This window comes from Camelus ferus, chromosome 1, assembly GCF_009834535.1.
Source record: "Camelus ferus isolate YT-003-E chromosome 1, BCGSAC_Cfer_1.0, whole genome shotgun sequence".
Taxonomy (NCBI): Eukaryota; Metazoa; Chordata; class Mammalia; order Artiodactyla; family Camelidae; genus Camelus; species Camelus ferus.
The window spans coordinates 5688611-5832789 of NC_045696.1; the positions used below are offsets into that span (position 1 = coordinate 5688611).

The 144179-nt window shown below is 37.4% G+C and overlaps 2 protein-coding genes, 1 long non-coding RNA gene and 1 other non-coding gene across 4 annotated transcripts; 3 read left to right on the forward strand and 1 right to left on the reverse strand.

The window, feature by feature from the left end:
• Positions 1 to 8541: 8541 nt before the first annotated feature.
• Positions 8542 to 8648, forward strand: LOC116666799. Its single transcript, XR_004323672.1, has one exon. It is a non-coding gene; the product is annotated as a U6 spliceosomal RNA (small nuclear RNA).
• Positions 8649 to 24089: 15441 nt separating this feature from the next.
• BRWD1 (bromodomain and WD repeat domain containing 1) lies at positions 24090 to 121454 on the forward strand. Its single transcript, XM_032463949.1, is given in 42 exon segments — positions 24090 to 24292; positions 24391 to 24449; positions 24589 to 24618; positions 24788 to 24847; positions 40381 to 40531; positions 42603 to 42701; positions 43057 to 43217; positions 44290 to 44511; positions 53084 to 53184; positions 54463 to 54533; positions 56093 to 56193; positions 56994 to 57034; positions 58212 to 58310; positions 60681 to 60831; positions 61063 to 61197; positions 64254 to 64382; positions 64561 to 64786; positions 69365 to 69550; positions 71092 to 71275; positions 74933 to 75026; positions 75640 to 75771; positions 81740 to 81837; positions 84078 to 84267; positions 85142 to 85267; positions 85360 to 85467; positions 88406 to 88530; positions 89203 to 89285; positions 91363 to 91474; positions 92077 to 92138; positions 94522 to 94677; positions 94884 to 95004; positions 95906 to 96031; positions 97487 to 97559; positions 98492 to 98533; positions 100198 to 100344; positions 100923 to 101075; positions 106688 to 106854; positions 112551 to 112713; positions 112715 to 112781; positions 113957 to 114124; positions 115940 to 116836; positions 117709 to 121454. Coding segments are annotated over 42 exon segments (6828 nt in total). The 5' UTR covers positions 24090 to 24243; the 3' UTR covers positions 118872 to 121454.
• On the reverse strand, positions 96921 to 101284 carry LOC116658708. The gene is made up of 3 exons (XR_004313997.1): positions 101274 to 101284; positions 100900 to 100902; positions 96921 to 96995 (listed from the first exon to the last, which is right to left on the reverse strand). It is a non-coding gene; the product is annotated as an uncharacterized LOC116658708 (long non-coding RNA).
• An 11083-nt stretch (positions 121455 to 132537) lies between the features above and the next one.
• On the forward strand, positions 132538 to 143859 carry PSMG1 (proteasome assembly chaperone 1). Its single transcript, XM_032464038.1, has 7 exons — positions 132538 to 132720; positions 133880 to 133986; positions 134952 to 135103; positions 136851 to 136913; positions 138919 to 139117; positions 140168 to 140304; positions 143649 to 143859. Exons 1-7 carry the CDS (start codon positions 132590 to 132592, stop codon positions 143721 to 143723), a joined length of 864 nt encoding a protein of 287 aa, XP_032319929.1. The 5' UTR covers positions 132538 to 132589; the 3' UTR covers positions 143724 to 143859.
• The last annotated feature ends 320 nt before the right edge of the window (positions 143860 to 144179 follow it).

The window sequence follows — 144179 nt, forward strand, 5'->3', positions numbered from 1 at the left end:
TTCTCAGCTGTCAGAAAACAATTACTTCTTTTAAAAAGTCAACGATGTTGAGGCATCTTTTCTGGGATCAGTACTTAGAAAAAGTTAATCTTCTGCCTTTTCAACAACTAGTTCTGAACAATGAGAGCTGTGTTAGAAACGGTCAAGTAGGTACCAGACATCCTGGAGGGACAAGGAACATAACTGTTTAGTAATGATGCTAACAAATCAGACAATCTCATTAGTTAACTAGAAAAACCAGTTAGCAAGAACCCTGCATTCTCTCGGCTTGTCAGAGGTTGAATTTGACCTTTTAATTGCGGATTAATCACAAGACGTAAGGCACAGAACCTGGTACCTGATTCAGAGATACCTGATGATCGTGGAACCCCAGAGAAGAGAAGAGATTGTTGTAGGAGTGTAGGGGAAGTGTGTAGAAGTGTGGGGACGCGGACAGGAATTCGGGGCATTAGGCAAGTGCAGGGAGGAGAAATTGTGTGTGTAATATTAGTACAGGAGCCATTCATACTGGGGGATTAACTCGAACACAAAAAAGCTAAAAACATCCAAAATTATAATTCACTCACTAGACTACTAATTAAGATGCTTTTTTCTCAGATTCTTTTCTATGCTTGTATGAATTTATGAAATTGGTGTCATATATTTTATTTTGTAATCTTTCTCAACTGTGAACTTTCCCCTAGGTCAATGAGTATACTTCCATTTGTAAGCACTGCACAGTATTTTATTTCAAGAACATAATTTGTCAGATGTTTAGACATTTTTTCCCATTATAACAAGCACTGTGAAACTAAAATATGGGATATTTCTATTAATTCTTATGGACACATTCCATATATTATCTGCCTATGACAATCCACAGTTGTTCCATGAGTGTGCAGTAAAAATACTTAATTGCAAGACAGTTCAGAATTTCAAAACATTAAGCTTAAGTAGGTGATGAAAAAAATATATATACGGAAAAAATTAAAAAATAAAAACATATAAAGTGGTTGATGAAGAGTCTTAAAGATAATGGGTTGCAGCTCGGTAACAAATTGGTTTTCAGATCATGAATGTTTAGGTTTATGTTTTTTAAAAACCTGAAAAATAAATGTAAAGTGAAATCATTTAATCCCAGGAGCTAAAATTAATAATTTTAAACATGTTCATTTTTTTCATACACATTTGCAGTTTTCTTTATTTGTAAAATATTTTAATGTTTGCTTAATAGTTTATTGTGTGACTATGCCATGATTTGGCAGTTTGGGTTTTTTCCCTCTGAGTTAGGGGTAATTTTACCCACATTCAGAAGCAGTACAGTATACTAAACCCCCATGTTCCAGTCAACCAGTCCCCAGAGCCATCAAACCATTGCCAATCTAGCCCATCCTTATCATTTTGAAGCAAATGAAAATGCATATTTTAAAAATAATACCTGTAAATAGGAAATTAAAACTGAACAGAATCACAGGAAACGAATGTCTACTTTGGTAAAAAAATTGTTAATTTATCTTTGAAGTTGTACATGTTTTGTCAGGGTTAGATTTAGATTCAATTTAACAAGAAGCTGCTATTTTTCCCAAAAAATCCAATGTGGTCAGTTCCACTTTTAGAATCAGTGTGTTACCTTCCAGATGCTGATTCCACATCCATTTAAAGAAAGTAAACGAGTATTTTGAAATTTTCAAGGGCATGGAAATGTACCATGTCATTAGAAAGTTATTGGGGAGAAGGAACCCCAGCTCAAGGATGCTAGGGACAGTCTCCACGTGGGGCACATGCAGATCTGATCAAGGATGGTTACCGCGGCTCCACTGCCATCTTGCTTGTAGATGACATGACCCCGCAATGGAAGGGGCACAAGACTGGTAACAGGGCTTAACTGAGGGGTAATCATGCCTTTCTCAGGGGTGCAAGGAGCTAAAGCAGTCCCTGCACACAGCGCCCAGTAAGGTGTCTGATACTATTCCTCCGTGATTTTCAGAGCGTGCGGTAACTAGATTCCTGGTGGGCCTGTCCCCTTTTACAACGATATATGTTGTTGAGAAAAGCCTTAGAAAATACATTTGATTTAACCGGCGTCAAGTTGAGCATGATAAACGAGAAAGCTTGCTCATAAGATCTGGCTGCAGTATCTTACTAGAATACAGCATTTGTTAAGTCTTTCAGCGTTTCCTTACATCCTTATTACTGTTGCGTTTTAGGTTTAATTCATAACTGCAAATTATGTTAATATTACATTTTATCTCTGAAAGCACTTTAGAAAATTCAAGTTGAAAAATGTATGAAAACTAATGATATATTCAAGTTATGTATGAAAATTTCTGAGCTAATCTGTTACGCATGATTCATAGAGAAGAAAAGCTGAAAACCTTGCATGCTTCGATGTGTCTGTCTAAGGAAGTGGCTGCATATTAAAATGTGCAAGATTATAATTTCCACCAGTGCTGATTGGGTTTTTCCCAAGAAATGTATTTAAAGGCAGTCTTAACTACTGCAGCATGTCTTCTCGCTTTCTGCTTCACTTCTTATTTCATTTATCTTTGAAGTCAAAGTGAACTAAATATTAAATACAACTATTTAACTGAACTAATATGAATGAAGTGATTTTTTAGATATCAGGATACACAGAGCCTGGATACTTAGCAAGGGAGCACACCGCTTTTCTGAACTTCTGGACTCAGAATGGGTCTTGGTCAGCATCAAAAATGAGCATTTTTCTCTACAAAGACTTGACCGGAGGACATAAGAGATCTGAATAAATGAGGAACATGATGTTCCTAAGAAGAGTCCATTTTTTTTGGAGAGGGCAGGTAGTTAGGATTTTGTTTTTTAATGGAGGTACTGGGAATGGAACCCAGGATCTCATGCATGCTAAGCACACACTCTACCACTGAGCTGTCCCCCTGCCCCACCTATGCTGTCTCTTCTTTGACTGAAGATAGGGTTATGTCACGATAAACCCATTGTAAGTTGAAAATATCAAAAAATCTCCAGCTACTCGATGTTGGGGAGGTATTTTTGAATGGGGGTTCTTTTTTATTTAATTCGTGACTGCTTTGGGGGCTATTTGCCAATTTATCCCCAGCTCTGCCAGGAAGACCTGGAAATAAAATAATGAGTGACCCTATGTCTTTCCTCAAATGGCATGAAAAGTGATTTATCAGTGGGGGGTTCCCTGGTAAAACTGGTGCAGGATGGGGGAGGCAGTCTGTGCACTCATGCAACATGGAGCTGTGAGGGTGACCCCCTGTGCCCGCCAAGGCTGTGAGATTCTTCAGTGAGCAGGCAAGCTCCCAGTCCTCTTCAGCTTACACCTGACTGAGAAGACCAGCAGGAGACAAATTAAAACTATGTACATGAGATAATTTCAGGAAGCCATGTTATGAAGACAACAAAAAGAGGGTAAGAAACTAGAAAATGGAGTGATGTTATTTAGCATAGTGTGTTTAGGGAAAATTGCTCGGGGACGATGTCATCTCTGAAGAGATACAAATAGAGGAAAGGATCCCCCCATGTGAAGGTCTGCAGGTTGAGCATTCTGATCAGAAGAAACAGCAAGAATAGCAAATGCAAAGGCCCTGAGGTAGACATGAGCTGGGTTTAATGAAGGAAGTAAAGGCAGGCTGAAGCAGGGTTAGGAAGAGCAGGAGGGGCTGGGAAAAATAGGTACGTAGGAGACAGATCACAAAAGACGATTTGGGTTTTATTGTGGGTACAGTGGGAAAGCGTTGTGAACAAGGAATCAACCAGTGTGCTCTGGCTGACAGTTCTGAAAGCTACCTCTGGCTACTGGAACCTGGTGCCTTAAAACAACACAAGTTTATCATCTTACAGTTCTGGAGGACAGAAGTCTGAGCCGTGTCTCACGGGGCTAAAACCAAGGTGTCAGCAGGACTACGTTCCTTCTGGAGACTCTAGGGGAGGCTCTGTTTCCTCGACTTTTCCAGCTTCTGGGGGTCGCCTGCCTTCCTCGGCTTGTGTACCACCCCCTCCAACAAGTGCATCACCTTGTGCACTGTTTCTGTTGTCACATCGCTTTCTCCACCTCTGACCCTCCTGCCTCCTGAATTTCCCCGTCTCAAGTCCTTAATCCCACCTGCAAATCCATTTTGTCGTGTAAGGATAACAAAGTCACAGATTCCAGGGATCTGGATGTGGACTCCTTCGTGGGCCGTCATCTGCCAATGACACAGAACAAAAGCGGAAGCGAGGCCATGCAGGAGGCCGAGAGGGGTGATGGTTTGCACCTTGGAGAGCGCAGTGAAGGCGGGCGGCGGGAGGCTCAGATTCGGGTGCTTTGATGGGTCTCCCTCTCAGGGCACCTTTCCTCTGGCATTTCTTTAGTCTACATGTTTAGCAGGGGGTAGGCCTGGAGTTTTAGCCCCAGTAGACAAAGGGCTCTGGTTGACAGCTTCAGTTCTTGCCAGGTCCAGTTAACCAATGCATCTTCTAGCAGAAAAGGTAAAGAGGATGAAACTTTGTTTCAAGAAAGTTATAAGGCGGTAGACAGTAACAGTCTACTCTCAAACAACAGAACTGAAAATTGTCTTCACTGCAGTATTTAAAGACCCTGCCCCTAAAAGGATTCAAGGGGGACAGGGTAAATTGTGCAACAAGTCTTCCTTTATCTGGAGATTCACATATGCAGATATACTTCTATAATTTTTTTTTTTTGGCAGGGGGTGTGATTAGGTTTATTTATTTATTTTTAATAGAGGTACTGGGGATTGAACCCAGGACCTCGTGCATGCCAAGCACACACTCTACCTCTGAGCTATACCCTCCCCTGACATATGCAGATATTTTAATATTATTTTGAAGGAAACAAAATACAGAGTCTTCTCTCCTCACCAGGTTTGCCCTGGTGACCTCATTCTTGTTTCTAGGTCTTTCCTCAGGCTTTTTCTCCCACCAGGAAAGCACTTGATTTGCTCGGTCTGAATTCTACTCTTCGTGTAAAATCACCCCCACCCCAGGAAGCCTCCTTAGATTTTTGCGGTCCACATCAAGGGCTATCTTCTTTGAACTCTTACGTTTAGTCACCAATGACAGTATAAAGGCTCCCATTCGTTGTTCACCTGCCGTGTCTTTAATATACTCTAAGTGTACTGCCTGATGTGGTTCTCACAAAACCCTGCAAAAGAAGAACCATGTCTGCATAGCAGCTGAGAAAACCGTAGCCGGTACAGATTAAACTCGGTAGGGAGCTGGATGGCTAGGATTTCTTTTTCTGATTTTTTATTCTATTCTTTTATTTATTTTATTCTATTAATTAATCAATTAATTTTAAAATTGAAGTATAGTTGATTTCCAATATTGTGTTAGCCTCTAATGTACAGCACAGGGATTCTGTTACACCTATACATACACGTTCTTTTTCAGATTCTTTTCCATTATAGGTTATTACAAGCTACTGAATATAGGTCCCTGTGCTGTACAGTAGGACCTTGTTGTTTATCTATTTTGTATATAGTAGTGTGTATCTGCTAAACCCAACTTCCTGATTTATCCCTCCCCCACCCCTCTCCCCTTTGATAACCATAAATTTGTTTTCTATGTCTGTGAATCTGTTTCTGTTTTGTAAATAAGATCATTTGTGTCCTTTCTTTAGATTCCACTGCATGGCTAGAATTTGAACTCAGTTTCATCTGGCTAAATGTTAACCTTACAATAAAAGTTCAGTTACATTTCCCCAATGTGTGGTACAATTTTTGTCACAACATGTTATTATGAAATTTTCAGATATACAGAAAAGTTGACAATCTTATAGAGAACGTCCATGTACCCACCACCTAGATTCCCCAATTTATATTTTCACTATCCTTGTTTTATTCCATATCTTTATGTCCATCTACCCGTCCCTCCCTCCACACAACAATTCATCTTATTTTTTTCATTTATCTCAGGGTAAGTTGCAGACATCAGTACACTTCCCCCTAATATTTCAGCATGTACATTATTAAATGAGAGTTCAAGATTTGTTTACAGTTCTATTTTTTTCTTTTGAGGTTAAATTTGCATCTGATGAAATGTACAAATCACAGGTGTACTGCTGAGACACAGCTGTGTAACCCAAATTCTTATCAAGAAAAAGAAAATCACCGTCACCCCTGAGGTCCCCTCATGGCCTCCCCTCGTCCACAACAGATCAGCTGTGCCTCTTTCAGAACTTCACATAAATGGAACCATGTGATGTGCACTCTTGTAACAGGCTTCCTTCACTCAGAGGACTGTTGTTGAGAGGCATCCATGTTATTGCATGCCCCAGCTGTTCATTACTTTTTACTATTGAGCAGAAATCCAATATATGAGAAGACCACAATTTGTTTATCCATTTTCCTATTGATGGACAGCTGGGCTGTTTCTATTCGCTGGCTCTTATGAGTAAAGCTGCAGTGACCCGTTTGGTACAAAGGGTTTTTTTTGTGGGCACGTTTTAATTTCTCTCAGATAAACATGATACAATTTTGAGTTCCTGAGTTTCTGTCATTATGGACTAAGTTGGAGACAGTGGTGTATTTTTAGAAAGGTAAAAATGTGGCTCTTATTAGTAGGGAAACTATTTGTTTCAACCAGTAAACCAGGAAGGGCTATTGTGTTCAAAGTGAGGACAGCAAGAGCGTGTGTTGAATTCCTGTGACGGATGAGGCACTGTTCAGAGCACCTGAGTTCACGACAGTGAGAATACACACTCCTTACTACCAGGTGGGAACCTGTCTGCTTTCCACACCTCTTCATCCTCCGAGCTTAGAACCACACATTATAGACACGCAACAACTTATTGAGTGAAACAAATGGGAGATTAGTGTTACTCAAACAGGCTTGGCAGAGACATGTCCTAAATTACGTGTATTTAAAACACCTGTCCAAACATGCTATGCTTTTAGATCTTTGAGACTCTGGGAAATGACTTTGATTATATTTATCTCCATTCTAGAAGTTTTAAGAATTGACTGAGGAATTCAGCAGTACTTTTTTCCCTCTCTTAATGGAGGTACTGGGGATTGAACCTGGGACCTTGCGCATGCTAAGCACATGCTTTACCACTGAGCTATACCCCCACCCTCCTCTTTTCTCTTTTGTTTTTTTTTAAACAATTTTTCTTGTTTTTTGTTTGTTTTTTCTTCATTTTTTGTTTTTCTATTTTGGGGGGTTGTTTATTTTTGTTCATTTTTATTTTTGTTTTTTTTTAATTAAAAAATTTTTTTCAGCAGTACTCTGTAAGTTGAAATGTATTATTTCTCATGTGCCTGTAATGCCATTTTTTAGTACCTACCCTAAATAAACACAAGAGAACACAAGGATGGAAGACAAAGGTTATTAATGGCAGAAATGTTTGCGGGATTTTTTTATGTAGAAATTGACAGGTTGCTTCTAAAAATTGTATATAAAAGCAAAGGAAGTAAAATAATGAAAACCACTTGGGAAATAAAAAAACAAAGTTGGAGGGTTTACATTACCTGACTTCAAGACTTCCTATAGTAAATTGTCATAATTGAGACAGTGTGGTATTTGTGAAAGGACAGACACCGAGATCAATGGAACAGAGTAGAGAAGCCAGGAAGAGACTCATACAGATATGGCCAATTGATCTGCAATGAAGGTGCAAAGGAAATTTATGCAGAAAAATAGTCTTCAAAACTGGTGCTACAATTGGATATCCATACACTAAAACACCTCACATTGTATGTAAAAAATAGCCCAAAATGGAAAATAAATTTAAATGTAAAACCTAAAACTATAGAAGGTCTAGGAGAAATGTTTATATTATATTCTTAAGTTAGGTGGATTTTATAGATATCAAAAAATGTTAAATAGCATTGTTCATAATATACAAATTGGCAATTTTCAACAATTGGAGAGATTTGAATATATGCTGCCAAGAAGATAACCTTGAAAAATTATTGCATTTTCTTGGGGGTCATCATGGTACTGTGATTATGTACGACTGTGTCCTTATTCTTAGTAGGGGCATATTAAATTACCTGAGGTGAAAAGTCATAATGTGTACAACTTGATTTCAAATGTGTCAGATAAACAAATGAATCAAAGCAAATGTGGCACAATTGGTGAACTCCATGAAGGACATTTAAGATTTCTTTGTACCAGTCTTTCAACTTTTCTATAGGCCTGAGAATGTCAAGATAAAAATTTGAAGTGGAAAAGTGCAAAACAACAGTCAAAGAAGAGCATCACTTGGTTAATAAAAGACTGTTGTGCTTGTGCTTTGACGTTGTTAAACTCGGTGTGGCATTTATTTGGAATCTTGAAATAAATATTTTTTTTAAGTGTGGATACTTTTGCTGAAGCATCTAAATTTAGATCACAGGGTAGCCATGGAGAAATATTTGCCCTTTGAATCAGACGTTGAGAAGGTAGAGTTGATTTTGGCAGGGTATGTTTGCCTACTGGCTAGAAGAACATGTTCTCCCCATGCTAATCATGTTTGAATTTTACAGTACAACTATTCAGAAGATCTATCTACTGTTTACCTAATAATTTGGAGTTAGGACAGAAACTGTCACTCTTCTGCAAGCAAGAGGAATCTAATAGATGGTGCTCGCTTCGGCAGCACATACACTAACACTGGAACAATGCAGAGGAGGTTAGCTTGGCCCCTGCATAAGGATGACATGCAATTTCATGAAGCATTCCATATTTATAAAAATAATGAAAAGATGGAGTAACGATAGAAAACTGAATAGAGAGGGTGAGATGTGTGCCTAGTCTTGGGAACACAGAAAGGATCTAAGTATCTCTGCATATGAGGAGGAGCAGAAGGCAGACTAGAGAATGTGTGAATGGAGTCAAAAGAAAGGGGCTTATGAAAAAAAGACAAAGGGTTTTATGGGGGAGGGGAGGTTGTTTCAAACAACGTGTAAATTTATTGTAGATGGTTTTGAAGACATAGGAAAGCACAAAGAAGAAAACAAAACCACCAACATCCTACACGGAGGTTAGGACTTGATTGCTTGCGGGCTGTTTTTCTCCACATTAATAGGGATTATGATGATGGCGAGCAAAGGCTTATCGTGGGATCTAAAGAAACAAAACAAACACACATAACACAACAGAAACAGATCACAGATACAGAGGACAAACAGGTGGTTGCTGGAGAGGAGGGCTGGGGGGATGAGTGAAATAGGTGAGGGAGATTAAGAGGTACAAACTTCCAGTTACAAAAGAGATGAAATAGTCAATAATGTAATAACTTTGCATGGTGACAGATGATTACCAGACTCATCATGTAATGTACAAACATCAAATCACTATGTCATAACCTGAAACAAATAAAACATTGTAAGGCAATTATACTTCAGTTTTAAAAAGTAAAAAAAAAAAAACAAGATCAAATAATGTTTTCACATCATATTGCCTTTGACTTCATAAAAATAAACAGCCTTGGCGGGGGCATGGGTATAGCTCAGTGGTAGAGCACATGTTTAGCGCGCATGAGGTCCTGGGTTCAATCCCCAGTACCTCCTTTAAAAAAAAATCATTATTACTCAGAGGGAAAAAAACGAGTTTATTGTTCACTTGCTATGTGCCAAGTACTATTTTAAGCAGGTACCTGTATTTTCTAAGTGCGTATGACAGCTCTGCGAGGCGTCACTCCCTCACTGACAGCATAGGCACCACGTTCACCCAACATGACTCGTACGAGCCCAGAGTCATTTGGCCCATGTAATGGGCCAACTCGTCTGACCACAAAGCCACTTTTATGGCACCAGGCTTTTTGTCCTACAGAAATGCATACGAGATTTTTGATGTTATCACTACCTTAAATCTGCATGTAATAATCCTCTTTTACTATTTCAACAAAGCTAATTATCCTTATGAGTGACACATTTGGACCAAAAGCACATTCTTTGAGCATTTAAGTTAGTAATAGGATCAATGGGCTAACTCAACAAAATTTTGAGTGTCTTATAGTCTAGGCATATTATTTCTTTTAATTCTTATGAAAATCCATGTGAAAGTATTATACTTTCCATTTTTCAGATGAAGTGAAGGAATTTTCCCTAAGGGATGCCAGTTTATAAAGGGGCAGCGATGTGGTGGCTTTGTAATGGGCTAACTCGAGCTGAAGTGCATTTCCCAGAATTCCCCCTCAGTTAGGCTGGGCTATGAGAGACATTTTGCATCAGATTGGGAAGGCAGGAGTGGAGTCAGGGCCCAGTGGTGGTTTACACTCAGCAGGCCTGTGCGGGGCATGCAGGGGCTGCCGGAGTTCACATGCACTGCCTACCTCTGGCCCAGCCTCTCCGGAGCTCCTCTTTTCTCTCTGGCTTCTCCAGGTGTGACTTAGCTCTTTGACAGAGGTTGCAGACGCCACATCCTCAAAGTTGGAGGCTGGCGGTGAGTCACTGACATGGGCTCCCCTCTGTCTCTGTGGGTTCTTCTGTCCTTGTTCGACCCTCCTATGTCTACCTTCTCTTCCCAACTGCCCGCCCTGTGGACTTCAGACTCCAGCGTCAGAAGGGAAGACAACAGCTTTACAGAGACTGTTTGACCAGCTTCCTCAATGGCAAAAGGTCATGTCCTTGTCTATACCGAGTGGTTTGCTTCCTCTGGTCGAACCCCAATAATTGATAGAAGCCCAAACTTAAAGAAGCAAAATCTAAGTGGCCAGATGGAAATAACTTTGATCATTTACATTTAAATAGCTTGGAGTCACATCTGAACCTACTTTTGAGAATTCTCTAATTAAGCTAAGAGGGAAGAAAGAGGTATCTTTTCCAGAGTCTGGAGTTTTTGAATGATGAACTAAATGGTTTCATGTAACTTGGCAAATTATTAATTATATTACTGGAGTTGATTATTCGGATCTTAAAAGTTGCTTCTGGCACCTATTGCTGCTGTAACAAATGACCACAAACTTAGGAGCTTAATACAAATTTATTATTTTACAACGTGGAGGTCAGAAGTCGAAAATGAGTTTCACATGTACACCCCAATGTTCACAGCAGCACTATTCACAATAGCCAAGATATAGTAAATGTCTATCAACAGATGATTGGATAAAGAAGATGTGGGAGATATATATATAATGGAATATTACCCAGCCACAAAAATAATGAAATAATGTCATTTGCAGCAACACAGACAGACCTAGAGATTACCATATTAAGTGAAGTAAGTCAGACAAAGACTAATATCATATGGTATGACTTATATGTGGAATCTTAAAAAAAAAAAAGATACAAACTAGAAATAGATTCACAGATGTAGAAAACAAACTAAGTGGGGGGGGGCTATAGCTCTGTGGTAGAGTGTGTGTTTAGCATGCACAAGGTCCTGGATTCAATCCTTAGTAGCTCCACTGGAAAAAAAAGAAAGAAAAAAGAAAAACTGGTTGGGAGAAGGGTATAGCTCAGAGGCAGAGCGCATGCTTAGCATGCATGAGGTCCTGGGTTCAATCTCCAGTACCTCCACTAAAATAAATAAATAAACCTAATTCTTCCCCCTCAAAACAAACTAACAAAAGCTAAAAAATTAAATAAAATAAATGATAAACACAGTCTGAAAAAAATCCTCTAAATAAACAAAATAAAATTCTTAAAAAAAAAAAAAAGGTCAGAACAAAACAAAACAAACTGTGGTTACCAAAGGGGAGAGAGGTGGGCAGAGAGATAAATGGGGAGTTTGGGATTAGCAGGTACAAACTACTATCTACAGAATAAATAAACAACAAGGACCTACTGTATAGCACAGGGAACTACAGTCAGCATCTTATAATATCCTATAATGGAAAAGAATCTGAAAAAGAATATATATATGTATAACTGAATCACTTTGCTGTACACATGAAACTAACACAACATTGTAAATCAATTATATTTCAATTTTTTTTAAAAAAGAGAAATCCTGACGAAGGAAAAAAAAAAGAATTTCAATGGGTCGAACCAAAGGTGTTGGGAGTCGCTGTGCTCCCTCTGGAGGCTCTGAGGGAGTCTGTGAAAACCCTGCCCTTTCCAGCTTCTACAGACCGCCCACATTCCTTGGCCTTTGGCTCCTGCTTCCAACTTCAAAGCACATCTCCAAGCTCTGCTTCCTTCTTCCTGGATTCTGACTCTTACTTTCTTTTTTATACCTTCGTGATTGCATTGGCCCACCTGGATAATCCAGGGTAGGCTCCCCATCTCGAGAACCTTAACTAAATCACATCTGCAGAGTCTCTTTTGCCATGTAATATAATATATTCACAAAATCTGGGGAGTAGGATGTGGACGTTTTGGGGGAGTCATTATTCTGACAACCATGGGCACCATAAGACGTTTTCTTTGTCTCTCTCCCCTTTTTTAAAAATATGTTTGGGAGCCAAGATTTTTTTCGCTGTTGTTCGTGGAGGTATTGGGGATTGAACCCAGGACCTTCTTCATGCTAAGCATGCTCTCTACCACTGAGCTACACCCACCCTGCCTTGTCTCCTTTCTTTTAATGGAAACTTTTTTTTAATCAAAGTGTAACATGTATTTAGAAAAGTATATGTAAGTCACAAGCATATGGCTGAAGGAATTTTTCACCAAGTGAGTAACACATCCCAGATTAAGAAACAGAGCATTCTCAGAAATCCTTAAGTGTCGCTCCCGTCACAATCCCCACCCCAAAGGTAACCCCACTATCCTAACTTCCAGTGCCACAGTTTCGCCTGGCTCTGAACTGCACATTGATGCAATGATGTAGTATGTACTTCCGTAATAGAAAAGAACAAATCTGATTCCATATGAGATCTGTTCCTTTGACTTTAACCCTGTGCTCTGTTTTCTAGGCTCAGTCCTGCTGGTTCTGCACCTTCTGTAAAAGAATGTTGCCTAGAGCCTGAAATAGACAGGAGAACCCATTCTCTGAGAGCTCTGACCTCTGATAGTAACACTTCTCCATTCATATAGAGATAACAAACTGCAGAATAGAAAATATTGTTTTGTGGGAGGTTTACAGGGACACCATGACCTGACCCACATGAACAGCTGCTAGAACAATGGATTCCAAAAATAAAGAGTTCCTACACTAAGAAGTTTGCAACAACCAAGCATACACCTTCCCCTTTTTAGTATAAGAAGAGCCTGAATCCTGACCTGGGGAAGATGGTTCTCTAGGACATTAGTCTGCCATCTTCTCGGTTTGCCAGCTTTCTGAATAAAGTTGTCATTCCTTGCCCCAGCGCCTCGTCTCCCAATTTATTAGCCTGTCGTGCAGCGAGCAGAACGAGTTTGGGCTCCATAACACTTTTTGCCATCCGACTTCTTTTGCTCAGCTCTTATGTTTATGAGTCATGTATGCTGAACATTCATTTTCATTTCTGTGTAGTTTATCAGTATTATGAATAAATGTCAGTTTATTTATCCATTCTACAGTTGATGGGTATTTGGATTATTTCTGGTTTGGGCCTATTCTAAATAGTTCTGCCCTGAACATATGCGCACATGCCTTCTGAGGAATACAAACATGCATCTCTGCTGTGTGTAATCAGAGGGATGGGGCTGCTGGGTCACAGGGCGTGCGTACGCTCAGCTTTCCCAGTACCGCAGAAACCACGGTCCTGCCTGCTCCATCCACATCCCTCCCGTTCCTGAGCCTGCCCCTTATCCCTGTCCCTGACCTCCTTGTTATTCTGCAACCTCCCATTCCCCCCACCCCCACCCAACACCCTATGCCCCAGGAACCAGCGATGGGGTAAAGTTCATCACTGGAATGAAGCTGAGGGGTCAGATGAGTGCATCTACTTCATGCATGCCTTGGTTGATTTTTAAAATGATGCAATTGTAGCAGTTGATTTATTTTAGGCTGTGACATAACATCCCCTAGTCAAAATAGTGTGTTAAGGTGCACACTCATGGTGTGTTAAAATGCACAGAATGCATTCAGAAAAATGCTGAGGTGTTTTGTACTTGGTGGCAGGACATTAAAGCCTAGAGAGGTGTCAGGTGTGAAAGACGGTTAGGAAGCTAAAAAAAGAACAACCAGGAGAATGGCCAAAAAAAAAAAAAAAAGTTCTCCCACCTGATGGAAACTTTGCTCGCTGGGGGTTCTTGCGGGGAATGTAGGAGGCTCTGGGAAGATATGCTTGGCTGGGAAAAAGCAGGCAGGTTGTGTGTCTCCTGCTTTATGTAACTGTCAAAAGTTTAGATCTGTGTTCTTTGCTACTGAGGAGACTTTATACCTGCAGCTCAGTCCAACCGCATCTTAATGAGACAACCACGCAGTTAGAATCCTTGAAAAGTTCTAAGACTGTAGAGAATTAAAGATAGTGGGCTGGTCATTACTCTCTTCTATAAAGAAAAAAAGGAAGCTGAAGAACTTAGATGATAGCAATTCTAAAGCTACTATTCAGGAAGCATGAGCCACATGGGACCAAGATCTGGTTCAAGGTAAGTGTGTATCTTACAGTGGATCTTGTCATCGTGAGTTTTTGAATTATTTACTGCAAAGAGTAAGATGTTCTCCTGTCATACTCTGCACTCTGCTAAGGCTTTATAATTAAATTTTGTGGCACGTGTAACCTTTGCGAGGTTAGATTTTGGCAAAGCTTGTCTTACAGGTTTGTTGCAGGAAATTGTATGTATGTATGTATGTATGTAGTTATGTGTGTATTTTTGATGGAGGAGGTAATTAAGTTTATTCATTTAATTAGTTTTTTAATGGAGGTACTGGGACTTGAACCCAGGACCTTATGCATGTTAAGCATACACTCCACCACTTGAGCTATGCCCTCCCCTAGGAAACTGTATCTTTTAGTTGTATGGAAAGTAAACCTACTCTCAGACTTGGAATGAACACACCCACTGCGATAATTCTGGCTCTGCCTATGACTGCACTGCTTCTGTTATCTCTGCGTGAGAAGCATGAATCCACTGGCTGGTCAGTATGCTGGTCTCTGCTCTCTTAAAGGCCTGGGAAACAAACCAATCCGCGTGCAGCCCCACACAAAGCCGATTCTTCCAGAGATCAAGCTGGGTTCTCCAGGGAGGAGGCTGATCAAGCCTTTCACTCTCCTGTAGCTAGAAAGATCCGCTGGGTGGAGGAGCCACGCCCACAGGTCCTAATCCTTGGCAGGGACGGGCCTCTCCAAGCCTTGGGTGCACCCTCTGGTTACTGGGTCCCACCTCCCCCACCCCACCTCGGCTCTGGCACTTCCAGGCCACTTTGTCATAGTCTCCTGAGACTGCTGGGCCTGAACAAATAATTCCCCACGTCGCCTCGCCCAGATCACCAGGGGCTGGGGGCAGGGTTACTAAAGTTAGTAATGTTCTCCACCCACGTACTTTCCTACTTTCCTTGGAGAACTCGAGGGAGGAAGGGGCTGTTTAAGGACAAGATTAGAGATTCTGGGTTCTTAACTGAAGAATTATCTTAACCTCATCTCATTAAATATCTTAAACCTATCTTAAACCATTGGTGGCTTTAATTTTTTTCAGTTAAGATTGTCTTGTGTTAGACTGTGGGTTGCTTTATCCAGCTCTAGGCCCTACTTGCCCATAAGTGAAAAAGAGGAACCAGGACGCTTTCTCCTGGCTGTAAACAGGGACGTTACTACTGCACTTAGGTGTCACACGCACAGAAAACGGGAAGTCTTGCCTTAGGCACCCAGTGTACACTTAGCCATTGAGTAACAGGGGAGCAGTTTCCAGCAAGTGGCCCAGGGACCTTGGAGCTCTCCTTTCCCATCTAGAATTTCCCTCCACCCTTTGTCCTTTCCTCTTTATAGTTTCCTCATGGGGCTGTGGGGTGTCCCCTCCCTCCCATGCTCCCCTCTTGAGGAAACCAGAAGGCTGTGCTGCTTGAGGGAGAGTCTGGGGACCCAGCGGGGTGGGCTTCCTTCTGCTGGGGCGCAGGCCGGAGGCTGCTGCAGTCGGGGTGAAGTGAGCTGGTCTCCCAGGGCACAGGGGAACTGTGTGGCCAGGGAGGAGGGGGCAGAGGCCACAGCACGCCCGCGGGAAAGGCATGACACAAGGTCCCATCCCTGAGACGCCGAGGTCCTCCCCCTAAAGCAGGAGCCACTCTTGCCCCTGAAAATGCTCTTTCCACTCACCTCCGCCTCTCGAAACTCTTTCCTCCTGCCTGTGAGAGAAGCCAGGAGGCCCTTCTTCCGTGGGATCACTGTGGGGAGACCCGTGGAGGGGGACAAGGCTTCCCAGCCTCCCAAGCTCTACCTCTGCTGGTCTTGTCGCGGACACGGGGGCCTGGTCTCCAGCTACGTTACAGGCCAGCAGGGTTTTGTGGGCTGTCCCCAGCTCTAACCATCACACCATCCAAAAGATTTATGCTTGAGTGTTGAGAGCATAACTCTCTTATATTTGAGGGACTGTCTGGTCCAGGAGTTTTTCATTAAACATCCAACAAATATTTATTGTGTCCTTACCATATGTCAGACTTCCTTGTAGCTCTAGAGAGATTGCAGAGAGCAAAACACGTAAATCTCTGCCTGCCTTCATGGAGTGGGAGGAGACAGGCAATAAAGAAAACAGATGAGCACATTTCACAGTAGGTTGTAAGGTCAACAGCACGAAGGTGAGAAAGGAAGCAGGAAGGAGAAAAGGGAAATTGGGCAGAGTGAAGGTAAGGTTTACTTTATTTAGGTAGTCAGGGAAGGTCTCGCTGAGGATGTAACATCTGAGCCGAGACCTAAAGGAAGGGAGGATTGAGCCATCCAGTTTTCTAAGGGAAGAGGCTTCCTGGCGGAAGGAACAGCAAGTACAAAGGCCCTGAGGCAGCAGTATGCCTCGCACGTGAAGGTGGCTGGCATGGCTGGAGCAGAGTGAGAGGAGGGGAGGATAGTGGGACAAGAGGGCAGAGAAGTACCAGAGAAGCCAGCTCCTTGGGGCCTCCTGGGCCGCAGGCTTCTCTGGGTCAGATGGGAGCCATCGGAGTGCCTTTTTTTTTTTTTTTTTTTCCTGAGAGGAGGGCAGATCTGACTGGTTTTAAGAGGATCCTTCAGCTGCCTGTTGAGAACAGGTGGTAACAGGATGAAGACCGAAGGAGGAGGACACTTAGGAGGGCTCTGTGCTCATCCGGGCAAGAAGTGCTCAGATTCGAGGTAGACTTTGAAGGTGGGCTCATCAGGGCTGGCTGACAGATTGCACGTGGGCTATAAAAAACAGATGATTCTAAGATTTTTGAAGAGATTAACCAGGACCAAAATGATTTAGGAAAGACTTTGTGAAGGAAGGGGTTTAGGGATCTAGGTGGATCCTTTCAAGTTGGAGGACGATGTATACAGACGAGGAAGAAATCTGAGCGCAGAGAGACCTGGAGAGGGGCAGGTTCAGCCGCAGGGGACAGAGTCAGACGGGTGGGAGTCACTACAGAGGGCTCAGTGCCTATCGGAGTTCTGGAAGGAAACGGAAGGCTTAATCCATTGTGATGACTGAGGAGAGTTAAGGACGCTATTATTTACAAGCTTGTGGGCGGTTAAAATAAAGCACCACGGAATAGAGAAGCGCCTTGGGCTCCCTCCGAGGCCTCCCGTCTTACTCGGAAGTAAGACGGGAAGCCCAAGTCCGACAGAGCTGGGAGAGGTAAGGGCATCAGAACCCCGAGATGGTCGCTGCATGGAGGGAGGGAGGGCTGTCCCACAAGAACCGTGGTCTCCACTAGAAGAACAGCAGCCGCCAACCAATGGCAGGAAGGGAGCTGGGAAAAGAGAAACCCCGCCCCTTCCATCTCCTGCTGGATGAAGCCAGAGGGCAAGAGAGCCCTTTACTGTTAGTGCAGTCTGCTTACCTGGGGATGCAGACTCAGGGGTGGGGGGTGGGGAGGAGGGGTAGAGAGTGGATTATGCCACCCAGCTTTAACAGCCAGCCAGAGCATTCTACAATAGAAATAAAAGCAAAAATAAACAAATAGGACCTAATTAAATTTATAAGCTTTTGCACAGCAAAGGAAACCATAAACAAAACGAAAAGACAACCTATGGAATGGGAGAAAACATTTGCAAACGATGTGACTGACAAGGGCTTAATTTCCAGAATATATAAACAGCTCATACAGCTTAATAACTAAAGCCAAATAACCCAATCCAAAAATGGGCAGAAGACCTAAACAAGCATTTCTCTAAGGAAGACATACAAATGGCAAATAGGCACATGAAAAATGCTCTATATCGCTAGTTACCAGAGAAATGAAAATCAAAACTTACAGTGAGGTATGACCTCACACCAATCAGAATGGCCATCATTAAAAAGTCCACAAATAACAAATGCTGGAGAGGGTGTGGAGAAAAGAGAACCCTCCTACATTGTTGGTGGGAATGTAGTTTGGTGCAGCCATTATGGAAAACAGTATAGAGATTCCTTTAAAAAACTAAAAACAGACTTACCATATGACCCAGCAATCCCACTCCTGGGCATATAAACGGAGGAAACTCTAATTCGAAAAGATATGTCCACCTCAGTGTTTATAGCAGCACTATTTACAATAGCCAAGACATGGAAGCAACATAAATGTCCACTGACAGATGACTGAGTAGTATTCCATTATATTTATATGTATAAAATGGAATACTACTCAGCCATAAAAATAATAAAATAATCCCACTTGCAGCAACATGGATGGACCTGGAGATCATCATACTAAGTAAGCAGAAATAGAAAAAAAATACCCTATGATATTGCTTTATTTGTGGAATCATAAAAAAAAGGACACAAATGAAAACTTATTTACAAAACAGAGACAGACTCACAGACATAGAAAACAAACTATGGTTATGGGGCAGGGAAAGGAGGTGGGGAGGGATAAATTGGGAGCTTGGGATTTGCAGACACTAATTACTGTATATAAAATTGATAAACAACAAGGTCCTACTGTTTAGCACAGGGAACTATATTCAATATCTTGTAATAACTTATAATGGTAAAGAATATGAAAAGGAATATATATGTATATATAACTGAATCACTATGCTGTGCACCAGAAATTAATACAACATTGTAAATCGACTATACGTCAAATAAACAAATAAATTCAAGTCAAGTTGAAAAAAAAAGCCAGGAGTTAAAGTTTAGGTGATAGGGAACGAGAAAGGCTTGAATAGAGAATATGCAAAGCGTGTCTCCAGAAATTTAGAAGTAGTGATAGGATGAATTCAGTGGGAAGTCAAGGAGACCTTGGAGGAGGCTCTGGTGACGGAGGGAATGGAGAGAAAAACAGTTATTTTTATGCAATAGCATCCTGTTGAGAGCTAGGCATTGTTCAAAGACCTTTCCAGACATCCTCCCTGGAAGTGCTCACAAACAACATGTATATCCTGGCTGTCTCATGAGCATGACATAGTCCACGTCAGTGGATTAGCCCAGTGCCCAGGAGACAGAAACACTCAGCATGTGTTCTCTGTTAGCTGTTATCCCCATTTTAAAGATGAGACAAAACCAAAAACAAACACTGAGCCACAGGGAGGTTGCTCAACTAGTAAGCGGTGTTCAAACACAGGCACATTCTGATTCCATCTCCCACATTCCAAGGTCACGTCCAACCTCACTGCCTTTTCTGCAGTGCCCGGGGAAACGTTTCAAAGGAAGAACTGGTAAGACTCAGAGACAGATGTGGGCCAGTGCCTGCAATGTGGGAACACGCAGGGACCGAAGCCAGTGACGAGGGGGAACTGGAGAGGGAAGAGATAAATGTGGAAACAATTTGCTGAGGGAGGCAGGGACAAGTTGCAGGAAGGGGACAGCTGGCAGGGTTAGAATTAGGGGGAAGAAGAGGTCCGGAGGGAAAGATGACACTGTCAGGAGGTGGAGGAAGGGCCTTGAGAAGGAGATGCAAGCTCTGCTAGTGACTGGGGGCTGATCAAAAAGTGCTATTCGTTCAGCCCTTCTTTCAAAATCCTCTGGAAATCTATCAAGACTTAAGTCTTCTACTTCCAGGGGATTATCTCACAGAAGCAGCTCACGAGGCAGTGCCTGCCTTAGAGAACACCTTCAAATGCAAATTTTGTTGAATGAATGAAATAATGCAGGGTTTTGGGTGCACTTGATTTTACTTCCAAGTCCTGATTCAGTTTGGTGGCATCACTCTAATGCAGGTCCTGTGTCATCTACTTTTTTATGTCCCTCCAAACGATGCTGATACTATGCCTGCACCAACAGTGTCTGCTGCCTGAAACTAAATTCAGTTAACAACGAACGTTTGCATTAACATACTGATAATAGAATGTGAATTATGTATATTACTTTCTTTGCATAATCTCCACTGCTCACAGCCTTATCTCTATTTTCACTCTTTCAAAATAGACCCTAATCTAGTCCTTAACCTGAATTTGGGACCGCTCTCCTGTGCAAATTGTTGGAAACACACTGGTTTGCACGCCTTGTCCCAGAAATGCCTTTCACAAGTAACACCTCTATGACTCCTAAGTGGTGGCTTGGAAGGCTCCAGTGAATTCTTCTTTTAAAAATTTATTTATTTTTTGGTGAGGGAGGTAATTAGATTTACTTATTTATTTTTTAGAGGAGGTACTGGGGATTGAACCTAGGACCTCATGCATGCTGAGCATGCTCTCTACCACTTGAGATGTACCTTCCCCATCCTTTTTTTTTTATTATTATTATTTGATCTGCACCCTCCGGCCCCAGGACAGCTGGGGGTGGGGCAGTGTCCCCTGATGGCTTTTTAACGTGTGTGCGGAGGGAAGAGTGTGTTCTGCAGAAGAAGCACCTGTCCTGCTAGGAACCACAAAGTGTTAGGTGTCCGTAACATGCTCTTTGTTCTGGATGTGTTTACTGGATGCCTGTTTGTATTTGCAGACTATACATACAGATCTTAATAAAAAGATCCACTGTGTAAAAAAATTGCTTTTCATCCTTAGACAAATTCTTAAACTTTCTAAGTTTCAATTTCCTCATCCTTAAAACAAGAATAACAGAATTTAGCTCGCAGTTGCCTGTGATAAGTGAAATCATGCACGTACTTACGTATTTTCACATTTCAGCTCTCACACGCATTGGCTGTGTGACTTTGTGCAAGTCCCCTCGTCTCCAGGCCCTGCTTTCCTCCTTTATGAATGTTGTGAGGGCAGAAAGAATTCTGCGGTGCTTGTGCTCCGTCTAAGGTAGAACTGTGTCACCTGCGCTTGAAGCCTGGCTACGTGCCCTTAGGCCTTCTCAATCTCTGGGCCTCAGCTTCCTCAGCTGTGAAGCGAGCGTACTAACAGCACCTGGCGAAGAGCCGTTGCTGTTGTGACGATCAGCGATGTTTATCGAGCAGAGGGGTTGCCTGCCAAGGACTAAAACATTGTCGTAGTTCCCTTATTGTAGAGTTGGGTGGCAGCATTACAGCAGATGTCACGAGCCATTAAGATCTGCCACGCCTTGCTTACTAAGCAACTTTTTGATAATTTAGTACTCCATATAGCTTTCCTGTGGTGAAATTCAGAAGTTATTTCCATTTATCCAAAAGCAAACCTTAGTTTGTGCATTTGGAATGGCTTGGATTCAATGTGTGAGGGACACGTACATAGTTCTTCCCTTGCTTGGAGACCACTTTGGGCAGGTTCCAACTATGAAGATGATGATGGACAGTGTATCCCCTTTTCATCCTTGTCTGTGGCGTAAGTGGGAGTCAAACCTAGGTCTCTTTCAACTGAGAGTTGAAGGGGGAAGATATTCTGCCTCTTGTCAGAAATCGTTGCGTCTCCACCCAAATCTAGAACAGGATGTCACAGACGTCAGAGTAAACTGTAAAGGAACGACAGGGCTCGTGCAAGGGAAGACTCCTGTCATCTTTTCTGACTTCTTGTAATGGTTACCATGCTGCCCATACCAGCATTGCAGTTTTGCACAAGGACCAGTGCTTCAGATATAAATTCTTGTAACTTGTTTCATGGCCTTTTTTACGATATTGCTACAAAATGAAACATGCAACTCCTTGGTCAATCTCTAAAAGGTTAAATTCTCCCCTCTTTATGTCTTTAATATTTTTGAACTCTGGTAATCTTGTAGCATCAGATGATACTGTCCCACAGGAATATATGTGCTGTAACTTCAAGTAATCAAGTTGTTTCAAGTAGTTAGCCATCTTAATAATTTAGCTACAGCCTGAATGCCCTATGTCAGTCAGTGGCTGGCACAACCTTGACCTACGCCTCAGAGTTGAGAGTTTTGTGACTTTTACTCTCATTTGACTTCATCTGTTTTAACCTCTTACGTATTTCTGAACCCATCTCTTCCTCTCCACCCTCATAATTAATGATTGCCCTAATGCATCATCTGTCATCTTTCCTATTTTAGGAATCTATTAAGTGGTTTTCCTGCCTCTCGGTCTTAACCCTTTCAAGCCTATCCCCATTTTAACTACCCCTTCCCCGCCAATTTTTGACTTAATGGGTCCCATCCATACCTCCAAAGTCACCCCAACCAGTCATACTAAACTTGAGTTCCTTAAACTTGGACTGTTACTCATGTCTTGGCCCTTTGTTGTTCACGTGTCTGGAATCCCCGTCCACACACTGAAGTCCAAAACACTCAAACTTCTAACATCTGCCCCTCCCATAGGCAGACTGATCTCCCTTCTGATAACAGAGATACTGCCCTAAATCTTGTCATTCTTTGCTTACATCGTTTCCCTTAAAAGACACTTAAGTATTGAATGGCAAAGCTGTAAGTAGCTTATTCCTTCACCTTTTATTCTCATCACTTGGTTAGTGTTTGCTGAATCAACAGATACAAGAACGGACTGCGGATGCGCACGTCCAAACACGTCCGGATTGTTCCCTCTCAAACATATGTTAAGACCTTTTGCTATGTGGTGTAAATAATTAAAAGCAGGCACGTATATGGCGCTTACTATAGGCTAAGAACACATACCAACCCGTATTAAATCTTCACAACCCTATGAAGTAGGCACAACTATGATCTATAGTTTACAGGTGAGGACAGCTGAGGCCCAGAGGTGATGAATTGCTCAGTTACACAATCAATAGGCCGGCAAGGCCCAGGGTCAGTCCCACCCAGTGTGACCTGAACTACGACATTTAACTTCTATATGCTGTGGAAGTTGTTATACTGTGTAGGAACTGCGATTACAATGTCCACTCCACGAGAGGAGTGTTTTGCTCGCTACTGTCCTTCAGGGTTCAGAAAAGGGCACACCGGATACGCTGGGTGAATGAATCCGGTTAGGTCAGAAGCCATTACGGGCATTTTTTGGACCCTTGCCCACTGCTCCAACCTCAAATCCTACTACTGTCTTCCAGGAGAATCCTAATGACACATGGTTGCCCGAAGTGCTGCGTGTCTGCGTCGCCGCTTCCTCGCACCCCGCTTCCTATCCCGCTAAGTCATCGCCGGCTCTGGGCGGCTTTCCTGGCTGGCGAGGTTTACATCCTCTGCGATGTACTGCATTTTCTTTAACCCTTTCTACCAGACTGCTGGGTTCTCCCGGGACTGCGGCTCCGTCTCATTATTCTATCTTCTTCCTACTGCGTGCGGCAACGTCGCCTCTCAGTAAACGTTTACTGTCCCCTCCGAGCCGTAGCGGGTCAGTGTCTGCGGACCCCGGCCTCCGCCACCCTGTGACCTCCCCGCCTTCCTCCTCCCCTCCCCGGGGGAAGGCTTCTCAGGCAGACGTTCTCCTCTTTATGGGTGGCACGATTCTCGGTTTTAAGCGTTTCGCGTCCTCGAAGCGAGCGATCTTTCGTGGTGGGGTGGGTGGTAAACACACTGACCCCAGATGACTGTCCGTGAAACGTCCCTTCCAAGAACCCCGAAGCTAGTGACCCCGCCGCCACCGCTGGGCATCCTGGAACTCTGCGGCCCGCGTCAAGGGGCTCGGTCCTGCCGGGGAAGCGGCGACCGGTCCCCACCCCCACCCCGCCGGGGCCCCCGCCCCGCACCGCAGCCGGGCCGCCGCCTCACAATGGCCGGGAGCCGCGTCACCGCGCGCAGGGATCCCGTCCACGCTCGCTCCCCTCCCCCACTCGCCGCTGTTCCGGGCCCGGCCCTGGGTGCACACAGTCTCCTCCGAGCGTCCCCTGAGGCCCAGGAGAGGGAGGCGAGGCTAGCTCTTCCGGGCGGGGCCGGGCCGTCGTTCGTCTGGTGTCACCGGCGGCCCCTGTGGAGGAACTACTTTCTCTCCGGAGGGGGGACTACTTCGCGGAGGCGTCGGAGCTGGCGCAAAGCATGGCGGTGGCGGCGGCGGCGGCGGCGGCTGCTGCGGCGGCGGCGGCGGCGCGCCTAAGGTAGAGGGACGCCGGCCCGGTCAGGCCTCGGCGCGGCCTACACGCTTCGCTCGCCCGCTCCCGCCCCGGCCCCGCTCCCGGCCATGGCGGAGCCCTCGCCAGCCCGACGCCCGGTGCCCCTCATTGAGTCGGGTAAGACGCGCTGCCCGCGCCCTCCCCGCGGCGCCCCCGCCCCGGCCCCCTCCCCGCCGCGGCGCCCGCGCTTGACCCGACTCCCCGTCTCCCCGCAGAGCTGTACTTTCTCATCGCCCGGTACCTATCGGCCGGCCCGTGTCGGAGAGCCGCCCAGGTGAGTGCGGGCCCGTGGGCGGCGGCGGCCGGGGTGCCGGGGTCCCGGCCTCGCCGCCGCCTGGGGTCGCGGGAGGAGGGCGCCGGGCGGACCGGGGTGCGGCCCCCGCCCCCCTAACTGCGCGTCCTGTCCCTTGCAGGTGCTGGTGCAGGAGCTGGAGCAGTACCAGGTCTGTGCTTCGCGGCGTCGCCCGCGCCTGCCCCGCCGCGTCCCCTGCGTCCCCTCCTGGCCTTGCCCCGGGGCCGCTTCCCAGCTCCCCCGCCCCCGCCCCGCTACCCAGCCGCCCCCCACCCCGTCCCCGCGCGGTGGTCACTCGTGTGCGTCTCGGGTCTTTGCAGTTGCTGCCGAAGAGGTTGGATTGGGAGGGCAACGAGCACAACAGGAGCTACGAGGAATTGGTGAGACTTTTGACATTTCCATCCCGGTGTTTCCGAGCCCCCTCCCCACGCCCCCTTTTCGGGGTCCTGCAGGAGGGGCGAAGTGACCGAGCCGCGCTCGGAGGGGTCGGGCGGGCGTCCGTGGCGTCACCGGGACAGCGGGACTCTCCCCTGTGGGTTTTGTTTTGTTTTGGGGGTGGCTGGGTTTGTTTGGGTAGGAAACAGCCTGCGGGGGCGGCGGGGCGGCGGTGGGGGCGACCCTGCGCCGCGGTTTGTGGCGGGGTGGGTCCCCAGGTGCGGCTGCCTATGGCGAGAGCCGGGGGCGCACCAGCCATTCAGCGAGCAGTTCTCATCCGTGTTTCTTCCTAACGCGACTTGTAACTCGGCCTCTGATTGGCCTTCCTCCTTTTGCCCCGCCCAGATCTTGCAGCCACTTGTTCCCTAGGAATAGAAGCACTCGTGTATGAAAGGTGGAGAAACGTTTCTCTCTTTAGCATTTTTTTTTTCTTCAGCAGAGTGATAAAAATCTCGCTGCTGTGAGAATATGCCACTCCTTCAATACTTCTGCCTCTCTAAACTGTGCTATTCTTGCTCAATGCCTTAGAAAACTTATTTCAATGAATTTTTATACTGCTCTTGCTGTGTATAACAATACAGGCTCTAGCTGCATTTCTCTCTCTAGAGCACCGTTAATGTAGATTACAGTTATCTTTTCACTGTACTTTGTCATCTTTTTGAGTTACTCACAATTTGTAAGTTTGTTTTATCCACTCGTTTTGTCCTTAGTGGAATAAGACGTTTTTCAGAAAAATGTTTCCGGTTTGTGTATTCGGATAAAGGATTTCTTTAGTTGCCAGACCGTGTTCAGCATTTTGTATGAGCAAGACAACTGAAAAAAAAAAAATAGAATTGCTGAATGATCTTTTAGCACAGTTCTAAAACCTGCAAGCAGAATTGGTAGAATGTGATCACCATTTTTGAATTAAGAAAAGAACAGACCTAGGGGGATTTGTGATTTGTATATGAACAGTTAAGTATTAACACTTAAAGTTGGATGAAAGTGGTAAGATACTCTCTTTCAGTGTCAGTTTTAATATTTGCCTTCCTAGAGTTTTTTGAAGCAAACACTTAAAAGTGAGTATTTTCAAAGTGAGCTCTAAAAATTCTGCATTATGGCAGAATTTTTGTGTTGTCTTGAGTTTGATATTTTGGGTCTTAAGTCAAGGAAATCTTTAAAGTAAAGGACTGCTCTGATTTGTTTTCACTCCTGTTGATAGTGAAAATAGTGATGTCAGTGAAGCAGAAAAACCTTATTGACATGACAGTGCAGTCATGCTACTACAGAGAAAATTGCTTACATTTTGAAATAAGCATAACGTTATAACTACTGGGAAAGTTACTGTTAAAATAGATTTATCTGTATTTTTGACTTTTGCTGTTAGAGTTGCACAAAACTACTTAAAATTCTGTTTTCAGTTATTCAGAATCTCTGTGATTTGCCCCTGTGATGTGGCTGTGACACATCATCTCATTGTCTGGATGATTTGTCTGATGGATATTCTCCTCTTTTACCTTCCTCCCTCCTTTCCCAGCACTAAGAGGTAGAGGATGAGCTTCCTGTATAGGGAATTCTTCTTTTGTCAAGGTTATATGAGTACCTTCTGGTTCTCCAAAGAAAGTCTTGTTTTTCTTTTTAAAAATTTTAAGAAGTATTTTAAACATATGCAAATGGGAATAATATGGTGAATCCCTATATATCATAAACAAATTCATTACCAATTTGCTGTACTTGTTTTGTTTTTTATATTTAGTTTGAATTGGGCTTCAGACCATGTCCTTGCATTGTGCTGAAATTATCTTCAGTCTCTTTTTATCTCGTATAGTTTTTCTCCTCTGCTGTTGATTTACTGAAGAAACTGCGTTAGTTATTCTGTAGAATGTTTCAGTCTGGTTTTGTCTGATTGTTTATGATATTTGTTTACTCATGTTTAATTTATTCCTTTTTCTTAATAGTTCTCGTTCTTGAATCAGAACTATTTGGGAAGCTTTATAAAATCTGGATGCCCAGGCTATGCCTCAGACCAGTTAAATCAGAATCTTTGTAGTGGGACTGGACATCACTATTTTTTAAAGCCTTTCTAGTGATTCCAGTATCATTGTTTACAAAGCTATAGTTTATCTTAGACTTGTGACCATACTGTTATTAGAACCTGTGCTTTGGAAGCATGGATATTTTTGATATTTCTTAGGAGAATTTAGACTAGTTATCTTTCAATACCTAACCCTGCAGTAGCAGTTAGACTTGTGAATTTAATTGGAGTTTTCATGATTTATAGGTAGTGAAGGAAGGGGAGAAATGAAATAGTATTATAGAATTGGGCATAGGAATTAGGAATGACTAGATTTGTAAAGGAGAGGTGTGTTTAGAAAGGGGAAAGAGATTTTACATACTTTGTAATTGAATAGCATGATAAATTTTTGTAGGCCAATATCTTAACCAGAAAAAAAATCAGAAGATTCTTACATTGTGGTCTATCGTTAAGGGGAGTATTGTCATTAAATTTTTTTTTAATGTTTGAGTAAGCCTTTTGTGCAAGGAAAAGACAAAAGTTATTTATATTGAGTCAGTATTTAGTTTATTAGAATTGTAAGCGGTCATTTTTCTTAAACTTTTAAGTTCATTTACAAGTCATATAAATGTAGTAACAGAAACAAGTATATTTGTTTCTACATTTTGATTAGTGTTTAATTTGTCATGAGAATTTAATCTTAAAGTATTTAACATCACTTAATATCACTAGTTAAATTTTCTAGAGGGTTCACATTATACTTAAACATAAATGATGATTTTAGTCAGCTCAAGATGGCGAACTTAGATCTAAGCATAATCTTTCTAAGAACTTAACTTTTGTAAATATAATTTTAAATTTACTGTAGTAAGTTGTAATTTTTTACTCTTTCAAACATTAAAAATAATTCAGTAATTACAAAACTTGATGTTGTATCAGAGTAGCTATAACTTGCACACATGCATCCAGACCTCTTTCCTTCATCTCTACTTATTTGTTAACCTTCCTTAGTTCGTGCATGAGCTCGCCAATCCAAGGGGATAGTGGTATTACCATCTGGGAGCTCCCTACTGGATTAAGGACTCAGATGATGATTGAAGATTATAATCCAAGACTTGGATTTTGAGTGCATTGCCAGATAGACTCTACTTGAGTCTCAGGTTGAGTCTTTTTTTATAGCAAGGCTACTTATTTACCCATTTAAAACAAAACAGCTCTGTATTCCCTACCTGTATTGCAGCTTTTTGCAACCAGTGCAACCATTACCACTTTATTTTCATTGTGGGATTCTGAAGACCCTTCATCCTGAGTGGAGTTTATCTTTTCTCTCTGTGGATTCTGCATTTTCTTTGTACTCGACTATAGAAATCTATCGTTTTTATAGGCATTTCATTGATAACCCTTGGGAACACTTAATGATTGTGGCAGCGTGATGATAGGTTCTAGTCTAGCAATTGAGCAGTATTAAATTAGAAATCTGGGTTTTGGTGCCAGGTGGCTGGGCTGTAATCTTGGCTTTCTTTTGTTGCTTACTAGATGTTCTAATCTTAGGCAAATTAATTAATCTCTACCTCAGTTTCTTGATCTGTATAACAAGGATAATAGTAATTGTATCAAAGTGTCATTGTAAACATTCTGTGGGAAAAAATGACTTTACAGTGCCTGGTGCACAGTACTATTTATTAGTATCAATATGGATAGGATGATAAGTCAGTATTGTGTAGACTTCCCCTTCACTTAATTTATGTTTGTAGGCTCTTAGGAAATAACAAAATAACGGTCTCTGTGAGTTTTCATACTTGAATGAATGATGCCTGGTATTTACCCTTAATGGATGACCACAAAATAGGATGGGGAACTAGCAGCTGTCTCTGGCTCAGCGCTAAGTGATGGTGTTGGTGGTGTCTGAATCACTTAGCCTTGACTGTGCTGCTGTGTTGACATATAATACTGACCCAAAGTCCATAGTTCACCAGTGTTTTCTTACACTTATATTAGATGCTCTTGATGTTGTACATTCTATGGATTTGGACAAATGTACATAACATATATCCACCAGTATAGAATCATAGAGTAATTTTACTGCCCTAAAAATTCTTCGTTCTGCCTTAATATCTCTCCCTTCCTGCTGCTGATCTTTTTGCTGTCTCCATGCATAGTTTTGCCTTTTCCAGAATTTAACCCTTTTTTAAAAATTAGGAAATGCTCTCTCCCCTGTATAGTACTTCTTGTCTTAAAGGCTAACTTTGCCTCATGTTATTGTAGCCACCCTGCTTTTTTTTGATTAATGATGGCATAGTATGTCTTTTTTATCCTTTTACTTTTTAGTCTTCCTGTGGTCTCATTTTTAAAATGTGCCTTCTGAAACAGAATGCAGATTTATTATTCAGTCTTTCAGTTAAGAGTGTTTAAACCATTTGTATTTAATGTAATTACTTAAATGTAATTGTGTCAGGTCGGCCAGGTCTGTTTTGTATGTCCTATTTGTTTCTTCTCTCACTTTCTTTTGGATTAATCACTGTTATTCTATTTATTTTTTATTGCTTTTCCATTATATATCCTTTTATTCTTTTAGTGGTTACTGTAGAGATGTGTTACCATTTACTTTACGTACTTTACCACTTCTCTTAAATGAAGTTAAAACTGTTCATTATCACCTTCATGTCCTTAAGGGCTGTTACCATATTTGACTTTTACATTTGTTACAAGCTTTTCCAGGTGTTATTGCAGTTGTTTTAAAGTCAATATTCATTTCTTACCTATCCGTATACCTTTTCTGATATTTGTAATTCCTTCCTTTCTTTCCATGCCTCTTACTTGTGATTTATTTATTTATTTTCAGTCTCTGCAACTTATTTTGGTATTTCTTTTAATGAAAGTTTGTTGGCAGTGACTTCAGTTTTCCTTTTTCTTTCTTTCCCTTTTGGTTTGAAAACATCTTTGTTTTGTTTTTATTTTTAAAGATTTTTTTTTTTAGCTGTGAAATTCTGGTTGGTTGGTTGGTTTTTATTTATTTATTTTCTTTCAGCACATTGATATTGAAAACCCAGCAGTCTTACTACTTTTCTTTTCAAGATGATGTTTTTCCTTTTGGCTGCTTTTTAACATTTTCATTTTGTCTTTAATTTTCAGAAGTTTTACTGTGATACACTGTAGTCATTACCTATTGCTGCATAACAGATTATCCCAAAACTTTGTAAGTTAAAAGAACTCAGATTTATTATTGTCTCACAGTTTCTTTAAGTCAGGAGTCCAGGCACAGCTGAGCTGTGTTCTCCATCTCAGTCTCAAGGCTGTAATCAAAGTGTTGGCCAGAGCTGAGGTTTCAACTAAAGGCTTGGCTATGGAAGGATCTCCTTCCAAGTTCGCGTGGTTTTTGGAGGGCTTGAGTTCCTGGGGTGGGTTGTTGGACTGAGAGCCTCAGTTCATACCAGTTGGCTGCCCTCAGCTCCTTGTCTCGTTTATCTCTCCAACATGGAAGCTTGTGTCATTGAAAGATGGAAGCTAACAAGGCAATAGTCTGCTTGCAAGACAGAAGTCACAATCTTTTGTAACCTAATAATAGATGTGTTGCTCGATGTTAGGGCATTCTGTTGTTTGGAAGTAACTTACTCAGTGAGAGGGAATTCCCTGAATCTGTGAATACTGGAGGGTGGGGTTATCGGGGCTCATGTCCGGGGCTCCTACCAGATGTACCTAGGTAGATTCTTTGCCTTTACTTTGCTTGGGATTCTCTGAGCTTCTTGAATCTAGAATATCAAGTAGTCTAACATATATAAAGTCCCATATGGAAAAGATGGAAGAATGGGGCAGATTAATGTTTTGAAGAGATAATGACTGAGCATTTTTCAACATCTGGGCCATCTCTGGGTCTGCTTCTGTTAGCCACTCCCTCTCTTGACCCAGGGTCACATTTTGCTTTGTTGTGTATCTCATCATCTTTTTGTGTTAAAAGAGGAGAAGCTGATGTATAGTCACAAAGGATGTGCTCTTTTTTTTCTCTCAAAGCTGTTGGTGTGTGTAGTTGGGTCAGTCTGATTTGTATCTGCTCATCTCTGCCCTTTATTGCAGCTTTAGTTGTGTTCATCTCATAACTGTCTTCACATGTTTTCAGGGTGGGATCAATACTTTCTTCCAGCAGTTTGGAATTTGGGCCCTGGGAGAGATTCTTGAGTTGCCTGTCCTTTATAACTGAGTTGCCAGCTTTCCAAACTTTGTAAGATCTTCCTCTGCTTTATAGTCCAGCTGCCTACTTTTTGGTTACTGAAGAGTTCTCTTTGTTCTCCACTCCTACGTTGGCTTTTTACCCTGTTGTCCTGTCTGTAGCCTTAGGGGGTTCTCCAGCTGCTCAGCGCCCGGGTTTTGGCCCTGTGCAGCTGGCGAAGGCCTACGGAAAGGAGTGGAGCGGGTATGGACTTACTCTGACAGAGGCTCCTTAGCGTTCTAATCAGTCATGCCAGTTTGGGGACAGCTCAGTGATAGAGCGCGTGCTTAGCATGCACGAGGTCCTGGGTTCAATCCCCAGTGCCTCCATAAAAATAAGTAGATAAATAAATGTAGTTACTTCCCTCCCAAACAAAACAAATAAAAACAAAAATATTTGTGGGGGGAGGGTGTAGCGCAGTGGTAGAGCAAGTGGCTAGCATGCATGAGGTCCTGCATTCAATCTCCAGTACTTCCATTAAAATAAATAATTAAATAAATAAACCTAATTACCTAGCCCTCCCCCCTTAATCAGTCATGCCAGCCCACAGGAGGCTGTTGAAAAGTTTGGTAGATTTTTTCTTCTGTGTCATTTCTTCCTGTGTCTTTCCTAGGGATGAAAGCAACTGTTTCTTTTCTGTTCACAGAAGGTCTCCTCAGTTTGTGGTGTGTAGTTAATTTAGATTTTATTTCTCAGCTCTGTGAAGGGGGTAAAAGTTACTTTTAAGCTAATCCAGCTTGTTTTCATTTTTAAGGTGAGACCAATAGTTTCTCACATTTATCCTCTTTTAAATAGTTGGAATAAATGATTGCTTTGAACTTTTAAAAATTATGTGGGGCATATAACCATCTGTAATTATCTGTAGGTATGCCTAATTATACTTCCTAGCACATAGTAGGCTCTCAGTATTTATTCAAAGAATTAATATTGTTTAATCCTTAGTATATTTTCTTTCTGAGAACCCATCAAACAATTTGGTTATTAAATAATGTCTCATCTTTGATTTCTTAAAATCTCTAAGATGTGTAGTTTGTAGGTCAGAGCAGTGTTTTAACACTGAATGGTCATGAGATACATTGAAGTTACACATTCCTTTTTTTTTTTTTTTGGTTCCTTAATCCATTTCATTAGGAACTTGCAAAATAGAATCTTTCAGTGATTATTTACTATCTTTCATTTTTTTATGTAGAAATGGGAAAGTTGCTTTTTGAACATAGAACTTTTGTGTTAAAATTATGTAATAAGTCTAACAATGCAGGGTGAATTATGCACTCAGTATTACTTTAGAATTTGACTTTCATTTTAGTATTTGTAATGGAGTAGGTGAAAGATTTGGATGTGAGAATTGAACTGCTTAGAAAAAATTTCTCTATGTTGATTTTAATCAGTGTGCATATATTTGGCATTAAAAAATGTTTGGAGGCCATCCTGGCTCTAAAATTCTTGTGATACTCCTGGATTATTTCCTTACATGCTGTTTTTATTAAGATGCAGCATAGCTGATGACAGTGATCTGGTGATAGAGAGTTGCAAAACCAGACAGTCTGGATTTGTATTTTTAGCTCTGCTGTTTTAGCTTTTTAATGCCTGTGACTGTTTTCTCATCTGTGAAAATGAGGAGAAATAGTTTGGAGGTGTAGTAAGTTAGTGCATATAAAGTTCTTAGGACAGTGTCAGATAGTAATCACTGTATTAAGTTTTAACTATTATTAATGTGATAAGGAACTAATTTTAATCAAAACCTTAAAATAGTTAGAAAGTGTACCTTGTACATTGCAAGTGTTTAGTATTACCTAGCATTTGTTATTTTTGTGACTTGGTTATGACTTGTTAGATGTAGAACTAGAACTGTTAATCACATCCTTGTGGGTCAGGATAGTCCCCTAACCCCTTTATTCTGGTATCTATTAGTTAAATTATTGGTGTATCTGAAACTGGATTCTAAATTGAGAGACCTTTGGCTTGAGAAAGACCTTGTATTAGAGCCTCAATTTAAAGCCTTAAAATTTGCCCTTATTTTTGTTAATGTTTGAAGATGTTGATAGTGGTGTTTGTATCAGGGTGTAACAAGTGATATGTAGTTAGTTCATTAGTTTTTTCAATGTGAACTGTGACTAAAAATTGTCCTAATGCTAAATAAAAATTTCTTATGTTTGTTGTAGAATATGTAGAAGTGCAAAAGCAAAGAGAAAGTGAAAAAATTACTAAAATGAGTGTTTATTTTTCTTTATGCATATATGCTAACAAAAATAAACTAAAAAATTATGTTGTGAATTCCTTTTCCATTTCTCTGGAACATTTTATCTAACCATTTGCTTCTTGGACATTTGGTTGGTTTCCAGTTTTTTTCTATTAGTGATTCAATGAATATCAAAATAAGATGTCTGTATCTATGCATTCATTTGTAGTTTATATAATTGTTACTTATAATTAGAAACTTAATCATTAGGTAAAATGGTTTACATGTTTTTAATGTTTATTGTAAATTTGCTTTCCTTATGCCACTTCCTGTTTAAACCCCTGACTACCATATGTGAGAATATACTGATTTCATAGCCAGATAACCTTTTAAGTTTTTACCAATCTGATGGATAAAATAGTATCAGTGCTAAGTTTTTTTTTTTTTTTTTTTGGCCAAGTACTGCACAAAAATTAACAGCATTAACCTATGTAATCTCTTTTAATTTTCTTAGCAACACTATTACCTTGTATGTATCATGATTTCCTGTTTGAAATGAAACTAGAAGAGACAAGTAACTTGGATAAAGTTATACTCATAAGGGGCAGGTCCAGGCTGTAAGCCCCATTTTGTGTTGGATTCACTAATGGGTGATGCATTTATTCAGTAAATGAATGTTTACCGTGTTCAGAGTTCTAGGGATACCAGTGTGGATGAGATGGACAAGGCTCCTGCTTTCATGGAATTTAGGCCTAAGGGATGAAGCTGTTTGGAAGCAGCTGACACGTTACTCATACAAATTCAGATGGGTGATGAGGATTGGGAAGGGAGGGTGAAAGGAGGTACCAGGTATTTCGGATGGGTGGTGAGGGTTTTGTTGACAGGGTAGCATTTGACCTGCATGATGAAAAGGGGACAGCCATGTGAAGACCAGAGGAAAGGGTGGTCACCATCAGCCTTAACAACCCGCTTAACCTCTGACCCACTCTGACCCAGCAGTTATGTGCCTAGGACTGTTTTTTAAGGGAGTAAGTTTATTAGCTGTTGATAATTCAACTTTTCTGAACTGCCTTTTTTATATCTTTTGCCTGCTTTTCTGCTGCTGTCTTACTGTTTTGTAAGAATTCTCTATGTATTTAGGTTATTCTTTAATCTGTCACATGTTCTAAATTCCTTTTTCCAGTTTGCAGGGAGCCTTTTAGCTTTCTTTGGAGGTTGTTTAGAGGTTTAAGATTTTTAATTTTGTTACATCTGTTAATCTTTATTTTGCCTTTATGGTTTGTCCTTAAAATCTTTCTGTACTAGAAAGTTATGAAGGCAGTATTATGTTCCTATTCGTTTAAATTTTTTCTAGGCCATTTGTAATTTCTTTTTTACTGTCTTTATGTAGAGTTTATTTTAGCATTTGGCCGGTGTGACATATGGATCTAACCTTTTCCAGATTGTCAATTTGCACGCACCATCTGCGTCATCTCCTTACCAGAGAATGCAGTCATTATCATTTCCTAAATTCTTTCTGACTTTCCTCTGTGGATTTTTTCTGTGCTATTTTAATGATTGAACTTTTATAATATAGTTTATTACTTAATAAAATTGTTCTTTCAAATTCCCTTTTTAAAAAAAAATCAGCGTTTTAGCTGTGGTCATTAAATACAATGTTGTACTTTAAGCTGTTAAGGAATTAGGAAGGAATTTGTTCTGAACTATACCTTAAACAGTAGCTGTGTAGCTATGGGTGCTTTCTTACTTTTTATTTCCTATTCATTTGGGAAATAATATTTCTGTTCTGAATACTTAATTGCATTTACTTAAGTATTTCAGACATTTCAGGACTCAGCAGCTGAACCTAGAATCTCCATCAAGTACATTTCTTTTATTTGATTCTATAAACTCTTGATTTGTGTTTGTATTGCATGTTATGAATTTGTTTTAAAGACATAGCTAAAATGAATAGGTTTTATTTCTTTTGGTCATTTGGAATATGACAAACTTCTGGGTGAAAAAATGAACTAAGTCTGGCTAGGAGATGTTTTGCATTAATGTTGATATCTGTGGTCTTTACTATGTTCATGTGGCTGAAATTGTTATTTGACCAAGAACTTTATTATTTCATATCTTCTGTATGCTGAAGCATGTTTAAAATACATGTGTTTTACTACGTTGATTGCCACGTCACCCAAATTTGGGTGACAGTTGTGTTTCCTCAGGGGCACCCAGTCCACAGTGGCCGATCAACGTGTTAAAGTGTGCCTGTCTCTTCTGTTTTAATACATCTTGTGAAACTATTTTTTAAAATGAAGTTTGACTTTTTTGAGAATATTTCTTAATTAAGTTCTATGTAGGAGCCAGACTTTAATTAGTCCTTGCACATTTTGATCATATTCTGCTTAGAAAATTCTGCTGTTTTGATTTGATACAAGGAAAATCTCAAGATGAGTGTTTTCTTTTCAAAAGTCAGCTGATTTATGGATAAAGTCCCAGAGAATTTTGCATTCTGTGTTTTATCTTTTTCAGATGATCTGATGGTAGGTCTAGAAACAGCAGGAGAACTCCCTATCTAGAATATCAAAAATCTTAAGTTTTTTTTGTCTTCTTGAATAGTTTGTAATTTGGAAAGGCTTATATCGTCTAGAAAGAAGGGGCCATTGTTTTGCTAAAGGAGGAAGAAAATGAAATTAGCAGATTGCATAGGAAGGCTAACTAAGAATACGTCCCATTTAACATTGGAGTCAGCATTGATAGCATTTTCCAGGCAAGCCTCGTTTTATTGAGATGGTTGGTGGGTGACTTTGCTATAGATACTCACGTTGGTGGTCATGCTGTTACGGTTTGTAAGGTTGTGTAGCACATGAAAAGAGGCTTATAGAATACTTTATTTGCTTAGAAGGAGTGGCTTAAGTAATAATAAAGATATATAATGATGTTTTACAAGTCTGTAGATGGAATTGATGCAGTGATTTAATGGTGTCATTAATGAATGTCTTTATATTTGGGTGGCCTTGACATTTTGGCTTTTTTCCCCTCAGACTCTTAGTTTTACTGTTGCTAAATGATTCTTGCAGTTCTTGCCATCATATCCTAGAAATGATGGGAGGGAAGGATTCTTTTTTCCTGTGACTATTTTACTTTGTTACTTTTTTGTTTTTGTTGTTGTTAAATTTTTTGTGTGCGGATGGTAATTAGGTTTATTTATTTATTTATTTTTAATGAAGGCAGTGGGGATTGAACCCAGGACCTTGTACATTCAAGGCACGTGGCCTACCATTGAGCTATACGACTCCCCTGCCCTCTGCCCCCATGACTGTTTCATTAGAACTTTCCCAGGAACATTGCCCCTGCCTCAGGAGATTTCTTCTCTGTCATTGGCCAGAACTAGATCACATGGCCTCCTAGTTTATGAAAGAATCTGGAAAAGTAAGCTAGTGTTAAAGTAGGGAGGTAGTGGCTGTTGGGTAAGCAAGCAGTCACTGCTCTGGGAAGCTAAAAATAGTTAACTTTTTTGAATTAAAATGCATTTAAATGCTTTTTAACACCAACACTAGAACATTTCTCTGTCTAGGTTCTTTCGTGTATACTAAGTGTTAAGCTCTTTTTTCCTCTTATTTCTTTGGGACTATTTATCCTGCCAGTGACTACGAAACCTGTACTTCTTTACAGAGCTTAGAAAAGAGGCCAAGAACATCTGTCTCATCAGAGCTGAGGGGAGTTACTTAAGCAAAGAAGACACTAAATTTTTTATTTTGTATAAAAGGCAGTGATCTCTGTCCCTTCCTTGTGTTTTATTGTTATATGGTACCTTTCAATGTTATAGGAATTACGGTATAATAGTTTACTTATACATTTTCCATTGCAGGATTTCTAGATATAGTTTAAAATAATTTGAGGGGAAGCTGAAGGTCAGACAGGTGCATATTAAAGGTATTAAATATTCCTCCTGGATCCTAATTAGATTACAGCATCTCTTTACAGAAAAAGCTACTTTTTTCCTGTAACTTTCCAATTAGTCAGCTTATCTAGACCCTACTACCACTCTTTGTAACTGCTTCCCTGGGCTTGAAGGGGCTTGTGCTCACAGCAGTATTTGGCAATAGTGATATTAATACAAGTGATCCTAGAATTGTGGCTGATAAACTTTCTGAGAGTGAACCTGGTTACAAAGAACAGGATGGCAGGGAAACTGGATATTTGACAATTGGAGGAATTTAGTTTCTTGCCTGATTCTTGGAGACCTTGAGTAACTGTGGCTTACTCATTGAAGTTGCTGGTAGATACTGTTACTAACGTTCATATCTAGGACTTGAGAATACTGAAGGAAAATTATCTATTGATTTTATCAATATGGTATTTTTACTAATCCAAGACCATTTTCTTTGTTGACTATTTTGCTGTTGTTTATATTGGGACTAGAACTGTATTATTTTTTCAGATAAACCTCATTTTATACAAAAATAGGATAATTTCCCCCATCTTTGATTATGTTACGTTATCATTTATTTGATTATGTTGGAATCCTCAGGAAAAACGCAAAGAAACTGTAATTCTCCTTATGGGAATTACAGCTGCTGTATGGAGTCCATGTTCCTATAATACCTGGACTTTATCTAGATGTACTTGCCTATGTTGAGCCTTCCTATTATTTTAATGATCAGCTTTATTGCTTCTTCAATCCAGGCAGTGAGTAAAATCTCCCTATTTGTAAAGCTCTTCTTCTGTATTGTTTAAGAGATAAAATAAGATGTCTAGCACTAGGAAGCAATCTGTTTAAAGTTTTCTATCCATACCTTTTCTATCTGGAGAATTTCTTTTTATCTGTATCTTTCATCGCTGATCTTCAAAAACAAGTCTCTATCCTCAGATAGGGTTGGTTGTGTAACCTCAAAACTTAGTTATGTAAGAAGTTCTCTAACCAACTGAATAGTGAAAATCTCAAAGAAAACAGTTAGAATGATTTTCCACTTTACAGAAGCTATGTTACCATTGCCCAAAGTCATTTTATCTTAAATATTTAATCCTTTTAGATATGTTGTTTAAATCAGTCAGTGCAGTTACTTTTCTGTGTTTTTTGTTTTCTTATTTGTAATACTGATAAGTTCTTAGATCTGATTTTCTTGGTCCTTTTGGAATTACCTTTTAGTTCTTCCTATCTCCCTCTCCTCTCCTACGATGAGCTAATTATCTTCAACAGCTTTTGGACTTTCACATATTGACACTTTGAAGCGCAGAGTGTGGATGAATATTAAATACTTTTTTGAGGTCTGTCTGAGCTTTGATGTATCTTTTGAGTTTTGCCTTGCAATATCTGTCACGGTGGGAAATGTGAGTCAGGTTGGAAAGTTGAAGATGTCACCAGGGCTTATGAACAAAATTTATATTGAATCCAGGTTTATTTTACATTTGAATTCATGATTCAGAACCAAAATTGAGGTCTAGAACTCTGTTTCAAATTTCTTTGGAGCAGTGTATCTCAAGGAGTTTGAAAATGTGTGGGGCACTGTTGGTGTTGGAGTGGCTTGGGGAATGTTATTGGCATTAATGGAAGGGAGCCAGAGATACTCGATGTCCTGGAAGTGGGGACAGTCCTGTACTGTGATATTTTATCAGAGCTTCCTCATGCTGGTAGCATCATGATTGAGAAACCCTAGGGATGAAGCATAAAAGTTTATGCCAAATACGTTCATATCAGGTAACATTAGGCATATTCATGAGTTAAATTGAACAGTATCCTTTGTGTTCTTGTTTATTTTTTGAGGTATAGTTGATGTACAATAAACTGCACATAAAATATTCAAGTTGATACATTTGGGTGTGTGTTAACACTCGTGAAACCCGTCACCACAGTGAAGATAGTGAATTTGTCTATTGCACCCAGAAGTGTTCTCTTCATAATTCCTCCTGTTTCTCTCCCAGCCCCAGCAACCTCTGACCTGCTCTCTATAACTGTATATTAAGTTGCATTTTCTTGATTTTTATATAAATGAAATCATACAGTGTGTGCTTTTTTTTCTGGCTTCTTTCAGCATAATTCATTCTTGTCATTGTGTGTTATTAACTTTTTAAAAAATTGCTGAATAGTGTTCCATTGTGCAGGTATACAGTAATGTGTGTATTCGTTCACCTGTTACTGGACATTTGGATTGTGTCCACTTTGGGACTTAAAAAGAAAGCTGATCAGGAAAATTCACTTACAAACCTTTATGTGGACGTGTGCTTGCATTTTTCTTGGGTAAAAACAGATGTTGAGCTCCTTTTCATGTGTTTATTTGCCATCTGTGTATCTTTATTTGGTGAAGTGTCTGATCAGATCTTCAGCCTATTCTGAAAAAATTAGGTTTTTTATTAAATTGAGTTTTGAGAGTTTTTTATATATTTTGGATACAAGTCCTTTATTAGATACATACTTTACAAATATTTTCTTTCTGTCTGTGGTTGTCCTTTTATTATCTTACTAATGTCTTTTGAAAAATCAGAAGTTGTTAGTTTTGCTAGAGTCCGTTTATTGATTTATTCTTCTGTGTCTTATGTTTGATGTCGTTTTAGAAATCTTTGCCTAGCCTTAGGTCGTAAAGATTTTCTCTAGTGTTTTCTTTTATAAGTTTTATAGTTTTAGATGAACATTTAGATCTGTGATCTGTTTTGAGATAATATTTGATAATGATGTATGGGTTAAAGTTAATATTTATTTTTTGGCAAGTGGATTTCACTTGTTCTAGCATCATTTGTTGAAAAGATTATCTTTTCTTTTTTGCACCTTTGCCAAAAATCAGTTGTTCTTACAGAACAAGTCCTGAAATCAGGTATTGTTAGCCCTCAACTTTGTTCTTTTTCAAAGCTGCTTTGGCTTTTGTAAGCAATTTGCATATACATTTTAGAATAAAACTGTCAATTTCTACAAAAAAAAAACTACTGGGATTTTGATTGGAATGGCTTTGAATCTGTAGATCAATTTACCACTTGTTTAGGTCTTTTAATTTCTCTCAGCAGTATTTTGTAGTTTACCTTGTACATGTTATCCACCCTTTTTGTCAACCTTACCCCTAAGTATTTACTATTTTTTGATACTGTCGTAAAAAAATGTTGTTTTTAAAACTTGCTCTCCAATCAGGTCTTATCCAATAAGCATGTGGCTCCTGATCATCTGTTGCAAATCTGCCAGCGCATCGGCCCAATGTTGGATAAAGAAATTCCACCCAGTATTTCAAGAGTCACTTCTTTACTTGGTGCAGGAAGGCAGTCTTTGCTACGTACAGCAAAAGGTACCTTAATTTGAAGAAGTGTTCTGCTTTGTATTCCTAGCTTAATAATTATTATAATTGTGAAGTAATGTAAGCTTTGTGGAAGAAAGGTGATATGTAACTAAAAACCATGCTGTGGACTATAAAATTCTCTGCATTTAGCATAGACATTGAATTTTATTATATCAGTGTTTAATGGGTCCTTCTGCATTTAAAAAAATGATAAAGGTATAGATGTTAAGCTTAAAAGCTTGAATTTATTCTAAGATGTGTTTGAGGTTTTATCATTGTGAGTTCTTAATTTTCCATTTTGTAGCTCACTTATAACTTCATTGAATGTAATTGTATGTGTCTAATAAACTCTTCAAATGCTAGAAGTATTTCATTTGATATTTAGATTCTGCAAGCCTTTTGTTAAAAGGGACGTGATTTTCTAAATTTGGTAGCAGTTTGAAAATGAGCACCAAAAATGTACAATTGCATGGTTCTTTTTTCACCAGTTTAATTTTTTTGTGGAATTAATGTGGTAGCAAAATGTTTGGAATTGCTGTTCTTTTTCTGTTAGCTTGGTATAAATCACTTAGACTAAGTACCTGTATGTGATGTGATCTATGTATACAACATGGCTTAACTGCTAATGGGCGAGAATGTTGGCTCTTCTGATCCTGGGCGTACGTCAAGTTCATCCCTCATGATTGCTTTTAAGATCTGTCGCTGATGTGATGCTGCCTCTTAGATGCACCACCAGTGTAAAGCTTGACTGAGAAAGAACAACCCTCCCTCTTGGTTCCGTGCCAGACTGGCTTGTCAGCTTCAGTTGTTTCATAGTGCTCCGTGGTCATGCCACACTGTGGCTTGCGTCAGGAAACTGGTCATATTCTTCCTCTTTCTGTGTTCCTATTCAACTTGTAATTATTCTGTTTTAGGTTGTTATATAGTAGTTGCCTGGGTAGCCTGTTTTCCTCTGTTTTCTTTACTTGTGTCAAGCTCAATGTCGTTTTGTGATGAGCTCTGCTTTAGAACTGGCAGACGTTAGAAGAGACTTCAGCAAGCTGTCCTAGGGTAGGGACCGTATTTCTGTTTTGTACTAGTGACATGAGAGGATGCCTTGTAACTGCTCTTTGATAATGATAGTGGTAATGAATTCATTCATGTAAAACATGATATGCCTGTTAGTTTGGGGCACCCGAGGCTCAGTAGAGGTTTATATGATGCCTTTCTTCCCTTCCTCTTTCAGTGGTGAAGAAGCTGATTTCTAGCACAGCACAATCTGTGTTCTGCCGCTCTCTCCTATAGAGGGGGTAGACATTTTTCTTAGTGTATTTGGTGGTAGATCAAAGAGGGATGGGACTTCAGACTTAGTGTTCAGACTCACAGATCCTGTTGTGTATGCTCTTGTGTAAAGGATTATCTGTGATCCTGAAACAAGAGGAAAGCTGTTTAATTTTGTCAGTACTTTCTAAGGAGATTAAAGTCTTGGTAATATTGGCCAACATTAATTTTAAAACTCAGCACCATTTAAACAAGTTGATTAAGTCAAGGATTTTCATATAAATCAAACTAAAATTTTCCTTACAAAAATTTCCGTATTTGGAAAGTTGGATCAGTTGTGATTAAGACCTTTATCATTAATGATTGTATAGTATAGTTCTGTGATGAAAAATAAAAACTTATTTGGCATTGAGTGGGAGTCAAAAGATCTGGTTTTATGGCCCATCTTGGCTAATCATTTGCAGTGGATCTCTTTGAAGGTCCTGGAACCTTTGAGCCTCAGTTACCTCACTTGTAAATTGGCGATAATACCTACCTCACAGGGTTGTTGTGAGGATTCAATGAGATAATGTATGTGGAAAGCACTTTGTACATTGTAAAGTGCTGCACAAATGTTAGTTGTTGTTGTTGTATCCAAGATGTCTTACATTTTTTTTTCCTTCAGAAATAGTCTAATAAACCTCTAGGGCTTTTCTGTTAAAGTATATTAGTTGGTAAACCTTTGAATAAACAGTTTATTACAATATACGTAAGTATTCTATAAAATCTTTCTTGGGGTTAACTTTCAAGATTTTATGTGTATCTAAAATTCATTTTAAAGACTGCAGGCACACAGTTTGGAAGGGCTCTGCCTTTGCTGCTCTTCATAGAGGAAGACCTCCTGAAATGCCGGTGAACTACGGTTCCCCACCAAGTCTTGGTAAGTGAGCTTGGCTTTTCAGATGCACAAAACCATTTTTTAAATTTCTTGACCAACTTTGTACCTGCTGTATTAAAACTTGAAATACTGGTAATGTTTCAAATGTATTATTTTCCTAAAGATATTACTAAAAGTAATAAAAGCTAATAAAAAACAGACTGTTTTTTAGGGCAGACTGTCTTATTTTAATAAGCCTGTACTAGTGCTTATAAGAGAACAGAATTGGGAGGAAACTTCATCTTAAGGATTTCTCTAACATTGGTTTTTGTGACCCTCTAGAAATTGTTTTGGAGTTTTTCTTAGCTTTTTACATATTGGCTCCCCCTTAACCATTTTCGTTGTTTTTATTTCCTAGTGGAGATACATCGAGGAAAACAACTCACAGGGTGTTCCACTTTTAGCACAGCATTTCCAGGAACTATGTATCAGCATATAAAAATGCACAGAAGGATTCTCGGACATCTGTCTGCTGTTTACTGTGTAGCATTTGATAGGACAGGACATAGAATCTTTACAGTGAGTTAACATTTTAAACTCAATTTGGTATCATCTGGAGCACTCTAGTGTGCTTCAGAGTTATCTAGGAAACCTTAAAAATATGTAGATTCTATGTTTCCCATCCTCAGGAACTTGGACTCAGTAGGTCTGGTGTGGGACCCATGAATTTGCATTTTTATTAAGTATCACAAGTGATTCAGATGCAGATAACCAGGCCATGTATGTTGTTTGTGAGACATTGATTTAGAGTAGTGGTTCTTGAGCACCATCATCAAGGATGCTTAAAAATATGCATCCCTAATACTTCTCCAGCCCATTCTAGACCTACTAAATTAGGCTATAGTGTGTATTAACCAAAAACAAACCAAAAAACTCGCCTACAAAAATCCAGATCTCTACAGGTGATTTATATTCACATTGATTACTCGTGATCTAGGGAAACTGATTGCTTTAACACTGAAAGATTATTTTATCTGTAACTATATGTAAATATTTGGAATTTAATTTACCATTTTACTGTCTTAAGGGAAGATTAGGATGGGTAAGAAGTTAAAATTTCATTTTTCAGTTGTCGAGATTCAGAGTAGATACTCAAATATTTGCTGAATGGATGGATGCTGGGTGGTACTATTAAATTTGAGACTTTGTTGTTTAGTTATTTTAAATGAAGGTGCTAGTTCCATTGCTTTTTGTTTTTGGGATTGCTGGTTACTCAACCCGTGAAACACAGATCTTTCCTAATACTCATCACGTTAATTTGATGTGAGCTAAATGGACATTTAACCATTGTTAGTTGAAATAGGTGGACTTTTATTTGGACTTAATACATGTCAGAGAATTTTGGGAAAATAGTATTTATAATGGGCCTAAACCGTAGAAATAAAAACTTCAATGAATCTTTATTATTTGATTTGAAGAAAAAACTTATAAGTATTGTTGGCTGTGAGATTCACAATTTATAAAGTATTCTATGATTGAAAAGGGAGGAGGAATTATAAACACTTAATGTGAGTGACATGTAAATCATATTCTTTAAAATGATATAAAAGACTTGCTGTATTAACATTTATTTTTGGATTTATATTCTTAGGGTTCAGATGATTGTTTGGTGAAGATTTGGTCAACGCACAATGGCCGCCTGTTATCAACGTTAAGAGGTCATTCTGCAGAAATTTCAGATATGGCAGTTAACTATGAGAATACAATGATTGCTGCAGGGAGCTGTGATAAAATAATTAGAGTGTGGTGCTTGAGAACTTGTGCTCCAGTTGCTGTGCTTCAAGGACACACGGGGTCAATTACATCTTTACAGGTAAGCTGATTTTAGCATGCACATTTGTGTATTCTCTTTTTCCTTTAAAACTCTCTTCTCTGGAGATGAGAAATAATAAAATGCTTAGTAATTGTATGATCTATTTTAAATTTAGTAATCAAGAGAAAATATAATTATAGTTCTATGAATCTTGAAAGGATGATGTAATAAATATGCAGTTAAGAGCTATGCATGAAGGCTTGATGGATGACTTATTACTTCCTTTTAGGTTTATGGTTGAGCTGAATGAGTGTCAGTTACACAGCGGTGATAGGTTAATGATTTTTCTACTTGAAAACTTGTAGATTTTGATAAGTTGATTAAATTTGTTTATATATATATGTATATATTTTCCCTTTATTGTGGAGGTTAATTTTGAACCATATACACAGTAGACAGAATAGTATGATAAACTCCTATGTGCCAATCAACCCATGGCCAGTTCTTTAACCATTTCACCTTGTACCTAAGCAGATCTAGATTTCATGTCATTTCTTCCATTAATATTTCAGAAAAGAAAGACATACTGTGTTTTATTAAAAACACGAAACATTATCATCACATTTATTTATTGATGTTCAGATTTCCAATTTTCTCATAAATAGCATTATTTAGTTTGTTTAAATTAGGAACCAGACAAAGCCTATACCTTACAATTGGTTGCTATAGATTAAAAGAATCTTAAAAGAAATTATACCCCCTTGTTCAATTTTATTTTAAGCCCCTTGTTTCTTTGTTGAAAGAATTGGGTTGTTTATAGAGTTCCCATAGTTTGAGTACCATTTGCACCCTTGTGGAGTAAATTAACATGTTCCTTTATATTTCTTACAAGTTGGTTGTTGGATTCAGAGCAGTAGTTTCATTTAATGTGCATGAGAGTCACTTGGAGGCCTTATTTAAAACACAGATTGCTATGCCCCACTGCCAAAGGTTTTGTTTGATTCAGAATGTTGGAAGTGGGGCCTGAGATTTGCATTTATAACAAGTTTCCAGGTGCTGCTGTTGCTCCTCTTCCAGGAACCACACTTTCAGAGTCACTGATCTAGAGGCTTGAGTAGCTTGTCGTATATGCTCTACAGGGTGTTACCTGTCTGGTAGACTTTCTGTAGTTGTCTCAGATCCATTAGTACTGAGACTGGTGCGATTCAGCCATCTTTTTGAAATTACATTTTTTTTTTTTTGAGTAAAAGTAGATTTATTTAGAGAGATGTACATTTCATAGAGTGCAGGCAGTCTCAGAAGGCAGGAGAGGCCAAGAGGTGCGGGGTTGGCTGTTGAGTTTAAAGTAAAAGTAGGTACATACTCCATAGACGGAGTGTGGGCTGTCTTAGAAGGTGAGGGAGCAAGAAAGATATGAAATTACATTTTGTTAGGAAATAATGATTTCTGAGGCCTTTTAAGACACATTGGTGTCTCTGATTTGAGTTTGGTTAAAACAAGGGGACTGGTTTTGTTTTTATATGTGAATTTACCCATGCTGTATGTTAAGTGGTCTATAAATAGATTTGGTGTGAAATTGTGTGATAAAAGTGATTTTTCTCAACTTTGTGGTCAATATTCTTGAAGAATAGAGGCTGCAGACTTATTTTTAAGTGATGACAACTATGATTAGAGTTGTGTTTTACTTTGAAAATTTAAGCAAAATTTTTGGTTTGCCTGTTTTAGGCAAGCAGTATATTGTTCTCTAGAAGGTTTCGTAGTTTGAAAATTACTTCAAATCCTAGCTATTCCACAGGTTTTTTTTTTCTAACTTATGGGCAATATAACAGCAAATAAGAATATTTGTAATACTTTGTGCGGGTGTCTGCCTTAAAACCATTGTGGAATTGTTCAGTGTGCTAGTGGAGCTCTGTTCTTCATTGAAACCCATTCTTTTGGTAATGGGGACCCATACGTATTTATCACCTACTGAATATATCAGAAAATCTACTTGGGTGGTAATAAGTATCTTATACATCAGGAAGTTTATCTCTGCTTGCTAGTGGTTACTCTGAAGTTCAGAGTCAAATACGTGATTTTAGTTATTAATCTTTTTCATGTTCTTTTTCCCTGTTGTTCTTGGCATATATAAATCGTTTTAAATTTTAGTAAAGATTTTCTTTTCATTTATTAAAAAAGATGTATAAACAATATTGTTTGCTGAAAAATTAGACAGTAGTTATTAGCAAATAAAATATAAAACTTCGATTTCCTACCATCTGTAAGTAATCACTTTCAGTATTTTAGCACATACCTTCCTCAAGGGTGGCATTATACAATGTCACTTAATATAATTTACATTTTCAAAAATGTTAGTGTTAGACTAGCCGGGTTACAACGATAGGTAGAACCTTTTGTCTAAGAGTATCAAGCAAGCATTCTTCAGGAGTAAGATGTAATGCATAGCTGGCAGATTGAAAAACTAGATGAAGATGAAAAAGTATCTGAAGTACTGATATAATGAGCAATTATGGATATGATAGATAAGAAAAGTCCAGAGAGGGGAAACTTGAGTTTGAAGGCATTTGCCAGTTTTACAGGAGGTGGTTGTGAAGCTTAGCAGAAAATTTGACAGACTTGTAGGGATGGGGAGGATATATTTTGGAAATATCTATGCATGATAAATTCAGCTAATTCAAATGAATAGAAAAATTTCAGCAGAGAACTAGAAGCTAGTAAAAAGGAAATTCTAGAATTGAAATGTATTGCTGAATTTACTAATTCAGTGGGTGGGTTTAACAACAGATTAGATGCCACTGAAGAAATCAAAGGGAGAATTAAGGAGCTGTAAATTAGATCAAAAGAAAATAAGTAGATGGAAAGCACAGAGGGAAGAGTTGGGAATGTACTGAGAGAGATGAGAGAGAGAGGATGTGCTGACGAGGTTCCACATGTGTGTATGTACATACATTTATGCCATCTGTGTGACTGGAATTCCTGAAGAAGACAGAATGAAGCAAAAGGTGTTTGTAGTGAGAATAGCTGAGAATTTTGCAAAATACGTGAAGAAATAGAGCCAAAGACTGAAGAAACACTAAGGACATGGGCAGAATAAATATACAGAAAATTACAACTACTGAACATCACAACAGAAGTTTAAAAACCAAAGACCAAGAGGGAAGAGTAAAAAAGGAATAAGACTGATGGCTAGCTCTCAGTAGAAGCCATGGAAGTTGGTAGACAAAGGAGTATTCTTAAAGTGCTCATAGAAAGTGACTGCCAGTCAAGGATTCCAAACCTATTGGAAATACCATTGAAGTGTAACAATCACATTTTCAGACAGACAGACTTTCTTAGTGATGAAACATCATTAAGGGGAATTCTAAATAGTATTCTTTAGGCAGATAAGGAAGGAGATCTTAGACTTGGAGTAACAAGGAGTGAAGAATTAAAAAAAAATGTATGTGGGCAAATGGAAATAAACATTGACTATATACAACAAATGTAATGTCTTAGAGTTTTAAATTATGTATGGAATTAAACTAACAAATAATAGTAATAATAGCTTGTGTAGAGGAGGAGGTAACTTTAGTAGTATTAAGAGCTTTGGATTTTGTAATCTCTAAAGTAACTAAAAGAATAGCAAGAGGATATAACTACTAAGCTAACAGAGGGGGGGAATCGCATAATAAAAAAGGCAAGAAAGGAAAGAAAAAGAAACATGGGAAAGTATTAAGATGATAAGTAGGGTATCATTAAATGGCAGTGTCATCATAGTCATGATACCTGTTGTAATTGCATTACATGGTCCAGATAGGAAAGATCTCAGACATAATTGAAAAACAAAACCTCACCTTCAAGATGAAGAGTATAGGGAGGCTGAAAGTAAAGAACAGAAAAAGTATCTAAAAGTTAACCGTAAGAAGGCTGATGTGTAGCATACTAATATTAGATAAATAGGCATTAAGGGGAAATACCATTTTTAGAGATGAAGAGGGACAGTTTATAATGATTAAATGTTCCATTAGGCAGGAAAAAGAGTTTTAAATTTATGTGTTCAGTAACAACGTCAAAATGCAGAAAGCAAAAATAGAACCTGTGGGGAAGAATAGACCTCCATAATCATAATGTGCAATTAACACACCTCTGTCTCAGTAAATGGAAGAACAACATAGGTCATTAAGAATATAGATTTGAACAATATAAATAATAAACTTGACCTGGATGACACATTGAAGCATTGCTTATTATATTTACATCATTTCAGTCATAAGTGGATTGTTTATTATATATTGTCCACATTCTGACACTTAAACTAAGTTCTCAGTAAATTTGAAAATACTGAAAATAATCCAAAGTGCGTTCTCTGACTGTAGTGCTGTTAAGCCAGACATCACTAGCAGATAACAGAATAATCCTGACTTTTATAAATTAAACAATATGCTTTTATATACCCATGCATCAAAGATGAAATCACAATGAAACTTTGAGAATATTTTGAACTGATTAATAATAAAAATACTACAGATGATAACTTGTGGGATGTAGAGTTTGGTAGCCAGCCGCCAAGGTGGTGTCCAGTGAGTCTGGCCGCCTTGTACTCGTGTCCTTTGGTAGTCCCCATGTTGAATAGGGTTGACCTGTGTAACCTATACGATACTGGGAAGGTCACATAGGGCGATTCCCATTGCTCGATAGTGAAAGATTTAAAGACAGTGGAAGTCACTGTCTTAGTCTGTTAACTTGAATGGAAGCTTCTGTCTTATTTTCTTGACTCACTTGTCTTGAGGGATGCCTGCTGTCATGTCGACAGGACACTCAGACAGCCCTATGGAAAGGTCTTCTTGGCAAATTGAAGTCTCCTGCCATAGCCACGTGAGTTGGCTTGTTTTGGATTCAGGTCCTCCATCCGCAGTTACACACAGCCTGACATCTGAACTTCAGCTTCATAAGGCCCTGAGCCAGAACCTTTCAGCTAAGCTGCTCCTGAATTCTTGACCCTTAGAGACTATGAGATAATGAATATTTATTGTTGTTTTCAGTAGTTAAGTTTTGGGATGATGTGTTACACAATAGTAGATAACTAATACCCAGCTGAAGCTGTGCTGACAGGGACGTTATAGCCCTCAATTCATACATTAAAGGGACGGCGGAAATTCAGTGATCAAGTATATTTCTCAGGGAGTTAGAAAAAGAGCAGGAAACAAGGATAGAAAAAATAAGCATAACAGTAGAGAGGGTCAACAAAGCCAAAAGTTCTTTGAAAGACGAAAAATGTTGGCATAAGACTGAGATTAATTGAGGAACAAAACAGAAATAATCACCATTGTCATATTTGGAAAAGGGGTATCACTGTAGAATCTTCAGACACTAAAAAGTATATTTTAAAAATTTTATACAAGAAATTAGAAAATTTGGATGAAATAGGTAAATATCAGAAAAGCAAGACTGGCACAAAAAGAAAGAAAATCAGAATAGACCTTTAAGTGCTAAATGCACTGAATCTGTAGTTAAAATTCTTTTCCACCTGTTAGTATTTCTGTCAACAATGTTTAACCTGAATCTCATGAGGAGGCAATCAGACAAATCTAGACTAAGAAACCGTCTATGAAATCATTCTATATCCTTCAAAGGCTTAGTTTCAGAAAGGACAAAAGAAAGGTAGGATAACTGTTTTATAAAGAAAGAAAATGTGACAAACACATGTGAGTCTTCATTTGGATCCTGGCTTTAAGAGGAAGAAAAAAACCTATAATGGACATTGGAGAAATGAGGGGAAATTCCATATTAAATTTCTTGAGTGCTGATTGCTGATAAGTATATTATAGTTATGTAGGAGAATGTTGTTGTTCTTAGGAGATACATGCTGAGAATTTTAGGGTTGAAGTGTCACGATATCTGCACCTTAGATACAGATATTCGTGTCTGTCAGTAGCCGGGGGCGAGTGTGGCAGAATACTGACGACTGGTAAATCTTGGGGACGGGTGCATGTGAGTGTTGACCGTACTATTCTTGCAACTTTTATGCAGATTTGAAATGTTGCAAAGTGATGTTTGGGGGAAATGAACACCCTACTATCACTGCAACTGTTCAACATTAGCAAATACTACCGGGCAAGAAAAACCAAAAATGTGTACAGTTGGAAAGGAAGAGAGAAAAATTGTCATTTTCAAACAGTTTGATTACCTACTTAAAAAAGCCAAGAGAATCAATGGAAAATGTCTTGACAGATTTCAGTTTATCTTATAAAATAATAACCGTGGGACCAGATAGCGATAATGGCTGCACAGCATTGTGAATGTACCACATGCCACTAAATTGTACATTTTTAAATGGTTAAAATGATGAGTTTAGCATTGTGTGAATTTTACACCTCCCGCACTAATAGCTCTGTCTCGAATGTGTATGTGAGCACACAGGGAAGATTTGCATTTGAACAGTTAATAGGACAGCTTACTGCCTTTAAATAATGTATTCTTTAATAGCAAAATAAATAATCAGCATACATTAAAGGCTTCTTATTTTGCCACTGAATAAGTTATAAAAGTAGAAGTTATTATGCTTTCAGGCATTTACTATATACCAGGTGGTTAGTCAAAGTGTGTAGATTTCAAGAAAACTATTTTGATTTTGGAAGTAGACATGAGATTGCAGTACAGAATCACAAAGCCAAAAGGGACTTTGACAAATCATAGTTCTTTCTGTTGCTTTTGTACAGAAATGCATATTATAGTCACTGTTGAGTAGCTTTGAAGGTGGTTAATAAAACATGGCTATATGTCAGTGATACTGCATTTGAGGAAATGTTTCTACTTAGAAACAGTAAAAGGAACGCTTCACAAGTTAAAAATACCTGTTGCATACTTAAAAAAGTTTCTTAAAATGAAAATTTGAAGCTGAGAGGATTTACTGGTGAATTCTGTTAAAACCTATTAGAACTGCTGAGAGCTTAGTAAAACGAACAGATAACAGGGCCTGTGTCCTAAAATCAGAACTTTCCTGTAAACTGGCAATAACCGGTTAGCAGATACAACGAAAAAAGAACATAATTCACAGTAGCATCAGAAAGCCTTTACATAGAAATAAGCTTACCAGGAAATGGGAAAGGTTTTAAAAATAATGACACAACCTTCGGTAGGGGGAGGAAATAGTCTAAATAAGTGAAAAATGTCTACTATGTTCCTGAGTCAGAAGATTCAGTTGTAAAGATGTCATATCTCCAAATCATGGTATAAAGTCTGTATTACATTTGAAATCCCAGTTGTTTTTCTTAAATGGAACTTGGCATGCTATCAGATTCATGTAGAAAGAGAAAAATAAGCACGAATAGCAAAAAACAACAGCAAAACCCCTCAGAAAACAAACTCTCAACTTTTTGCCCAGCTAGATATTTAAGAATGCTTTAAAAAGGTCTTATAGAGGAAACAATATAGTTTCAACCCAGGGTTAGACAAAGATACCAGTGAGACAAAATAGAGGAACAGACACTTGTGTATCTGTCATATCATATGAAGTCACTGTGTTCTAACTAAATCTAATTAGAATTCTTAAAGCTCCTCTATCTTGAGCATCTTATGTGTCAGCAAGCTGTGTTGCTTCTTCATGGCTTTCATCCCTATGCTGGGGGAAGGTCATGGGTACTGCCTTCCCGTTAAGGTTCTTACATTAAGTGGATTATTTGGATTGACTCTTGGTTCTTTATCTGCTCCCTTTCAATCAGTATAGTATACTACCGTCAGGCAAATCTTTGGGTTACCTTCAGTATTTTACTTGAGAACTACAGTTACCCTCTTAACTTGCTGTTATTGGGTCCAGATTCTCTATCCATTTAATCCATTTCTCTACCACTTCCAAAAATGAACACTTTAGTCATATAGATCTTTCCATTACTGTCACATAATGTATTCCCTCTCCCTTTTGTACTTTTGATGATTATTCCTTTGTCTAGTGTCTTCTTGTTTTCCTCTCCATCTTTTAAGCCGCCTTGGATGTCTCTGGACCAAATTGATCTTCCTTTCTCTAGCTTGTTGGTGTAACGCAGCTTTACTTTATTAAATACAAATTATACCCTTATTCTGAAGTTACAGTATAATTCTTGTGTTTTCTTATACAACTTTTATGGTTTTGTTATTTAAAAATATAAAATGTTAATCTGCTTGGAATTTATCCTGCTTTACTGTCTGAAGAATGGATCCAGTTTTTCCCCCCAGATTGTTGCACAGTTGTCCCTTTACCGTTTATGCAGTGATCCATTGTTTCCCCAGCTGGTTGAGATGGCACCTTTATCTTAAGTCTCGTGTATTAGGGTCCATTTCAGACTTCCTCATTTTTGCATTGGTCATTCTCTCAGTATATACCTGTTGTGTCCTGTAGTTTTAATTATTGAGGCTGTGATAGGTTTCATGTTGATAGCACTAGATCTTTACTTTCTCTGTAGAAGTTCTTCTGACTGTTCTCACTAGCTTTGAAAATAATGTTTTATTGAGGTCCCATTGCATTTATAAGTTAGCGATAGACTTCCCATTTTTATTGGTTTTGAGTTTTCAGTGAGATGTCAGCTGAAGTGTCAGTTGAAGTTAACTTTGAAAAACTGTTAAACTATAACTTCAGTAGCACTCGGGAAACTGAATTGTGTATGTTACTGCTTTTTAGTTTAGCCCGATGGCCAAAGGCTCTCAAAGATACATGGTCTCTACTGGTGCTGATGGGACAGTTTGTTTTTGGCAGTGGGATTTAGAATCCCTGAAATTCAGGTAAGTGACTTTAATCGTGTAATAAGTTTTCTTTTTTAATGTTGCAATTTAGTCTAGTGAAATGAAATTGATTATAAAGAGACATTCTGTATAGTTGCTTGCCTTTTCACTTTTGAATTTAGTTTTTATTACATGCAGCGTGTGTGCTGTATTGACTGTTGTTTACGCAGTGCTTCTAGATAGTTGGATATGTAAAGAAGCATAGCCATTCTATCTTAATGGGTACTTTTTTTTGAAAAAGGAAACATGATAGTGTATATGTGAAACATCTGGAAAAATGTTAGAAATGTGTAATTAAATACGTGGTCAGAAATTGAGGCAGGGTCATTTAAGAATCAGACCTGAATTATAGACCTGTGTTGTCCAGTATGGTCCCCACTAGCCATGTGCTTCTGTTGAGCACTTCAGATGTGGCTAGTACAATTGAGGAATTGCATTACTCATTTACATTTAAAAACTGATAATGATTCAGTTATTAAAAAACTTTCAAACAAGTTGAGTATGTGAATTTCGTTTTTCAACTCTAAATTATATGAAACCTGAGTACAAATCAAGTTTTTTTTTAGTCTTTTAAAAAAAAATTATTTTTATTTTATTGATGGAGGGACTGGGGATTGAACCCAGGACCTTGTGCATGTGAAGCACACGCTCTACTGCTGAGCTATACCCTCCCCCCCAGATCAAGTATTCTTGTTGAAAACTTTGTTGAAACTGAGATATGTGTTCAGTATGCTATGGAAGATTTAACAGGTTTAATATGAAAGAACCTGAAGTTCTCATTAAAATTTTATTAACATTAAATATGATATTTTGGCTGTATTGGGTAAATGAAGTAAAACTAATTTTATCTTTTTACTTTGAATGTTACTACTAAAAAACCTAATTTTCATCTTTTTTACTTATGATGTGGCTACTAAAAATTTCAAGTTCCATGTGGGCCACATTCCCTTTCTGTTGCATGATGCTGTCCCATGGTGGTTCTATACCCTGCTCTGTGGCCTTGATAGTGGGTTCACTTAGACCGTCTGAGCTTCAGTCACCTCAGTTATGGAACGGGGTCAGGAGGCTTGCTCTTTCTGTGTACTGGGATCTGTATAAATTTGGGGATCTGTATAAACCCAACTAGCTATAACAGCATATTTGGAAATATTTGGTGTACTGTGAGGTACTATAGAAATAAGATTGTAATGTTGAAAAATGCTAGATTAAAACCAATTATTTTAAACCATGTTAATATGCTAAACTAATGTATTTTAAAACAATTATCTTCTTTTGAAGTCCACGTCCCCTGAAGTTCACTGAAAAGCCTAGACCAGGCGTTCAGATGCTTTGTTCTTCTTTTAGTGTGGGTAAGATAACTTTAGTATTTTTGTCTGTTTGTTTTATTTTAACATTTATTGAACGACCGCGTTATTGCTAAGAGCCTTTATCAGATAGTAAATGACTTACGTTCATTTCATTAGATTTAATCTGTGATGTTTCAATTAGCCTTTATCTTGTCTTTCCTCCCCCATTCTGATTTTCTCTGATTTCTCATAGTAACCAGAGTCAGTGATAGGAGACAGAGCTGGCAAAAAGGAGGCTTTAGGTGTCCATTTGAGCAGTTCCTGTGCCACGTGTCCTGTGTGTATGATAAACCAAGACTGTGATTTTCTTTTAACTGAACTGCATATTTTTGGTAGTTTAATTTTGTTTTCCACATGTCTTGTGAAATTATTCCCCCATTTTCTTTTCTGGTACAGTGGACTTGTGTGGTAACCTTTCTTTTTAGGAGAGGTTAAAGATTTTGACCCGATAGAAGTCTGAAAGCTTCAGTAAGTGACTTTATATTCCACAGCATGTTTAGGTGTGTGAAGTTGTTTAGAAAGCAGAATGCCTTGTCATGCACTTTCAGAGTGGCAGCGTCTTTTTTTTTTTTTTTTAAGTATAAACCACTGTTTTTCATAAATACTGGCATGATACTAGCATGACCATGGAACAAAATAACTGGAACCTAAGACCATAAAGTATTAGTATTTTTTTCTTTTCCCTCATAGTTTAATAGAAGATATTGAATATAGTTCCCTGTGCTACATAGTAGGTCCTTGTTGTTCATCTATTTTATATATAGTAGTTTCAACTCAGTTCTGACACTGCCTACCTAGAGAATAGTGTGAGATCCAGCCGGTGAAGGGCTCAGTCCTGCAAGACTCCCCATCCACCCCAGCCTCAGACTAGATTGTCACCTGCGCACCTGACTGACAGGCTGGAAAACAGGTTCTCACAGCATCTTCCTTGGGTTCGATTAATTTGCTAGAGCAGCTGACAGAACTGAAACATTTTATTCACTAAATTTTTGGTTTATTATGAAACAATGTAATTCAGGAATAGCCAGATGGAAGAGATGCATAGGATAAGTATGTGGGAAGGGGCACTGCCGGGGTGTGGCATTTTTCTCTCATCTCCACATGTTCATTAACCTGGAAGCTCTCCGAACCCTCTCCTTTTGGGTGTTTATGGAGGGTGCACTCCCTCCCAACCCTATAATCACATGATTGGTTCCCCCTGGCACTCAGCCCCATCTGTAGATGCTTTCCAAAAGTCACCTCATTAACATAAACTCTCCTGTGGTTGAAATGGGTTTGTTATGAAAATCAAGACTCCAACATCTTTTCACTTAAGAAATTCCAAGGGTGTTAGGAGTTCTGCCAGAAACAAAGATGAAGACGAAATACGTATTTCTGAAAATCACATCATCACATTGCATTATGTTAATTTGGAAAGGGCTTTATATAATGAGTTCGAAAATGGATCTGTTGAGATAAATTTAGTTTTGGCTTAGAGATCTTGCTTAACTTAATGTATAAATTTGGTTTGTTCAGATATTTGTTACAAATTGGATTTTTAAACCTTGAAATTTTTATTTCAGGTGGTATGTTTTTAGCCACAGGTAGTACTGATCATGTAATCAGAATGTATTTTTTGGGTTTTGAAGCACCTGAAAAAATTGCAGAACTTGAAAGCCACACTGTAAGTATTCACATTTTAAAATTCTGTAGATAGTTAACAATATTCCTGTTGGTACATAATCAAATAATGCTAAAAGAAATTGTTATTGATTTTAATTTTAACTTAAATGTAGAAGGAATTACTTTTAAAGGTGAACGATGATACTGACAACTTAGCACCTTACGATGCAGATAGTTTGCAGTGGTTATCTCAGCTTTAAGTCCAAGCTCTTGGTTATGATAATTATCCTGGATCGATTAGGTTTGAGCTAGGCCTATTTATCTTAGCCGAGCTCATGAAATCAGAATGCTATTTTATTAGCATGTAGCAAGATAGATAACTCTTAGTATTCTGGAATACTGGTCATTTCTCAGGTCATCTTTTCTCCTATAGGAAGTTCTGTGAAGTTATTTGACAAAAAAAATGACTTGAAAATAATTTTTTTTTTGCACATAATCAAAAGTGAATATGCCTTGTTTTCAGCTACTTAAACCTTATGTTTTTATCACTTTCTACACATAAGAGTTTTTATACAGATGTAATAATTGTAAATACAGTTTTAATTTGAGAAGCAAGGCTTTTTTTTAACCACATGTGTCTATCTTTGAGACAAGAGCTGTATCTTAATCTTACTAGATTCATAGATTCATTGTACTTAAATGTACAATACATGTTTGAGTGGTAGAGCTAAGCAGCCCAAGTACAAAGCTCTTGCTTAAACTAAATGTGCTTCTAGGTCTAAAAAACTGAGTGGGTTTTCTTTGTTTATTTACAAACTGTGTAGATGATTACTTTTGTGTTTGGTTTTTTCCCCTCTTTAGGATAAAGTTGATAGTATCCAATTTTGTAACAATGGTGACCGGTAAGTAAGTGTGTGTTTGTATTTGTGGGTGTGTTTTTAGGTAAATAAACTGTGCTTCCTATTAGTGTAGCTAATATATCATTTTGCACGTATGTATCGTATTGCAGGCACTTGTTAGTGAATGTGATAATTGAAGGAAAGGTGTGGGGCAGAGGGGAAATAAGGAAGTGTAAGTTTTTAGAATTGTAGTTTCTGCTGCCTCCTATGACCAAAAGTTGTTCCTCCTTTAGCTCACTATTGGCTAAATGACTTATATGAAAATTAGGTATAAGGATAATGAAGTTCTTATATTTGAATAGTTAAAAAAACTTTTCTAATCAATTACTATGGTGTATTCAGCAATGAGATACCACTTAACTTATATCCCTCTTTGTGGTCCCCAGTGTCTTTTCAGGTGCCTTTCCTAAGATGCGATTTTTAACACTTAACTTTATTAAATGATTGATTTATTTTTACACAGCAGCAAGCATGAACGAATTGGAGTTTAGAGTTAAGATGCTCATAATAGCACTTTGCTCTTACTGATTCTTCCATACATCTTTAATCTTCCTATTTTTTTCCCTCTCCAAATACTTCTTGTATATTGTCTTTTCAAAACTCAATGTATTTTACAAACTGGTGATGAAATTTACTTAGTAAGACCAATCAAACCATAGCAAACCGGATCTTCTCCATTCATATATACCTTAAATCCCTGTCTTTGGGAAAAAACACCTGTAGATTTACCTGTAGTCGAGATAGTGACATTAATTTTTTTTTTTTTTGGGCTGTGTCAGATAACAGATATATATTTGATCGGACTCCATTATTCCCTCAGCACTATCCCTGCCTACAAGAGAAAATGTTCAGCCCAAGATTGTGGATACCACTATTTGGGGTTCTTCAGTCCTTGCTAGTCTTGGAGGTCTCTTGCAGAGGCGTGGGGTGGCTGTGGCTCCCCCTGAAGACATAGATAGGGTGGCAGACATTCGGGGATGATAATCTGAGTGAACTTTCAGTCCGTGGGGCTAACATCTTGCTTAGACATTAGCTCCAAGTATTGACCCCACTCAGCAGCCTTCAGGCTCCAGAGCTGGGACCTACATTAAATTTATTTATTTATTTTTTTGCTTATGATTTTAACTGTAACCCTTGGTGGCACATATGTAAGTAGAAGATCTTTTTCTTTTATTTTAAGGTTCTTAAGTGGTAGCAGAGATGGAACGGCTCGGATTTGGAGATTTGAGCAGTTAGAATGGAGAAGCATCTTATTGGATATGGCTACCAGAATCTCAGGGTAGGTTGAGATGGTTTGTTTCTAGGTAGGTGCGTGTGTCATAATTACTTGGTCTCTCTCTCTCTCCCTGGTTGGTTAATTGCTTTTTTCAGAGGACTGGAGCCACCTCCTATTAGAAGAGCTACAGTCTTTAAGTGAATAGCTACCTCCTGTATATCTGAAAAATAGATACTTAAATCTCATGTATGCTTACAGTTATGTAGGAAAGAACAACGTATTTGTTTTACTGTTGTTCAAAGCATTAACTTCCTCTTAGGTTTTGCATTTAAAACCACCTACAATTTTAGAATTATAAAAGTATGTCAAGTGTGGAAGTTTTTAGAAATTCTACTTGTCTGCAGGTAGGATTTTTGGAATTTTTAAAAAGTTGGCTTGTAGCATCCGGTTAAAGCAAGCAAATACACTATACTGTTTAGATTTTAAAAAATTTGGCTCCAGTGAGAGTGATTTTTTTTTTTTTTTTGGCATGTTAAAATTTTGGCTCGTAAAATGGCATTGAAGGCAACTTTATCCAACTTTCTCCCTCCCTAAACAGTCCAAAGTCTCAAATGTATTTTGAGCATCTCTGAGGGAAGTTTAGCACTTCCCAAAATAGATACTACATATTTCAAATACATTGCTCTTTTGGGTTTGTATGTATTGGGAGGGTAGTACAGGTGATGGAAAGAATATGTGTTTTGGAGCCAGACCTTTGCTCAAATACCGCTTACACTGTTTATAGCTATATAATTTTAAGAACATAATTTAACATTTATTAATCTGGTTTCATCGTCTGGGAAATGAGACTGCCTGTCTTTAAGTATTACTGGCAATTTTAAATAATATGAGGAACATTTTAGCACACTGCCTTATCTAGAGTAGGCATATCAGTGTTCTTAGCAGTTTTTCTGAGACATGTTACACATTTTGTCTTTGGAAATCCTCATGTCTGCTTTATTTTCAATAATTTTAGGAGAAATTAACTCATGTTCTCTGCAATGGCTCAAACAATTACGTTGAATTTCAAAACAAATTTGCCATTAATACTTCTGTGGAGTGATGTGTGGTAGAAAATGAAAAAAATACATACTATAGAAATCTGGTAATTCTTGTTCACAAACAAATTGAATCTTTACAGTTACTTTAAAATGCTACATCTGGATATTCAGAAGCATTTTAGTATAAAAGTGAATACTGTCGATCTTTGATTAATTGAAATAATGAAAGAATGGCAGTGAAGAAAATTTGAAATTGTATTCCACTATGAATAATTATTTTATTTGACAAAATAGGAACATCAATGTGAAAACTTGAATAAAAGTTTTTTTTAGTAAGACTGAAAACTAAATTCCTTGTTGCCGTACTCTCTTCATGGAGAGAACTTTTCCTGTATTTCCTCTTTCGGTGGAAATACTCTTTTCTCATTTAAGGTTTTACCTCTTTCAGATCTTGAAAAGCGGTGTTTTCTGTCTGTAGGAGTTGGTGGGTGTATTTGTTTTAGTGTTCTACTCTTGACCGATCAACTTCGTGAAATGCAACGTGTCTGTTTGTAAATTCAAGTGAAGTGTGGCTCCTTAGCCTGTGTTCTGTTTTGTCTCTTACGTTACACTTCCTCTGACCAATCTAGTTAGAATTATTCTCATTCGTGCTCCATTGTGCTTCCATAGATAGCTGTTACATAGAACTTGCTCCATATTCTTGTAGCTGTTTTCTTTAAAATATGTTTATTATATGTTTGTAATTTCTTGGAAGGTGCTCTGTGATTTTAGAAGCAGCCAGGCCTTACCTAGTCTCTGGCCGTGTACTATGGATACTGTATTTTACACAGAAACCTTGCACATCGCTTTGACAAAGGCAGCGAAACATTACACATACGTGTATCCAAGATAATTCTTGCCAAGGGACCCCCAAGAACAGTCTATAGGGAAATATAAAATGAGTACAGTCTCCTTTACAGTTCAACAAATTGAGACTCTGTGTCATGCACTTCATTGGGACATAAAGGTGAATTACCTTCTTACTGCCTTCCTGAACTTTGTCATCTTCTCTGGGGAGAGAAGCAGTTGAAAGTATTACTGATAGGGCTTGGGGCCAGAAGGGAATAATAAAAAAAGGTAGAGAAAAAGATCTGCTTTTATGAGCAGAGGTGGTATTCTAAATCTGCCTTTATTCAGTTTCTGAACTGTTTCTAAATCACCTTTTTCCCTCGGGATTTTGCTCTTCTCTGGTTATAGATAACCTGTTGTGGGTCAGTGTGATGAACTGTCTGTAGAGTTAATAAAGTATGGACATGAGCTGGATTACTTTAGTTTTCTTGTCTCAATGAGGGATTGTGTACATTGTATAGCCTCCTGCACATACGGCATTGCACATTTCATATTTTTTTCTTAGAGATTTATCCTTGGAAGAGGAAAAATTTATGAAACCCAAAGTAACAATGATAGCTTGGAATCAAAATGACAGCATTGTTGTCACAGCTGTGAATGATCATGTCCTCAAAGTGTGGAATTCTTATACTGGACAACTGCTTCATAACTTATTGGTAGGTAGTTTTTATATAGTATAACAAATCACCATTTTTTTGAACTGTAATTTTATTTTTAATAAACATGTTTTATTTATATTATCAAATGAATAGAAATTTGTATACACACAGATAAATTACTGTCATTAAAACATTTTTAAAAATCCTTACACACTATGACAATATGGGCTTTTAATTTTAAATATAACTTGCAAACCCTCCTTAACTATATAACTTTGTTGAATAAAGGGACATGCTGATGAAGTATTTGTTTTGGAGACACATCCCTTTGATTCCAGAATTATGTTGTCTGCAGGACACGATGGCAGCATATTCATATGGGACATTACAAAAGGCACCAAGATGAAACACTATTTTAATATGGTGAGTGGAGTGCTGGATCTTCATGCATGTTTGCATTTGTTTCAAGTACTTGGATAATGAAATGTCTTTATAGTTATATTTTACCCCTTGACCCAGGATCTAATTCAGTATCATGCATTGTATTAAGTTGTTATGTTTCTGTAGTTTTGTAGTTTTTTTTACCTATATCTTGCCCTTTAATAGTACCAGGCAAGTAACGTTATGGGATATTTCTGTTTTGTCCGACATTTCTTCATGATTCAATACTGTTGCACATTTTTTTAATGGATTAAAACATAAATGATAATGCATCTTCCATGTATTATTTCAGGACACACAAATATTTATTTATTCCACTATTGGTAATAATTACAGATATTTGGTTAAGGTGGCATCTGCCATATTTCCCCACTATAAAATAGTTGTTTTTTTCCTTTGTAAATATTAAACAATTTTTTCACAGACTGTGTCTGGTTCCTCATTAAACTTTCACAAATGTTAATATCCATTGAAGATTTTTCTAATGGCATCAATCTTCACATATTTATTAATTGGCATTCTTGCATAGTTTTGTAATCCTTTTTCATTTTATGTAAAGAATGTTTTTCAAATCCTTAAATATTAAAGAATTTCCAAATATGTTAACTGTAAATTCAGCCTTTGAGAAGAATGTTACTTTTATAGTTAATTTACTATTGTTGACTATTTAAGTGGTTTCAAAAATATGCACAGCATTAACACTTTGAATGTCTTCACACATGGCTGTTTATATAGATCTCTGATTATTTTATTAGGATAAATTCTGAGGAAAGTATGTAAAAGGGCTTGTATATTGCTAAGACTTTTGATTGATATATATGTGTGTGTGTGCACTGGGTGTGTGCGCTAGAAAATTACTCTTCAGTTAATATTGAGGTCCAGTTCAAAGTGTAATTAATTTTGGAGGCAGAGTAATAATTTCCTACACATTAGTGGTTCTTAGACTTTTGATTGAAGACCACCCTAGTCCATGTGTTCTATGTTTTTAAGTTTTTTTTAAAATTTCAATATACTTATGCTGGACAGTTTCTCTAACAGTTTAAAGTACAGTATTTTACTTATTAACATTAAATGCACTGAAACAACTCAGATAGCATGACTGAAAGTACTGAAAGTACGTCATTAGGTACCTCTGAAAGTTGCATCTCTGTGTGTTCAAATTACTGGAAAAAGAACTAAGCTGCCTTTAATTTTTTTATGGCCTTAAAATTCATAGGTACATCTATCTTTTGGGGGTGCGGGCTTAGGTAATTAGGTTTACTTATTAGTTTTAACTGAGTCCCTGGAGATTGAACCTAGGACCCTGTGCATGCTAAGCGTGCACTCTGCCACTGAGCTATACCCTCCCCCTCCATTTTCTTAATTATTTTTTAAAACTCAGTAGGAACATTGCACCCTAAATTTAATCTGTCAAAACAGAAAACTACATTAATTCAGGCTTTAAACAGAATATAGGCTAAATAAACTCTAAGCTAAAGAATAATCTGAAAAAAGGCTCAAGTGAATAACTATGGTCTTATTTCCAGTCAGACACCAAAAATTGGCCTTGTATACGGAGTTCTTTACTGCCCAGCTGAGGGGGGCTCCTAGACAAATTACTTAGAGTTGTAAACTACTAACAAAACAGTATTTCATTACATATATAATAGACATTTATATGACACTGAATTGTTCTCCAGGCACAGTTGCAGGGCGTATTTTGTCAGGAATCTTTGGGACTCTTCAAACTGCAGGTAAAAATTGGAGTCTGTCTTACTTTGCTTAGATAGGTTTGTCCACTTGGGAAAACTTCCTTCTCAGCAGGTACCCTTAGCAAAGCTTTCAGCACAGTTAGTTCCACACGTATGATAGGAGAGTAGCTGCCACTGCCACCATCTTTGTCTTACCAGCCAAGAGTGTGACGTGGTGTCAAGGCATAGGTAGAGCTGTGGTGGAGATGGCTCTTCAAAGGACCCTGTGGGTGAATCTGTGTAATAGGAGGGAAAGTATTTATACATTTTTTTTCTTTTTAAGTTATGAGAGAATGCAAATTTGTATACATACTATCTTATTCCCTAAATATCCCAGTACCTTAATTTTTTTTTCCATTTTGTTAATTGGCACTCATTCATGTGTAGCATAGCAGTAGTGAGTTGTGGGTACTTACACATGTGTGTGGATTTGTTTTGGCAATTAGTGGGTGGATGATGCTTTTTCCAACATGATTTAACTTGTCCTTAAGTTTATTATTGGAAGGTTACAGTCTGAGACAACAAATATGCATAGCTCTACACTGTTAATGAAACAGCTAATTTAGTTCTAAATTGATAATGCTAAACTAATATAATTTATAGTTAAAAAAGCAAGAATAAAACAGTTTAAAAGTCATCTGTTTAAGGCAACATTCATGATGCACTTAGAGCATCCTTCCTGAAGTCTATGGCAGTTTGAAATAAGGTAGTTGCAGGTGCAAGGATTTACATATGCACCCTTGAGACTTCGAAGCATTGCAGATTTTGCATGGTGATCACTCATCTTAGTAGAAAGTTTAAACTCCATAAAAGTATTGATTTTAGTTCACAGATGCCAAACTATTGCTCTTTTTTGGAAAAAGGAGGGGAAGGGGAACGTAATTAGGTTTATTTATCTATTTTTAATGGAGGTACTGGGGATTGAACCCAGGACCTTGTGTATGCTAAGTACACATGTTCCCGCTAAACTATTACTCTTTAATCGTTTGCCTCGTGGATTATTAATCAGTAGCTTTTTGTTATATATTAAAAGAAAAGTTTGTGATATTGTCATTTACTTGTAAGAAGAAAGCATTAATTTTGGATTGCTTTATTATGATCCTTCATTTGATCGGTTTGAGAACTGACTCTTAGAAAATCTTTCATGATTTTTTTCTAGGCTAGTGGTATCTAAAATGTATTTTGTTTTCTGAAAATAATCACATGTGCTTAATGAGAAATTAGGTTTTAATTTTTTGGGGGGAATTGATACAGCAGAAAAATACTTGCATAGAAATTGTCATAAATTTTTCTCTCTGTATTTCCTAGATTGAGGGACAAGGACATGGAGCTGTATTTGACTGTAAGTTTTCACAGGACGGGCAACATTTTGCCTGTACAGATTCTCATGGGCATCTTCTGATATTTGGCTTTGGATGCAGCAAGCCATATGAAAAGGTCATTTCATATACTTTTTTTGTAGCATGTGAAATAATTATTAAGGATGTTTTGAAAATATGTTAGAAGTATTGATTTGATTGTTTTTGTCTTTTCAAATAAAATTAACTGGTTAATATTTATTTTCTTTAATGTATATAAACCTCAGAATTTGAATCTGTAAACTTCCCTTTTCTAGATTCCCGATCAGATGTTCTTCCATACTGACTATCGACCACTGATTAGAGATTCTAATAATTATGTCTTAGATGAGCAAACTCAGCAGGCTCCTCACCTTATGCCTCCACCATTCTTGGTAGATGTAGATGGAAATCCTCATCCAACTAAGTATCAGAGATTAGTACCAGGCCGAGAAAATTCTGCAGATGAACATTTGGTTCCACAGCTAGGCTATGTGGCAACAAGTAAGTGCTAAGTCTTTTTTTTTTTAATGTAAATAATAATACAACGAACTCCTGTACTTGGAGATTCACCAGTCCTTAATATTTTGCAGTATTTGTTTTATCATTCTATCTCTACATACATACTATTGTTTTGAACCGTTTCAGACTTAAGTCCTGGGCCTCATGTCCATTTACTGCTAAATACTTCAGTGTGTGTTTTCTTTTCTTTTTCATTTTATTGAGTTATAGTCAGTTATGATGATGTGTCAATTTCCGGTGTAGAGCACAGTTTTTCAGTTATACCTGAACATACATATATTCATTGTTGCATTCTTTTTCACTGTGAGCTACCACAAGATCTTGTGTATATTTCCCTGTGCTATACAGTATAAACTTGCTTATCTATTCTGTGTGTATATCTGTCAGTATCTACAAATTTTGAGCTCCCAGTCTGTCCCTTCCCAGTGTGTATTTTCTAAGAACAAAGATACTGTGTTACATAATCATAAACAATTATTAAAATTAGGATATTTAATTAACTTACATTTAACTTATATAATACTGTTATCAGAGTTTGTTATTCTAATAATGCCTGTATACCTTTTTTCCCCTCCCCTAATGTAGATTTTAATTTGGGACTACATATTACATTTAGTTGTCATTGATTAAGTCCAGGTTATGCATTTTTGAAGGAACAGAACATAAATGGTGTTGTAGCCTTCCTGGAGCATCACATTAGGGTGCTTGTGATTGTGTTTTGTCCAATTATTAATAATGTTGAATTTGAATACTTGGTGTCTGCCAAGGGTCTCCAATATGAAGGTTTTTTTTTTTCTCTTTGTAATTAATAAGTAATTTGTGGGGAGATGTGATGTAAATAACCTGTTCCTTATCAAACTTCACCTATAAGTTTTAGGATCCATTTAGAATTTCTGCCTGAATCATTTGTTACTTTGAAGGTTGCAAAATGGTTTTCTAACTCTATTCTCATTACACCTGCATTTTATTATTAACTGGCCTACTACTACTCTCCTATTTATTTATTTATATAATTTATTAAGTTTTAATGTGGATTTAGGGATTTAGGGTTGTTATATAGTGGGTTATAATCCATTGCTATCATTATTTAGTTGCTAATACTATCCTTGGATTTGGCTGTGAGAGCCTTTTCAAGCTGAGTTTTGTGTCCTTTCCCAAGTCCCCATCATTCTTGAGCACTTCTTTACTTTCTGGCACAAGGTGTTCTAGTCCCACCTTGTACTTGGCCTGTCCTAGCCACATGCAGAGTCTTTTTTAAATTTTTGAGTTTTTGTATTTGTTCTAGCAGTGTAATATTTTCCTCTAATATTATTAAGCAAAGAAAAGGATGCTTCTGTTTTGTTTGGATGAGGATTGATTTACTGAAACTAAACCACTGTAAGGTTAAAGATTAATGTAAATCACTATATGTTTACTCTTTGAGATGTTCTTTTTTTTTATTAGTTTGATCGAAGTATGCATTACATACAGAATTCACCACTGTTAAGTGTACAATTCAAATCAGTTGACAAATGTTAAACCGTCATGTAACCACCATCACAATTAAGATATAGAACATTTCCAACACCCCCAGAAGTTCTCTTGGGACTGTTTGAAATCAGTTCTCTCCCTTTTCCTGGTCCCCTGTAATGACTTTTATTTTATCACTTTAATTTTTCCTTTTTAAGGAATTTTGTATAAATGAAATCATACAATATGTAGTCTTTTGGATCTGGCTTCTTTAACTTAGCAGGTGCTTTTGAGACTCATTCTTGTTGTTGCAGATATTAGTCATTTGTTCCTGTTAATTGGTAATGCGCCATTGTATGGGTATACCATCATTTATCCACTCACTAACAGCCGAAGGACATTTGACTTTTTTCCATTTTGTGGCTATTTTAAGGAATGCTGAAATAATTCAGCTATCCTGTGGACTTTTTCTTACTTTTTCCTTTGGTTCTATCAATTTTTGCTTTATGTATTTTAAAATCCTGTTATTATGTATATACACATTTCAGATTGTCCTCTTGGTGGATTAAGTCTATAATCATTATGAAAATTCCCTCTTTATCCTTGGGAGTATTTCTTGTTTTGTTTCTTGTTATAACTAATCCGACTTTTTTGGATTAGTGTTATCAGGGTGTATCTTTTCAATTATTCTAACCAATCTGTGTCTTTTTATTAAAGTATTTCTTGCAGGCAGCAATCCAGTCTGACAGCCTGCCTTTAATTGGAATATGTAAACCATTTATACTTAATATAATTATTAGTATGGTCAAGCTTAAAGTTCTACATGTTGATATTTATTTTGTCTTTATCTTTTCTGTTCTTTGTGCCTTTAGTCTTTTTTTCGCACCTGTTTTGGAATTGCTTATTTTTTAGTGTTTCATCATGATTGACACTAACATTTTATTAGCGATGCTTGTTAGTTTTATTTATTATTAATGGTTTCTCTAGGGCTTGAATTGTCAATATGTGGTTTGCAGACCCATGGTTTTATCCATGACCTTTTATGGGGTCTTCAGTGTTATAACTATCTTCCTAATAATATGGAAATATTAATTTCCTTTGGCATTTGCACTGATAGTACAGAAGTAGTGGTGGGTAAAACTTTTGGTACCTTAGCACAAATCAGGGCCGTGGCAGTATACCCCTAGCAGTCATTGTATTCTTCACTGCCTTGAACACGCACTTTAAAATATTCTGAGTGTTAAGATTGGAAGTATGCATAAAACAGTTCTGCTGTGCGTTCTGAGGTCTCTCCATTCTGGCTGGTGGGAACATGAACTATTTGCAGCCCTGTGAGAATTCTGGGAAATCGTTGGCTTAATGGTTTTTCATGTTTTATTCCCCACCATGGTGGAGTTTTACCCACCATGCACATATTATTATTTAGCCAAGAGAATCAGTTGGACTTGACTGTGTACCTTTCAGCTTTCTGTGCAGTTCAGTCCTCTCTGATACTCAGCCTTGCATATTTTAGTCTTCCCCTGCTCCGAGACTCTGACCTCTGTCCCTCAACTCAGTGAGATCTCTGAATAGTGTTTGAGTTCCTGCTCCTTGTTCTGCAGCCTGGAAGTTGCTTCCGGACAGTTACTTGGAGCGATCAAAAGATCAGGGATTGTAGTCCTGTGCTGTCTGTTGTCCAATATCTGAAAGCCCTTTTTCATATATATTTTTTCTAGTGTTGTAGTAGTTTATAGTGGAAGGGCACTGTAGCACTTAAGCCTTTATGGGTAAAACCCTTCCTTAATATTTGAATGGTTTATGCCAAATAGAAACAGTTATTCTGATGATACTTGCCAAGTTACATGTAAGTTCAGTGCTGTGAAAGGAAAGTTACATAGAGTTTTTTGGGGAAGGGAGAGGATTAGAAGTTTCTTTTCCTGCTGTTCTCCCCTTGGTTCCATGTTGTTATGTTATTCCTAGTTCTAACTAAATTTTTTTTAATCTTTTTAGATTAGGGCTCCACTTCTTTCTTAGCTCATTTTTGACAGTGATGAAAAAGTTCAGTAATTTTTAAGACAGTGAGTTCTTCTAAGTTCTTCATTGTTTCATAGTAAAATGGAAATGTTATCAATGAGATATAAGGGAATCTAACTCAGGTAGTAGGATGGAAGTATTTTTTCCTCTGAAATTCTATAGGACTTTTTTCAGTTTCTTACGTGTTCCTTTGGATGCAAGTATATCTTTGCATTCTTTTTGTTTAATACCCTGTTAATTTAGTTAGAGTTCTGCTTATAAGCTGAAGGAGAGTTCTGGTCTGCGTTATATACTATGTTCAAAGAAGATGCATTTTATGGTGGGTGGGTGTGTAAGGAATTGTTTGCATGAAAATGTTAATGTTTAGATAAATTTCAAGACCCCACAACCATCTAATACTTTTTATCCATTGACACTAATTCTGAACCTATTAAGTATCTATAAAAATGTGTTATTTGAAAAATAAAGATGCAAAGAGTTAAAAAAAAATCTGAATTTGTAGTTGAAGAATTATGCCTACACTTAAAGCATATGTGAGAGAGCGACATGAGCTTAGTGGGAGAGGCACTTAGTGGGCGTGGCTGCCGCTTTCAGCTGTGTGTGCTCTCAGCGTGTGGGGTAGGAGGGAGCTAGAGTTGGGAGTTGTCACTTGTTGGAGGCCTAAAATGTGTTACTCCCTCTTTTTTATTTCGTAAGACAGAGAAGGAATTCCACTGCTTTTCTCTACTTCAGAAATCACACATGGTTGCTCTGTTACGGTCAGAGACCTTAAGAAATAAGATTTTAATGAAGTATGTGTATAAATGTGGGGCATTAGTGAGAAACAGAAAAACAAGACTTCACTGAAATGTGTTTCCATGTGCTCACTTCTGGGGAATTCAGCAGCTCTGTGAGGAGGTTTTTGTGGTACTTAGTACTCTAAAGTTTTTTTGAATTTTTTTTTTCGACTTAGTTATGAATACATAGGATATTTTAATTGTTATTTAAAAAAAGACAAGAATTCTGACAGTTGTTATTGTAATTATAATTGCAGCCTACTGAAAGTGTTTTTTCCTGTTCATATATAAATGATTTTATATTCATTCATTGAATTTGCAGGTGATGGAGAGGTAATTGAACAAATTATAAGCCTACAAACTAATGATAATGGTGAACAGAGTCCGGAGTCCAGTGTTCTTGATGGAATGATAAGACAGTTGCAGCAGCAGCAAGATCAGAGAGCGGGAGCAGGTCAGGATGCTGTTGCAAGTGGACTTCCAAATGGAGAAGAAACACCCCGAAGAGGTAGTTAATACATGAGAGATATAAGAGATATTTTGCCTTAATGTGGCTGAATTGAAATCGAAGACTAAATGAAGTCATTGTACCCTACATGTGATATGAAAAACGTCACGTAAGGAATGTACATTTACAACTTCAGCAGTCATCTGGAGGTAGCTTTATTAGGTGTAAGGTTGATGCACGAGCAAATGGACATTTGAATTTCATGTTCTGTGAATGGCTATTGGAACCTTCCTTGCTCTAAACGAGGAATATTACAAAATTATAGTAAATAAATGAGAGTAAAGAACAAAGTATTTTTTAAAAGGAAAACTACAGTTCTAGGTTTTCTTTTCTTTATAATTTTTAAACACCTGAACTGAATAGAGCACTAATGTTTCTTGCTGAATCAGAAGATTTGATGTGACTCCTAAGGGCAAAGTACTTGATATTGGAATGCAGTAATAATTATATTAGTGGAAATAATCTAGGAGCGATGAGTGATTGTTATGTAACTGAAAACTCACTCTGAGAAAGAAAACCCTGTGGAAGATTAGAGAAGCTTTGTGAGTCTATAAAATGCTGTAAACTTCTCTGTCTCTTTATCACTCAGTGCTGTGCTGAGTGCTGGACGGTTTCTGTGATCTGCCTGCCCTGTCACACTCTTTGATCTTTTTTCATCTAGTCTGCCACATAACTGTGCTTTAGATTTTTATTTGCTGTGACTATTATGTCTAAAAGTTTCAGTAATTCTCTTTAGAAATAAGACTTTAAAATTAGTGCCTTATGCTTTAAGTTTTATTTTTATATATATAATTGTGTTGGAGTCTATCCTCAAAGACTTGGGTTGTTAAATTTTCTTTGTTCATGACATATTCTTATCATTGATTCACACATGGTTCTCTTTTATTTGTTTTAAATTACAATAATAATCTATATCTCTTTCAGTGATCCTGCCCTGTTTCCCATTCCCAAGATAAAGCTGTTTTGAATCTTATGTTGATCCTTCCTTTGCCTTTAAAAAAAAAACAGATTTGACATTCTTAAACATATTAATATAAGGCATTTATTTGTTTTTAAACTTTATAAAAAGGTTTATAAAGAGACTTAATTTCCTTCACATAGTGCTATATTAAGAGTACTTAATTGTTGAATCAGATTACTTTTGACTATTCTGTACTCCATTGTGTGACTATATCTGATTTTATTCATTCATCTCTTGAGCTCTTGGGTAGTTTTGCTAATCTCAAAAAGAAATGATAATGAGTCTTATAGTGGGGGAAGGTATAGCTCAGTGGTAGAGTTACTTGGGAGGTCCTGGGGTCATCCCCAGTACCTCCATTTAAAAAAATAAATGAATATACCTAATTACCCCCACTTACAAAAAAAAAACCCTAAAAACAAAATAGGTGGACCAAAAATACAAACAAAAAAAGATTCTTTTTTTAGTATGTCTTTATTTTTGGTTTGTATCTTATTAGGAGGAACGTATATGCTTATTATATGTTAAATGTATATTTGATTGAAGTTTGTTTTGGAAACTTTTCTTGGCAATTCCCCCCTAGGTTTTAGAAGACTAAGTTTAGACATCCAGTCCCCTCCAAATATTGGTCTGCGTCGTAGTGGACAAGTGGAAGGTGTTCGTCAAATGCACCAGAATGCTCCACGTAGTCAGATTGCTACAGAACGCGACCTGCAGGCTTGGAAGCGAAGGGTGGTTGTACCAGAGGTACCACTAGGCATATTTAGGTTTGTTTTAGGATATCTATTAATATCATTTTTATCTGTGAAGGTATATCTGTATGGTTATTTGCACATTTTCATCATTAGTAGAAATAATCATTTATATTTTAGTAATGGGTTGGAATATATTTTACTTGTGGTAGGAAAATGTCAAAATTGTTTTCTAACTTTACTGTGGTAAAATTTTTCATAACCAATCTTATTTCACCTATACAAACACCTACCTTTTCTTCCTTCAGTCTTATTTTAAAAGATATCCCAGGCATAATATTATTTTGTCCATAAGTATGTCAGTATGTATTTCTGAAAAATAAGGAATTGTCTTAAAATATAACCATAATGCCATTGTCGTATCTTAAAAATGAAGTTTCTCAGTAGAATCAAAGAGCCAGTCATTGTTTACAGTTACAGTTGTTTCAGATGTGATAAATATTTTTAGTGTTTTGCAAGACTGTTTGATAAGTGGTAAAATTCCACCAGAAGGCACATAATTTTTTTTGTGATGCTAGCAGGCGTTGATGCTCACTGCCTAGATTCATTAATTCATTAGGGGTATAAATCCAACTCTGAAGTTATTATCTTGGATACTTCTAAACAAAAATTTACTCATCTTTACTATTTGATTATCCAGTAGTAAAATTTGTATATAAAAAACTGAATAGATAATTGCTTATTTTGCATTATTTTCCTTCAAAATAAAGATTTAGTCCCTTTTATCCTCTTGCAGTGGCCAGTTGGTGTGTCTGTTTTTCACTGTGTAAATCACACTGCTATGATTCACCTTTTTTTCTGATATCCTTATTGATGTTTAAACTGTTCTGTCTCTGGACAGGAGGAACTTCTTCTGGTTGGCTTCTTTTGAAATGACTAGTAGCCTTGCATAGTGTCTTTGCTGTCAGGCGTGGTAAGGTGTTACAGGTTCATCTTGTAAATTTCTTGACCTTCTAGGGATCAGTCTTTTAAGCAGCCCTGTCTTCTTGTAGTGAGAAGTGATATTTCATGATTGTAGTGTGGACGATTAGGCTCTTTCTTGCTACCTTGTAGCTTGTAATATGCTTGATTTTCAGGTTATCAAAACAGAGGCCGCAGATACTATTTTACATTGATATCTATAACTGTTTCACTGTTCTGTCACGTTTGTGTCTCAGTAACTAATGCCTTGAGGATAATTTTGTAAAAGTTTTCATGTGTTTAGCTGAAAGAGTTTCAGTGATTGGTGGAGTAATATTGAATAATAATTATATTTTGTACATTGAATTTAAGAATGTTTGCAAGTATAGAATAAAACAGTGAAAAACAAAATCTGGATTTGGGGTGAGAAACAGAGAAAATCACCATCTTTTATGTAGTATGCTATAATTAAGCCTTAATAGTTGAGTCTTAAAATATCTGAGCTGTATGGTCATCAGAACCGAAACTGTCATTTTGTGATACTTTTTGTTGTCAAAATCAAGGGAAGCAACAGGTATCAGGAATGAAAGACCTGAAGAACAGTTCTTTAAGCAAGCATTTATTCTCTTAACGTAAGAGAAAACTGCAAACAGTTTCAGGCTAAAATCATGGTTTCCTAATTAGTTAGGGACTCAGGCTCCTCTGTTTCTGACTTCCAATCTGAAGGTCAGTCACCTCAAGGTCCAAGATAGCGGGACTTTATGATAGCTGTCACATACTGTATGTGTGATGGAGGTTGAGATTTAGGTCAGAAGAAGGAATAGAAGGCAGAAGAAGGCAAAAAGGACATCTGTAGTAGAAGGAATTTTATGTCAGTGAACTTAATGGTCCCACATGCTGTTTCTGCTTATAACTCATTGCCCAGAATGTTGTCATGTGGACATACTTAGCTACAGAGGAGGTGGGGTAATACAGTCTCTCTTTAGGGCAGCAAAGAACCTAGATGAAAATTGAGATTTTATTTCTAAGGAAGAAATAAGAAAGAATTTTGTGAGTCAGTGCCACACTATGATTTTCCCAAAGAAGAACCTAGCTCTTTCTAGAGCTATATTCTAAAATACACATGAGATTTTAGGAAGGAGATGCTGAGTGATACAGTGGTGATCAGTGCCCTTGTCAACAATCTTTGTAATGGGAGCAATGATGAATTTTACATAACATTTATTAGGGGTCCTTTGATAAGGATTAAGAGAAATTAAAATCTGTTTTCTGACTATAAAAGTAGTATGTGTCCAATTTGAAAAATTTAGGTAATAGATAAAAGTGTGAGGAGATAAATGATCCTACTGTGCAGAAAGTTGAACACTCAATCTTGCTTCCCAGTAAAGGCAGTTCTGGTTGGGGCTAGAGTTGAGGTATGTAGTTTGTCTTAATCCAATAATAGAAATTGTATTCATTGTAGAAGAATGAATGAATCGCATATGCATTTTGTCATCTTTCATAATGTCACTTTTACTAGCTGAGTATCTCATTAGGCGTGGAATTGTACACAGTTGAACGTGGTACTTATGAAGCTCTAGAGTGTTCCTTTGCTTGACTGAGTATGAATAGTATGTAGTGTTTCATTGTCAGAACAAAGGGAAGCACACAGGAATGGGGTAGGAATTTCATTTGGCTGCAAGTGAAAAATCTCATATAGTTCCTTAAATATATAGAAACTGATGACTTGTGAAAGGGTGGAGTCTGGTGTAGAACTCCCCTGTGGATAGTGCTTGGCTGTCATATGAATGTGGGCTGCAGCTGTATCTTGAGAAAAAAGTGATTTCCTTAGAAATCAGTTTCTGTCTTTATAGCATTTGTGCTTGTATTTGAGTGTCCAGTTATATCTTGGAGCATGTGTACAAAGTCAGTTTTGAAACTTTTCCAGTGAAATTTTATAGTGAACACAAAGCATGAAGCCATGTATTTTCAACAGTGTTCAAATTGGAGTAAAAGGACATTTAGTTGCTTGGATTTTCTAATCACAAAGAAGGAAAATGATCTTCAGTACCTTCCTCATGGTGGAAGGTCTCTGGTTCTGAAATTCCTAGTAACATTATAAACTTTGTTTTGTGTCATGTGAGTGAAATATTTGTGGTTAGAAGAACCAGTAGCATTTCTGTTCTGGTTTTCTGGAAATTATAAAACATGCAGTTTGAGTAAGTTTGGAGGGGGATTCTGCTCTTATTTTTTCTTTAGAGAAAGGAATTGCAGTCTTGGAAAATCGTAGAAACATCTTGAGTAGCTAATATGAGAGATCCTATTTGAGTTGGTCCTCATAGGGTCGATCAGAATGAATGAGTATTTCTTGGGGGAGGGTACCCTGTAGCTCAAGTGGTAGAGCACTTGCTTAGCATGAATGAGGTCTTCGGTTCAATCACCAGTACCTCCATTAAAAAAAAAAATTAAATAGGTAAACCTAATTATCTTCCCACCAAAAACTTAAAAAAATAAAATAAATAAAAAAGAAAAAGTCACTAAAAATGTTTTTTAAATGAATGGATATTTCTGTGCTAAATATGAAAAATAAGACTTCCTATCTGCCTCTGAGATTTTGTTTATATTGAATTTCTTACGAAGTACAGCTTGACACAAGTTTTGTTATAAATTCAGGAATTTTCTGTATTAATTTAAAAAGTATTTAAGTTATGATTCCTAGAATCATTATTAACTTTGCCTCTTTATATCCTTTACTTATCAGTAACCAATATAACTGGGTACTTGAATTTGTAGGAAGTTGGAAGACTTCAGAATAGAGAAAGGTGAAGAAGAAAGAAATCTTTACATAATTGGAAGAAAGAGGAAGACTCTCCAGCCCTCACAAAAGGTAACGTAAATTCCATTTTCTTAGGAATAATCAAACTAGAAATTAACAGAAATTTATACTTTTCTTTTTGATCAGTTAAGAATATTAGTAATATTAGTCTTTTGTTTGGAATTTTAAACAATAGTCATGAAGTGTTATACAGCTATTAGAAGTGGCTTTGAAACTTGCAGATGGTAGCTTTAGCTTAATGCCTAACAGTGCTGAAGGATGCTAGAAAATTATTGTCTGTTAACCACTAGAACATGACCAGCCCATATATTTTAAAGTGGTTTCCTTTTTGGATTATTGTTACTATTTTTTTTAATAGTAAACCAATCAACTTAAAATTTAGTTTGGAAAATGCTGATCTGATGTGCCTAAATTTAGTCATGTGTTCTAAGTACCTTAAAAAGTAAAAAACAAAAAAACAAAAAAAACCCCAAAAAACCCTAAGCTTGATTAAAAATGTATGGCAAAAATATCCATTCAAGGATTTTTATTTTTTGAACTATTATTATTACTTACTATTTTTGCCTTAAATCCTTTTGGGTATTTGATAGAATGCCAAATACTTTATTGAAGATTGTACTTATATTTTAGGTGTTGATTTTTCATCTGCACGTTTGTGTTTCAGTCTGATTCGGTGGTTTTGATGTCACAGTCTAGGCAGAGGACATGTAGGCGTAAATACCCAAACTACGGTAAAAGAAATCTTGGACGGCTTGACTTATCTTCTGGAAATGAATCTTCAAGCTCCGTAAGACATGTGAGTTTCATAACTTTAAAACACAGAAAAACTTAAATAATTTGTCTTTATAATTGTTTGAATATACCTTGAAATTATGTGAAAATTTCACATTTTGAATTTCTATAACAGTATTGAACAGCTTTGTTGTACCATACAACTGTAGCGTTCGGTGGTTTTAGTATATTAACAAAATTGTGCCATCACTGCCACTATTTAATTTCAAAAAATTTTGATCACCTAAAAAGAAGCTCTGTACCCATTTGCAGGTAGTTCCCATTCCCACCCCTCCCAGGCCCCTGCAGTTACTGATCTTTCAATCCTTGTGGATTTCCGTATTCTGGGCATTTCATCTAATGGAAGCATACAGTATGGTCCTGTGACTGGCTTTTTTCACTTAGTGTGATGTTTTCAAGGCTCATTCCATTTTTAGCATGGATCAATACTTTCATTCTTTTTCATTGCCCCATATTCCATTATATATTAGAGCACACTTTGTTCACCCACTCTTCAGCTGGTGGACATTTGTTATTATTTCTACTTTTTTGACTATTATGGATATTGCTGCTTATCAACATTCATGTACAGATTTTTGTTTGGACATAAGTTTTTAGTTCGTTTGGATATATATCTAGTCGGTTTGGTGGGTTATATGGTAACTGTTTTTAGCCTTTTGAGGAGTTGCCAGACTGTTTTCCAAAGTGGCTGCACTATTTTATATTCCCAGTCAGTAATGTATGAGGTTTCTAGTTTCTCCACATCCTTGTCCACATTTGTTATTGTCTGTCCTTTTGATTTCAGTTATCCTGGTGGATGTGAAGTGGTATCTCACTATGGTTTTGATTTACGTTTCCCTGAAGATTAATGATGTTGCATATGTTTTCTTGTGCTTATTTTCCACTTGTATATCTATGGAGAAATGTCTGTGCAAATCTGTTGCCCATTTTTCAATTTGGTTGTTTTTTCCTTATTACTGTAAGAGTTCTTTATATATTCTGGATATGAGCCCTTTATATCAGATATGGGACTTTGAAATATTTTCTCCCATTTATTGGGTTGTCTTTTCACTGCTTTGGTGATTTCCTCTGAAGCACAGAAGCATTTTGATGAAGTCTGGTTTGTTTTTTCCATGGTTCCTGTGCTTTTGCTGTCATTAAGAAGTCTTTGTCTAACCCTTTTGCTTGACTTTTCAATAATCGTATGTAAGTTACTTTTCTTTAACTTGGTTTTTTTGGGGAAACCAATATTTTTGTAGAGTTTTTAAAGTTTAATGTTAGAATGGCCATATTTTCTAATCAGTAATGTTTTAAGGATCGAAATGTTTCATAAGGATGAATAATTTATTCAGATTCCTCTCTAAAGCATTAGAATAGTAGTCAAACAAAAGGTTTGAATTTAAATCCACATTTTTCCACTTTGACAAGTTGCTTAAACTTTCTGTGCCTCTACCTGTTATCTCTAAAAGAAATTAGTAGTATGTCCCTCAGAGGTGTTGTGGGAATTCATGTAGTTAGTCTTGTAAAGTGCTTAAAACCCTGCCTAATATTCAATAATGTTAGTTGCTATTATAATTAAAACCATTCAGTTAAATGATTTTGTTTTATGTAATGACACTGTTCTTACATTATTTTCTTCTTATTTATATCATATTGAGCGTATTGAAACCTTTATTGATTTTGGGTGATTGTGATAAATGTTACCGCCCTTCCTCAGGAGTTTCCGGCTTATCCTTCCTGTGGTTTTTTTTTTTTCCCTGTACATTTCAGTCAGATAAATGTATATTTTATGATTTCTCCTTTTGTACACAAAGTATAGCATACTACAGATACTCTTTTGCACTTGGGTTTTTTTTTTTTTTCACTTAAAATATTCTTGAAATTACATCAGTTCGTAAATGTCTTCCTCACTTTTTTTTTTTTAAAGAGTTGCATTATATTTAAGTTGTGTGATTGTAACAAAGTTTATTTAACTGCTCTTCTGGTTACGAGCATTTAGGATGTTTCCAGTGGTTTTATTTTAAATAATGCTACAATGAAAAATCTTGTATATGTATGTAGTTTTCTACTGTTGGAGATGTAATTTGGGGGGTACATTCCTTGAAATGGGATTGCTAGGCCCAAAGATAACTGCATATGCATTTTATGAGATGCTGATAAAAATTCCTCATAAAGGGGACGCTCACCTTGCATTCCTACCTCTGGCCTGTTAGAGTGCTTGTTTCCCTACTTTTTACCAACAGAGTGTGTTACACTTTCTCATTTTTGCCAATTTAATTGGTGAGAGGTGGTATGTTAGTTTTATTTTATTATGTTTTGGCTATTTTTTCGTGATAGAATATGTATAACATACAGTTTACCATTTTAACTGTTTTTAAGCATATAGTTCAGTGGCATTAACTACATTTACAGATACGTGCAGCCATTACCGCTGTATATTTCTAGCACTTTCTCATCATCCCAGACAGCAACTCTGTTCTCATTAAACAGTAATTCCCCATTTCCTTCTCTCTTCAGCCCCCGGTAACCTCCCTTCTACTTTCTGTCTCTATGAATTTGCTATTCTAGATACTTCATGTAAGTGGAATCACAATATTTGTCCTTTTGTCTTTGGTTCATTTCACAGTGTAGTTTTACTTTGAATTTTTTTATGTGTAAACTTGAACATCTCTTTTACATATTTAGAGTCTTTTTTCATCTTTGTGCTTTGTCTGTTAATGTCTTTTGGCCATATTTGTTTCATGGCTTTGGCCTCCCACCTCAGTTTTAAATTTTTTCACATATCCTGCTATGTTACTGAATTTGTGAGTTAATTTTATCATTGGACTCCCTGAAGTTTTCGAGGTACGCTCTCAGTTTATACAACATTCAGTTTTGCTACTTCTCCTCTAAATTTTACACTTGTAATTGATTTCTCTTGCCTAATTGCATTGTTTAATACTTGTAGTACATGTAGAATAATAGCGGTGATAGTGGACCATCTCCTGTTGTTGGTGGAAATGTGTCTGTTACTTTCACATTAAGTAAGATACTCTGTGTTAGGTCTCTATAGAGACATATTTTACTATGCTAGGGAAAATACCAACTAAGTCTTACTTTCTTAAGTGTTCTTTTTGAAGAATCAGGCATAATTATAGATTGCTTTTTTCTTTTTAGATCATCGGTAGTATTAAGCTTATGTTTTTTCTTTTTAAGTCTTTTAACTTGGTATATTTTCAATTAATAGGGGACTTTTAAATATAATGTAGAATGTTAAGTCCTCTTGACCTTTTGAAATAAATCATAATTATGTTCTGTGTAGTTTACCTACAGTGGTATGAACTCATTCTCCTGTGTTTTTGCAGATGGGTAAAGATTGGTGTGTGTATATATATATGTATGGTAGTTCCATTCTGTTTTGGTTTGGAAAACAGTGATAGAAAAAGTATGGGTTTTAGAGTTGGCCAGATCTCCAATTCCATTTTTAATACTTAATCTCCTGTAACTCCAGGCATATTACTTTACATATTTTTCAGCCTTGGGTTTCTCTATGTGTGAAGTGGCAGTCTTGGGCAAGCAGTGACTTGAGACAATACAAAACTCATAGGCAAGGTGGATCCAAAATTTGTGGTCTTTGAATCTTGTATAATTTTAGGGACCTTCTTTAGAGAAAGAAGACTCAGATTCAAATAGACACGAGGCCTTGGTAGGCAAGTTAAATCAAAAGCCTCTGAAATTTATGCTTCATTAGCTTTATGTTAATTAACCCAGCCTCTGTTTACAGAGGTGTTTTGAGAGTTAATTGAGATAAAAAATGTAAAACAATTTTTGTAGAGTACACTGTTTCCAGGTAGTAGATTTTAAGAATTTGTTTTATTGCTGTGACTTTTAAGAAGTCTATTTTGAGCATAAAAAGCTGACTCCTTTTCCATAGATCTACTGTGGTAGGGCCCAGAACCTGCCTGGACTAGCACTGGGTGCCCATTTTGAGGAACTCTTTTTAGATGTTTACTTTGCATTTTGCCTATTCAAATGAAGTAAAGAACGCAAATATTTCCTTGTGATTTCATGTTTTTAGTTTTGTTTCCCAATGGCATTTTTATTATCTGTTAACGATGTACTTAATGTAAATGGCTGTTATAGGAAAAGGTTAAGTTTCAATTTAAAAGTAGCTGCTTAGTATCCAAGACCGGAACTTAAAGTAGGCTGTAACTGTTAAGGTTGTGGAAGTCAGATGGTCCTTTGTTCCCCTCTTCCCTTAAAGACTTCACGTGTTAGTTTAGGTTTACAGAAGACTATGCAGTAAGTATAGTGAGTTCCCTGTGCTCTTTCTCTCCCTGCTCAAGTCTTTCCTGTTAGTAACATCTTGATTTAGTGTGGTACAGTTGCTACAGCTGATGAACCAATTTTGTGTGTTATCATTAACTGAATTCCATGGTTTACATTAGGGATCACTCTGTGTTGTCTGGGTTTTTACAGATGCATAATGTTACGTATCGACCACAAGAGTGTCGTACAGAATAGTTCTACTGCCCTAACCTGCCTGCCTCCACAGACCTAATCCTCACTTCCTCCCTCTTCCTGAGCCACTGGCAGACACTGATACTTTTACTGTTTCCATAGTTTTGACTCTTCCAGAATGCCATATAGTAGGGGCAAACAGTGTGTAGCCTTTTCACGTTGACTTCCTTCTAGTTATATGAGTTTAATGTTCCTCTATGATAAATCTGTGTTTAGCTCTGTAGGAAACTGCCAAATTGTTACCGAAAGTGGCTGGATTACGTTGTGTATTCTGATCAACAATGAATGAGAGTTCCTGTGCTTTGCATCTTTGTTAGGATATTAGTTCTTCCCAATTTCATCTATAGATTCAACACAATCCCAGTCAGAGTCTCAGCAAGTTAATTTTATGGATATTGGTAAAGAGGTTCTGAAGTTTATTTGGAGAAGAAAAAACCCAGAATAGCTAACAGAATACTGAAAAATAATAGAGTTGCAGGCCTGATAGGTACTACTTGACATTAAGACTTAGTATAAATCTAGTTTTTAAGACAGTTAGTACTGGTGAAAGAATAGACACATAGATCAGTGGAACAGAAAATGGAACCCAGAAATAGACCAATACAAATACAGTCCACTAGTGTTTGACAGAGGAGCAACACCAACTCAATGGACAAAGCATAATCTTCTCAACAAGTGGTGCTGAAACAATCATATATTCACATGCAAAAAAAAAACAACAAAACACGTAGGTAGTCTTTTCATAAAAACTAACTCAAAATATATCATAAACATCATAAATTTAATGTAAATGTAAAACACAAAACTATAAAATTTCTAAGAGATGACACATAATAAAATCTAGGTGACTTTGAATGATGACTTTGTAGATACAGCACCAAAGGCATGGTCCTTGACAGAAAAACTTGAGAAGTAGAAAAACCTGGAAGATACTGTTAATAGAATGAAAAGACAAGCCACAGACCAGAAGAAAATATTTGTGAAACTCATATCTGATAAAGGAATTGTATTCTTAAAACTCAGGAAGAACACAGTCCAATTTAAAAATCGTTAAGAGATCTAATGGACACCTGTTAAAGAAGATACACAGATGGTAAATAAGCATATGAAAAGTTACTCAACATCATACATCTATCATTAGGGAATTGAAAGTAATGATGGTGAGCTGCCACTACCCACCTATTACAGCGGCTTAAGTCCAAAGCACTGAGAACATTTATATTGACTTACTAACTTCACTCAGAGAATAGCTTATTGTATCAGTTTCTTTTGTTAATAGTCATCAATTGTGTTAGGTCTCACAAATACTCTCTGTAGTCTAATGCCTTGATAAGAGAAAGGATGTAGTAAAGACATTTGCTTTTTAAATTTACCTAATTATATTTTATTACTCAGTTATCATGCTTACTTATGATTAGGGCGACTGGTTTTTCTTGACTTGTGTTATTTAATCTCATAGATCAAGATTTTTTATCCCCCCCCCCCCAAATTAGGAGACTTCCTGTGATCCAAGTGAAGGTTCTTGTTCTTCTTCTGAAGAAGAAGAATGGAAAAGTGACAGAAGAAGTGACAGTGACAGTGAAAGTTCAAGGTATCTATTTTTAGTTGTTCTGATCTTTTAAACATTTTAGTTATAACCTTAAATGGAGTCATACGTGAATGGCATTCAAGATATAAGAGCTCACAACTGTGGAGCAATTGACATTGAGTTGTTAATACATCTAAAAGGAGAAGAAAGCTGGATTAATAATTGTTTCTATAGAAAATATTTTGGGTATTTTTGTTTGGTTATAAAACATTTGAGCCAACAGTGTAAAATACGTGTATTAAAAACATCAATTTAGTTTTGGGCTGTGTTTGTAGAAAGTAGTATCCAAAATCTGTGTGGTAAAACCACTGTTAAATTTATTATTAATTATTGGATATGTTAAGGAAAATTCAATTAACTATCAGGTTAAGTAGAAAAATAAAGGGAATTTTATTTGAGCCAAATTGAGGATTATAACCTGGGAAGGAGATTCTCCGGAAGCTTTGGAAACTGTTTTGCCTGTTAGAAGTTGAAGGCACAGTCATAAACATATTTAAGACAAATGATGGTACATCTGAATGACATATGGATATTTTACATAAAGTTCACCAAGAATACAGGGTCCAGGTAAGCATGTACGAAGTCAGCAGCAAGTACCACGACCCCCTGCAGAGCTGGGAAAGCGTGCTGTTCTTTTAAGAAGTTACGTTGCTAGCCTCAGAAGAAAGAAAAAAAATGATCTTTACAGTCAAGCAGGCATCCCCACCTTTGAGGAGCTCTGGTTAATGTGCAATGTAATACAGATGCACACTGCATATTAGGGAAGGAGGAGGCCCAACTGGACAGAGAGAGAATTTTATTTTTAATTTTTCTTGTCCTGCCTTAAAATAGAAACTTTATTTTGTATCATGTGTTACCTTTTTAGTCTTGGTATCCAAATTTTATGAGACTAAGAGTTAACGTCTGTTCCTCTTCTTTGTAAACATCACGTTTGTCCTGGCAGATGCTCAAGCCAGAAACCTGGGTGTCATTCTCTCTTCACAGCATTTCCGTCACCAAGTCTAGAAAATTCTCCCTTCTTACTGTGACTGAGATGATTTTATTTTCATTTCCATTAATACTGTGCTTTACAGCCCACCATACATACTCCCAGCTGCTTCCTTTCTTGTCTTCTTTTATTCTGGTATGCTTAAGAGCTGGAGTGATTTCTAGAACATTTGTCTATTCTTGTTTTTGTTGTTTGTTTTTGTCTTTTAATTTTAATGGTAAAATATTCAGAACATAAAATTTACCATCTTAACTATTTTTAACTGTACAGTTCAATAGTGTTATAGTACAGCCACATTGTTGTGTACCCAGTCTCCAGAATTCATCTTGCAGAACTGCGATGGTATACCTATTAAATAACAATTCTCCACTCTATGCTGCCTGCCCTTGGCAATCACCATTGTCCGTTCCATCTCTATATTCATTGTCTTTTTAATTCGGCTTTCTTGAATTTGATTATACAAAGCAGATGCTCCTAAGATTTTTAAAAAGCTCTTCTTACAACGTAAAATATTCATACAAAAATAACAATTATAATAAATAGCTTTTGGAAATGTGTGTGTTTTATTGAGCCTGAGAGATATGTGGTTAGTTAGTGATGGCCCCAGTAGAGGGCCTTTGTCCTCTATGGTGTTTTTTGAAGCTAGGAGTGGACCAGGGCCTAGTTTTCTGGACCTTGTTTCCTGTTTGACTCTGCTGTTGTTCTAGGGTGGGCTAGAACTTGTCCCTCTGTGGATCTTTTCTCACATCAGGGATGGTCCCCCTCTTGGCAAGAAACTCTGCCCATTTACGACTCTCTGTTTGGTGTGGCCATGCTTTCCTTGTGCTTCTCAGTGTGTCGCTGATGGTTTTCACTCCAGTGAAACTTTCTTGGCCTCCTCCAGCGTGTGCTGCTCTTACGCTTCTGCGCTGTCCCTGCTGTCTTTGTAACTGCCCTTCACGTTGGGAAAGCGGAGTTACTAGTTGGCTCTAGATGTTGTCTTACGTGAGGGCTCATCCAAAGTAGACTTAAAAAACGTTTCTCAGGCTTTGTCTTTCCCTAATTTCCAATGTCAGTGAAGATTTTTCTCTTTTTCTCATGATCTGTGGTCGTTTCAATATTCCTTGATAGTGAGGGCAGATTGTTCAGTTGTATCTTCCTAGAATCTTTCTTCTTCCCTCCTTCTTGTCTCCTCCTCTCTTAAGGTTATAGGATTAATTTACTATTAGGACTTAGATTCTGGTTCCATGCAACTTAAAATATTTTCCTTTTCTAGTGACTCTTCGTCTAGGTATTCGGATTGGACAGCTGATGCAGGCATCAATTTGCAGCCTCCTTTACGAACGTCATCTCGTCGACGAATTACCCGATTTTGTAGTAGTTCAGAGGATGAAATGTCTACTGAGAATTTATCTCCTCCAAAACGGAGACGAAAGAGAAAGAAAGAAAATAAGCCTAAAAAAGAGGTAAGAAAAGTATATCTTTAAAAATAACATCTATCTACACTTTCATAGTTTCTATCCATATTTAGAAATTAGAAATTATTGGGAAACTGGAGCCTTTATGTACGTATGTATGTATGTGTGTATTTTTTGATTGATGTTACGTCATCAGGAGTCAAATGTAAAATGGAAGCAAACTTTTATTTTTTACAAAAAAAATAAAGCAGCTTTATTATTAAAACTTCTCTTTCTAATCTGCTGTGAGTTAGACTTGGCACTTAAACCTTTCTGAGTGAATCTAAAAATTAAGCCTTTTATGATCTAGTCTTAACAGTCACACATTGTCACTTCTGCTTTATTCTATTTGTTAGAAGCAAGTGGAGCCTACACTAGAGTGGAGGGGACCTCGGCTCTGCCTCTTAAAGAGGGAAGGAGAAGTATTAAAGAATTTGTGGTCATGTTTTAAAATTACTATTGTTAAAACCTGAAGTCAAGAGGAGATTCCCTGAAAAAGGAAAAAAAAAAAGATTCCCTGTGAAGATTAGCCTGTGGTGAAATGCAGAGTGGAGGGTCGGTCAGGCAGGCTCAGTGTGTTGAAGAGCATTTAGGTTGGAAAGTAGCCCCGTTTCATAGGATGTGAAGTGCTAGGAAGGATCTGTTAGAAATCCAAGAGACTGTAGGCAAGTGCTAGGTAGAGCTGTAGTGAATGCTTGCACAACTGGTAGTGTTCCTATGTACGTTCAAGGACCAGATATGTATGCTGCTTAAAAACTAGTCGTTAGGTGACACGCCACGTGAAACAGTCATTCTGAATGGTGACGTTTCTTCTGTTTTTCAATTAAACAGCGCATGCTGCCCCTTTCTATTCTATTAAGCTTTGTTCTCGTCCCCTTGGCAGAATTTGCAGAGGATGACTCAGGCAGAGCTTACAAACATGGAACATTTATATGAATTTCATCCTCCGGTTTGGATAACTGACACCACACTTCGAAAGTCACCTTTTGTTCCTCAAATGGGTGATGAGGTGAGTAATAAAATTTAAAAACATGAATATGAAATATAAAATTAATATTACTCTAAGGTTTTTATTTTTTAACGTATACTTCCCTTTTGTAGGTAATATATTTTCGACAGGGTCATGAAGCTTATATTGAGGCTGTCAGAAGAAATAACATTTATGAACTGAACCCTAACAAGGAGCCATGGAGAAAAATGGATCTCAGGGTAAGATGATGGTATCACTAAATTATTAAATATTTAGCACATACATATATAGTTAAATTATTTATAAATTCATTAAAAATGCCTACTGGAGGCATATTTCATTACTGTCTTTCCATTAATGTCCTACTTAAGAATATTTTTGCTGTTACCTGGTAAATCTTAAGATCCAGTAGAAAATGGAAACAATCTAAATGTCCATTGACAGATGACTGGATAAAGAGGTGGTGGTATGTTTATACAGTGGAATACTACTCAGCCATAAAAAATAATAAAATAATGCCATTTGCAGCAGCATGGATGGACCTGGAGATTGTCATTCTAAGTGAAGTAAGCCAGAAAGAGAAAGAAAAAAAATACCGTATGATATCACTTATATGTGGAATCTTAAAAAAAGACAAATGAACTTATTTACAAAACAGAAACAGACTCAGACATAGAAAACAAACTTATGGTAACGGGGGTGGGGGTGGGAAGATTTGCAGATACTAACTAATACATATAAAATAGATAAACAATAGGTTCATACTCTGTAGCACAGGGAACTATTATATTCAGTATCTTGTAGTAACTAATGGTGAAAAAGAATAGGAAAAGAATGTATGTATGCTCATGTATGAAGCATTATGCTGTACACCAGAAATTGACACAACATTGTGAATTGACTATACTTCAATAAAAACACATATATACAAAAAAAAAAAAAAGATCCAGTAGAAGACATGCTTGTCAGTGGACACTGTATATTACTGGAAGGCAGCTTGGCTGTATATATCATTAATCTTAAAATGCTTATATTCAGGACAGATTTTCAAAAGAAGAAATACACATTGGAAAAAAATGTTCAACCTCATGCATAATAAAATACAGGAAAAACTTTAGCTTCCCTGTACTTAACCAATTTTATAATTTTTCTTTTAACATTTAAAGGAAGAAAATACCATGTTTTAACAATAGCAAAGGTTTTGGTTTGTTAACTGTTACTCATCTTGGCGATAGGGTACATGAAACAGCTCTAGGCTTTCAAGAGGGTCTCTTGGCAATTGGAATTGAAAGTGAAAATATTTAGACCTTTGAAATCACTAATTTTATTTCTGGTAATTTAGGAAACAACCAGAAGTACGTAAAATTTATGAGCAGAGTAATCCTGTATCACTGTTTATAGAAACAAAAAATTAGAAGAAGTCCACATATCCCACATTACTGATGAATCAAACCATGGTATATTCACACAGTTGGCTACTATGTAGAGCTCACAATGTAACTGAGGCTTTTACAGTATTTGTTAGGCACATACAGTGTATTGCTAAGAGGAAAAATGGGATGTGAAATTGTCTGTGGTTATCATAAGAATTTAAACAGTCAACCAAAATAAAGACATTAATATGTCAGTGGTGATTATATGTAAAATAGTATTACAAGTGATTTTTATTCTTTATACTTTATGTTTCTGATATTTTCAGTAACTGTCAGAAGATGAAAAAACTAATTTTAACAAAGATAGCTGTTCTTAACACTCATTCAGCTTAATGGCTCTACTGCTGTGAATTTGGCTTTAGATACATTCATATTTATGTCTGCTTCACTGTACACTGTACACCACACTGTGTACCTGAGTACACTTGATCCACATTTTTCAGATTTCTGTATAGTGAGCTTGCCTACTCACTCTATGCTATTTTTAACACCAAAATCAATACTCAGGATGCTTTCTGCTCACTTGCAGACATGCACAGAGTGGCAGAAAACTTGACTTTGCCCACCTAGCATGTTCCCAGCTGAGGTTGAACAAGGGGATACCTCTGAGCCCTCATATTACAAATAAGTGTTCTTTTCTATAGTCTTATTTAATACCACTTTTTTCACTTTTTTAAAGCTTTTTGTTGGTGATTTACTGTTTAAAATTGCCCCTAAGTGTAGTGCTAAAGTGTTGTATTGTGTTTACTAAGCACAAGAAAGTGAATTCTGTACTTCATGGAGAAAATATGTGTTAGATAAGCTTTGTTTAGGCTTGAGTTACAGTGCTGTGGCTGTCAGTTCAGTTTTAATGAATCAACAACATATATTAAATGAGATGTCTTTACACAGTAACTCACGTAAAATAAGATACTATATTAATTAGGTGACAGAAATGTTGTGACTGGAGGCCTGTAGCAACCTAACCCTGTATTTTCTCCAGGAGCAGTGGTTAAGTATTCACTAATTCACTGTTTCAGGTAACTTTATAGAATTATAAGAATGATGCAAATAATGAAAATCAGCTGTACTCTTAGCACTTTGGTACATTATAACAATAACATTTGTGCAATGAATAAATGGATGAATGATTTCTCATACTCTTAGAATTAGGAAACATTATGGGGAAGGCTTATGATACATCCATTAATGAGTAAGATAGTCAGTTATAGCAGGAACTGTCTCCTGTTCTCTGTCTTATCCCTACTGCCTAGAATAGGTCATAGCACATAGTAGATCCTCAACAAATAACTTTTTGAAATGTATTAGGTAGAGATTTAATATCAAGGTTTGGAAGAATATTTAATAAACCAAATGCCTATGTATTTTGACTTGCATAATACAAAATTGTATAATGAAAATGTGTCTCTAGGAAGAAAAGAAAGCCAGAAGGAAATTCAGATTGTTCACAGTGATTGTCTTTAGATATTGAGCTGATGGAAGATTTGTGCATTCCTTCTTACACTTTTGTTGTGTTTTTTCTGAAGTGAGTATATTCCTTATGTTAGGAACAGTATTAAATACCTGCCTCCAAAAAGATGTGAAGATTTAGCAGAAATGATTGTAATCAATGGTAAATTAAACCCCTCTCCTGGTTTGGAATTCTAAATTGTGAGTTGACTTAATTTGGCAATATGTGGAGAATTATAGTCTTAAGGAATTTCGTTATTTTAACCAGTTATTCTTTTAAAAATATCTGTTAAAGGATCAAGAATTGGTCAAAATAGTTGGAATACGATATGAGGTTGGGCCCCCTACACTCTGTTGCCTCAAACTAGCATTTATAGATCCTGCAACTGGAAAACTTACGGACAGATCTTTCTCAATTAGGTATGTGTTTCTCTTTGTGTGGAATTTTTTATATTTCGGTTTTCCTTCTTGCTGGTTAGCACTCCCTCTCCACATCAGCTGCAGGGTAAGCAGTGGAGCACTGTGAACAGCCTAAGGTATAAGCTGAAGTTCTGATGATGGGCCCACTAGAAGGAAAAATAGTGGTGTTGCAGCAGCAGTTAGGCACAAGCATGTGTATGCATTTTCCTTGCCACTTAGATGTGTAGAGAATTCTGGCCTGTAGAGGAATTTGCTTCTGCATTTGTTTTTGAGAAAACATTAGAGTAAATAATTTACTAAACCTGTGCTACCCAGTATGATAGCTGTCAGCCACAGCTGTCAGCACGTGAACTATTACTGATTTGAACTGAGTGTGATCTAAGTGTACACAGTGATTTCGAAGACTTGGCATAAAGAAGCAGCATGTAAAATACCTCATTATTTTGTATTGACTATGTGGTGAGCCAGCATTTAGACACACTGGGTTAAATAAAGTGTACTACTGAAATGAATTTCACTGGTTTCTTTTTGCTTTAGTCAAAAATTAAACATTACATATCTGGCTTCCACTGAATTTCTTTCTTTTTCCCACATTGTATTTCTTTTGGACATTGTTGGTCTAGACTACAACGTACTATGCAGGAAACTCAGTAATCTTTTATTTCTGTTTAGATATCATGATATGCCAGATGTTATTGACTTTCTTGTGTTACGTCAATTTTATGATGAAGCAAGACAGAGGAATTGGCAGTCATGTAAGTCTGTCCTTAATTGAGTTTTATTTATACCGTGAGAAATTATCTCTCACTTCATTGACATATTTTTTTGGTTGTAGTGTTGCTTATTATGGTGATGCAACCATATAAATTCTAGAAAGAAATGTAAGTGATAAGTGTATTTTGCTTAGGGCTTGGTATGTAGGGGACCTTTTGGAAGGATGATTTCTTACTCATTGACTAAAGGCTAGAGTAGACCTTTTATTTCAGACTTGTCCATACAATATTACTGCTGTCTTTAATGTGAAACTGGTATAATTCACAGAATTACCCCGTGTTGCAAAACAATCAGAAAGCTGAAAAATAATTCAGTTTATAGTTTCCTACCTATTGTGTTTTTCCTATCTATTATGTTTTTCAGCCCCCACGGTGTGTACTTTAGAAGCTCTCATTTTATTCTGCCAACATGCTCATTCAAAGAACATTTTTTTAACTTTAATTATCTACAAGTAAATGCTAGGGAATGATTCCCAACCACTCCTTGTAATCTGGTGGTTTTGTTTTATTTTTGAGGTTGTGAAATTACTGCACCAAATCTCTTATACTGATTAATTTATTTTTGCTCCCCATAAAATCTTACTTATTCTCCTAAAGTTTGAGCAGTGATATTATAGGAAGCTTTTTTATATTTTTGCTGTATTGAGAACTTTTTACTCAGTTTATTCTATTCTTGACTAGCCAAAATATCTAGCCAAAATCGGTTTATTTGAAAAAAATCTTATCTTACTTTGATATCATATCAACCCAGACAGCTAAAATATGTGGGAGTTAACAAGTCATGCGGCCAAGTCCCAAAGAACTATGTAACATTTTTCTTCCCTATTTATCTAATATTAGAAGGTGTTTTCAGCTGAAATAATACTTTTTCAGTGTAAGATGAGCAACTTTAAATTAAAAGAAGGCTTAAGATCATTTTCTTTTTGATATCAAAGATTGGCTCTCTAAATAAACATGTTTTTATATTAGGCTTCTCAAAATGAAGTCACTGGATTTGTTGTTATTACTATAATACTTATTTAACAAATTCTATAATTGATACTTGTTAAATTAGGTTATTTACATTATAGAATTAGGAACTATGGTATTATATCAAAATTTTAGTATATACCTTCCATTGATTGATACTACCTCTGTAAAACTTTTCTTGAAGAAAGAATTGTTAATCTCTCAAAGAATTTCTAAAGAGGATAAGTATTATTTTTCATGGTGATTTGTTCTGAAATGACGGGATGGATGGGAAGAGAGACAGAGTTACTACAGCAGTCTGTGTTTCTGTTGTCATATATATAAGACAAAGGTCAGATACAGTTTGTTTCTCTAGAAGTGCTAACAGTTACAGAATCCATTTAGAAATGTGTATGTGTGATCTAAAATCACTGACGTCAGCTGAAACATTCTTCCAGCTCCTTTGGTTTGTATAGGTCCTCTCCTGAGGTCTGCTTGGCTGCTTTGATATCATGCTGAGATAATGGGATATGAGGATTGTTAATTCTTTTAAATAATAGATATGTAGGCATTGTCAGGGGTACATTTAGACCTGATTTTTCTTGTGAGATCTTAAGAATTAGAGCACTGTTTACTGTGGAGATACTTACATAGCAGCAACTTTAAAATAATCATGGATTAACTTCTAATCATACTTTTATAATTTTATTTTATTCAGGAAATGTTACATATTTCATAAGTATATTTAATACACTTAGTAAACAAGTATTTACTGATAGTATACATTGTTGTAAAAGATTTTTGAGTTTTAATTTTGTTCTTTGTAATAGAACTTATTTTGCAGTGGGTATTTGGATCCGCTAAATAATGGAACCTAGTTATAAATGACTTTTAAAAATTACTCGGTTCTATACCTTCAGTAAATTGCTGAGTGTAACACTCTGTCTTTTTCACGTGTATTTTATTACTGAAAAATGCAATGGGGAAGGGTGGCTAATTTTAAGATAAAAATATTATTTGATTTGTTTTATCTGTATCAAATAGTATTTTGTAAATTAAAAATGTTAGTGTTAACAAATTGATGTCTCAGACTTGGTCATCTCTCTTACAGGTGACAGGTTCCGCTCTATCATTGATGACGCTTGGTGGTTTGGAACAGTGCTAAGTCAAGAGCCGTATCAGCCACAATACCCTGACAGTCATTTCCAGTGTTACATTGTTAGGTCTGTATGCAGATGAAAACCAGTCATCCATCTACAAACATTTATTCACTGCACAGGTCGTGGTATGAAAAACTAACGTGTTCTAGGTTAAGTCATTAAGTCATATTGGCCTCACCTTTGTAGTGTTTCTCTCGCATCCTCTGTTCACTAGTGCCCGCCTTGGTACCAGTTCTGCGTGCCTCCGTGGGACCTTTTTTGTAGCCTCCTCTTATATTTCCTTAACCCAATATTGCAGGATCATCGTTCAGAAACACGTAATACGTCATTTCCCTTGTTCAAAAAAATTTTTGCCGCCTCTCTATTGGTTGTGGAAATGAAGCCCACAATCTGAAGAGTGGCATTTAAGGCCTTCACACTCTTCCTTCACGCACCCTGAGTGCACTCCACACAGGGCTTCTGGTTTTGTCCTTGAACCCAGCATACGTTTTTATACTTCTTTTTTACAATATATTCTTTAAAAAAAACTTATTTGAACTTTCATTGCTACAATAAGGTTAATTTTTGTATTTTCTATGTTTTTGTTTACTCTTGTAGTGGGTACCTAGTTATTAGCCACAAGCTGTCTTTATAAAAGACTAACTAGACTTACATGGTTTTAACAGGTGGGACAATACAGAAATTGAAAAACTTAGCCCATGGGACATGGAACCAATACCTGATAATGGTATGTAATCCTTTAATAATGAAAATATTTTACCTATGTGTTTTCAGTTTTTTATCTTAATGTACATAGAGTATATTTGTGTTTTTTGAGAAATGTTTTCAAATTACTCTGGTAACTGAGCTTTGCTAGCTAATAGAAATCAACAGAATTATGTGTATCTAGCTCATTAATTCTTACCCAGTTTCCAGCTTGTTGCTGGCTGTATCCTAGTCGTGTGCTGTCATTTATCACCTGCTTTAGTCTGTGCTTGGCCTCCTTCATGTAGCCTCCATTTCATTTTCCTCATCCTTATTCTATTATCCTTGTTCTTTCTTCAAAGAGAAGGTCTAGCTTGGCTTCCATCTGTCTTCGGCATCACCTCAGCTTGCCTGTCTTACTGGGGACTGCCTGTTCCTTTCCAACGGGAGGTACATGTCTCTTCCAAAGCCTGCCTCTTCTCCAGTGCTGCTGTCCCACCCTTTGAGCTTCTCTTGGATCTGGTGTTTATACTTAGTTCATTCACTCAAACCATTTTAATTTCCTCCTTCCTGTCTCCATTCCGATTTCAATTTGTCTCTTGTACATCTTTCATTTGACTTTATTTGAACATTTTAGCTATTAAATTATTTTACTCTCGTTACAGACTTGTTGAAGGGCTGCCCTCTATATTGTCTTACCTCCCACCTCTCCACTATCAAGCTTTCTTTTATGCTAGTGTTGATTCAGCCTCAAAACACGCAGAAGCTTTTGTCCTTCCACCTCTACCATTTGTTGACACGGGAATGCTTTGCTTTGTGACTTCTTCTGTGTCTGCCTTAGGGGTCAAGCCGTTTTCCTTTGTGTTTTATTCTCTGGTGTATTTCCATCAACTGTTGTTTTGCTTTACATTAGAGATAAGGAATTTTTTTAAAAAATTAAATAATTACACTTTTAAAAGTCACCAGTGACTCCTTCATTAAATTTTCATTTGAGCTTATTAGCATCTTAACAAATAATACTTAGGAATCTGAAATGATGCTTTGCAATATATAAAGCATATATAGTTAAGTGAAAACCAACATTTCTTGAGGTCTTACTCTGCTCCTAAGAACTTTTTTTTTGATGGGGGAGGTAGCTAGGTTTATTTACTTTTTAATTTATTTTTTAGGGGGAGGTACTGGGGATTGAACCCAGGACCTTGTGCATACTAAGCATGCGCTCTACCACTTGAGCTATACCCTCCCCCCTTAAGAACTTCTTATGTATTAGTTCACTTATTCTGCCCTGCAGTGATGCTCTATTATTAATTTTACAGGTGAAGGAACTAAGGCTCAGAGTTTTTAGTAACTTGTCTAAGTCACACACTTCTGGAAAGGATAGGACTTTGGTTTCTAGCCTGAGCCATCTGCACCAACCAGTGCCTTTAACTACTATTTATAGCTGCTTTTTTATAAGTGATACCAAATCAATAAAAGCACTTACATAAAGAGATTTTACATATTAATGAGGCCGATAAAACCTTTACAAAGATTGTCAGAAGATATGAGCAGGCAAAAAAAATTAATTTGGAGGCATATGAAGAAAAGCTCAGTTGCGTTATCAGTCTTGGAAATGTACATTAAAATCGTAATAAACGGCATTTATCATTGTTGAGTTAATATGTTTTCTTCCAGTCCTGTTGACATATTTACTTACAATTTTCAAGAAAATATTCTGAGTATTTACATTACCTCTTGTTCTTTTTAAAATGTACACTCTCTTCCATTATCAGTCTTTTTGCACTTTTTAAACATTTTATTTTGAAATAACTGCAGACTTAAGAATATTTCAAAAAGAGTACAGAGTTTCTGAACACTTGGTTTTCTGAATTGTTAACATCTTACATAAGTACAGTGCATTTATCAAAATCAGAAAAATACTGTTGATTCAGTTCTAATCTGTAGATCTTACTCAAATTTTGACTGTGGTCCTCATGTTCTTTGACACATTGGATTTCATCGCATGTCTTCTTAGTCTCCCTTAGACTGGGATCTGTAAGTCTTTCCATTATCTTTCATGACTGGGGTACTTTGAAGAGCACTGGCCACTTACTTTGTAGAATTTCCCTTGATTTAGGTTTGTCTGATGGTTCCTAATGATTAAATTCAGAGTTTGCATATTTGGCAGAAGTGTCAGAGAAGTGATGTTGTGGTCTTCTCAGTGCATCACATCGGGAGGCACATGATCGCAGCTTGTCCTATTACTGGGCATGTTAACTTAGTCATTTGATTCAGGTGGTGCCTGCTGGGTTTCTCTACTGTAAAATAATTACTTTTTCCATTGATTAATGTTTTATTTATGAACTTTTGACAATTGAAATATAGGTGTATATTTGTTCTTTGGTTTTGATTTTTTTCTTTTTTGTTCTTTCTTGATGGAATCATAGTTGATCCACCTGAAGAATTAGGAGCTAGTATTTCTGTCACTTCAGATGAGCTAGAGAAATTGCTCTACAAACCCCAAGATGGTGAATGGGGTCAGAAATCGAGAGATGAAGAATGTGAACGAATTGTTAGTGGTATAGATCAACTTTTGAATCTTGGTAAGTTTTTTCATGTACAAGTTTTCCACAGAAGTATTTTAAAATAGTAGCATAATTGTGGCTGTGTTCTTTATTACAATTTCTATTTGTTATTTTTTGGTTAAGCCTGCAGTGTTAAATGTAGCTCTATTTTATGAATGATTTGCAGAGAAATATCACTTAGAGGTAATGAACTTATTTGATAAAAATTCTTCCTGCCATTGCAGACATAGCAGCAGCTTTTGCAGGTCCAGTTGATCTGTGTACGTATCCCAAGTACTGTACTGTAGTGGCCTATCCAACTGATCTGTACACAATTCGAATGAGACTTGTTAATCGATTTTACAGGTTAGTAGAAACTTACTTTTAAAATAGCTTGAATATTTGGCCATACCAACTAGAGTTAACAGAGGTAGTGGTGGAGTTGGGGCTGAGTACATTTTTTTCTGTTTCATTCTCTTCTATCATTAGAGTCATGTCTTGGTTCTGTGTGTAAGACATTGTGTTAGATGCCTGTGGGTAGGTACAGATAGAACCTGGATAAGAAAAAATGCCTGTTTCATTCATCAGTTTCAGTAATCTATTTTTCTTACAAAAGCTGCTCCATTTAAATATAAAGTTTAGTTAATTGGATTTTCGGGCCTTTGAAAGATTAATTCCCCATAGTCATCAACTTTTTATCTCTGGCATCTAGAGCATTGATAATTATAAAATTTCCCATTCTCAATGATTTTTTTTTAAAGCAGTTTATGGTATTTTATTCTTTATGATTCATTTACTTCGAGAAATTATCTTTACAAAAAACTGACTTCTTGAGTTCCCATTTGTTGGTGTTAGTTTATCTCTGTAGTCACATGTGGGAACGTGCCCTTGATCAGAAACCACTTTGCTAGTTTACAGTGAGACGGAGTCTCTTAGGATTGATGGTATTTAACACATTTTCTTCATTGAGTCCCCGCAACTTCCAATATGCTGACAGGCAATGTGAAAAGGGAGGTTGCTCTTCCAGTTTTCTGGATGTGATTAAGTGATTTGTTAAGACTTTTGGTCCTTACTCCCTGCAGCTCAGCTTCCAGCATCAGTGCTGATGGCTAGGTCAAGTTGACAGCGTTAAAGGTTATTCATTATGACTTTGCACTTATGGTTTAATCAATACATCATGCTGGCTTAACATGCTGGATTTCTTTTTTTACTTGATTTCTCTCTTTTCATTTTTAAAGCCCTAAATTGCCTACTTTTTACTTTGAAGGAGGCTATCTGCTTTAGTGTGGGAAGTCAGATATATAGAACATAATGCTAGAACATTTAATGAACCTGAGAGTGTAATTGCAAGATCAGCTAAGAAGATAACTGACCAGCTTTTAAAATTTATCAAGTAAGTGATCTCAAGTTACAGACATTTGCAGCAAAGTGGCTTTACATGCTGTGCTCTTGAAACTAGTCGGTTCTTAATTTTTGCTTTCTGAATTACACCCTTGGAATGTGTTCGTTAAGTAACATTTCTTTACATTGCTTCTTTTGTGATTGTAATTTCAGCAAAGAATGAGAAATAGAACAATCCAATTTTTTTAAAATTTTGAAATAATTTTATTCTACAGAGAGTTGCCTTATATATACACTCTTCACCCGATTTTTCCCTATATTAACATTTTATGCAACTTTGGTGTCCTTATGAAATGTTAAAAAATTTACTTTTGGTACAGTGCTATTGACTAAAGTTTAGAATTTGTTTAGATTTCATCCGTTTTTTACATCACTCTTTTTTCTGTTTCAGGATCCAATCCAGAATCCTCACTGCATTCACTGTTTTCTCAGTCACCTTTAATTTGTTGTCTAGTCTTTTCCTTTCTTTCATCACCTCATCACTTTTTATGAGTGTTGGACACATTTTGTAGAGTTTACTTAATTTGTGTTTGGTATTTACTCATGATTAGATTGAGTTTTAACTTAATGTGGCTTGTGTCCTGTGAAAGTGTGTATGTGTGAATATTTCACACACTTTCTTGCATTTGGAAATCAATTTGGAACAATAGTAGGGTGAAAACTCACCTGTAAATTGAGATCCAGGCTTAACCTGATCTGTTCTAGTGAACATTCTGAGTGACTCTGGGCACATTATTCAGCCTCTTTCCTTTTAAATGAATGATTTTGACTTGTGACCTTACATGCCTTTTCCCCATAGTTATAAAAATTCTTTGAAAGAATTATATACTGGAGAAGATAATTTATGAACTGTGGCATCATTTTCAACATCTAGCTACAAACTGGGGAATAACTGATTCCATTCTGTTTCACTGCACTGGATTGAATCTGTCCTATGTCTGGAGGACTCTGACTTACTGCCTCTTCCCCAAAACTTTCTTCTTTCCTGCTTTAGGAAGACCGCATACCCATTTTCATCTCCTGTTTTAGCATTCTTTCTCTGCTGGGTTTACAGTGAGGTTAAGATATAATTTACTTTAGTTTCTACTTTCTTTTTTGCTTCTAATCTCTTACATCGCAAATTAACCATTTTCCTGGTACTCAACTGTACAAATATTACCAGTGATGATAACTTAGAAAAACTCATCTGTGTATTCTTCCAATTGAGGCCATACATGTGTTATTTCTAGGTTACCAGCTTAATTTCCATACACACTTAATTGAAAAAAAATTACTTTTAGTACTTTAATTGGTTGTTTCCATAGATGATAGGGTAAAAACCTGATATTCTTCTGATTGAAATTAGATGTACATAGTTGGGGAACTGTTTGTATCTTACCCTCTGATTTGAATATTTGGAAACAGTAACCATATTTGCATACCGTTAAAGTAAAAAATTGTCTTTTAGGAATCAAGACTGTACCAATATCTCAGAACTTTCCAATACTTCAGAAAATGATGAGCAAAATGCCGAGGATTTGGTATGAAGTTTGTCAATTTTATAATGATTTTTGTTAATTTCAAATAACATAAAGAATGAAGAGTGAAGTAGAAAATGTTGGTTATCTTTATCAGTTCGTGCTGTATTCCAGTGAACTATGAAAATAGGGCACTTGATAAAAAATACATTTTTTAAATTATCTAGATGGTCAGTGAAGTAATAGCCAATAATTGATATCAGATAAATTATGTCTTAGTAAATAAACTAGGTGTAGAATATGTTCTCTATCCAGATTTTAGCTAGAGGGAGATAAGAAGTACCTTGAAAATATTTTTGGTAAAATCAGTATCTAATTTAATTGTAATTAAAAATTAATGACTTTTACCATGGTCTAAGTACCCTAAGTCCTTCACTCAAGATGGTATTAAAGTGTAAGTAACGGCAGGTATCAGTGGTGGTGTATAATTCCACTTCATACAAAATCAGGTTATTGCATGGAGTTGTAGGAAGGATATTCTTTAAAAACAGTGTACTGTCAGTTTCTACACAAACTCTTACTGTAGTTCACTGATTTTCATGCTAATTTACATTAGAATAAAATATGTGATGTAAGGAATAAGAAAATGTCTAGAGCACAAAATCCAGGAAACTGTGAGAAACTGTGTTTCTGAGTTTTATGGATGGATGAAAAACACAAATTTAAAGCTCCTTGTGCGTGTCTTGGAATTACATGTATATTTTGGAATTAGTGCATGTTCTCAGGGGATGTAAAAGAACTGTTAAGAATAAGAATACAGGTTGATTCATTGGAGTGTGAGTGCCACGAAGATCATCTGGTAGTCTGGCTTTTGAGATTTTGTTAGCAAGTTATAACCTTCATAAGACCTGATGTCTTTGATATGCTTTTTATAAAGATTATTGCACATCTAATGAAAATATTAACACTTAAGTTGCTCTGATTTTTATTCCTAGGATGATAGTGATCTTCCTAAAACATCTTCTGGAAGAAGGAGAGTAAGTTAATCTGTGTGACTAACCTTTGTTGGTTGTTTATTCTGTGTTTTAAAATCAATGTAAGATTTTACATGTTGACTTTGGAAAGTTACGTTGATATTGATATTGAATGTTTTATAAAAGAAATGGGAGAAATCACTGAAAGGTGGATGTCTAGGTAAGGTTTAATGGAAGAGTTGAGATTTGAATAATGTCCTCAGAATGAAACAGAGTAAGAAGACATTCAAAACATAGGTGTTATTATGATCTAAGCCAGAAAAGTAGGGAATTGTGGCCCACTGATTGGTGTAGGGTTTGAGTTTCAGAGTAAGCAAAGTAGTTTTGTGTCTGACTTTTATGTTGGGAGCAGATTATGGTAATATTGAAAACCAAGGATTTCATTTAAATTTATACTAGAGAGTCAGTTCTGTAGCCAAAATAGATAAATAGGTTTTGAGGGATAAGAGGATGGATATTGAATGTATTAATGTTAGGAGTTCACGGTAAGAATCTAGGAGTAAAAGATGGAAGTAGTGTTTCCATAGTGGGAATAGTGTTTGCTTGGAATGGAGAGGAAGGGAGGAAGATGAGACCTTTTAATGGGAAAATTAATGAGGATTTGGTGACTGAACCTTTTTAAAAACTGATTTGTTGGGGGTTGGGGTTAAGGAGAATGAAGTGAAGAATAAATTTTGAGTATTGAGTAGTTAGAATTGTGTCACCAGCAGCTCTTGAAGTTCTAATGTGATCTATTAATTAAAAAATAAAGGTTATTAATTTGACAGTGCTTAAAATGTTCTTATTTTAAATTTCATCAAATGCTGCTTAAATTTAAGCTTTTAATCACAGCAGTTTTCATATTATGCTGCCTCAAATAACATTGAAAAGTTAGACTTGAATTGTCTTGTGATTGTCATTTTCACATAATTTCATTTTTAAACAGACTTAAGTATTTAGTATCTGTTTAGTATTTGTTTGCTATGATTGCTGTATCAAATTATAAATCCTAGTGGCTTAAGCAATAAAAATATTATCTTGTAGTTCTGTAGATTAGAAGTTTGACCTGGGTCTCACTGGGCTAGAATCAAGGTGTCAGCATAGCTGTGTTCCTTTCTGGAAACTCTAGGGTAGAATTTGTTTCCTTGCATTTTCCCACTTCTGGAACCTCATGGCCCCAGTCTTCATCTCCAGGTCAGTAGCACAGCATCTTCCAGTCTGACTCTGACCCTTCTGCCTCCCTCACATAAGGACCCTTGTGATTCCATTGGGCCCACCCTGATACTCCGAACTGTGTCCCCATCTCAAAATCCACTCCTTTAGTCTTACCTGCAGAGTCTCTTTTGCCATAGTCACAGGTTCTTGGACTAAGATGTAGACATATTCGGGGCCATTATTCTGCCTACCGCATTATCCAGTGTGATACTTCATGTTCTGTGAAAACATTTTCTAAGCTTCGGAGATAAGTGGTGGAATGAAAATGTTTTTAGAGTAACAGATATGACATTACTGGGTTTTTACAAAAAAGTGAATTTTCCCCCAAGCAGATAAAAATTCACATAATGACATATTTTGACATAATGTGGAAGACAACAGCTCAGTTGCATTTTTATCACCATACTAAACCATACCATAGTGTGATTGTTCCAAGACTGAAAAAACTTTTAATATTGTGCATGTATTTTTAGGTTCGTGATTGGAAAAAAAGGAGCATGAAAGCAACTAATTATGTTGAAAACAACTGGAAGAAACAGTGTAAGGAGCTAGTGAACTTAATTTTTCAATGTGAAGATTCTGAACCATTTAGACAACCTGTTGATTTGGTTGAATATCCAGTAAGTTGTCATTGTTTGAATGTTTGGGGCTTTTCCTGTTGGTGTAGGGGAGATTGGGATAGAGGTATTTAAATTAAAGAGTAAGATTTCCAGGCTTCATGTTAGCTCTGTGTCCTACCGCTAAATCAGCCATGAAAGGGTTGTTTTACACAGTTGTCTTGAATTTGTAGACCTCCTTGTAACTTGGATTAAGATTTAACATTAGTAACCAATGTTACATAATAACTGGAGGATTATCTGCATGATTACCTACTGTCTAAGTAGACCCAGCCCCAGGAAAACTATACACTGAATAAAAGTGTCTGTCTTCAGTTTCCAATGGGGAAATGGAAAATGACCTTTTGAAAAAAGAGTCAGATTATAAACCACAAATTTACTGTAGGAAGCTTAGAAATTATAGAAGAGTATAAAGAAGGAAACAAAAACTGTTCCATATCCTGCTACCAAGTATATAATTTTAGTATATTTCTTATCTTGCCTATATATTTGGGCCTCTTTTAAAAAATTATTGATAATTCTTAAGATCCCCTAAAAACAAGAATTGAATCTTTGAACTTACTGTTGTTTTTAAAACCTAGGATTACCGAGATATTATAGATACTCCAATGGATTTTGGAACAGTAAGGGAAACTTTAGAAGCTGGAAATTATGACAGTCCTTTGGAATTTTGCAAAGACATCCGGTTGATATTTAGCAACGCGAAAGCATATACACCAAACAAAAGATCAAAGGTAATTTTAAAAGTGGTTTTTTTTTTTTCAAAAAGTATGTGTAATCTGTGTAGATGATAATTTTCTATTGATTGGTAGTGGTTGGAATATTAAAGATAAGTGAGTAGAGTGAGACCAGTAGTAAGAATAGAGCTTTTCCACTGCCCAGGTGTCTGTTACTGTTTCCTTATAACTGCGTTTGTCTTTCTGAAGTTTTACGAACGGAAGAGAATTGGTGGGAGTGAGGACACCGGTGAAGAATGAGCAGATTTGTATTTGATGTGTAGAATGAGAAAAACCTGGTTTCTTACATATGGGAGTCCTGAAAAAGTGGATTGGTAACTTTTTGATAGAGACTGGAAGAATATTAAAAGTGGAGGTGGGACAACTGATGGTGTACTAATATTTTGGATCTGAAGCAGAAACACATGAGTGATCTGATTACTTAAGAATACAAGTAGAGAGGACATTCATAAATTTTTATTACAATGTTTTATGTTGGATAATTTTTCAAAACTTGTTGAAACATAATAAATACACAAAAGTGTGCACATACTCTCAGTGAATATTCACAAACCTTTTTAGCCAGTGTGCTGGGTAATTTAACAAAACAATAATTTGAGAGTAAGATTTTAAAATAAAGCACTTGTTTGATTATAGCACATTCTCTGTCATCAGTGATTATCACCGCTGATTAACCATTTTTTCTTAATTTCACTTTTCCCTCATTACTTATTGTCAGACTCCTGCATTGTTAATACTTCTCTTAACCTGAGAACCTTTCATTGCATTCAATATCCAAATTGCTTACTGGATCACCTTAACATTCAAATCTAATGTTTTTCCAAGCTTGTGTTATTGTCAGTGTTCACCATTTGTGAGACTTTGTTTCGAGAGAAAATAAATTTCATTCATGTCTTTTTTCCGTTTTGTTTAAGTAAAATACATGTTTGAGGATACATCATATAACTCTCCCATTTAAGAGTACAATTTAATGGATTTTGGTGTAGTACCAGTTTTTTCAAAATTGTTACAAATATAAAACAAAATTTAACCATTTTAACCATCTTTAAGTATACAGTTCAGTGGCATTAATTGCATTCACAATGTTGTTTGACCATAACTGCTATGGATTTCCAAAAGTCTTTTTTATCACCCCAAACAGAAACTCTGTAACTAGTAAGCAATAATTCCACATTCTCCCCTTCCCTCGGCCCTTGGTAACATCTAATTTACTTACTTTTTCTGTGAATTTACCTATTCTAGATATTTCGCAGAAGTTGAATCATACGATATTTGTCATTTGTGTCTGGCTTATTTCACTTAGCATAATGTCCTAAAGGTTCATGCCTGTTATTGTATGTACAGAACTTTATTCCTTTTTATGGCTGAATAATATTCCACTGTATAGGTATATGACATTTTGTTCCTTCATTTGTTGATGGACACTTAAATTGTTGTCTACTTTCTGGCTGTTGTGATTAGTGCTGCAGTGAATACGGGAATACAAGTATCTGTAAGAATTTTTGCCCTCAGTTTTCTTAGGTATGTATCTAAGAGTGGAATTTCTGGTTCTTAGGGTAGTTCTATGTTTAACATCTTCAGGGACCACTAAATTGTATTCCATAATGACCACCAGTTTACATTCCCACCAGCAATGTGTGAGGATTCCAGTTTCTCCACATCCTTGACCAAGTTTGTTACTTTCTGTGTTCTTTCAAAAAGTTGTAGCCATTGTAGTGAATGTGAAGTATTAATCTCATTGTGGTTTTGATTTGCATTTAAGTTATGACTTATTGAAAATTGTGCCTGGAATTTATTTTAATCAGGTATGGTAAGACATGCAGATGGGAATTGTCATGAAGAAGTTTATATTCACAGATTCCTAGAAACAGAAGTATGATTCAACATTTGGGCCATATGGTGATGGAACAAGGCAAAGGGGAGTAGTAGGCAAAGGGGAGGAGGGGAAGAGCTTGGCTCAGAGCCTATATTGGGGTGTTTGCAGGAAGGCAAGGCAGGGCTGAGTAAACAGTCTAGGATTGGCTAGTTTGAATGACTGGAGCTTTGGCCTATAGGGGTGGTCTTTAGATGTCTGAATCCTGGCCCTGGGCTGATTTAGGTAGGGTAGGGGGAATATTGGCGTGGTTTGTGAGAGCTTGATGAAGAAAGTAGTTAGGGATGTGAGCTCTGGACCGATTGTTTTGTTTATCAGAGGTGATTGTTTTGTATATCAAAGGTACACTTGCGAAAGAGCCATTTGCTGTCTCTGGGAATTAGCCCTAGGAGGGGCAGTCTCACCAGAATCAAGGCTCCAAATGCCAGAACATCAAGAATACAGAAAATAGGGGATGAGGGTATAGCTTAGTTGGCGGAATGCGTGCTGAGCACGTACAAGGTACGTGGTTTGATTCCCAGTACCTCCATTTGGAAAAGCAAAAAAAAAAAAAAAAAGAAAAGAAAAAAATACAGAAAATAAAATTTAACCAGTACACTAATGATGTTGAGTTTCTTTTTATGTGCTTATTGACCACTTGTGTGTCTTCTTTGGAGAAATGTCTATTCAAGTGCTTTGCCCAATATTTAATTGGATTTTTTGTCTTTATTTGGTAAGTTGTAGGAATTTTAAAATATATTCTCAATATTAAGTCCTTATTATATAAATGTTTTCCAGTTATTTTCTCATTCTATGGATTGTCTTTTTATTGGTTGATAATGTCCTTTGATGCACAAGTTTTTAATTTTGATGAAACCCAGTTGATCTCGCCCCCATCCCCCTTTGGTTTCTTGTGCTCTTGGTTTCCTGTTTAAGAATGTTGCCACTTAGGGTCACATAGCCTGTAAGATGCCCAACACTATTATGCAGCAATCTGAAAAATATGTATTAGAAGCTTAAGTGCCATTTGACTCATTAATTCTAATTTTAATAACTATTTTGTACAGACATAATATTAACTACTTGCACAAAAAATGTATTTTGAGTAATTTATATAGAGGTGAATGTTTAGAAATAAAGTGTTCAAAATAGTTTAAAAAGGATCCATTGCCAAATCCAGTGTTACAAAGATCTACTTCATATGTTTTTCTAAGAGTTTTATGGTTTAGTTCTTATATTTAAGCTGTTGAGCCATTTTGAGTTAATCTTTGTATATGGATGGTGAAAGGTGGAGGTCCAGCTCCTTCTTCTTGTGAAAGTCCAGTTTTCCCAGCACCACCTGTTGAGCTGGCCATTGATACATGGGTTTATTTCTGAACTCACTTCTGTTCCTTTGGTTTGTACATAAGTGTGTCTGTCTATCTGTATGTCTATTTCTGTCTTTGTGTCAGTACTGTAATGTTTTGTGTACTGTAGCTTTCGTAGTAAGTTTTGAAATAAGTAAGTATGAGTCCTACTTTATTCTTTTTCAGGATTGTTTTGGCAGTTCAGGGGGTGCAGTTCATTATGAATTTGAGAATCGACTTTTTCCATTTCTGTTTAAGAGCAGTTCACTGAATATTTGATAGGGATTACATTGAATGTGTAGATTGCTTTGGCCAATATTGACATCTTGACAATATTAAGTCTTTCTATCACTTAATACCAGTTTTTCCATTTATTTTAGGTCTAATTTCTCCCAGCAGTGTTTTGTAATTTTCAGTGAAAGTCTTATACCTCCTTGGTTAAGTTTATTTGCAGATGTGTTATTGTTTTAGATACTACTTGAAATGCAATTGCTTTCTTAATTTCCTATTCTACTTGTTCATTGTTGGTGTATAGAAATACAGCCGATTCTTGTATGTGGATCTCATCCCTTGTAATTTTGCTGAATTAATTTGTTAGCCCTAATAGCCTTCTTGTGGAATCTTTGTTTCTATATATAGGATCCTTTCATCTGCAAATAGAGATGGTTTTACTAATTCCTTTCCAGTTTGAATTATTTTTAATTATTTTCCTGTTTAATTGCTCTGGCTAGAATTTAAAGTACAACGTTTAATAGCAGTGGTAAAAGCAGGCTTCCTTGTCTCATTCCTGATCCAAGGGGGAAAGTTTCATTCTTTACTGTCGTGTACGATGCTAAATGTGGGCTTTCTATACATGCCCTTTTTCACGTTGAGGAGCTGATAATTTTACCACTCATTTATGTTAAATAATGTTTATTTTTAGTTCAAATGTATTATTGAATTTTACATAAAAGCTGATGAGAAAACAGATATATGAAAATAGTGATATTCAAGATTATCAGGTTTCAAAGTTAGTATGATTGAGGGAAAAATTGTTAAAATTGGTAACTTATGTTAGAGTTCAGGTTTGAAGGAAAACAATATATACGCAAAATACTGGAAATAACATTAATCATTTCAAGATGAAGAGGGATTACAGACTTCACATATACTCAACTCACGTGTATGTACAGGTTTCCCCCTGTATTTGAAAGTAGAGCATTCCTCTAAAGTCTTTCGTAAGCTGAAACTGTGTAAGGTAAAGAAATAGGTAACTTTTGGACATACCTTGCTAACGGATGCACAGTATAGGTCAAGGTAGAGCTCAGATGCTCACAGACAAGTTCAAAACTGGTGACCCGATGCTGAGATGCTGAGTGTAGTTGCTGGGGGAAGGAGGCTGGAATGCCACTCCTGCTGTTTGGGGTACACACTGCCTCTGTAATGGCTTGCTACGAACAAATGCAGAATGCTGTTTTCATCTTTTTTTTTTTTTTTCATAAAATTGAAAATCCTCTTTGAATTTCTTACAGTAGGTCTTTTGTAAAAGTGAAGTGTCATAAAGTGAACTTTCATAAAGTGGTTGATACTTGTACATGTATTTGTGTTGTGTATGTATGTTTTTATATATATATATGAATATGGGAAATTCATTTGTTTCACATACCTTTTTAAGGGTTCTCTAGTATTCGTCTCTCCACCATCCTCCACCATGCACCAAAGTGATTAATAATTAGCTTTTGAATATTATATTTTTATACTTATTTTCAGGAATGATTGTGGATGAGTAAAGAGTACTTCTGGTAAATATATAGCTCTACCAAAAAGTTATTTATACTAGCACTTAACATCACATTGCTGTTCTTGTAAAGATTTGATGTTATTGTAGAGGTTATTACAACACAGTCTTACATAATTAAAGTTATAGGGCATAATGTATTCTACTGGGTGCAAACTTTTGTTCTAATAATAATTCTTTTTTAGATCTAAGTGGCATCAAAGGCAGTCACATTTCAAGTAGATACTGGTGCAGAAGTGCTTTTGTTCCCTTGCCCCAAGGAGACACTGCTCTTTTGCTGCCTGAATAGTAATCTTAAAACCAACCAACTTCCTATCTAACTTTAGGAGGAAGCATTTTGGGGTTTGTACTTGTAAATGTGGGAAAAATCAATCGAGAATCATTGACATACAGACCTAAACACTAGATTCTAGAGGACTGATTGACTTAAAACTACTTTCTTTTCAGCCGAGAGGTGTATATTTGATACTTCTGTTTGTTGCAGTGTCCTTGAAGGGAAATAGATAAAATAACAGCTATTACCTATAACAGTGATACTATAGATTGAAAGTAGCCTCAGTAATTACAATTTTATTTGTAAAAAATATTTAAAAAGATATTTTATAGTTCAAGTTTTGCTTTCATATCCTTGCAGATTTACAGTATGACATTGAGATTGTCTGCCTTATTTGAAGAAAAAATGAAGAAAATCTCCTCTGATTTTAAAATTGGTCAAAAATTCAATGAAAAACTTCGAAGAAGCCAGAGGTTCAAGAGACGGCAAAATTGTAACCGTGTCAGTCAGGCTAACAAAAGTATCAGGTGAATTGGTTATTCTAGGCTTTGTATGCAGTTTTTTTTTAAAAATTTCAGGTTGTGATATTTCTTTGATTTTATTATGATAAAAATTCTTAATCATTTTAGAGTGCAGTATGTTCAGAAAAGAACAGTCATTTCTTTACATATAGAGCTATTGCATTGATTTGTAATTACGTAAATTTGTAAGCATTTAATGAAAAGCATTGATTTAAAAATCCTATTAAGGATTGTTCAATATATTTATCTTTTGCATAAGAAATTTTTTCATGCAGAGAATAAAATGATTACTATGTATGTCTGTTGAGCATTTGTGTAAGGGAAACGTCGACTAGGTATATAATACACCCTCTTTATTGAGGATTGGTTGTAAAGAAGAAATATAAAATGCAGGATTTATTCTCTTTATCAGTAATTTAATTTTTATATTCTATCATCTTTGGACCATGTAGCTTACATTAATATAAAATTTATAGGTATTTTAAAGTGAAAAGTGAGTTATTCAATCCTTAGGCTGTTTCCATGTACATTTCAAATGTGTACCGCACCCTTGATGGGTTTCCTCATGATGGTTCTTTGGAGGGCACCATACATCCTAATTCAGAACTGTCTACTTCCGGTTAATGCTATTTAATTCCCACAGATATGAGAATTTTGTTCTAGTTTAGCTCCCTTCCCTTCCATATTTATGATGTTACTGTCATACAGATCACATCTTTTTGTGTTATGTTTTATGCAGTTGTCTTTTAAGTCAGTTAAGAATAAACAAATTATTTACACTGTTACTTATATTTACCTATGTACTTACCTTTCCCCAGGGTATTTTTTTCTTTTTGTGGATTTGAGTTACCTCTGGTGTCATTTCTTTCCAACCTGAAGTCCTTTAATATTTCTTGTAAGACACATGTGCTATCAGTGAATTCCCTTTGTCTATCTGGGAATGTCTTAATTTCACTTTTATTATGTAAGACCAGTTTTGCTGGATATAGGATTCTTAGTTGGCTGTGTTTTTCTTTTAGCACTTTGAATATGTCATCTTCCTACTGCTCACCTCCAGTGTTTCTGATGAGAAGTCAGGCAGCTGTTAATCTTACTGAGGTTCCTTCCCTTGTGCATATGGGGTTCTCTCTTCCTGCTTTTTAGATTTTCTTTTGTCTTTATCTTGGAACTGACCGTGATGTGTGTAGGTGTGGATTTGTTTGAGTTTATCCTTCTTGAAATTTGTCCAACTTTGTGGATGCGTAATGTTTTTCATCAAATTTAGGTAGTTTTTAGCCATTATTTCTTCAAATATTTTGTTCTGCTCTTTCCTTCTCCTTTGGGGCTCCCATTACACTTAGTTGTATGTTTAATAGTCTCCAAAAAGCCTTTGAGGCTTTCTTCATTTTTTTCCTTTATGTTCTTCAGACTGGATAAATTTTATTGACCTGCTCTCAAGTTCACTGATTCTTATTCAGCTCAGGTTTGCTGTTGGGCCCATTGTGTGAATATTTGTTTCAGTTATTACACTTTTCAGCTCCAGAATTTCTATTTGATTTTTTTTTTTACAATTTCTATCTCTATTGGTATTCTCTGTCATCATACTTTCCTTTAATTTTATAAATATGATTTCCTTCAGTTCTTCAAACATTTAAAAAATAGTTGATTTAAATATCTAAATATCTTTAGTCCAACATCTGGATCCTCTCAAAGATAGTTTCTGTTAACTGCACTTTCTGCTGTATATGGGCAGACTTCCCTGTTTCTTTGTCTCATAATTTTTTATTGAAAACTGGACCTGTTTAATAACAATGTGGCAGCTCTGAAAATAATATCTCTGTCAGGTTTTGTTGTTGCTATTTGCTGTTAACGTATTAGAGCAGTTCTGGATTCTGATCCTTCTCCCTCAGTGATGGTGGTTGTTGCTAGCTAGTTTGTTCAGTGAGTTGCCTGGACCAGTTCGGTAGTTTGTCTTCCCTGCAGTTTTTAGCCACTGAAGTCTCTGCTGGTTAAAAACCTTTTTTTCTTTTTCTTTTTCTTTTTCTTTGGGGTTTCTTTTTCTCTGTCTTTTCTCTTTTTTTCGATTGGTTGTCTTTCTTGGGGAGTCGTTTTAGTGGATGGTGAGGGGAGGCGATTTTGGGAGTTGGGTTGATTTTTTTTTTTTTTGTTCTTTGGGTGGGTATGTGCTTGTTTTTTGGGTGCTTTTCGTTTTATTTTTCTTTCTTTTTTTTATGTAATTACTTCCTACGTTACTCATCCTAATCCCCTCCCTCTCCTCCCTCCCTCCCTCCCTTCCTTCTTTCCTTCCTTTTATCCCTCATCTTTGATCATGTCTTCCTGGATGTCTTCCCTGGCTCAGCATAGCACAGTAGTCCCAAATTTGTCCTTAAACACTGTTGGGCTTCCACACTTTTTGGAAGGGGTCTGTGTGCGAACTGGGGCAAACCTCACTTTCTGCTTATATTTTACCAGATACGAGAGTCTCAAGGTCAGCCAAGGATGAGTAGATAACTGAGCTCTCTCCAGTCTTCCTTGAATATATGTGGGACTTTCCACATCCCCAGGAAGATATTGGAGCTTTTCAAAGACTCCTGTGATTGTCTCAGTCCCTAGATTTCTCCTTTAAATTTCTGGCTGAGCTCTTTCTTGCTCCAGCCAGTATTACAGCCTGAGGCAGTGATGCTGTTGGCCTTCCTGGATTGCAGCAATTTTTATTGCTCTTAGGCATGCAGCTTTTCTGCAAAGCTCCCAGATCAGGCCAGCTTCTCAAGGCTGTTATGCCACAGAATTGGGGTGTGTGTGACTGGGAGTATCACCAAGCTAAAATGCCAGAGACTTTACTGTTTTTACTTAGATACAGAAGTTTTTCTTGAATCAGCATTTTTTTAAGATTTGTTATATGCCTCTGATTACTTTCTAGGGTTCTGAAATGGTTCTTGTGGGATATTTTGCCAGTTTTACTTTTGCTTTTTGGGTGAGAGAATTTGCTGAAGTTTGAGTACATTCCTGCCCCCAGTGTTTAGGATAGCAGGGCCTCATTGACACAGATAAACATACCTATTAAGTAAGTGACTTAGTCCTGTTCAGCTGCTTTGCAGCCTGTAGTTCACGTACATACATTACAGAGTTTTGTGGGAGTCCTAATTTCAGAATTATAGAAAAGTTGATGAATAATTCAGAGAGCTCTGTTACAGTCTACCTGGATTCATCAGTTGCTAACATTATGTTACATTTACTTGATTGTTGCTTTTATCATTCTGCTATTTTTCTTTACCTTTTAAAACATTCAGGAGAATATTTCCAATGTCATGCCCCTTTCACTCCTAAGTACTTAGTATGGATTTACTAAGAACAAGGTTCCAACTACAACTTGTGTTACTACGTTGACACACCAAAATGGCTATTTTTCCCCCCAATTTAGATCCAGTTTTTTGTTTTAACTTTTTTTTATTGAGTTTTAGTCATTTTACAATGTTGTGTCAAATTCCAGTGTAGAGCACAATTTTTCAGTTATACATGAACATATTCATTGTTGCATTTTTTTTTTGCTGTGAGCTACCACAAGATCTTGTATATATTTCCCTGTGCAATACAGTATAACCTTGTTTATCTATTCTGCATATGCCTGTCAGTATCTACAAATTTTGAACTCCCGGTCTGTCTCTTCCCACCCACTGCCCCCTTGGCGACTACAAGTTTGTATTCTGTGTCTGTGAGTCTGTTTCTGTTTTGTATTTATGTTTTTTTTGTTTTTTGGGTTTTTTTTTTAGATTCCACATATGAGCGATCTCATATGGTATTTTTCTTTCTTTTTCTGGCTTATTTCACTTAGAATGACATTCTCCAGGGACATCCATGTTGCTGCAAATGGCGTTATGTTGTCGTTTTTTGTGGCTGAATAGTATTCCATTGTATAAATATACCACATCTTCTTTATCCAGTCATCCGTTGATGGACATTTAGGCTGTTTCCATGTCTTGGCTATTGCAAATAGTGCTGCTATGAACATTGGGGTGCAGGTGTTATTTTGAAGTAGGGTTCCTTCTGGATATATGCCCAGGAGTGGGATTCCTGGGTCATATGGTAAGTCTATTCCTAGTCTTTTGAGGAATCTCCATACTGTTTTCCACAGTGGCTGCACCAAACTGCATCCCCACCAGCAGTGTAGGAGGGTTCCCTTTTCCTCACAGCCTCTCCAGCATTTGTCATTTGTGGATTTTTGAATGATGGCCATTCTGACTGGTGTGAGGTGATACCTCATTGTAGTTTTGATTTACATTTCTCTGGTAATTAGTGATATTGAGCATTTTTTCATGTGCCTATTGATCATTTGTATTTCTTCCTTGGAGAATTGCTTGTTTTAAGTCTTTTGCCCATTTTTAGATTGGGTTGCTTGTTTTTTTCTTATGTCATAGATCCAGTTTAAGATCATGCATTGCATTTAGTTTCAATGTCTCTTTAGTCCTTTTTAATCTAGAGTTTTGAAGCTTTGTCTTCTTGATTGATGTTTTTGAAGAGTATGGGTCATTTATTTTATAAAGTGACTCAATTTGAGTTGTGTGTTGTTACATGAGTTTTTAAAGTTTTTGCTTAATTATTTTTAAAAAACTCTTTCTTTTTGAACCAACAAAGAATCTTCACAGTTCAGAATGCCATAGGATAAAAAGGAATTACCACCTTGTCTACTGTTAAAAAATCCAGTTTATGATAAGTATAAGCATGTAGTTATTTCTTTTTGTATTACCCTCAAGTTGATATTAACAGAAGTTAAAATTTTGACATTACAAGCTTGGATTGTCTTTTTTTGTCTTTTTTAATAAAGGGAGGAAATCAAGATAGAACACTTTGTAGTCGTTTCTGTACCCCCTCCCCCCTACCATTTGTAACAGGCAGATTGGATTTAATACATGGAAATTAGAAGACTACTTGTCTTTAAAAATGGTCTTATTATATATGGAAGCTTGAATTTTCTTGACTGTGATAAATGGTTACTGCTTAAAAGAATTGTCATCTTTTTAAAATTGAAGGGTAGTTGATTAATTGTAGTTATCTTTAAGCTCAGATGCCTTAGGTACTCCTAAAAGCTCTTTTATCTTTTTGCTTTAAAGGAAAATAGGATTATCTTAAAAAATATAAATATTACCCAGATCTGTAACTTAAAACCAAAGATTTTCTTAAACTTCCACTCTCTTTGACCATAATCCATGGCTCAGGGGCCAAACTTGTGAATTGGGCCTTAGACGTAAACAGATTGGTCTCAGGAAAAAAATACAGCTTGCTCTGATGTTTTTTTTTGCCTCTCATTCTTTCTGTTCAGGCTTTGTTCATTTCTCCTTCTAATTTTATGCTGTTTTTGTGAGCATATAAATAGGAGCCTAGAGGGAAATGTTGTGTCATATTGAGACTCAAATTTGTAATATGAATGAATGCCTGTATCACATAAATGTTGGCTCCCCTTAGCATTTAACCCATAGAACCTAAGGTATTCAGTACGATTTTCTGTAACTCTGTTCCTTGGATCATTTGTTCATTACTCTGATTTGGAATAAAATGATGTAAAATTGAAAGTAAGAGGATAGTAATCCATGCTAGAAGAAGGTGTGAATGATGAATACTTCCTGTCTCGATCATAAAGCTATTCTCAGATTGAGTCATAACACACTGTTATTTAGCCATCTCTTTGTTTTATTAAGTACTGTTTTATCTTTCCTTTCTTTGACCAGAAATATCAAACAGAAGCGGTTAAAATCTCAGGCAAAGGTAACTCCTGAGTTGGTAGGTTCTCCTACTCAGTCTGCCTCAAGTAGGGCGGCTTACTCTGCAAGCCACAAGACAAGTGCTAGTGTCTCTTCGGGTGTTACTTCTGGGGACTCTTCAGATTCAGCAGGGATCATCAGAAAGAATGAGAAGAAATAGACCTGTCACTCGAATAACAAATGGGTCTTCACTATCTGGTGAGAAATGGAACGTTATGTGTTCAGCTTTTTGGCACTCAAGTGTGTAACATTATTAGTAACTTTCGGTTTTGAGGAAAGAGTAAATAAGACATTGCCTTGACATTTGAGGAACTTAAAATTGAACAGAAGATACTTAGGTAACAAATAGGGAAAATTAGATTATGTTTGATAAATACTGTTCTTTGCAAATGGTGCAGCCATTTAAGCAAATTTGAATTTTAAGCAAATTTGAAGCTTTCAAATTTTAAATAATGTGATATAAATATCATACTTGGGTGCAAAATTTGACAATTTAAAATTTCTTTAAATAAAAAAAGGACATGGTAATCATATAAGCTTAAAGCTAATGACCTAGTAAATTCTGGAATTTTATTCTAAAATGTAATTCCATTTGTTTTATTGCCATTTGATAATATAGCTGATGCTGGCCCTTTGTGTGAATGAGGCCACGGTGTGTACGTATTTCTGTATTGCTCTGAGCTATCTTGGTAACTTGTGATAGTGTAATAATTACTGTTGTGATTTAAAATAGGATCAAACAGGTAGAATTGCAGCCACATTTTAGAAATCGGCAAGACTTGCAGAAGAGTTTGGGTTACTTAATAGGGTCCTTTGTTAGGGAATCACGTGACAAATTCTGTTTCAGGAAGACTGATTAATTTGACAGTGATGCGCAGGGAAGGGGAAGAATCTGGAAAAATAGTCAACACCTGGGAAGTAGACTACAGTAGGAGCAGTTTCAGAGGAAGAAGCAGTTTGGTGACCGATAGCCCTCTAACACAGCCACTTTCTTCTTTGAAATACTGGACTTGAAATGATTGTGTTTTTTTCTGTAGGAAGTACCTATTTCTAAGAGAAGAAAGTAGGTAGCAGGGCTAATTAAAATCTTAATGAAAGCTTGTTTATAAAATATATAAATTATATTTTCTGAATCCAAACCAGTATTAATATGTTACTTGCAGACAACAAGAGAACAAACGATTTCAGTTGCTGATTGTGTACTTCTTAATACTAAAATGTTATCCACTGTTCTTTGAAACAATTAAAACAATATTCTCTTCTTCTAAGTATTTTAAGAGTCTGCTTTTAGTCTGTTGTTCCAAAACAACTGCTCATGTGTGTAAAGATAGGAGAATATATGTAATGAGCTATTGATGCTTTATTTTTCTTAGAAAGTGAAATGGAAGATTCCTTAGGTACCTCTTCGTCATCTTCAGCTTCAAATAGTTCAGAGGGAAGCAAAGCGAGTTCAAGAGCTCGTGAATCCTCCTTACGTAGTGGGCTGGCCAGGAGCAATAATCTCAGGGTGACCAGAACCAGAGCGGCTCAAAGGAAAATGGGTAAGAAGAGGCTCAGGGGTACTTCAGAGGAATGTATATCAAGAGAATCCAAAAGCTAAATATTGGCTGGTTTATTGACTTAATGCATCTACATATGATTACATGTCTTTTAGGCTTTTTTTTTTTTTTTTGAGGTGTAATTGACGTAAAACGTTTTATTAATTTTAAGTGTACAGCATAATGATTTGATATTTGTGTACATTACAAAATGATTACCACAATGTCTTTTTACCATGCATCACCATGAATAGTTACAGAAATTTTTTCTTTTTTCTTTTTCTTGTGAAGCCTTAAGATTTACTCTTAGCAACTTTCAAATATGCAATACAGTATTATTAACTATACTTGCCATGCTGTACATTATATGTCCATGACTTACTTATTTTGTAACTGGAAGTTTGTACCCACTCCCTATCTGCCCTAGCAACCACCAGTCTGTTCTCTGAATCTATGAGCTTGTTTTTTGTTTTACTTTGTTTTGTTTCTGTAGATTCCACATATAAATGAAATCATGTCGTACTGTTTTTCTCTCTGACTTATTTCACATAGCATAATGCCCTCAAGGTCCATCCATGTTGTCACAAATGGCAGGATTCCATTTTTTTTTTTTCAAATGGCCGAATAGTATTCCATTGTGTATGTTTGTGCGTGTGTGTGTGTATACACACACACACACGTATATGTATGTATACACACATGAGTATATGTGTGTTTACACATGTTTATATGCCTTTATATACACACATATCACATCTTCTCTATCCATCCATCCGTCAGTGGACACTTAAGTTGTTTCTGTATCTTGGCTGTTGTAAATCATGCTACAGTGAACATGGGGATGCGTACATCTTTTCAAATTCATGTTTTTATTTTCTTTGGATAAAAAACTACAAGTGGAATTATTGGATCATATTATGCTGCTTTTGTTAATTTTTTGAGGAACCTCCAGACTTTTCCATAGTGGCTATACCAGTTTACATTCCCACCAGCAGTGCACAAAGGTTCTCTTTTCTTTCAAATCCTCACCAACACTTGTTATTTGTTTTCTTACAATAGCTGTTCTAACAGGTGTGAGGTGATAGCTCATAGTGGTTTTGATTTGCATTTCTGTGGTGAGGTTGAGCATCTTTTCATGTTCCTGTTGGCCATCTGTATGTCTTCTTTGGAAAAATGCCCATTCAGATCCTCTGCCTACTTTTTAATTGGATTTTTCTTCGCTGCTGTTCAGTTGTATGAGTTCTCCATGTATTTTGGATATTAACCACTTATCAGATACATAATTTGCAGACATCTCCCATTTAGTAAGTTGCCATTTCATTTTATTGATGATTTTCTTTGTTGTGCAGGGGCTTTTTAGTTTGATATAGTTCCACTTGTTTACTTCTGCTTTTGCAGTCAGATCTAAAAAAAATCATTGCCAAGACTGATGTCAGGGATCTTTCTGCCTATGTTTTCTTCTAGTTTTATGGTTTCAGGTTGTAAATTCTTTAATTCAGTTAATTTTTGTGTATGGTGTAAGACAGTGGTCTAGTTTCATTCCTTTGTGTGTGGCTGTCTAGTTTCCCAGCACCATTTACTGAAAAGACTGTCCTTTCCCCGTTTTATATTCTTGGCTTCTTTGTCATAAATTGATTGACCACATATGTGTGGGTTTATTTCTAGGCTATTTCTGTTCTGTCCTTTAGACTTTTTAAATTTAGAAAGGTAATCTGTTTTGGCATTAAACACTAAGGAACAGCTGCATTAAAATAATAAATCATTTAAAATGTTGAAATGAGGAAGATCTTTCTAATCTTACCCTTACTTTATTTCTAGGTCCAGTTTCTTTAGAAAATGGATGTGGCAGAAAAGCCACTCGAAAGAGAGTCTATTTAAGTGACTCTGATAACAATTCTTTGGAGACTGGTGAAAGTCTAAAAGCCAGAGCTGGAAATAATCGGAAAGTGCTACGAAAGTGTGCTGCTGTGGCTGCCAATAAGATAAAGCTGATGAGTGATGTAGAGGAGAATTCTAGCTCTGAAAGTGTCTGTTCTGGCCGTAAGCTGCCTCACCGCAACGCTTCTGCTGTAGCTAGAAAAAAGTTATTACATAATTCCGAGGATGATCACAGCTTAAAGTCAGAACTTGAAGAAGAGGAGCTAAAAGATCATAATCAAACATTACCATTTTCCAGTTCTCATGCTGCCCAGAATACTGAAAATGGAGATTCAGAGTCAGAAAGCAGTTTGCGGGTAGCTCGGAAAAATTGGCATGCTAATGGTTACAAGTCCCATACTCCAGCTGCTTCTAAAGCAAAGTTTCTTAAAATAGAGTCTTCTGAGGAAGACTCTAGAAGTGATGATTCCGATAACGGATGTAACAGAGCTGCTGGCCCATCAGCATCTGGGCAGAAACTTAAGGCAGAAAGCGACTCAGACAAAGAGGAGGAAGCAGATTTTGAACCAAGAAAATATGGTGGTAGGAAGTACAACGCAGGCCGCAAAAATGCTACTTTCCTTAAAAAAGCAAAGATCTTCAGCGATTCAGAGGACTCTGAAGAACAAGATGGAGAAGACGGTAGATGTCATAAAATGGAAATGAACCTGAGTTCAGGGAATTTGAAGCATGAACCTGTTGCTGGGTCCCAGTGTTTCTCAGATCATGTGTCTGAAACTGACTTGGATTCGGATGATGACAAACAAACAAAAGAAAAACCAGACAGTCTTATGAAAGGTAATTCAAAACATTTAACCTCAGTTCACTGATTTATTCTCACTGTCCTCCCTTCTCTGTAGCATAATACATTGTTTTTCCCCCATGAAACTTTGCCACCTGTTTTCTCTCCACTCATACATCCTCCATTAGTCTTTTCTGTGTGTGCATTTAGTTTTGCTCATGTAACAAGCAGCCTTGGCCATAGCTTTTTTTTATTAAAGATTTCACTTCTTGTATTGGTATGGAGATACTGTATTGGCTGTGGGTTTAAGAAAAGCAAAGGTGACACACATTTATAAGCTATGGTGATAACAGTTTGAGAAGAGCAAAGAAAAGATAGGTTGAAAGGAATGTGTTACTGACCTGTTTCTCTTATCAGGAAGTTTTTCTAAATGCTTTACGTTCATTAACTGGTTTAGTCTTCATATCTTATATGACGTAAGTACTATTTCTATCATTGTCCATTTTACTGATAATAACTCTGGAGCACAGTTAACTTGCTGAATTATCCTGGTAAATGGAGACTGAAAAATATTAAAGAGCAGGAGGCCTCTAAAGCTAGGATTAAAAGCAGCATGTGATGGAACTTGCAAAATTAACAAGGTGCAGGGAGGCTGAGAATGAGTAGTTTGCAGACCTTAGTGCAGTGGTAAGAGAGCTTAGTTGTGTTCGTGTAAGTAAAGTATTTGCGTGTCAAGTGCTTATGCAGCTAGAAAGGCATGGGATGCTGTTGATGGGCTGTATTGCACTTGCTGAGGCTGAAGAAGTCACTGTTGTGAAGTATTAAAAGCCCAGCCCATTCACTGCCATCCTCCTTCCAAGTTAGAATCCCAAATTTAAGTTGTATAAAATACTGAACATTTAATTCCTTAATATTTGCTAATTTTTAGATTCTACATCACAAGACCATGGACAAAGCAGAAAAGTTTCCAGGAAAAGGGTCTGTTCCAGTGACTCAGACAGCAATTCAAAGGTGGTTAAGAAATCATCAAAAGCCAAAACGGGTCTCCTAAGAGTTCCTCGAAGATGTGCAACCACCGCCGCTAGTAAGATTAAGCTAATGAGTGATGTGGAAGATGTCAGTTTAGAAAATGTGTGTACTAGCAGCAAAAATGGAAGGAAGAAGGCCCTCCGTTTTGCATGTACCACAGCTAAGAAGACAGTGAGTGATTCTGAGGGAGAGGTAAGCTGTGAAGTGCCAAATGAACAGTATGCCTGTGAAGGGAGTCCCCTGGAGGCCAACTCACGAGGTAGCACAAAAAGTATTAGCCAGTCTTTAAACGGAGACTCAGACTCTGAAGGTATGCTGAGTTCAGGACACAAGAACAAGCATACAGGTAGTCACAAAACAAATGTTGCACCTTCTAAAACAGAGAATTCCTTGATTGGGTCTTCAGAGGAAGATTCAAAAAGCCATATTCCAGAGGGTGAGGTTGGTAGAAAATGTTCTTCTGAGTCGACTTTGGTGCAGAAAGCTACTGCAGAGAATAACTTTGAAGAGGAACTGAATTACGGGCTGCGCAGGTGGAATGGCAGAAGACTCAGGACCTATGGGAAGGCTCCTTTCAGTAAGACAAAAGTGATGCGTGGTTCACAGGAAGCAGCCGAGTCAGAAGTAAAAAGGAAGAGACTACGTCCTGAATTGGAAAATGTGAAAGCTTCTGAAACAACAGGGAGTTCAAAGTGTGGACCTGACACTGGTCCCAAATCTGATTCAGATTTGGGGTCTGCGACTGAATCAGAGGCTGACTGTACTGATGATACAAAAACCAAAAAGAGGAAAACGAAAGGAAAAGCAAAAGTAGTTAGAAAAGGTAAAACTTTTACAGCTAACATATCTAAAACTGTGAGACGACAAAGACAAAGCAAACGTCCTAGGTTAACTGTGGATGATAATGACTGGGAGGATTTGGACTATGCAAAGTCTAAAAGAGTTCTTCGACGTTCAAAGATAAAGACGAGAAATCAGGGTAGAAGGACCGTGAGATACCATGATGGGGATGATGATAGAGGCTTAGAAAATGTGTTAGATTTTGATGATTGCACCTTATGACCTTGAGGGAAAACCAGTTCATTTAAGGAGGGAATGGACTGGAATTTATAGTGAATGCTGGCTGTTGAAATTACTTTTTGTCCTACAATTCAGGGAATATATTTATATTTTTCTATGAAAAGTTACGAATGTGACTAAATCATGACTGTTATTTTATTTGCACTTGCCTTTGTAGCAGCATTCAGCACAGGTGCCAAAATACGCTTCACTTTGGGGGCAGATCTACTTTGACAGTATTTAACTACATAGAGCAGGGGTTTGAAGTATGTTAAACACTAGACATCCTGGTTCTCAAAGCCAGTGAGCATTACTTTCATGGTAGCAAGTGTCATACAGTTATTTTCTGAGTTCGTCAAGAGGTGGTAGTTTCTAATCCCAGCCCTGTTGTAGTGTAAACTCCATGTGACCTATGTTTACAGAGTCGTCATAAATACTATGTGCATACTGACGTAACAGTCATGGGAGGTGGAACCATGATCAGTAGGCAAGGTACCTACCACTTCTTTTCTTTCCCTGGCTACTTGAGTAGAATGCATTATACCAGATTTGGTCATTTTCATTGAAATCGTTTCCAGTTTTCTTTCCAAATCCTGTTGGGTCTTCCTCTTTTTGTTTATTTTTAAGGAAAATATCCATTTTATTTTATAAACTTGAATTTATAAAGTGCCGGTAAATTATTTTTTTTAATGTTTTGATTGTATATTTTAAACCTTTAAGGCCAGACTATAGTGGCAGCATTTTCTTTTAAATTGTGCACTAACAAAATGCTATATAAATGCCTTTCTCAGATCTCCTGGTTTCCATGTACGAGATTTAACCAAAATCTTGGTCTTCCGTAGTCTCACTCTGTGAAATAGAGGAGTTCGTGTGCCTTAGACTTAGGTGTAAGTGTGTTCTTCAATAGTGTGTACAGGGCTAGAAGTATTTAAATTACATGTAGTTTCCCCCATCTCTATTGAAATTGTAGAGTTGAGTTTTGTTGAAAGAGTGCAATTGCAAATCTCTTTTATATAGGAAAATAGTTTAATTCATTCTCCGTCTCTTTTAGTTTACTGCTGCCATGTGCAATCCCAGGCATTCTTTGCTGGTGCAACTAAGTATCTTTATTAGTGACCTCTAATTTAAATCTAAGAAATTGTTCTGTATTGTGGGAAAATAATTTTCGAATCCATTTAAAGCAGAACTTTGACCACATCATCAGATACCATCGTACACTTATTTTTGAGCCAAATATTTTTACTTGATAGGTTGTGCTACTCCAGACAGTGTAGGTGGCCATTCCTAGCTTGTTTGTGCCTGAAGATGGACTTGATTCAAGTGGTTTACGTATTTTGTAGCTGAGGGGTATGTTACAGTACCCCTATCCTTTGTTATTTATTGGCCCTAACTGTATTTGGGTTCAGACAAAACTAACCCTTTTCTCCTGTGTATCCTTCAGGTGGCAGATATGGAAAAGCATCAGACTCTGGTATCAGTGTTAGAATGTGCTTAAGTGTTGTTACTTTTTAGTTATCTATTCCATTTAACAGGGTAGAAAGTCCTTTCTCTTTCTACTCTGGTGTAAGGGGAAGGATGTCCTTAGACGTTACCAGCTGAGATAGGTGGGGTACCCACCTCTCTTTTGGTTGTTCAGAGAGCTATCACCACTTCAGAACTATGATGCTTTTCTTCTAAAAGCTCGTGTTAACTGTGCTGTTGACAGATTGAGTCAGGGAATTCATCCTTGACTGTTGACCTGAAAAAAATAATGGAATGGGCTTTACTTCCCTAATTTTAAGAAATGGTGATAGATGTCATAGCTATTAATTTATTTTAACTCTTCTTAAGCTTCTGTTTTATATCTATTCTCAGGGTTATAACTCCATGTTTACCATCATCTGCAAAAGGGTACCAAAAAAATCCATAAATAAATAGGGAATATATTCATAAACACATGAGTTCTTTTGTTTGGTGAAATGATACTTTGACAATTTAGGCTTCATCAATAGAACTGTTCTTATCTTTTGGACTGAATTAACTGAATTGATTGGCTAGTCAACCAATTCCTAATTTTTCATTTTGTCCAAAATGGTTAGACCCTAGTATGTAGAAGCAGTGTTTTGGTTTCATCCGAAAAAAAATGAGAATTGGCCTGGTGACTTTGAAAGCATGGTTGACGATGGTAGCTTCTCAAGTTCTGAAGTAAAACTAGGGGATTATAGAGGGAATCATTTTTATGGGTTTTTTTGGTCATGGTGCTATTCCTAAGGGTTAACTTTGAATATGTGACACACACTCCTAAGTACCTTTAAGGAAAATTAATAAATAATTAATAGTTCAAAATGTTTACATTGAGCACTAGAACATGTTTGACTTTTTTTTTTTCTATTTCTCCTTATGCGAAATGAGCAGGGATGTAATGCACAGATGTACTTTAATGTGTTTGGGGTCAGTTGTGTTTTTCTTGTGAAAAAAGACAAAAGGTTACAGGTTAAATGTGAACTGATCCAGAAGTAAGTGCTGTACTTTCCATTGCACTTGAAGTAATTTAATGGTGTATCTGAAAAAAAAAAAAAAAAAAAAAAAAAAAAAAAGACTACTGTGGTTGTGTATGTCCAAAGTCCTATGATTTTATTCATTTATGGTTAAAAGGTTTGAGGTGTATTTAGGTTTGACTTCTGATTCCTTTGAAAGACTAATTTTACCAAGCGTATTAAGACAAAAAGATTTCAAACATTTAGAAAAGTAAGTGAGATTTTTAAAAGCTCTTTTTTTCCTTCATTTCCTGCTTATTTAAAAAGGGTATACTGACAGTGTATAGTAACTTCTGAATAAAAGGAAGAGTTTATCCCATTTTCATATAATTCCTAGGGTAATTATTCTCCCTTTTTTATTTTAGGGGAAAATCTGATTAAACCTTTTGTAAATTTAGTACTCCTTTGAAAGAATGATAAGGCATTTACAGCTTCTAAGTTACAACACAAAAGTTACTTCTAGATAGTTGAAGAGTTGTACCTACAAAAGAAAGTTTTATGGTAAGAAAAAGAGGCAGGGGGGAAAGAACTTATGTTTTAGGAAGAGGCACTTTAAAACCTAGAAGTGCAAATGGGGAAAGGAGACATAAACCAGTAAAAATGCCATCTGAAGGTACTACTGTCCAAAAATAAGAGTAAGACACATAACCAAATCCTTCACACCCCATTGGTTGATGACCTCTTAAATAAAAATTCTTAACTTAGAATAACGTTGGGCCTATACTACATTCCCTGTCCCTCTTCTAGCCTTTTTTCCTTTAGAATAATCAGAACACAGAATTTATTAACTTCACTGTATGATATTAAAAACTAAAATGAAAGGATTTTGTTAATCCCTTCTGTCAGTACAAATTGAGTTTGATTGTGTCACCTGAAAAAATTGAGAGGTTTCAAGAACATTGCTAAAGGTACATACAATATTTTTGGTTTTCCTTTCTACTCAGTTGTTTTGACTTTTCAAGTAGTATTTAAATGGCTAGAAAAGGTCTTTTTGCCTTGCCTTTTTTTATAGCTGAAATGCCATCTCATTCTTTTCATTGATACTAAGTTAATATATTTATCAGTTATCTTGTAGTTGTCACCAGCTCCTTTAGTTGGTACATTATATGGAAATTGTAGTTCAGTTTTTTTAGTATGGTGACAAGCACCTTCATTATAGAAGAGCTTTCCATCTGTTCATTATTTAGTTACATCTCTCATTCTGTTGTGGGTATCAGGGAACAGTAAAGCAGAAACCCTAAGAAATTTGCAACTAACAATAAGACGATCTCTTAACCTCTAGTATTTCGGAACATGCAGAGCAAACCGAATAAATTTGTCAAAGGTAGGGAAAAATGAAACATAGAAAAACCCGGTCCAACTAGATTAGTAAATGCTCATCCTACTTGTAGCACAAATTGTGCATTTAATGGAAAGGATTGAACTGTAAACGGTGTTGGTGAGGGCTGTGTATTCTTTTCTCACATTTTAAGAGAAGTTTTTACAGCTATTTTTTAAGGTTACAGATGCTGCCTGAGGATGCATGGGAATTCTCAAAAGTTTAGAGAAATTTCTACCAATCGTAATCTGTCAAGCTGGTTCCAAATATATTGTTAATTTGGTAGAAAAATATCAAGACTCCTACTTGGTATCTCCTCAAGGATTGCTCTTCCGGGCTGGCAGGAGGGAGGCGGGGCCGGGGCATCCGCAGCATGAGGGCGGGCCCTGCAGACCCGCAGGCAGTCTCTGGCAGAGTGTGCGTGCTACAGGCTGTCTGCACTGGTAGTGTGATTGAACTTAATTATCAGTACTGCAGCATGTTGTCTGGTCATGCTTTAGTCTTTACGCTCTTTTAAGGTAAGTTTTATCATTTATTAAAATTTTAATGGGGATTTGGGCTGTAAAGAGAAAGGCATTCTGAGGATTGAGATGAGACGGCGCAGACTGGACTGCAGCAGCCAGCCCGACCTGCCATTGGTTCCACAAAGGAAAGTATTTAGAAATTACCGCCTTTTTTGATCAGTGGTTAAATGTTAAAGGAATCTTTAATAAGTTGAAGTTGATTTTCTAAGTGTTGATCCACACTGAGTCCTCGGACTGTTCAGGTACATTCAATTCACCTATAAAATTCTAACCGTTTTACTGGAGCTGGTCAGAAAGGCAAGTCTTTAATTTTCCACTCCCTCATGCGAGTTCTGCTTTAACTTACTAAATTCACTCATAACCACATCTAAGGCTTAGCATTGTCAACTAGGAACCAGTTCTTTTTGACAACTAACTGAAGTAGTAGAGTATGATAAATTTAATACTGTGATAATTACAAGCAAATGTTTTTTTTGTCTTTTTATTTTTTTTTTAAACTACTGCAAGCTTCTAGCTGGTTAATTCTGTGAGGTTTGCAACATCCAATCAGTTTCCCTTGCAATTCACCTTTCCTTTTTGTCTGAAGCAGCTCCCCAACCTTCATCCACTTGTGATTTCTTATGCAGGCAGAATGCAGCGCAGTTTGTTGTACGAGCCAGGGCAGGGGAAACTGGAGGGAATCAGATGTGCTTGAAAGGGGCTGCCATTGGACTGTGGCATTGCTGCGTTTCATTCGTAAACTAATAAAGTAGATTGAAAACCCAGTATTTACTTCTGATACCTTCTTATCCTGCCTACGCTGGTCAGAAATGATCTGAGCTATCTCTTTAAAAACTCAAGCGGGGCTGCCTTTCACCTCTCCAGCACCTTCTTCCTCTGAGCCTCAGAAGCTCACCTGCCATTCATTCTTTTTGATCCTTGTTTGTTCTTTGCGCTGTTGCCTGTCTGTAACTTCTAATTAGTCCACATTCATTCTTACACCACTTCCTCAGGGCGGCTTTCCCTGACCACCCACACTCCCCAACATTCAAATGTCTTGTTGCAGATTCTCCAGCATTTTTTCTCTCTCCTTCACAGCACTTGTCACAATTGCAGTTTTTAAATGTTGTCAAAATTGCAGTTTTAAAATGTGTATAATTATCTGATTACTGCATTTTCCTCCAATAAACTGATAGCTCTGTGAGAGCAAGGATCATAAAAGAGTATCATTAAGCAGATAAGTTCCCTGAATTCATATAGTTTTTATCAGATTTAAAAAAAAAAGTTGCAATAGCCATCACAACTCTTGTGAGAATCATTAAGAATGACTGGTTCCCACTAACTTTTCTAGGGATGAGAGAAAACTGTGTAAGGATCTAGACTAGCTGTAGGTGCAGAACAAAAGAAGGCTCTGTGGTACCCATCACTGAGTGTGCTGAAGACTTTAGTTCATCTCTTCAACCATAGAAGGACCAAACTAGTGAAGAACAACTCTAGGTTACAGAATTACTTCCTACAGTCTCTTTACCTGACACTGTCATACTGAAGTTGACTTCTCAGTGTTACCAACTCCCCCTAGAAAAATGTTAAACCCAGGGAGTTACAGAAAACACGGTTCTATAGTCCTTCTTTAAAGAGACTGACAGTTTGTGGTATCTTTTGGAAATTTATGCTTTAGGGACTATCAGTGATAACTGCTATTTGCTTCCTGAGTTGTGGTCTTTTTCATTGCTTATCAGTGAAGGGCAGGGGCAGAGAGTGAAGAAAGGACGTCTCAGACCTGCCCTGGTAAGAGGCTTGCAGGGGAGAGGTTATTTACAGCTTAGAGGTTTCCTCTCCATAGGGGTTGGATTTATCCACCAACCACAGCAGCAAGTAATGTCAATACAGTATATGAAATAGGCCAGTATGTTGTTTTCATTTTGATTCAGGCATTCTTTTATCTTTTTCCATTCTCAAATTTGTTTATTATACACACAATTAAAATGCTGATTAGATGAAAATTTTTTATACTTCTGTAGCAATGATGTGACGTTTACTTTGGATTTAGGAAAACATCTTTGTATCATGGAATATCCTAATTGGAATATGAGTCATCCTTAAAATACAGAAACTAGGGATTATTGCTTTGAATCAAACTAATGTTTACATCCAAGTTGCTATTCACTACAGACCTATTAGAGTATGTAGTGATCCATGAGTTACAATTTAAAGTGGTCATCTCGGTAAGCTGTGATGGAGCGCTATTAAAGATACATCTTCACTCTACTAGTGAGGTTTGACCACACCCAGATAGGGAATCATTTACAGAAAAGCAGAAGCACCTCCAGCACTGAATGACTGTTTCAACACAGGTGGCTGACCCAATACCATCTGGGACAGCAGGACCTGTGGGATGGTACCGATTCGTTAGTATTGAATGACAACATCACAAATGTATTGTCAGAGCTGTATCCTCCAAAATTTTTAAGCTTGTACCCTAACATATAAATTGGATTTCTCTCTTACCCTGAACTTCCTGTGTATATTTCTAAAAATTAGTTTTCTCAAGAAGAATAAAGCACTTTATAATTTACTAAGTTCTCAGTAATAAAGTTAACACTGACACGTATGTATTATTATATTTTTAAAAATTCCCCACACCATCTTTGGCGTTCCTCAGATTGTTTTTATCTTAATGAAATTCCCATTTTTATGGTCTAAGTCTTTAGAGACACGGCTTTATCAAGTTGGAGTCACTGTATACGATATAATTTAGTCCTGTATTCTCTCCCCTCTGGACATAGCTAAAATTTCCTTAAAATATTTTTAAAAGCCTGGGTTATCTTAACTTTTGTGTTATCTTAACTTTTCCCTTATTTTGGATTACAAATGTCTTAATTATATTTACTAGGTTCCTAAGTTGTCAGTATAGGTGCTTCCATCACTACATCAGAAAGGAATTAATTACTGCAACTTAAATCATTTTGTCCCACAGAAATTCTGGGTGTAATTTTCCATCTGTACCGTTCAGCTGGGTGTGCTGTTGGGAATGAACCAGTAGTCTATTTTTAGTATTTTTTTTTCAGCGCGCAAATGGATGCCTGCGTTTAGTTGGCTGATAACAGCACATCATCTTACCATAAAGCACAAATTTCAACTTAATTTTGCTATATATTTTTAAAAACTTCATTTATCTGTTGTAGTCTATTTATATTCTAACATTTACTAAACATTGATTTAATGTGTTAAAGATTCACTTTGAATCTAGGGGTGGTTTGCAGAGACAGAAGTTTATAATTTAAAAATTCCTAAGGAAACATTCTTGGAAGGTGAAAACGTTAAGCCACGCCTCCATTCACTCCCCTATCTCACGTGCACGTGACTCCGCGGAGCCCAGCCGAGGGTGCGGAGGGCACGTGAATGGGCGCGGCCATGCTCCGTCAGCTGCGAAGCTTGTCTTTAGAAATAGGATTAATCTGGGAAAGCATATGGATCTTGTAACTGGCAAAAAGGACGTGCATTTATGGGGGGACGCTTTTAGTAAAGTAGTTCGTAATGTGTTTTGGGGGAACTTTTATGGGTCTTGGAGAAAGCACAAGCACATCTTTGAAATGAGTTTGATAGACTTTAGGTAAAATCTGAAGGGCTTTGCTTTTGAGGGTGGAACATTTTCCTCTTTAGTCCTTGGTCTACTGTTAACATGTCAACCCACAAGCCATTTTCACCTGTGCTCACTGCCTTTGGTGACAGAAAGGTAAACATCTCCTCTCACAAAAGGAAAAACCAAGAAGGTTGGTAGTTTGTAGTTTCACTCTACAGAGTAACAGTGTTGACAGCTGACAAAACCCTTACTGTCTAGTCCTTAGCTGTGAGAAGGATGTGTAGTGGAAATGAGTCCTCGGGGTGCCGTGCGGTTACTGCAGCATCTGCAGCGGCTGCTTCCCGGCTGCTGGCTGGCTGGAACCCCGAGGCGGGGCCCTGTAAGCTCGCCTCCCAGCCAGACCTGGGAGCCCTGCAGACAGTTCTAGGTGGTTTGACTGTTAACGGCAGCAAGACTAGGTCGCCAAAAGATGAGGCCTAACATTCAGGAGCTAATGAACTTCAGATGCATTTTTATCAAGAAGTACTTTTTGCCCCAGAATAGTGCTAATTAACCTTGTATTTGAAATTTGAAAATCTGGCTTTGAGATGCTGGCAAAAATAAAAATGTTTTGAGCCCATCTAAGCTGGTGGACGTGGAGTAGTAGGCCCGGCACCACGTGGCTCCTCAGCCCTCCAGCGTGATCCACCTGAAGCCTCCCGCCCAGATCGCCCCAGCCCACAGGAAGGACTTGCCTCTGGAGGGCGCTGCTTTTTTTTTTAAACACCTTTATTGGGGAACAATTCCTGTACAGTAAGCTACACATATTTCAGATGTACAGTTTGATAGATTTTGATAGATGTACACACTTATGAAACCACCACAACAGTCACTCCCCAGGAGGTGAAAATTTCGAACTCCTGATTTATCCCTTCCCACCCCTTTTACCCCCCCCCCCCCCCGTAACCGTAAGTTTGTTCACTGTGTGAATCTGTTTCTGATTTGTAGGCAGAATGCTTTTTGTCCTGCCTTCTGACTGGTGGATCCCGTCACAGTTTCTAGCTCTCAGCTACAGTACCACATCCAAGCTGCCCTTGCCCCTTAGTTTAGGCTGGGTTTCTAGAATATGTTCTCACAGCACCCCGCACTTCCTGGTTCCTTACAGCCGCTGCACTTACACGTGTAGAGTTTGTTTTGGAATCAGCCTGGTCCTCCCTGTGCCCAGCACGTACCTAGCTCAGAAAATACTTGAGTAACAATGAAACTAGAGTCTAATTTCAGTTATATAAAATGCTGAAATAATTTGAAAAAAATGAATCTAGGATTAAAACCACATTTCGGTTATATAAAACTAATATACAATTCCTTTTTATCTGCTAGTGACCCATGTAATTTTTTTGAGTAAAGGAAGTACTTGTGTTGGAATGAAAACCTTAAGGATCCCATTGGGCCAGGGCTTTTGCAGCATCACAGTCATGGTGGCGTTTCCTTCTTGTTTAGGTTCTAGGAAAATTATTTCAGAAATCCTATGGACCATTTTAAAGTAGTTCAGCATAGATTAGAAATTATACTAAAAAATTTAAACCTATATAGTTTTATTTTTAAAAAGTGCTTTTAGGTCAGTGGCTTTATGACACTGAAGGTACTTAACATATTCTTACAAGCCTGCTGCTGCTGTGACAGTTATCCTCACAGATGGTAAAGTATGTGCGGTGCGAGGGACCCTAGCTTCCACTCAAGACTTCCTTTTGTAGACAAGGAAATGGAAGCTTATATCAATGTCAAAAACGTGTAGTATCACTGATGATCACTTATGTCTTTGTTTTTTATTTAGCATCGTGAGTAGGAATGTATTGTTGAGGAATGTAAGTAGTAAAATCTTGTGTTACAAGGTTTTGGCATTTACATGAACTTTCACTCATTTTTCAGAATCTGTTCCTAGAGACAGAGAACCCAATACACAAATGAGAACATGTATGCATAATCAGAAGGATGCAGTGCAAATGCCTAGTGAAACTCTGAAAGCAAAAATGGTACCTGAGAAAGTTCCCCGCAGATGTGCTACTGTTGCTGCAAATAAAATAAAGATAATGAGTAATCTAAAGGAAACGATTTCAGGACCAGAAAATGTCTGGATTAGGAAGAGTAGCAGAAAACTGCCCCATCGAAATGCTTCTGCTGCGGCTAAGAAAAGATTACTGAATGTTTATAAAGAGGATGATACAACCGTAAATTCTGAAAGTGAAAAGGAGCTAGAAGATATTAATAGAAAAATGCCCTTTTTAAGGCGGTTCAGATCCTGGAAAGAAAAAGCACAGTAGTGACTATGAAAATGTAGAAGTGGAATTGAGAATCAGGGGCCACAATAAACCAGCAGTTGCATTCTGCTCCTAGCTCTAACATTAATCCCTTGTTGGCACCTTTTGAGGAATTTTCTAAAAGCCATAACCCAGTGGGTCCAAGTGGGAGGACAGTGTCCTCTTAGTCAGCCCTGTACAGACACACCCTACAGACAACTGTGAGGTGGAACTAGATCACGGAGCCTGTAGTTGCAGAGGCACAAAGAAAAGAGAAATGGCCTGTCCTGAGCTTATTCCTTTTCAGAAAGGAAGGGCTGTGAAGAAATCTCTTGATTCCTTAGAGGAAGAAAATAATGGGAAGTGTACAGGGTCTGTAGCGAAAACTTCAAGGACTGAAAACATTTCAAAACATCAACCTGATGCTAATTTTCAGGGTTCTGCATTAAAGTATAAAAATTCAGGTCACCATGACTATGGGTGTCCTTACTGAAATAAGAGGGGGGAAAAATTAGGCACATTTCAAGAGGAAGTGCCATTGAGTATATCTTTTGAGTGAAGCAAATACTTTAACAAGATCCAGTCCCTATAATTCGCAACCCCAAAAGTCAAAAACCACTTCAACTAGAAGGACCGGGGATTCAAAGACGGGGATATTGATAAATGAGTTCTGAGATAGAGTGCTGGAAATAGAAAAAATCCATTAATGTCTTATTTTGTTTATAATATTGGAATTCATACTGAATGATGACCACTTGATATGACTAATTCAGGGAATATATATTTTTCTATGAAAGCTATGAATGTGACTATCAACTTCTTTTTCTCATTTTTACTTTCACGTAGCAGCATTTACAAAGATGCCAAAATGTGCCTCAGTATGAGGCAGGTCTTAGTTTTAATCAGTTAGAAAATAAAAAGTATAGAGTAAGATCAAAACAGTCATATTTTTAGATGATAGTCAAATCTTATGTTTCTCTTCAGCACCTTAAAAAGTTAGAACTTTGTGAATACTTTGAGAAAATTTATTACAATCTCATCACAACAAACTTTAATGGCAGCATGTCTGGGCTTTTTCATTGTGGCCTTCACTAGGATTAGAAAATCTGGTCTTGATACTATAAAGAATTTCTTTGCAATGAGATTTAATTTGTTGTTAATGGGTATTTGTTGAAATGAAAATTCACCAGATTAAATGAACGCACTGTCAAATCTTTTTAACATAGTAACTATTGGAAAAATGAATTGTTATAAGCTAGTTTTTTTCCCATTAAAAAATATCTGTGAATATTAATATATGATTTGCATGTGTATATCTGAAAAAGTAAAACAGAAACCTAAGTGTTTCTTTTCCTTTTTCGTCAAAAGACTAATGTAATGCATATTTTTTGGTTATACAGCTCAACCAAGTGTCTTGATTACTTGAGAAATTTGTTTGTGGTTGCATGTCTGCTTAAAAACAGGCTTTTTGTTTTCTTTTTCTTTGCATAAGCCAGAATATTTCTATCCTATGGAGTCTGTTCTTTGCTCTGTTTATAGTCTGTTTTTGTCTGAAATACTGATACTAGTATCTTGTTACTAGTACAGATGAGAAAGGGAAGAATTCCTAATAAACTGCTAATATTTTTAGGTGCATGGGGTTTGATTTCTGATCTTTAACAAAGTGTTTAAACCTATTTCCGGTCCCATCTTTACACTTAATTTCATAGAAACTTCTTATTGGGTATGTTATGTCCTCAACAAATGCCATAAAATGAAAATGTTAAAATCTCAAGAGTATTTTATGCAAAATTTTTGACAGTTTCAGTGTCATGAAGATTTCATTTTGATTTCATTTGGGGTTAATTTCTGTCAGTACTTGAGATAGTATCATCAGCCTTCTTTCATAGTGGAATCCTTTTTCTGATTTAGTATTTAATTTGAACATATACTTGCCTATTTTTAAGTGCTTGGCCTAATTTTATTTTAACAACATGAAATAAGCATTTGTTTAAGACTTAACATTCTTGTAAAACTGTCTGAAATGTATGCAGAATTTTAATCATGGCCAAATGTACTATTATTACCCTATTTATAATTTTAATTGGCTTTACAGAAATGATTTCTTCATAATGTAACTGAAATCAAATTGAGGATCTTCCTGGTAAAAATGAAGTTATTTTATTCAACAAAAGGACTAAGACAAAGTGATACCCAAACTTTTATTCTGCAATTGTCATTCTATAAATCCAGGAGTCTTAACGCAGTTTTAAAATATTGCACTGGTAATCTCGTTTATTCCTAGCTCACTAACTATACCCAAAGTTTCCTAAGCTCTTACTGTTATAATCTTATTTGGTCAATTGGTCGTATTGTTTATCCTTAAATGTTCAAATTTTGCTTCAAAACCCAATATATTATTTTGCAGTAATGCGCAAAGTTGCTAAATACTAATTTTATGTAAATGCATTTGTTGATCATTGTGTACCCACACCTTAAAACAAGATGTTTCCAGCAACAGATTTCTGAGATTGTTTTTCATCTCGAGGCTTCCTAATCCTAAATCAGTACTTAACTTTGTGACTATTGATAGGGTTCCAGAATGTAAGCAATGCCCTCTAGTTTCAGCACAACTAAATCTAGGTAAATGCTATTTTTTTCGTTGCAATATTCGATATTTTCATTTAAACTATGTTACAGTGTCCCCTTTCCTCTCCTGCTTGGATTAGTGCTCCGTTAACTTTGTGTTTCAGCAAATTTGAAAGATGAGAACCAATTCAAAAACCATTACATACTTTGCTTATTACTGAGAGGCTATTTAAAGAGAAAGCAAATTTTGTACTAGAAATGGCCAGGTTTTAAAAAAGCAGCAACTATTTTTGCATTCTCATGAAATCTTTTAGATCAGCTTGACAATCATCAAATTTTGAAATATGATTTCCTATTGCCAGAGTAAAGGCTCATTTTTACAGCATCACGAAGCAATGTATTTCTTCCTGCCCTACCACCCGCACTCTGTCCACTGTCCCGAGGACGCGCCGGGCCCGGGAGCCGGCACCTACCTGGGGGCGGTCGCAGTTTGGAGCCGGGTGCTTAATAAACCAAAGCTCACCCTGTCACTCCTAACAGAACAAAACGGAGACGGAGTTAAGGAAGGAAAGGCAACCGGGCTGGCCTCTTCCTGCAGCGTCAGGCAGGGGCCGCGGCGGCTGAACACCTTCTCTCCGCAAGTCCGTTACCTGCCAGGACAGGAGGCCCCGCCCCCTGCCCGCACCCCCCCAACCCCCACCCCCGGCCCGCCTCTAGTGTCTTGTTTCTCTAGCCTGGAGTCATCCGATTTCTCGGTGGCCCCGCTGCGGGGCAGAAAAAATATGCTGGGTTTGCCATGAGTGCATGCGCGGGGACGTAGGGGGGCGTGGCGTTGCTTGGGGGCGTGGCGTTGTTTAGGGGCGTGGCTGCGGGGTGAGCCCGGCGGCCTTCAGGGGCGCGTGCGCAAGGCGCATGCGCTTCCTGTGGCGCCGCAGTTAGCAGAAGGTGAGGGAGGTGATGGCCACGTTCTTCGGGGAGGTGGTGCGGGCGCCTTGCCGAGCCGGGACCGAGGACGAGGAGGAGGACGAGGAGGGGAGGCGGGAGACGCCTGAAGACAGGGAGGTCCGGCGGCAGCTGGCGCGGAAGAGGTGAGGTCCCGGGCGCGGCGGCGCGGTTGGCGGCCGCGCTCTGCCCCGGCGGAACCGGCCCCGGGCGTGGAGGCGGCGGCGGGCTCGGCGGAGGGACGGCTTCTCCCTTCGTGCCGCGTGGGTGCCGCTCGCTCCCTGCGGGCGCGGTGCGTCTCCCGGTGCGCGGGTTCGCCTGTCTGGCTCTTGGACGTCAGACGACTCTTGAAACTTCGTTCCCCGCCCCGCACTTCAGTTAACGTTCTCTGTCAGTAGCAGATGGATAGATAGGTTTTTTTTTTTAAGTACTATTTCCAAACACAGAAATTGGAGAAAATAGTAAAATAACAGTTTCGCCCCTTCCAGTCACGTAAATTCAACAGTTATGAGGCTTTTGCCACATTTTATCTCCCACCACCCCTGAGGTGAGAGCCCCAGTCGCCGTGGCCTTTCACGCCTGCAGTTTTCAGACTGCGTCTCAGACGATCTAGGAATTTTCTTACGAATGCTGTCACCACCCCGACACAATAATACTTTGGGGATACTATTTAGTAGCCAGTCCATGATCAGGTTTATCCAGTTGTCTCAGACATGGCATTTTGCAGTGGGTTTCTGTAAATCAGAATCCTGCCAAGGCCCACATTTTGTCTCTAGCTTACTTGCACTTAGGGCAGCCCCCCTCCTTTTTCACCTCTGCCGAGAGACTGATTGTCCTGTAGGGTGTCCCACGCCGGCTCTAGATTCGTCTGCTCGCCTCCTCTTGGCGTCATTTGTGCAGACGTGTGTCCATCACCTGCGTTTCCTGTAAAGGGAAGTTCCTTCTAGAGCCTTGGTCAGGGTGCTGCTGGCAGCAGTGCCTCGGAGATGGTGCTTGCTGTTCGTTAATGCACGCTATGCCCGGTCGTCCTACTTTTAGGGCTGCTGAGATGCATTGATCAGCGTGTCAGCTGGACAGCCTGGTCCCTCCGGTCCAGTTCCTCATGAACTTTGCATCGAATGCTTTTACCTGTTAGTCGACGTTGACTGAATCCATTAGCTCCTTAGGATTATAATTATGTTCTTTATAAAATTAAAGTTTGCATTTTACTTACTACAAAATCACACATACAGTATCCTCTTTGTCATAATAAGTTACTAAGTATGTTTAAATTGCTTTAGATATGTCTTTTGTTTCTCGTGTTAGGGAGGTGCGGCTCCTTCGAAGACAAACAAAAACATCTTTGGAAGTTTCTCTGCTGGAAAAATATCCTTGCTCCAAGTTTATAATTGCTATAGGAAATAATGCAGTAGGTAAGTGGAAATGGTTTTGATTACACATTTTGTTGAAAGCGCAAAATCTGAAGTTACTTATGTACTCCATCATAAAAGATTTCAAATGTCTGTTACCTTTGCAGAAAAAGTCATAGCTGAGTAACTGTATCTGACTGAAATCTGTCCCTGCTCATGTGGCCCTGTTTTTGTTTTTGGTTTTTTTTTTGGTTAACTTAAAAAATAAGATTTAAAGGGAATGTTCTTGGCTTCAGGAACTTACAAACTCAAGAACGCACTGTTTCCAGTGTCCAGGTTTCCTTACGCTTCTCTGCCTGTTTTGCCTGGGAGGGACAGGAGGCATGTGCACACGGCTCCCTGGTAGCAGCGGCTCTTGAATGTTTTTGAACTAACAGGTTCCTTTGAGAACATAATGAGAACTCTAAAAATAACAATTATTATCGCTACATTTTTCAGTACTTAATCTCTGAGATCTTTAGATGCATGAATGCATTTAATAGGTTAAAGTCAAAAGGGTGAAGAGTTCAGCTAGAACAGCACACACACGCAGGTACAAGGACACAAACCTGTGTAATTTTCGGGGGTTCGCGGGCTCAGAGGAGAGCCTTGGAGAACTCCGGTTGAGGTTTATTGCCCTGGAAGGCATCCCTAGTGCTGGTACGTGGTAAGTAACTGCTGACTCATTTACATAAAGTTCTCCTGGCCTGATGTTTTCCAGAAGAGTGTTACATGGTGAGATTATGGTCAAGTCTGTCCTTAAAACTGTCTTCTCAGTTCCTGGTTCCAATATTGTCTGTACTCAGGGCAAGGCCTTTACCTTCTTGAGACCTCAGTTTCCTTTTCTGCAGGATGGTGGTGTAAGGCTGATGGTCTTGAATGGCTCTTTTAACTCTTAAGATTCTAGAATAACTTGGATTTATTTTTTAGTGAATAGAAAGTGCCACTTGTGGAACCAAACACTAACTTATGTGAATTATTTTTCACAGCATTTGTGTCATCATTTATCATGAACTCAGGAGTCTGGGAAGAAGTTGGTTGTGCTAAACTCTGGAACGAATGGTGTAGGACAACGGATACTATACATCTGTCCCCAACAGAAGCTTTTTGTGTGTTTTATCATCTAAAATCGAATCCCTCGGTATGTGGGACCTAACTTGTATGTTCATGTAGTAGGTACCTAGGCATCCTTTATGTACTGTTCATGTGAAGTCCTTGTTCCTTAGTGTCTGCTTTTGGGCTGAGGAATTCTGCCTGTAGGCAGTGGTAGTAACCCCACTTTTTTGTTTGTATAAATATTAATGTGACTTGTACAGTGTGTTGGTAAACTTCTGAGGAAATTGTGAGATAAATTTTTTAGAAACAAACCATAAACATTAGATATCTAAACCTTGCCCTTGTTCAAAAAATTATTTAAGCTGGCAACTTTAAGCGTGTTCACACTGTAGAAGCAGGGAGTCCTGCTTTGTGGCTGTTTACCCAGGATTTAACCAATGCCTGGGACATCCCAGAAACTCAGTTAATACTGAACAAAATGAGTGCCTTATGCATTCTATATACAGTTCTGTTGATGTCAACTTTTCATCCTAATCTGATTCATCTGGATTTTTTAAGTTATAAAAGATACTCTGTAGCTGGTGCTGAGTGGTTTCATTGGATCACATTTTCCTAATCTTAACCTTGGGTCCATTCAGGGAAAGCAGCATCTTGGGGCAGTTTGGGAGGCAGGTCAGGCAGGTGAGGTAACCAGGCGGGTGATGTATGTCTCCGCATCTGCTTGTCGGACAGAGCACCTGTCACAGCTGCTGAACGCTGGGTCAGGGGCCAGGGGCAGGGCTCGCACAAGGGAAGAAGTCAGTAGTCCCCTAATCTTATAATGTTGCTTATCTCAAACAGTAAGGACCGAATGTTAGCCTTGGGAACTGCAAAACTTGCTTTCATAAGACTTACAGTTTGTTCCTGTAACCTGTGATCTAAAGTTACTGAAGTTTACATAAAGATTTTTGTAAACATCCAGTATTGTAGGAAATAAATAGTAAGGAAGCTAAGCATGTTCTTTATCTGATCCTTAATGGAAAGTGTTCACTCTCGAATAGACTGTGAAGGTCAAGTAGGAGAAATTTCTGTTACTGCGTTTAGTTATGCCATTGATTGGTTAGGTGTCTCTTGCTTGTTCAGAACCCATGTGTGTAGCTGACTGTATATCCAGTCTTCTCCCCTCCCCTGTCCCTGGGCCCCTTTTTTCCCTCTTGTGCTTCCTTTGTGTTGTTAAGTGTTAGTGTTTCTGGCAATATTTTAATGGAAGACATGGTTGACTTCTCTGGATAATAACATCCCATGAGCATTAATAATCAGGAATCTCATCCTTTGATGGCAATGTGGCATTGCAAGTTTTTTAACTTCGAGCATATGGCCTGGAACTTGGTTTCTAAAATACCATCTTCACAGACATCATTACTGTTTTAGGACACTGCTTGGGCTGAGGTGCTGTCAGGCTGCTTTCGTTTCTCTGACAGCACCTCATGTTTTTGTAATGCTTTCTGAGTTTGGTCTGCACAGTGTGTGACCCCAAGAAGGGCAGCAGGACTGGTACTGTCTGTTTTATAAAGAGGATTCTGGTACTATTCACTGCTGGTATCTTCAGAGTCTCCAGTGCCGGCCCTCGTGGTTGCTCTCAGTGTGCACTTTATTCTGATGCTAATCACAAGTAGTGGCTTGATTCTTAAATTTTAAATTTCAAAGGAAAATAAATACGCCAATAGCAAATAAAGCAAAACAAGTGTTATCCAAAGATTGTATTAGGATTCACATGATACGTATGTGATGACAGTTTGGAGCGTGTGTAACATTTATTTGACCTGATGAAGAACTTGGGATATGATTTGCAGGTTTTGCTCTGTCAGTGCAGCTGCTACGTCGCTGAAGATCAGCAGTTTCAGTGGCTGGAAAAGGTAAGAGAGACGAAGCCTGGTGGCTGGTGAGACTGCAGGGGCTGCCACCTTACAAGGTTCAGTGTCTTTACACTTAAACCTATGTAGCCAGATACTGAAGCGGAGGAAATATTTGCTTTTTCCCTTAAAAATATTGTGGGAATTTGTCACAGGATACAAAGAATAAAAGGACTCATTTGGCAGATGTAATCAGAATGTGCTGAAGGTTGTGGGTCATAGAAACATAAAACAGTTGGATTTTTCCCTTATTATTTTGTTTGAAATTATCCACATGAAACAGGCTTTATATATATATATATATATATATATATATATATATATATATGTATATATATATATTTTTATGGAAGTGTAGTCAGTTTACAATGTTGTGTCAGTTTGTAGTGTACAGCATAATGCTTCAGCCATAGAAGCAGGTGTTTTGTAGATAGATACTACAATTAAGTCCCTAAGCAATAGGAATTTGGTGTACACCTATTTGAAACTAGACTGGTATTCTTAGAAACATTTAGTAAAAGTTATTAAATGCATTATATTAAATGAGGAATTGTTTAATAAGACCTGTGAACCTTCTGATGGTAGTTTGTGTGATTTTATGTGTGTATTTTTCTAGAAAGTCTGTAGCTTTCAGCAGATCTCAGAAGGGTAGGCAGCTATTGTTTTAATTTGTACTGTGAATGTAGAATGTTTTATTATTTTTGTAGTATGGAACAGCTTTTCTCCTCCTGACTTGAAAAAATTTAAAATTATCCATTTCCAAAACAAAAATTTTTAGGTTTTTTCCCTGGAGATAATACTCTTTGGGGCCCTCTGCTGTTTGGTTCATGTCAGCCACATAATCCTGATAATCGCACACAGTTGAACAGAATTGTCAAATGTTTTGGCTTCAGACTATAAGTGTTTTAGGGAGGATGGTAAATCAGGCCTTGTGAGTGATGTTGTATCTCTTAGGATGCACCTGCTGGTAAATGTGTACGGTGTTAACTTTTGTGTTTATTTGCAGAGCTGCACAATAATGAAAGTAGCCTTATAAATCATTTATGATACATAATATAAAATTTTCTGTTCCCTGCCATTTTCTTCTCTTCATAAAATATTTTCAAACGAGGCGCAGTGACCTAAAATCTATTCCTTTTTTCCTTAAAAGATGGCTGCTTGTTTTCACGTCACCGTAGATTTTAAAAGCTGGAAGCGTCCTCAGATATCCATGACATACCAGCTTAGGAGGACATTGAGGCCTCGAGTGCTTGAAACTTGCCTACAATTGAAATAAACTTAAAATGTATTTAAGAATCATTTACACTGATACAACACTGTTATGAATGCAGCTTGCAAGAGATGGTCTTAGCAACATCTTTAGTACAGTGTTCTCGGGCCCATCAATACATGCATTAGAGAAAGGGGGACACTTTCTGTTGCTGATACACTAGTCTAAATTAGGGTTCTTAGAGGTATCTGTGTCAAAAGAGATCTTAATCACGTCACTACATCCAATAAAGAGTGGGTGTCACTTCCATTCACTGCAACACTGTTCTCAATACTGTTTGCAAGTAGCGCTCTCAGAAAGGAAACAAACCAGAACAAAACGGAAAGAATCATTTGCAGCTGTCATTGGCGGGAGGCGAGGGCGCGCACTAACAGGTGCTCATGGCTGAGTGACCGGCTTGCCTGTGGGTGGCATCCCTGGCTGCTGTCACAGCTGCTCTGCCGTCTTCGCTCCTGACTTCCTTAACTGCAGGTCACACTCCCTCAGGCAGCTGGTCTGTCCTTAGTTCACAGATGAGGACAGTGACTGGGAGAAGGTCACCCAACCGGAAGGTGACAGAATTAAGATCAAACCCAAGTGAGGGGGTGGCAAAGTGTGGGTTCTGTTTCTCTGTGGGCACTTCCACCCCTGTGAGGCATGTGTATCCTGTGAGTGGTGTTAAGTAAACAATTGGAGGGATGTTTCTATTCCAGGACAAAATTACATGTGTATTTTAACTTGCAATCAATTTTGTATTAGGTTTTTGGCTCATGTTCAAGGAAGAATATGCAAGTAACTGTTCTCACGTGTCGACACGTTACTGACTATAAAACTGCAGAATCAACTAGCAGCCTTCACACTCCTTTCCTGAAAGCCCTAAAAACACAGAATTTCCGAGAGCCGCTGTGCTGTTCACTGCTAGAACAACCGAATATTGTGCATGACCTTCCTGCTGCAGGTGGTGTCACAGTTCGCAATGTGTACATGACGTCTTGTTCTTGCTTTGTTTTTAGTTCTTTCTTTGACTGGTGGAGATCTTTCTGAGCTAGTTTGTTAATGATGGTTGATACCAATGTATTGCTGGTAATCCTCAGCATCTATAGTTGCTGGACTTTTTATCTGGTTTGAGTCTTAAAACTTTCCAAACAGTTATCATGTGAGAGCAGCTAAGAGTTATTAACTCTTCAGAGCTTCAGAGTTGCTGTTTCTTTTTGGCCTCTGATAACTCATCATGCAAGACAGTGTTAGACATAAATTACTGTATATGAAAAGTTGGTAAAGAGTGTTTTAATTGTCAAAATAGAAGTTTCAGATACTGAATTTTGGTAGTTGCTTTTTAAAAAAGTAATTTATTTTATTTTTTGATGGTGGGACTGGGGATTGAACCCAGGACCTTGTAGATGCTAAGCGTGCGCTCCACCACTGAGCTGTGCCCACCCCCTCACCCCCCCGGAATTGTGGTGGCTGCTTTAATAGTTTATTTTTAATTCCTGTTACCAGTTATACCCTGACATCATATCAAATTATGATTGTCACTTTTCAGTGGTTAATGTGTTATCATACAGAATTCATTGTTTTGTTTTTTTAAGAATTTAAAAATGTTTTTTAGAATTCATTGTTATTAACAAGTAATAGGGTTTTTTAATTTTAGATGTTAAGTTTACCAGAATAAGTGGCTAAATATTTTACATTATACATTATATCTTTATTATTTACTTTACTTTAGTCCACAAAATTTTAATCCTGTAGCTAACATAAATGTGTCTCTGCAGTATGTTCAGGAAATGCAAAATAAACATAATACTTGCAGAAGCAAGAGATTACTTAGGAAAATAAATTGGCTTTGAAAGAAAATATGCATTATAATTGGTTCAAAATGGCAATAAATGCTTTAAGAGAGACAACAGAGACAATTATTTTTAAAAGCAACCTTTATGATTTAGAGGTGTTTAATTTTAAAATCATACAACAGAAAATGTAAGTGATTTTTTCTCTTGTATATTCATAGTTCTGAGTTATTGTCAAGTATGGAAGATCCCTGCAGTGCTGTACCTGTGTTACACTGATGTGATGAAGTTAGACTTGATTACAGTGGAAGCCTTTAAGCCTGTACTTTCATCCAGAAGCCTGAAAGGTTTGGTTAAGGTAAGGATTTATCTCATTGACTTAATAGCTGAGTTATTATAATGAACTCAATAACAAACATGAACGTGTGGTGTGCGTGTAAAACCTAAGCAGCATGTGGAGCACCTTTTTTCTCTAAATAAAGGTCTGGCAGTTTGATTGTCACCCCTTCTTCCAGACACACTTCTGTAACTTGGAGAATGTTTTGTTCATGTCTTGTCACGATAGAGCAGTGCTGTAAATCCCAGATGTCTGTGTTGAAATGTGGTTTCACTGTTCGAGAAGTTTCTGTAACTGATTGATTTGGAAGGTATAATTTTTGAGAAGGCATTTTTGAGCACAGTGTGGGTCAGATTACCTTCGTGTTTATTCACTTAATTTTGCATGGCACTAGATGTGTGAAGACGAGATAAGCCTGTCCCCTGCTCTCAGTTTGTATGTATCTGTGGGCTCCTTCCCCAGAAAAATCACTGCAGATGTTTTTGTCACATAACTAATTGGCCATGAGGCAATTTTGCTGTGAATAATAAAAAATAAAAGAGGGACGTTAAAAAGGACATAAGAATGAGAAATAAATAACAAAATTAAAAACATTTTCACTGCATAACTAAATGTCTAAAAGACAGTTTTGCCTTAAAAGATAAAATAATGGAAAATAAGAGGGACGTTAAAAAGGAGATAGTGAAACAAAAGGAATGAATAACAAAATTAGAAAGATTTTATTGCAAAATACTAAATATTTGAATACATTTAAATGTGCATAGACTTATGGCAGTACTGTGCAAACAACCGGTTTTATTTTGTGGATTGTGCCTAAGCGCTTGACTTCCGAGTTGATCATGTATATACATAGATATATTGGCTGGCTGGTTCTGCTCTTCTTTCGGCGTTGCACTTCTTCTTTTTCGCTAAAATTTCTTCCTTAAGTGCGGTATCCGTTTCCATCCTGGGGTGCATATTTGTAACCTGAGGGTTGTATCATTGCCTTGTGAAACCTATTGTATGTACCTCGTTGTTCTTGGCCTGCTGTCACATGTGCGTCAGTAGACGTTCTGAAATTCTCTGGGAAGCGAGGGCTTAACTCTGCACTTTAAAATCACTGACAGATTTGTAAACTGATATGCAGTCATTTTCTGGTGGAGTATGCGGTCTGGCTTCATACTCTCTTATTTTGCACTTCCAGTAAGTTTTAGCACGGTATTTTCTATCAAGTCTATGGACATAGTTGTTATGAACCACTGTTTTAAGACGCCAGGCCTGCTGGTCATTGTGGACACCACCAGGAGGGCTCAGATTCATGTGACGTCAAGGTGGGAGTGCTGCGTCAGTGGAGCAATGAAACCAAACTGTCAACGGGCTGTTTCATCTTTTATGGCAGAATTGCCTGGCAGCCAGTCAGTTGTGCGCTGCGAAGGCCTTGGGGAAGTGGTGCAGCAGAGCCGTCTGCGGGAAACACGCTGGCGGTGAAGGTGCTGGAAGGTTCCGCTCGTGTCAGCGGTGCTCGGGGCCTGGGCGCTCCGGGAACACGTGGGCTTGTTCCGAGTCTCCTAAATCATCTGTCCTGTAGAGTTTAAGTTAGCTTTCAGTGTTCAGAAACATTCTTTAAAGGGAAAATTTTTTTTTTTTATTGATTTATAATCATTTTACAATGTTGTGTCAAATTCCAGTGTTCAGCACAATTTTTCAGTTATTCATGGACATACACATACTCATTGTCACATTTTTTTCTCTGTGAGTTATCATAACATTTTGTGTATATTTCCCTGTGCTATACAGTGTAGTCTATTCTACAATTTTGAAATCCCAGTCTATCCCTTCCCACCCTCCACCCCCCTGGTAACCACAAGTCTGTATTCTCTGTCTGTGAGTCTATTTCTGTCCTTTATTTACGCTTTGTTTTTGTTTGTTTGTTTTTGTTTTTGTTTTTTAGATTCCACATATGAGCGATCTCATATGGTATTTTTCTTTCTCTTTCTGGCTTACTTCACTTAGAATGACATTCTCCAGGAGCATCCATGTTGCTGCAAATGGCATTATGTTGTCGGTTTTTATGGCTGAGTAGTATTCCATTGTATAAATATACCACATCTTCTTTATCCAGTCACCTGTTGATGGACATTTAGGCTGTTTCCATGTTTTGGCTATTGTAAATAGTGCTGCTATGAGCATTGGGGTGCAGGTGTCATCCTGAAGTAGATTTCCTTCTGGATACAAGCCCAGGAGTGGGATTCCTGGGTCATATGGTAAGTCTATTCCTAGTCTTTTGAAGAATCTCCACACTGTTTTCCATAGTGGCTGCACCAAACTGCATTCCCACCAGCAGTGTAGGAGGGTTCCCCTTTCTCCACAGCCTCTCCAGCATTTGTCATTTGTGGATTTTTGAATGACGGCCATCTGACTGGTGTGAGGTGATACCTCATTGTAGTTTTGATTTGCGTTTCTCTGATAATTAGTGATATTGAGCATTTTTTCATATGCTTTTTGATCATTTGTATGTCTTCCTTGGAGAATTGCTTGTTTAGGTCTTCTGCCCATTTTTGGATTGGGTTGTTTATTTTTTTCTTATTGAGTCGTATGAGCTGCTTATATATTCTGGAGATCAAGCCTTTGTCGGTTTCACTTGCAAAAATTTAAAGGGAAAATTTAAATAACTTTCTTTAACGTTTCCATTTCTTGCTCTGAACATGATGATTTGCGGGCGGGGTTGGAAGAGTGCTGTTTTCCTAGTGACCAAGTACCGTCCTCCTGGGTCACTGCGTAGTTTCTGTCCATTGAAAGTGTTGTTTGGGTAACCATGGGGAGTTCTCTCAAGTGCCCGCTGTGTGGACCCACAGTGTCTCGTGGGCCACAGCCTGGAGGTGGCGCAGGTGGCCGTGGCGCCAGCCAGGGTCGGGGGGAGCAGCGGCCAAGGTTAACCCGAGGAGAGGCTCCCGGGAAGGTGGCCGTTCAGCTACACTTGGCAGATGGGGGCTCCTAGTGGGTAGGGCTGTGCAGAGGGAGGCAACGTGAGCACGAAGTGGGCACGTTCCGGGCGCCTGGGGAGAGCGGCGTGAGTGTGGGTGGGAGTGGGGTGCAGAGGGAAGTGAGCTCACGTGGGAGGGGTGCGCCGAGTGGCGCGTCATGTCCCTCTAAGGCCCTCAGACCCCTGGGGAGGCCCTGGGGTCACACCTGTTCCGGCAGCGCTTGGACCAGGGGTCGGCTCGCTTGGATGTTGTGCCTTTTGAGCGTGGAGCTGAGAGGCCGGCTGGCTCCGCTGGCTGCACTTCTTTGCTTATGTCTCGATAGCGTAGGGACTGGCCTGTGTGCATTGCTTCTAACTGAGTTCCCAACCTCAATATTTCAACAGCTTTTTTCTCTCCTTCCAGAATATTCCCCAGAGCACAGAGATACTGAAGAAATTGATGACGACAAATGAGATTCAGAGTAACATTTACACATGATTCTGAAGATTGTTTTGTAGTGTATCACCCATCCATTCGTTTAAGGGGAGCAGCGTGCAGTGTTTTGTAGGTTACTTTTTTCAGGGAAGTATTTTGAGGGAGTGAAAAACAATAAACTTACCTTAAATTCCTTGTAGTTTTAGTTCCTTTTTTATGGTGGTACTGTTCACAACTGAAATAAGCCATTTTTTTATCCACTAGGTGGGAGTATTGTTTTGTTTGAATATTTTAAGGTAATATAGTTAAATTGCTAAAAAGCTACAGATACCAACAGGTTTATTAATATGTCAAAATATATACTTGAGTGCAAAAATTCTGTATGGTTTGTGAAAGTTGATGATCTATGGGTGATTCTTTTTTTTTAATCTTTATTTTAATTGAAGTATAGTCAGTTTACAGTTCTGTGTCAATTTCTGATGCACTGCATAATGTTTCAGTCATACATACACATACATT

Coding starts and splice junctions, on each gene's coding strand:
- PSMG1 (XM_032464038.1), top strand. CDS start 132,590: ATGGCCACGTTCTTCGGGGAGGTGGTGCGGGCGCCTTGCCGAGCCGGG. Junction 136,914..138,918: donor AGTTTCAGTGGCTGGAAAAG/GTAAGAGAGACG, acceptor ATTTTGTATTAG/GTTTTTGGCTCATGTTCAAG. Junction 140,305..143,648: donor GCCTGAAAGGTTTGGTTAAG/GTAAGGATTTAT, acceptor CTCTCCTTCCAG/AATATTCCCCAGAGCACAGA.